Below are 144,179 nucleotides of genomic sequence, written 5' to 3'. Positions count from 1 at the left end.
TAGGGAAATAAAAGGTGAAACTTGGATGTTGAGGGAATTTTTACACCCTGTTAACAACAGGAAATGCCAAATGTGTTGGAGCTGAACTTTTCAGTCAGCAGCAGCAGAAGGGCCCGAGAGGCCAGCTTGTGTTGGGTATTTACCTCTTCCAGTGTTGCTGGACATATCCCTGAGTTTTTGCTCCTTGCTCCAGCAGCTGAACGTGACGCTCTCCTTCTCCACGCTGTCCCAGTTAAAGTGTTTTTACTCCCCGTCCTGCCTCAGTCTGGCATGAGTGTGCGTCCTGAGCGCACTGTCGGCCACACGCTGCAGGAGAACAGTGGTTTAAGAAACGGGACGCCTCTGAGCTCGTACAGAACAAATACTCAGCTGGTGTTGCTCTCTGTGTGTCTCTGAGTATTGTCTTCAAATCAGCTGTATGTCTGTCTTTGTCTCTGGCCGTGGACAGCAGAGGAGATCATTCAGCTTTAGGACTATACAGGACAGACCTGTGTGTGTGTATTCATGTAAAAATACTACGATTTGATGAGCAAAACATGAAAGATCTTTTTCCCCTTTGGCCAGCCCAGATGGCTGCTCCTGCTCTACATAAAATTTCCCTTCATTCATGACTTTCTAATTAGGATTGACTACTCTCATTAATTACTTTATAATTATTAGAGCCAGAATGTGTATTTAATCTTGGGAATTAAGCAGTAGAATCAAGGAGTAATTTACGTATTATGATGAAAAGTAGATTTGATGCAAGTGGAAAAACTTTAAGGAGAAAGAATCTCTCTGCAAATACTGATCGTTTAACCTTCGCAACTAAAATGACTATCAAACAAAAACACATGAAAAAATCATGAGCGAACTTAAATTAAAGGACTTTTCTTTCTGATTCCTTGAACAGAAAAGAAATGAAAAGCACATAAGAAGCAGTGCAGATGGAGTTAAGAGATGTGACAAATTATTAGGAACTCAACTCCTGACTAAAAGATGCTAAATCTGTAAATGTGGTGGCTGCAGTTATTCTGGTCCACATGTAAGCCCTGTGTACAGCTCCATCTGCTCAGCAGCTGCACACTTAATAACAACTCAAACATCACAGAATGTGTAAAATAGGACAGTCTTCACTAATGCTTTGACCACAATCGTTGGAATAAAATGATGCTTGTTTTTGAAAAAGTTATACAGGACACAAGTGGAAAGTAGTCACACAGAAATGATTAATGTTAGTGTGTGGAGCTGTCATGTCCTGCTGGGTGGACACTTTAAAATTAACCAGATAATTAGCAGACTGTCACACTGTCACACGCTGCTAGATGTGATGATTGGCGACATAAGTTAAGCTGTTTGATCCAAACTTATGTTGGTCTAACAACATTTACAGTGTTAGGAATAAAGCTGCGCATTGTTTGTGTGTGGATTAACTTAACTGACACCAATACAGTATTTGAAAATGTAACATAAAACTTTTTGAACTTTTTCTTTAAGTTTTTTGGTTGGTTTTAATTTTGCATGAACATTTTTCTCCAAAAACCTAATTTCAAAACTTCATACAAAAGTAAAAGCTGCTGGTAATAAAAAAATTAAAAAACAATAAAAACTATGTAGTAAAAGTATATAATCGCATAATAACAAAACAATGTAGTTCTCAATAATTAGTCAATTATTATTGGCCTGCACTTGGACATAAAAATGTGTCTCCTTCTTAACTGTATGTTATTACTTGTTCCTTTAATAGTGACTAATTAATTTTCTCTTTGAACAGTCATTTCCTGTTGGATTTGCTGCGCTGAGCCTTCTACACATATTTCTAGTTTATTTTCCAACAATATTGAAACAGGGAAATTTCGAAATAATTTTAAGATCCTAGTTTATGTCTTGTTCGCCTTCCTGTTTTATTCTGAAGGTGAATTGATCTTAGTTCGTATTAATTATGTGAGCAACAGTCGACACTCGCGCAGTTTCTGATAAAAGAGTCAAATGATTTAGTTACAACATTTTCCAATTTTCGCTTTAGAAAATTCTTCTACTTCTTGCTATTTTACAGAGTTTAAGAGATAAGAGGAACGATTTGTTGTTTATTAAATCTAGTGTGTAGAAAAGCCTCTCATTCGGGAGAAGAGCACAAAGACTCATATTTCTGATCATGTAACAAGCTGCAGAGGAGAGAATAAAAACACAGCCTGTGATTCCCTCTACAGATTCACCACAGTTGTTCAGCTCGTTGTGCCCATGAGGATCTGCATGATCATTACTGATCCTCCGACAAAAAAACTTTCTGCTTATCTGGACCTGGAGCTCATCTTTACCCCCTCGTGACAATAACCTTATTATGCCTCATATTTCTGTGCAGCACCAAGGCAGAAGAGCGTGAAGCCTCCAGCAGCGTCTTGCGGAGGGTTTTTAGATGATTTAAGTCTCCTGTTTGGTTTTCCAGCTCGCTGTGCTGTCAGGACTGCGGATCGCTAATAATCACATCAAAACGCCGCATCTTCGGCGAGAAACGGAAACGAGAGCTTACCTTTCCGCGACGCAGCTCAAAACGCGAAACGTCCCCGTGCAGGTATTGTGATATTATCCAAATGACGGGACTCTGCAGGCGTGAGCACGGTGCGCGTCCGGGTCGGCTGTTGCGTTGTGTTGTGTTGTGCGCTGCCAACACTCCGGCCAGGTTTTATCCAACCGGGGCCGCGCACAGGACGGAGCCCGGCGACCATTGGAGGAGGAGGAGGGGAGAGAGGAAGGAGGAGGTGTGGTTTATGGAAAAGAGAGACGCAAACACCCCCACACACACTTACAAAAAAAAAAAAAAAAAAAAAAAAAAAAAAAGGATAACCGAGCCTGTTTTGCTGCCATTACACCCACAGAGTGACTGTACGGAAGCGCTTGTCAAGGAGACGCTTGTTTCCACTCACCTCCAGCGACAGCGCCGCTTTAATTAGACGCTGCAAAGACGTGTGACTCCGATTCCGAAGGTCCGAGCGCCGCGTTCACACACAATTTAGTGCCCGATTTGCTTCAGTCCGTCACAGTTTCTCCCTGACAGGTAGACTACACACCTGACTGAGGAACGGACCGGAAACTGACCCTGAAATATCTGTTTCCAAACTTTATCACAGGACACTCGTTGGGAAATAGACACAATCTGAGGTTTCTGTGCAAACATTTAGTTCTTCACAGACCAGTAATTCTAAAAAAAAAAAATATTGTGGTTCTTATAGCCAAATGACTGCTTTTTCCAAGTTCAAAAGTTTCATTAAATGGGGAATTTTTCATATAAATATCATTTCTTTTCCGTGTATTTATTTGGTATGTAAAAAATGCATGCAAATGTATTTTCTCCTCCTCTGTGTTTTGCTCAGATAAGATAAAACATCCTGAATCATGAAATAAGTAAATCTCAGGTCAGGTGAGGGATTTCTTCCAGCCAATTTGCACCTGGGTGCCCCAGAGAGATTTCCAGTCCATTTTTGTAAAGCTGGGCCTTAATTATTTTTTAATCAGGGTGATTTAGACTCTGATGACATTGTTATAGTCTGGCCTTAAACATGATGATATGAAAGTCGATGGGGTCTCGAGGTTCATCTCGGAAGTTAAATGAGAACAAGGAACGACAGAGGATGAGCTTTTTTTTTTGCTAGATAAAAAGTGCAAAAATAAAATAAAGACAAACGCGTTTAGAGCGTGCATATGCAAGAGTAGGATGCTTAAAAAAGGGTAAAAATCTGCTATCTCCACTCATGTTTTGATGTTTTGTAGCTGTCTTGAATGCATTTGAAAAGAAGCGGCTGTGTCTCCACATCAGAGAAGACCCCTGCGCTGCAGGCTTCGCGGCGCTCTTGTGCGCATCCAAACGACCTGAAGCTTCTCGGTTTGGCTCTCTGCGCCCCGCGTGGAACGGGGCTCGTGCGCGCGTGATGTCACACCACGGTGTCAGGAGTTAAAAACGCTGTTAAGGTTGTTCTCACGAGCCTGTAAAACAAACACAACACCTCTGATGACAGACGTCCATGGCACCGCGTCGTCTGTCTCATAGAACAGCAGGTTTAGTTGTTCGGCCACATGGAGTTTTTCTTTTATTGAAGGATTTGACTTTTCACTCCTCGCGAGGAGAAATTTCAAGTGTAGTTGATTATTTCGGTTGGAGAATCAGTTGATCTGCGAGGATTAATTCACAGTTTTAAACAAATTTATGCAGTTTCACGGCTGGAAAAAGGCAGCAAAATGCTGATGGAGGTGACCAATCCTTATCTCGACAGTTTGCGACTGAAGTCCTTCATCCCTCCAACCTCTACATCAGTGCCGTTGCGGGACAATGGGGCGACTGTTTTTAAATAAATACCACCGCCTCAAAGACTAAAGGGAATCATAACATGAGCTGGAAACAGAGACAGTCCTCTGAGAGGTGACCAGAAGATGACAAGTGCCCGGAGGGAGAAGTGACAGAAGAGGGAGAGAGAGGTTACAGAGAGTTTAACAAGGGATTAAAACTCACAGATTGGTATCTATCACCATGATACAGTGAATTAAAATAGCGCTTAATTATATGGGCCCATTTGCCAGGGGGCAGAAGTCAAACACGCCCTAAATCCGGACTCTCATAACGCATCATGGCCGATATTTAGGAAATATCCCATCAGAATAGGCCACACTGACAGGGTGCTGTCAAATATCATTTAGACTTATTTAGGCTAGAAAAAAATCTTAAATGCCATAAATTCACTTACTGACACTGACAGTGAAATATGAGGAATGAAGAGATGATCACATGTGGATTCACTGCAGTTAAGACTGCAGAAACACTCTCCAAACGATGCATTTTCGTTAAATTTATTAGTATTCTGGAAATCTCTCTTTTCAAACGCAACGAAGTGTAATAAATATCGCAGGCCTGACAACCGACAGTGTCCTGGTTTAGATGTGATACAGTAAAAAGCTTCATAAAAACAACAACATGCAATTCTGCTGTAAATTCTCGTGCGTGAGGCTTTTTGTCTTCATAAACAGGTGATTTTTAGAGGTTTTCTTCATGCAGGCCTGCATGTTTCACCGGCCTTTACTGCGGGGAGACGTGGCAGGAAAAGGAGAAGGAACAACTGCTGCAATAAAACGCTTTGTTGGTGTTGAAAACGTGCAAAAATACTTTCTAAAAACGCTTTGCTAAAATATATTCTGCATAGCACATTAACTTCAATATGCTTCAGTCTGACGCAAAGTGAGGGTTGTAATTCCACAACTAACCAAACCGACCCCGTCAGACACTGAGATGCCGTTTTCGGCCCTCCTGTCACTCAAAATTAACAATATCCCCAAAGCTGAAAGATGTCTGAGAAGGATTAATAAAAGACTTGATAAAAGCTGCAACACACTCCTGGACCTCTCAGCCTCTCTGTGTGTGGTCTGTCCTCAAATCTGCAGCGTCACTTTCCCTCTTAAATGTGCTGCTGGTTTTGTCCTTAAAATGCTGACTCTATAAATCTGTACATTTACAAAAAAAAAAAGAAGGTCAAAACCGTGGAGAATAAAGTTTGAGTTGCTTCCTCAGTCAGTTCCTTCCCCCTTTCTGATGTCACAGTCAATAAACTGCATTATTAAACGCTCAAAGTGAGGAGTGTACTCAGAATTTAATATACAGGCTTTATTTCCGGCTGCGGGTGTGTCTTGTTGACGGGTGTATCTCCGGATTTACTTCCCGGAGCAAAGTTTGTGTCTCCTCCAAAAAAAAAAAAAAAAAAAAAAAAAGAAGCAGCGTAACCTGCGGCGACAGGTGAGCAACAAGAGGTGAGGGTAAAAAGGTCAGAGCAAACACTTCCGACTGCAGAGATAAGGAAACATGCACAACTATTCGAATGTTTCTGGCTTTTGGGATATTTTCAAACCTGCTGGAAGTCACATATTGCATGCAAATAGGCCCAATTTGGAAACATCTGGATATTCCAGCTGTAAAATCTAGTAGTTTTATGTCACGTGTTATGAATAGGATATCTTCAGTTTAATTAAAGGCTGCTGGTAATTAATTACTTTACATATGTTTTTTTTTTTTATCAGGGATGCTGTTGCAAGAACAATAATAAAGTTTATATGTCAAAATAAAACACTGAAGGGAATCCATCAAGTGTTATAATAGGATGAGAAGAACATAAGGAATATGATCTTAATAAAGTCACTATGATCGTCCTCCATCCCTCACACAAACCACGCAGAGGTATGACTCGTGGTGCGCGCTCCCGCACAGAAGATACATCGCCTCCTGCCTCCTCTGCGCGCTCCCGGCTAAGACGAATGCTTCCCGGGGGGAAAGAAACAAAAAAAAAACATCGACTTAATGACAACTTTTATAAATCTTGCCGAGCGAGCGCATGTCTCTTTGTGGTCAGCGAGTCGAGATGAGCCACATAATTAGGTCGTAATAGCTGGGAAAACACCTCACTATTGATGATCCCATTAGAGCGCTGATTTCCCCCGCTCACAAGTGCTGAAACGTGGATTTTCCGCCCTGTTCTTGGTTAAGAGGGGCTGCCACACTCACATTCACATGGAAAATAATTACATTTTCATAATAAAATACATGAAGAGGATGACTGTCACAATTTATGTTGATTCGTTCAATTTTCATGTAAACTTAATTTTATTTATTTGTTAGTGTTTCTAAGAAGCACAGAAGTGTCCCAGTATGCCACCATGGGAGCGGGGACCCCGTAACACTACAGATATAGTTGATATGAGAAGTTGTGTTCGGCAGAAAGCTGTAAGCATGTGCATACAAGTGGTCTCCAGTGTTGCCTATTTGTTGCCATATGGGATTCAGCCATGTTTAGGTGTTGAGCCTCTCCTCTGTTACTGTCACGATGCAGTTGCTGCCAATAGCTTTTCAGCCCCCCTTCATCCTTTCAGTGCCGCCCCTTTTCTCTCCGCCTGGCCTTTACCATCTGTTTTGGCTCCCCTCCATTCTGTCTCCTCATCTTTTTCTCCTCATCTTCCTGTGTTTTGTGCACTGTCCACCCTCCCTCCAGCTTTGCCTGTCTTGGTCCAGCCCCGTCCATTGTTCCCCCTGTGCCTCCCATTTCCGCTTTGGTGTTGCCCTCTGACCCCACACCCTGTCCTCCCCCCGTCCCTCCTGCTGACGGGGACCCCAAATCTTCTTGTTCTTCTCTTGACTGCTCCCCCTTAAAGTTTTTTTTGGGGGGCTAATAAGTGTTGCCAGCAAGCTCCACACAAAATCCCAGCGTGATTGCTATTGTGAGGCCTACAATGGCATACAGGCAGTAATGGCCATTAGCAACAGAGGGGCTTGGCCCGTGAGCAGTGTTTAGTTGTGTTTAACCCACATGCAATTTGGACCGGCGGTCAGATAGTCTTCAGTCGGTCAGCCACACATTTCTAATCTCTGTCCCTATTGGTCTGCTACTGACCCTCCTCACTTCATTTTAACTTCTAAAGTAGTGTAAAAGTGTAAGAACTGACAACAACGTGCATTCATTAGATTAATGATGTATATGAATGAATTCAGTGTGGGCGATGCAGGCCAGTAACACGCACACACATGCACACACACATGCACCCCCATCGACACACACTAGTAATTGCACTTTGAAGATCAGAGAGGTCCATCGGAGTGGACCTCGTCTTCATGCCTGCCAGTCAGAGACGGTTTCCATGGAGACGAGCATCACAAAGTTGGCAGCTGGCTGTAATATTTTGAGGGATGTGTGTCCTCATGGGAACTCAGGTGCTCCTCTTACAAATGGAGACTGCCGGCCACAGAGTTAATCAAATGAACAGTAAAAGAGCCTCATTATCCCCAGAGCAGTGTGTGGCTGTAATGCAGAAAATATCAAAGCAGCTCTGTTAGCAGGCTGAGTGAATATCGGCGAGGAAACTAAAACACTTTGTGTCATCTTCTGGATTATTGTCTTGTTATTCTCAGCTTCCAATTAACTTGCTAAAGAGACACAGAAGAAGATGCTTCACACAAGAGCACGGGTTTGTGATACTTTTGAGAAAAGCTCCAGAGTTAGAACTGACTGAACTTAAAATGTCAATTCAACCAAATTACAGAAACAAACCCCCAGTGGCCTTGACTGTCAGCTCTCCCTCTGCAGAAGGTAGAGCCAGTCAGTTGGTTGGTGCATCATTTTTGTCCAGATTGAAATATCTCAACAACTCTTTGATAAATTGCTGGGACATTTCATGCAGATATTCGTGGTCCCCAAATGATGAACCCTGATGACTTTGATGATCCCCTGATTTTTTCTCTAGCGCCACCATGAGGTTGACATTTGTGACATTAAGTGAAATGTCTTCACCCTGACAAACCCTAACCCTAACTTCAGTGATCACTTGATTTTTCATCCAGCGCCACCATCAGGTCATGATTATAATTTGTCCAAAACTGGTGGCATTCACCTTAACTGCAGTTTGTGTTTAGTGCTAATTAGCAAATGTTAGCATGCTGACATGTCTCATACAGGTGCTAATGGTACCTTATGTATCTTTATGGGATGCTGAGGGGTGTGGCAAAACATATTTTGGTCCGTTTTTGAGGACCTGGGAATGAGAACTGTTTGGAGTGTGTTAGCATGCTATTATTAGCAATTAGCTCAACGCACCCTCAGACTAACAACAGCCTCACATATAGGCGCAACTGTGGCTGTTGACTCTTGGTCTTGTTGCAGAAAGTTTGAATTTCCAGTTTACTTTTGGATTGTGACATCTGACGCAGAAGACTACGTTTACATTTCTATTGCAATGATTACAACTGTTGTGATTACCTGTTGTAGGCTTGCAGAGTTCTGTATTGTGCCCTATACTTGACATTTCACATAGAAGCAAAAAAGAAGCTAAAGCTATAACCCAGCTAATAAAAGAGGTTTAACAGTGTATTGGCAGCACAGTTATATTCTTTATCATGCTTTGATGGACACTTTCTACCAGCAAACTACACACAGGAAGGAGGGTAAGAATAGAAGAGGGTATGCAGCTTCCCCTGCAAACCATATATTTCCGTACAGTCAATTTTATGTTTATTAGACTGATATAATTTGAGTGTGACTGACTACAGTATATTTGGCTGTCTCTGCTGTCAACAGACGATAAAGTGGAAAGAAATGTTAACACCGTGATGGTAACAGGCATTAAGAGAGACAGAGGGAGCGCCTGCAGATTTACTGCTGTGATGTCCCACTGATGCATCGTGTCTGACGATTATAGACAGCTCGGGGTAATAGCAATGTAATTAGGCCTTTACTATCTTGTAATTCTCCGTCAAGCACATTGTCAATAGCTTGGCTGATGAGGTTGAAAGAGAGATTGGGATCCAGTGACCCGGGCCAGCCGCCATAATAACGCCACACACACACGTTCACGCACACACACACACACACACACGCGGGCAGAGTGCTTGTAATGCAGTGTTGATGCTGTGATATTTGCTTTTGTCCCGGTGTTGATCTAAGCTGACATTATGCTGTATGGCCCTGATCGCTGTTTGTCTGAGTGTTACATTTGTCATCTGTGGGAGGGCAAACGAGGGATCAGGAGGACTGGGGAGCGAAGTGAGAGAGGGAGGGAGGGACGGCCTGGCAGGTGAAGGAGGGAGGGATAGAGAGAGTGAACGAGGGAGAGGAGGGGCGGGGGTGTATGTGCTCATCTCTTGTGTGTCAGTTGCAGATCTGCTGGTGCGGAAGCAGATCTTTTCCCTCAGTGACTCTATTAATTTACCTCATTTATCTTAACCACCTCCCCCTCCCCCCAATAAATACTGGAGACCTCAATCCATGTGTGTGTGTGCTAGTGTGTGTTTGTGTGAGTGCATGCACGTCAACAACCATATATCTGTAGGTGTGTGTGTGTGTGTGTGTGTGCGTGATGGAATAAAAACACAGCAGCTCCCCTTTCTATTCCCAGAGGACAAATCCGTGGCGGAAAAACTCATTTTCCTGCAAATAGTTTGTCAGCCAAGCTAGGAGGAGTGATAAATTATCACAGACGTTAGGTGAAGGAGGGTGAGTGGAGGAAGAGGGAAGCCCTCTCTCTCTCTCTCTCTCTCTCTCTCTCATACACACACATTCACACACACACACACACTCATTTCTCTCACCCTCACTCATTTTCCCAAACTACTCCCTCCCTCTACCTCTTCCTATCATTTCTATTTACGTCTGATTTCTCTCATCCTGCATCTCACATTTACAGGAAGCTCCGATCAAAACAGCATACATGCATTTCACGTGCACAGATAAACACTCACACATACAGTATGTACGCAAACACAAGCACACACACACACACACACACACGCACACACACACACACACACACACACAAACACACAGTGCAAGTTGGGAAAATGTGGTTGCCCCTACAACTCAAGTGTGACTCCCCCATTCCGAATGATAAATTGATGGCCAGAGAAATGGATTTGTTTTCAACTAGTAACACATCAAAGAAATAATAATTCTGTGCGGGGGAGAGTGGCGGGATGATGAATGGGGTGGACAGCTGGATCACAACGGAGCAATGGAGTGAGTGAGATGAAGGAGTGGGATGTGAGAGAGAAACTGTAAAATCAACACACAAACAAAACACTGTCAGGCAGCTGAAATGGCTTTCTGTGTTTTGTTACGGGCTAACTCTGGGCGGACAAGTCTGATCCCGGTCTCAATTGGCCAAATCAAAATTTGGACACCTGAATGTTACACCCATACAGCATGTGATATGTTGGACATCTCATTCCAGAAACGGGCATTAATGTCCTGCTCTAACATCCCTTTTTTCTACTTGGAAAGCTGGAAAGATTTTTTTTTATTGAGGCACAAGAGCATTGGTGCACTTAAGGTCATCCCAGAGGTGCTGGATGAGGTTGAAGCTCCTCCACACCACACTGAAAAAAAAAGCATTGTTGTGTTGAAACAGAAAAGGGAAAGTTGTGAGCAAACTATTGTTTGATGTCACATTAAGATCCCAGCTGCAACCAAAGAGCCGTGCAGGGGTGTCTACAAACTGCTCACCGTATATTATTCAAACAAATGCTTTTAAATCTAATTAAATACAGTAAATTTATCCATAAAAAGCAAACACATAGTATAATGTTTATAGTATTCTCTCTATTTCTTTGTTAAGATTTGTTTTTATTCAGGCATTTTAGTCCTTTAGCAGTGATTAAAGATATAAATTAAATGACTGAAGAAATGCTTTGAACTTCTTGGAAGTTTTAGGATTTTATCTGAAATTTCGATATATATGTGTGAAAACTATACAGTTAGACTTTAGTTTAGTTAACTAGTTTAGATTGCAGGGAGTTGGTCAAATGAGCTTGTGGGCTTCACTTACCCTGATCAGTTTTTCTGTCCTGCCTGTCCATGTACAAGACAACCTGAGCACAAAGGCAACTGAAGGAGTCCAGGTTTTAAAACATGCGGGCAAAATGTGTTGGAAGTGCCACTAAAAACAACCTCAAAACACAATCAATCTTATAGCTGCTGACCTGTGAACTGTACACAAAAATACTGTCCTTTCAAATATTAAATCTTATATATTTCTGTTGGCTTCATTGGTGCCATTTGAAAATCATCATGAGCCTGCTCAGTGCCTCACTCAGACTGCAGTATTTAAGACGCAGTATTCTATATATTGAGCTGGAGGTTTTTAATCAATCAAAAAGGAAAATATGATCTGATAAAACCTGACAAAAATACTCCCAGTCCTGCTTTAGCTGTCACAATGTCCGATATGCAAGTCTGCAGGATCTTCATCACAGGCTGTTTGGTTTTTAACGCTTGTTAAACAAAAGATTGAGCACAGAATCAACCGAAGTCACTTATGAGAGAGCAATATTAACATTTTTCTTAAAGCAAGCATGTCAGCAATGTGAATCATCATTCCCTGATGTTTGAATAAAGGAATATTTTTCCCTTGTAATCTGAAAGTGCTGCTCTTCCTCTTGCAGCCCATCCACAGCTCCAGTCCCCCCACTCAGCTCTCATCCCACTCAGGTAGTCATCTCGCTCAGATAATAACCGTTAGCATAAGCACTAAAATCACATCATCATAATCATCATCATTATCATCATCGTCCTGGTGCCCGACACATTTACTATCATAGCAACAGCAATAGTGATAACACAATTGCATCCGTATATTCACACAGTATTCAGGGAATTACAGTATTTGGGCTGCCATTGTGCACAGTGGATCATTAAATGTAAGAGGTGTTCTTCCCTCCAGGTTTCTAAAACCGACCCTGTACGACGTCTCCACCCAATGTGTGTTTTCATCCTGCTCATTTTTTTCTAACCATATCTTATTTCTATTCTTTTTTATCGTCCCCTCCTCCTCCCCTCCAGACTCTCTTCTTTCCCCCCGCAGTGATTGATGGAGTTAGGCAACGGAGCACAGAGCAACGTGTGGCCAACAGTCCAAGACAGCCTGCATCTGAGGGAGAAGGGGCTGGTGCGGTGGTGGTGGCGAGGAGAAAGAGGAGGGTGGGGATTAAACGAAGAGAGAGGTAAAAGGGAGGGAAGGAAAGAGGAAGGGAATGGGGAGTCTGCGTGAGAGTGTGTGTGAAAGAGAGAAGGGGAGGGAGGAAAAGTGTGAGAGGGAGAGAGAGAGAGAAAGAGAGAGAGAGAGAGGGGAGCTCAGCTGAAAGCCACAGACTTAATTCTATGCATCATTAAGCAGTCTCACTCAATGCAACATCCCCTATACATCATCCACGCTCAGTAAACACAACGGTGACATTACATTAGCAACTGCAAATGAATTTTCTTTTTAGAAGGAAATTGAGAATACTCTCTTTCTCTCCCTCTCTTTTACCCTCTCTGGTGCTGGCAAAGCCTGAGCGCGGGCCATAAAAGGCAGAGAGATATAAACAAAATAAAAACACAAACAATATTTCCCTTTGCCTCTCTGGCACACACTCTTCCTGTTTGTCAGACAGAACAGGGCAGAGACTTGTGCACAGATACACACCGCTGCTATGCATTCTGCTGTAATTTATTTGCAATATGAACGCAGCGATATAAAGATGAACATTTTATTCATGCTGCTGCAGGAAATATTGATTTTTACTTAAAGACAAGGTACCTTTGCTACTTGCTAACACCAAAGCTGTTTGCATTGTGCACTGCGATATCTCTCAATTTGTTCTCACTTAAACTTCATCTTGTCAAGGATCTGGTTGCACCAGCTGTTCATAGATGAACCTAATATAGTTATAATGTTAGTTTTTACTAAGTGGGCATTAACACATCACTAAATTAAAAAGGATCTGCACCACACAGGCGAGTTCTCAGACAGGGATTAGCCGCTCTCACTGCCAGGTGTAATCGTAGCATACACAGCTAACTGAACCGACTGACAGAACTAACATTAGCTAGCAAACATATTACCCATTTGGACTGGCGTCTAAAAGTATGTTGAACATCTGGCCTGCCACTCAATCAAAATGCTGCTTAACAATGATGCAAACTTACAGACACCAAAAATGCATTGTCAACGTTAGCTTATATAATGCCATTCCAAGCACAAGTTGAGAGGCTACTGTTGCAGCTAGCATGCTACATGTATCATATCAAAAATACCTAAAAGAGAACAGTTCAACACCTAACGTAGGCTGGTAAAGGAAGTGACAAAAGCAAAACCTAAAACACATTAGTGATGTGAGTGAGAAGTGCTATCACAATATATAAAAATTATATAAAATTAGAAAATGTTTTTCCAGCATTAGCTAAGATGGTGTGAACATTGGTTAGGTCAATTTAGGGTATCTTTTCCTGCGCGATGATTTCTAACTCATGCATATTTCTCAATGGATGCATATATAAATAAAACTGATTCCTGGTATTTTTGGCAGTAACATTACTATCTATTTACAGTTGACTGCTTTGTATAGGATTATTTTTATAATCACTTGTTCGAAACTAGCTAGTGGTTAAGAACTTAGCTATGGCTTCATGATAGATGGTGCAGCCCGATCAGTTTAATTAAACACCCACACAAATGCCACCATGCAGACAAACACAAAGTCCACAAATTTTAGTTATAATGTCTAAGAACACGTGAGTAACATAAATTATCAAGCAAGTCAAATGAATAATTATGTTTTTATTACACAAATTATGCCCTTTCCCCTAAACTAGTCAGGCTCTGAGGCCTGGGAAATCTATTAAGGCTGTGCTATAGATCATCCCATCCACTGTGGCGTGTATATAGATCGGTCGGCTCATTTGAGGAATATTGAATCGGTTACAGTAAAGTAAGCCCCTGGATTGAGTCAAATGTAAAAATCCATGCATGTGTGAGGAGCTGTCAGTGTGTGCTGTAATGACGGATGGCGCTGGGTCTCTGTTTCAGCGAGAGGTGATAAAAAGTCAAATTATGAGTGCCGGGGAGGGACAAGAGAGTGTGGGGGAGCGAAGACAGAGAAAAGAGAACTGGACCAGATCCGTCAAATGATAAGGGCAATCAGTCAATCTGGAAACGTTTCGGATGACGGAAAGTGTTATTTCCTCCCAGTGCAGTTTGGAGTCAAGGGTCAGGGAGGGGTCAAGAGTATGACCCCTGACCTCGTGCTATAACAGTTATTGATTCATGGTCTTCACAGTTTACCCATGTTATTATCTGCTGGACATGAGTGGTTTCCAATTGCAGTCATTTGCAGTGAAAGCACTTTAACACAAAGAAGTGATGAGGACTGATTAGAAAGTATTAATCATTGTTGTATAAAGATATACTCTTAAACTTGAAAGCTTCATCCTCTGTGCTGACAGGAACTCATTTGTTTATTTTGTGGACGTGCTCTGACTTTCTGTTCCATTTTTTAGAAAAGAGAATGGAAAGGAAAACACTTATTCTTTCTTTAAACAGTGGAAAACTTGCATTGGTGTAACAGAAAACATGGGAAAGAAACAACCATTCAAACACCTCTGACCACACAAGCTCACATATTTAATTGCACTTTCAAATTATTTGGTTTGTTCGTTCTTTATTGTAATTTTAGTGCTTATAAAACCTAAATCTTGAGCTTTTGCTTAAATTCTTCACATGAGGCTTGGTTGTTTTGCATGAGACAGTATGTTGTGACTTTTAGGATTATATCAGAAACAACAGAACATATTACCCCCAAGGAACAATTTTCTCTGAGCATCATGAATATTATTCTGTAACTTGTTCTGAAAAATAAAAAAATAACTCATTCTAACCTCACTAAAAGAGGGTGTGCATGCAAAAGGTCCCAGCAAGCAGCAGTTGAGGCTATTCGCGTGTGTTCAAAGCACATTTGGACATTCCCTTCACCACAATGGCCAAACCTGGTGTAAAATTATGAAGTCCAAGAATTGATCAGATAGTTCTGTATTAAACTATATTACAATTTATTATTATAAATTATATTACAAAGGCCAGAAATATAGTTTGGAAGAGGACACATGCAGGACTTGCATCTGAATAAGTTAAGTTTCCGGTAGCATCTTGGTTCATCCTAACGTCGTCTCAGCCTTTCTGCTTTCTGTCTCAGGAGCATCAAACAGAGCCACGGACCCCCTACCAGGTGACCCCCATGCCAACCCCCCTCCACGCTCTGAGACTGACCTGCTCCGAGGTGTGAACTTCTATCCCCCAGCTGATAGAGCTCCCTGATCATTTTTATAGTCCTCAACCCTCGCTGTTTATGACTCTGCAGTTTGATTATAGCAAAGGGGGAGCAGTAAGCACCCCAGAGAGGCACGCACGCACGCACGCACACACACACACACACACACACACACACACACACATCAAAGTAGCTATGAGAGGAATGTGAACATTTGTTGTTTGTTTTATCATCCAGTACCAGCACTTATCTGCTTAATCATAAAGGATTGGCCTGGGAATGAGGCAGGAGGGACCTGTACTGGCCAAACAAACTATCCCCAACGCTGTAATTGTTATTGGAGGGATGAGCCAGGTTTGTTTTGATTTTAGCAGCTTACAAGGTACACAGGAGTTTCGTCTATAGAGAGAGCAGAGGAACAGTTTAATATTTAACAAAACAAGTCCTGGCAAAGGACAAACTGTTGCTGTTCTGATAGAGGTGCATCTGAATGATTATTTATGCTCCTTAACATTACACTTTAGACTTTAAAAACAGTATGTTCTCTTGCAATACACCTCCTCAACAATATTGTGAAGCATCATCAACTACAGATTATTTTCAGAATTGATGAATCTAAATGGAAAGAAAATCTCAAGTAATGTCTTCGCATTATCATGCGATCAGACCAACAGTCAAAAACTCAAGGAGATTCAATTTACAATTAAATATAACAGAGTGAAGCAGCAAATCCTCATATTTGGTTAAATGGAACCAGATTTTCTTTCCCTTTATTACAGACACTTTTCTACTGTTTTCACAGTCTCAACTCAAAGCAGTGGTAATGCATAATGTATTGATTGATGTTTTCCTCCTCAGTTATACAGATATATTAGTGTACTGTAGATTGCAATTTATCGTATAGCACAATCACCTATGTTGCAATACCACTGTAATCACGGTCTCACCCTGACTGTAGAAAGCAGAGGCAGGCAAATCTGCTCTGTCAGTGGGATCAACTACACGCCAGGCCTCATAAAGTGCATGGAAATGTTTGGGTATGATTCACCAACAGTCTCAGAATATGTAGTCCTTCACAGCAGTGAGACTGTCTCCCCAGTCAGTTCTGTTATAGATGCATTAATTTTTTTTTCTCTGAAGATCTGGTTGAGGTTTGCGTCCTTTCTTCTAAGTCAGACCATCATCTGAGTCCCAGCACTGATGCACCCCACATCACTGCTTTAATGGCAAAGTGACTGAGCTGTGGTTACAGTGTGTGAGACACACAACACTTTAATTAAGTCACAGGATCTCACCCCTCGTCTTTCTGTCTCTGGCCCTGAGAGTCAATCAGACTCTGCCCTTCGTTTCCCCTGTGTGGGAGGCCGCTGTGCTGGCCTGAGTAGCTGGGAAAGTCCCATGATTTATGGCCCTTTGCAGGCCTGACTGCCTCTCACCTCGCTGATGATAGAGCCAGAGGTAACGAAGACTGGTTGCTCCAATCCTCTCTTCTGTTTGTTAAATCCAATTTTATTCATTTGGGATTTAAAGTCAATTCACGGCCTCTGTCATCTGATGCTATCAGGAGATACAATTGGAAAGATTTATCAGAATACTTGTGTAATTGGTTATATTTTTTACAGGTTGGGTGATAATCACATGGATTAGATGTTAATGATTAAGCACTCCAAGGGGTGAGAGGGAGCATTTTATTTTCAGTCTCACATGGTAGACTTTCATTTCCTTATTCATTACTTTTTTTTCTATTCTGATGTATGCTCCATAGAGCCCTGTAAAAGTGTTGAATGCATTTGCACGAGCACATTGAGAGCTGCAGCCTTAACCGAAGAACCTTTTTCTGTTTGTCTAAGAAAATCTGTTGTGGCTTAATATTTACCCTATGACTCTTTGCCCTGGTCAGGTGCCCCACACTGCTGCATCAACAATATTCAAATCTACTGTATAGTAGAAAACACACTGCCATATAAGACCAAAGCCCATAGTGAGGGCTGAATCATTATGAGGGCCGTTTTGAGGCTTTCTGCACTTGTTTCAGTCTCGATCGGAGGATCAAGCAGCTCTGACATATTAAAATCAACCAACCTTACATACATAGAGGGACACACACGAACACACACACCAGCAGCAGCAGCAGGAGCAGGGCAGTAACTCAAGGCCAAAGGAGGAGGTTTATTTTTATCATGGGCAAAGGCGCCAAATCATGTTGGTATGAAGGGGGCTATATAAATGCAAATTGTATTGGAGAGCCATTAGTCCTGGAAAAGGTTTGTATGTAAATGCCCTATAGGACCACAGCAGAGCACTCGGCCAGTTCAGATTAGTGGGATTTGTGGCAAATGTGCTGCAAAAGACAAAATAGAAAAATAGACAGAAAATGCAATTGCCTTGTGGTAAATCATGGTGAACAAGGTGAGTAGTTGAGTAATTGAATGGCCAAGGTGTTTCTGTATGGTTTATTGTGTATGCAAGAGAGATGTACAGAGGTGAGTTCACTGTGTGCATGTGCATCTGTTCATGTTTTATGGTCATTCGCATCATGATGCAGATTTCTTCTGTACCTGAGCAGAACACAGCGTGGCCATAAGCAGCTCTGCAAAAGCGTGAATGAGCAAAATCTCACTAAAGCGTCACTAAATGGATTGCTGCTGATTAATGCCTGCCTTGTTAATGGTCTTCCATCTGTTTGACAGTATGTCAAAGAAAGACTTTGTGATTGGCAATAGAGCAAACTATATCAACTGAAGAAAAGATAATTATGTGATTTTGAAATGAGCAAATCAAATGTGGCACAGAACGCCACACCATTCACAAAGAGCAGAGGATTTAATAATTGTGCGCTGGGCTCTGAGAGGCAACACTAGCGCAAGGCCGCCCTCTAGCTTTAAATGGAAAGACTCACAGACACACAACAGCTACAGTATCGGTCATGAATCCACCACACAAAATGCTGAAGTTTTATTCACATAGTCAGTGACTACATACCGTCACATTAAAAGTACCGCATTACAAAAAAAAATAGTGTGCCGAACCAGCAGTTTAAACAAAACAGCCTAATATACACAGTATATACATTTCAAGACATGCAAGTTAACACATGTAGAATGACTGTATTAACAATTTCTACTTGTAAAATGTCTTAACCCTGTCACGTGAAGACAGAATGGCAAAAATAGAATAAAATAACAACACATTCTGTCACCTATTTGTCCCGGACATAAAGTGACTGGATGGGTCAAGTGTAAAGTGCAACTGCAATTCTTCACAGATCTGTTGTTCCTGAATTACCTTTTCCGAAACGTTATATTTCTGCAAACCCAGGTCATGCCATCCTGCAAAGAAGCAGATAATGTGATGCTGTGACAATTCGGGAGGTGAAACTGATGTGAGCCACAGCTTAAAAGTGCGTTTGCAAGCCATAGTTTACAGCTGCTTTTCAAGATATCCTGATGATGAGGAGAGAACGAGCAGCACAACCGCATTATAACCTGCATGAATTCTGTGCCAGCGGTCCCTCATTTAAACTGACAATAAAATAAGGAAATCAAGACAGAAATATGTGAATTCTACTTAAAGTGGACTGTTGACTCTGAGATTGATATAAATTTTATGATGTATAATATGATGACTGGCTGTAGAATAAATTATGTTTTAAAAACAGCGTCTAACTGTGGCTGGTGTTGACACTGTCATCGACACAACAGCAAAGCCTCTTTGGTCTTTAGAAAGATAACAACGTGCTTAACTTTGAACCTCTAATCTGGGCCGATCATATAAATAGTACAAGTATGTACAGTTTGAGCAGGAAGGATTAAAACAGAAATTAACTGCCGCTGGCTCGTTAGTCAACATGAACACAAGTAAATCAGGAAAAGTTTGCAAAGAAGAAGCCGGTAAGTTGGTTTTAAAGTAACATGTACAGAAGCATTATTAATGCATGTTGTTGTTGTTTCAGCTGGGGTTCTACTGTAGATCCTAAGCTTTGTCTGAAGTTGGTTAAGTTCATTAGTTTATCATTTGCTGCTTTTAAGTTTAAATGTACAAACTGTGTATGATAAACAGAAATCATATGTTCACTTGGTCCATCTGATATTAAGGGGGCTTTTGTTAATGTTGGTAAAATGAATGCCTTTTCTTGATTTCAGTGTAAATTTGAGTAAAGTAGACAGGTCCAATATTCTGTGAGTTCTCACTCTGTGTCACTCTGCAGCCCACCCTCTCTCAACCCTCACTGCATATTCATGCTGTGTGTTTGCAGACTGTGTGCACTGTATTTACCTGCACTCCCTCAGCCGTGGCTGCTGAGCAGGCCTGGACCTGCCACATGCGATCGCGGATGGTGTGCAAATTGAGACTTTCTGCCAGCTCAGACGCTGGGGTGGCTGTCATCAGATCCTGTTTGTTGGCAAAGATGAGCAATGGCACAGCAGCAAGCTTTTCCTCCTCCAGCAACTCAGCCAGCTCCTGGAGGAACAGACACACAAGGGTGGCCAGTGACATGTACACCGACTGAGTCATAAAACAAATAATACTGATGTTTCAGAAAATCAGAAAACATTGAAATTAAAAAAAATATGAATGTATAAATTGTCTTGACATCCTGCTATCAGCATCTGTAATCATCCATGATCAACTTTTAATTCCTACTGTTTGTGATGAGTCTACTAAATGTTTTCTAGTAACTGTATATGAGTAGTAATCACACAAAATCTTTTTATTGCACTAAGAAAAAAATAGAAATAGCACCTTACCAGACTAGTCTCTTCAAATCTTTTTCTGTCTGAGCTGTCAATCACATAGATCTGCAAACAACACCGCCACAGATATTACAAGAACAGTTCATTCTCTGCATAACCTACTGTCTTGTAAGAACTACTATGTGTGGTTGTTCACTTTCATTAATTCTGGCTATTGTAACAAGTACATTGCAAAGAACCTACTAATACATCTGTGTTCTCAAAATAATTCCTCCAGTAGGGGCGGATCTTGCGCTGACCTCCGATGTCCCAAACATTCAACTTGAAGCCAGATGACTGAACGCTCTTTATATTGAAGCCCTGTTGAAAAATAAGACTGATGCTTTATGTAATACTTGCAGCAGGAGAATTAAAACATGGTTTGGAAATTTGTTTGACTGGAAAATGAAGACATGTATTTCCACAGTGTGTGACTGAGCTACTTGATGCATGCGAGTGTGTGTATATTTGTACTTGTGTGGGGGTGATGTGGCTGATATCTTCAGCTGCCAGCTGTTTCAGCAGAGTGGTTTTTCCAGCATTGTCCAAGCCAAGCAACAGCAAGCGTACTTCCTGTTCTGGAGACTGCTTCAGCCTCCGGAGAATGGACAACAGGCCCTGCAGGTGGAGCAGAGTACATGCTACGAGTTTCAATGGGACAATGGGTTTAAAGATGACATTTCATAGGCAAACCCAAAAGCATTTTCTCACTATATTTTGACTGAATCATGGCCTAAGCTGTGTCAGGTAAAACACAATTCATCAGAGGGCAGCATGGTGTCAGGGGCTGGCAGAGGAAGCTGATGCAGCTTGAACAAGAGGTTAAACACTCACCCCAAAAGCTAGAATCATCTAGAGCATGAGGATTTAGCTGTTAGCTGCCTGCAGTGACCTACACCTGTAGTGGCTCAAGAGCTCTCATTGGCCAAGATTAAGCATGCGCAAAATGAGTGGCTTGTGTCCAGAAAGTGATAAGGAAGGCTTTGGCTCAAGCTGTTTACCTTGCAGTGTGTTCTGTTAAGATGAAGAAACAACCAATTTTCTGGCAAATTACAAATCGATACATAAAGTAGTAATTTCAACATTTTTCAGTGCACATCATTAAAAAATGTCTTAAAACTCAATTGTTGTCTTTAGCTTCTTGATAAAATTATAAATTGTGGTTCGTCTACTTTGTCTTTTTGACAATATAGTGTCCTCTCTCTCCTTTTTTCTTTTTCTTTCTTCTGTAAAACTCCTGGTTGGAAAATTGCTATATAAATAAAATTGCTTGACCTTGAAGCCTGACCTGTTGAGACTGAATGATCCCAGAATGAAAATAAAATTTAGATTAGCTAAATGAAAACTATTACATTTTTTTTACGTTTGAGCATTGGTGAAATTCAGTGACAGTGACAAATTTCTAAAAACTAGCAGTTTATTATCTATCCCACCCAGGTGCCTCATTTACTGGCATGTAACGTTAGGCAGCTGTGGCTAACAGTTTTCAGCAACACACACACACACACACACACACACACACACACACACACACACACACACCATGACACAAATATAATTCATTGACAATATAAATAATTACAATGTTAGTATTCCAAAGCAGCCAAGGCTGTGAATCATGATAACTCACCATGTTTTCCTCAGGTGTGCGTGTGGCCCCTGCTCAGACTGAGCGGATTAACATCTTTCTAACCATGCCTCTTGGGAGAACAGCGGTCAAGTTCGGTTGCCGTGGAAACCGTGACGTCGGCGTCTTTTGGCACGAGACCAGGGGACCGAAAAATGCCCCAAGTAAAATATAACCCTGAAGATATTTGTTTGACTTCTTCAGCCTGCCTTGAACTTCTTATTATTTATCGTGTTGAGTTTTCTTTCTGCATTCTAAAGCACTTTAATCGCAAATTTTGTGTTGTAGATGCACTTTCTCCTTATATTATTATAATAAGTGCGACGTAAGCAAACAGTTTCTAGTAAAGTGCAAAACAAAAACTGCAATAAGTTTGCCAATTGCTGTATTTCGTGTTCCTAATTTAGTTTCCATTAAATAAAAAATAAATAAAATGACCTGACTGTTTTAATATTTAATTGAGAAAGATACCCTGTAATTTTGAGTGTTGAGAACTGCTGCGTTACATTGACCATATATAAAGATTCATTAAATGATTTAATATGATCATTCGCACTGAACGAAACTGAATCATGTCTTCGCCAGTCTACCAGACACAGGACTGATTACAAGGATGTAAGATTTTTGTTTCTGTTTCTACGGTTGATGGTGATAATGCCCTGCCCAGGTACAACAAGTCTCCGTTAAAAGAAGAACAGGAAGAAGATTGAATTTGAACTTGCACTGTGTGAAATCATGTTTTCACACGCGCATATACAGCACCCTCTAGAGTTCAATGGCCGACCCCGTTTCATATTACTACTAATGCTGTTTCTGAGTAAAGGAACAACACAAACATGTCGGAGTAGGAGAGGCTGAAACGTTAACCAGCAACGGCCACTCGCAGTCACATAATTTAGTCGTCGATTCAACCGACCGCTATATGATTCCCGTCGTGTTAACGGCCGACAACCCAGAAAGATGCCGCAGAAAGCACTGGGATCCATTGTAGGTCTTCTTTGTACCGGGACCTGTCTGGTGCAGGTAAGCCGCTGTTAGTGCTCTCAGGGATGGGTGACGCTTCCAGTCGAGCCCGCGGCTCCTGGGGTGGATGAAGGCCTTCTGCCGATCCTTTTTGTCTCCTTCACAAAGGAAACTAGGCACGGTTCGCGACTGTACACCGTGGATGACGTCAGTTATTCGAAGTTTTCATTTATATTTCGACAGTTAACTTGAAAGACGATTCAGGACATAACTTGAAAAGCTATGCGGGCGTGTTGTATTACTCCAATTGAACAATTTGAATCAAGGGTATCAAGAAGATTAACGTTAGCCCTTGCTAACTGGTACCCGGCAAATTGACGTGTTTATTCACAGTTGTTGATATTAGCTAGCCGGAGAAAGCAGTCAGCCCCAGTTTGTCCAGTTTGTTTCTCCGAGAGAATCTGTACTTTAACTTTTTGACAAAATGTGTTGATAACGATATGAACCCTGATAATGGTGTTTAAGAGGCGTAGAATGTTATCCGCATATGCATTGACCTAAGTTACTGACATCGTTAGTCAGTAACGTTAGCGTCATTCTTTCATTACTACAGGTTTCTCTCAAAACATATTTAAATTCACTTTCAGCTTTATTATAGTAAATGATAACTGTACTGCACCGTTGGTAACATTTAGCAGTGGCTTCTGGCCTTGCCCCGGTAACATTTTAAAATATGATTTGAAATCTCAGTTTAGGTATTTTGCCTGTATAGATATGTGTGTCACGGTAAATAAAATTAGCACAGAAATGTGCAGACACAATAAGTGACAAGTTACAGAGGCTAAATGGATCCGAGAAATAGGTCAATCTATTAAGAGCTTGCTATGCAACTTGTGTGCTTGAGTGTTCACTCAGACATTCACTTTGTGTACCTTCTGTGTGTATTTCAGGGGAAGGAGTTCTGTTTTGGGGTAAACAATGAACAGTACCGCTGTGAGATGGGGTACTGCTGTGGAGAGACAGAGTGCTGCACCTACTACTATGAGCTCTGGTGTAAGTACCAATTGATTTTTCTTTTCCCAATTCTTTAATTACATAAATCACAGTGTTTGTTTCTATCCCAGGGCTATTGTCCAATTATATCTCTGTTGTGGAGATTTAACCCTCAATATTTATGTTGATTTGTTTTATGTGTGTTATTTCCTCTTCAAATTAGTTTCGCTTTTGCAAAACATATACAGAGAGCAAAATGACTTTTTCAAGATTCAATTCAAGACTTATTTTGGACTTATTATGCCCATGGATGTACTGCCTTTGCTTTGTTACTGCCAGGGAAAGCCTTGCTCGGTTTCATCTGTTAACTGTAGAGGATAAGGTTGATGATGATAAGATTACACTGAATCTGTCCTCCCTCGTAGGGTTCTGGTTGGTATGGACCCTGATCATCATGCTTAGCTGCTGCTGTGCCTACCGACACCGGAGGGTTAAGATGCGTCTTCAGCAGGAGCAGCGTCAACGTGAGATCAGCCTCATGGCCTACCAGGGAGCCTCCAGCTCCTTTATATCCCCTCCACCGCTTAATTTAAGTGAGTAGTCTTTGTGTTTGCTATGGGGATGTTAAAGATGCCTTTCAGAATGTAAGAGTTAGATTTTGATGTTGAATACAGTCTTTATTTGAATTTCCTGTCCCCTTGCAACTCCATGTTCTGTGTCATCTTGCAGCTTTAGTTTCTCAAAATCTTTGACAGTTGTCAAATGGAGAGGGCACTCTTACATGGATATCTGTAGTTTGAATGCAGAATAGGAACCACAAACAGGGTTGTGGTGGTGTAAGCATAGAAACCCAGATAATCTTTTCTACAGCAGCTTCCTCCAGCACCTCCTATGGGATCCTCTTGTGCTCATGGACCTGTTGGGAGGTTCTTATTCTGATGGTTCTGCCCTGAGGTCTCCGCTGATACAATGCAGTGCTGCAGCTTTATACCAAGGTTATCTTTGATAACTATTCTTCTGCCCATTAGACAAATTTAGGCCAGCCATCCTACAGGCTTAACTTACGATTTTTGGGTACCACTCAAACCTTATGTCCATAGTTCAGGGTTAGAACTTTTAACATCGCCCCCTCCACCACCAAGTTACTATACAACATCCACATCACAGCAGCAAATCAGGTCCACAAGATACCTGAACTTTCCTTGGTACAGCTGCCCTTCCCTTTCTGAACGAAACAGCCACACTTTTACTGAGAGAGTCATAACCTTAGAATTGGAGGTTGTGATTCTCATCCTGATCCTGATACTCAGCTGCAAAGTGCCTGAGTGTGTATTGCAGAGCATGGTCTGATGTTGCCAGAAGAATTACAGACAGCAGAGATGCAACCCTCATGTCTGTGGTCACTCCGGACCTTGTCTGAAACTTGATATCTTGTCCTTTAATATCACAAACAGGAGGTGGGACAAGGTGCACACTTGTCAGAGTCTGAGGGCCACAGTGAACATGCTTGACTTATTGTCAAGAATGTGAATACAATTCTGTAAGCGTATACAGACGGTGACTCACATGGAGACCCGGGAAACAAGGAACACACTAATAAGCCATTTCCAAATGTTCATGGGACATCATGGACCCATGGGATTTTAGCTTTCTCTGGCATGTCTTCCAAACCTGTTACCCGGATGTATATAATGACATGTTAAACCTCTGTAAATGTTTCTTAATTTTAATTGTATGTATCCTCACAGACAATATTCATGTCATGCAGAGTTCTGAGAAAATATTTCCTAGTTCTCTGTTCTAGTTTTTATTTCTTCTAGTTGTCTGCTTTTTTTTTTATCATTGTTTTTCCTTAATGACATTTGACTGTGAAGCACTATTTTGTGAGATGGACACGAGAGGAAGTGTTATCATTTGTGGGACCAGCATTAACATAAGGTGCCACAAGTCTAGAAATGTTATCAGACTTTAAATCCCAATGAAAGCTATCAGGGACGGTTAGATTAAGTTTTGACATGTGGGAAAGTTGCCCCTTAGTAGGCACACAAAAATGTAGCTTGTGGTATTTTGGATTAGCCATTAGCGAAACGATTGCATAACATCCATTAAAACGTTTAATCAGGAACACGTAACAGCAAAACAAAATGATTAGTTGTTGCATGTGGACTACAGAAGGGCCTGACAGACATGGTCCTCTCATGAACGGGAAGGATCACATCAGAACTGTTTTGAATGTTTGTTGATCAATGAAAGATATTGTATTAATATTGTTATATTTAAACAATCACATCAGTGTTACACAGATTGTGGTCCTTACACGATAAGATAAAAGACATGTTTCTGGGACCACTACTGAAATGTGTTGGTCTTCTTATATAACACCATATTGTATTAGTAGTTAGCATCTATGTAAAAGTCATGTGCACGGATACAACTGGACATTACTATTGTTATTCATGAAGCTGTTGATTATCTTCTCGACTCATCAGTTCATTGTTTGGTCCATAGAATCTTGGTAAATTGTAAAAAATAGTCATCACAGTTTCCTACAGCCAAAGCTGATATATTCAAGTTACTTGTTTTGTCCAACAGGCAGACAAACGTGAAAGAGGTTTAATTTGGTATTCACAGGGGACTAAACAGCAAATATTGACACCTGAAAAGGTGGAATCAGTGAATTTCAGGCATTTATCTTAAAAAATGACTTAAACAATTGATTTTCAAAGTTGTCTTGTCAATCAACAGAAAATTGATTAATTTTCTGTTGATTTGCTGATTGATTAAATGACCAATTGTTGCAGATCCACATGGATGAGCGGCTGCCTTTAATGGGATGATGGTTTGAAAGCTAAAGCTTTTGTTGTTTGCTGACTTTTAGGGTTCTGGAACGACTGCAAACTTCCTGACTATGAAGAGGTGGTCGGTCACCCCCCGACACCACCTCCTCCTTACTCTGAAAATCCTCCTGAGACCACTCCAGCACTCCCTTCACAAGTGAGCCAGCCTGACGCTGCCACGGTGCCACAACCACTGGCTGAGGCGGACCCGATGATGGACAGTCAGGCCTCAGGCTCATCTTCAGACCAGGAAGCAGTGTCAATGCCCATCCAAGCACAGTGTCTGGCAGAGGAGAACGTGGAGGCTCCGTTGATGATGGCGGCGGCGGCGGAGGAAGAGGAGGAAGATGATGATGAAGAGCTTGTGACTCGGCGTCGCCACGTGACTGGCGACTCTGGGATTGAGGTGTGCGTTTGCCAGCTGGACGTTGACGAGGGCTCGGGGCTTGAGGAGGAAAGCGACGAGGAGCACCGAATGTGCAAAGTCACCGGTCGGGACTTCTGCTCCGAGCACCAGCAGCAGACCTTCAGACAGAAGGAGCATACCTCTGAGCTGCCCAGCCAGACCGCCAGCACCAGCACTGGGGACCACATGGTGTGATCCACAGCTTAACTAACCAGCCAACCAGTGCGGCTTTCTGTTTCACACAGGGTGATACGAGATAGCGGTTGTCCTTAATGGCTCCTGATTAGGAAACATGAATAACACATTGAGTAGACAAAAATCCTGGCCCTTTTTTTTTTTTTTTTTTTGCTTTGCTTTTCCTTTGCTGGGAAACCAGCAAACACATGTTGATTGGGTAGCGAGAAGGCAGCATTTGCTTATGAATGAAACGGGACTGTTTCACTTTCTCCTTCCCTCTCCTTGAGCACTGCCGTTTCTGTCTTGCCACTCTCCTTTGCTCAGAACATTTCCGGCCATCCTTCCATCTGACATTTTACCTCTGGTGGGATGGTCAGCTAGGAGCATACCAACACGGTCAACAACATCCCCCCCCCCCCCCGGCCCCCTTTATGACTAAGCAAGGCAGTCAAAAACAAACCTCTTGAACACAGGACGATACTGGATGAATCGACAAGAGCACACATTTCGTTTCTCCCCAAAGCTATGTGTGTGCGCTTGGGAGTCTGTGTGTGTGCTATGAAATCTAGGGCACAGCTGCATGGTGATGTCAGCTCTGAGGTCATGGCAGCCAGCGTCTGGTGTCCTCGGGTGTGAAGTCTGTAGGACTTTTCACATCTAGAGTCCATGGGGCAGGGACTGTACACTCTACACTATACTCACAAATAGCAGAGGACAGAGACGGGAAGTTGAGTTTGTTATTTTGTCTCTGGCTTTTAAATAACAAACGTTTAAATGCCATGTCTGTGGTCACCACTCAGCGAGACTATAGATAAGGAGTGGCCAGCTTTTAATGATTTATTGATTGTGTGCACGTGTTCTCCCCACTTTTGGTTTCATTAAGTTCATAGCAATAGCCAAGAGGGCTATGCCACCAGTTCTTTTTTAATCAATAAAAAAACCTTTTGGTAGCTCTGTGTTAGTGTGTTTTACTTACTGTGTAATGTCAGAATGAGTAGTGGCAGCATTTTACTCATTTTACACGTAAGTATATAGTTTGGATGTTCATAACAAAGGATGTACTTGCTTTTTTTTTTTTTTTTGTTATTTCTTAACCAGTAATGCTTCAGTAAATGCCACAGTTGTCACTATTGCAACAAAGCTCCTGACGAGGGGCTGCTAGAGTGTGTACTAGTGAGTGGATGTTATAGTGCAGTGGGGAAGGATTGAGTCTTGTGTGTATGTGTGTATATCTTTAAGGTGCTGTAGCATCTGGTTGAAATACTTATACAGCACTGAGGTGGGTTAACGATTAAAAGCACTGGTATTTTGCATGAGGCATGAACTTCTGTGATTACATTTGAGTTCATTAGCATTTTCTCGCAGTTGTGCTACTTGCTTTGCTCATCTTTTTGTCAGAATAATAGTGGGTAGTTGTTTTGTCGTGAACGTGAGCCATGCTATGCTGTTATGCAGGGCTGTGGCCCCTGTAGCTCTTAGCAGTGTGAGGGATTTGCAGTGGTATTTTCCATTGGCAGCAGAAGCTGGGTGCATTAGCCACTTGAGGTGGATGCAGGCCGTGGTCTGCTGTCTGTTCAGTGTTAGCACAGCTGCAGAATCTATTGTGATTGACTGCATGCTTCTCTGCATGTCGTGTTGCTTGTCAAATATACTGTACAGTACGTATTCAAAGCATAGTAGCTGAGCTGGGTGTTGTCAGGAAATCCACCGCACAACAAAATTGTTATCTGTTGCAAGATAAAGTTCTGTGTAGGACGAGCAGTTACTTATAAGTCAGTAAATGTTTCGCTGATCATTTTGTTTGGAACAACATTCAACAACTTTTTAATTGTCTGCTCGGATAAGGTGTCTAAATGGGCACAGTGTAAAAACTCAGGTCGGCCATTGTGCTTCAGACACGCTCGCTACCTTTCCTGATTGGCCTGCATCATTAGCATGATGTGACACTCAATGGTGCAATATTCTGTTCTGGAGAAATCGATCCTAGGTAATAATGTTTAAATACAATATCTTGACTGAATTAGCAGTTTAAACTTCCAGTTATTACTTAACAGACTCCAAATGTGTTGTGATGTTTTGAAATATACTGTAGCTATTAAGCATATATTTCCAGCTGGCAAAGTGGGGAGTAAATGTTAACATAGCGCAGAGCTCTGCACTGACTGTGGTTGTGTTTCTTGTTTCTGTGATCTACTATTTCAGCTACATTACATACTGTTGCGGACTAAATGTAGGAAAGCAATAGAAGAGAGGGTGAATGAAACAAAAATATCAGTAGAGAGTAAAACAAAATGAATGTACAGCTGCCTCTGGCTTAAATTGATAGATTTTGTTTCATGTTCATTAAAGAGGCCTAATCACGCATGCTGTTAACCGGTTTTGCAGCATTAATGAAAGCTTTGCAGTCCTTGTGTTGCGTAGTCGAGCAGGTGCTTAAATATGAAGCCAAACTAACATGGCATTGACCTTTTCAGAGGAGCTGTTACACTGTGAGCATGACTGCACACCCATTAGCACATGATACAAGACATTTTTGACCAATACACCTCAAGCTGCCTTGCTGCATCTCTAGATTATTGAGCTGTACAATAAAATATCGCCTCTATGCCCAAACAGATGTGCTACTGCCTTACTGGAGTAGATGTAGTTAAGTGGTTCTGTTCTAGATTCCTTTTGAATGGAAATATTTGTGTTGTTCCAAGCATGATTGCTTCAGAGCAGAGGAGCGCTGTTGTATTGATAGAAAATAGAAAAGGCACCCAAGCTTGTTCCACTTTGTGAAAAGAGGATGTGGTTTAAAAACATCTAAAAAGCCACAAGATGTAAACTGTCACGGGTTTGGTAGAGTTGTACTTGCATTGGTTTTGCATTCAAGGAGAGGTTGAGCTGAGTTATTAATTACTGTGTGTCTACTCAGTTGGGCCCCTGAACGAATTTGTCAAGATTTTGAGTTTGTGCTCATTGTTTTTTTTTTTTCTTCCAAGAATCTGGTTACAGTTAGTCTGTGATACGAACTGACTCCTGAAAAGCCTGAGAAAGATGAGTTAAAAAAACATTTTCTATGGTTTTGTTGTGATTCATCATATTTGTTTTTTTGTGTTTGGAGGACAGAACTTAACTCCAATAAGAGAATGCTTTGTAATCTTTTTGCTAAGGTGCATTTTTGCTTATTTGTATACATATGTAGACAAAATGATAGGGCGAGGGGGGTGAGGAACGAGGGAGGGTTAGGGGTTCTTTTCTGCATGAGTGAACTGGAGGTCCATAGTATTCCCATTGCCAAACAACTGCTATGCCTCCCTGGTTTTCACATGTTTACTGAGATTAAGGGCTATATATCAGTCATCAGTTGTGGACAAACATCCATCCATGCATTTTATTGAGTGCTTCGTCTGCAATGTGCTGTTCATTTAAAGCCACAGTTGCCGAGGTCCACTATCTAAACATGGTCAGTGTTTGGATTTGGATGTCCTTTTTAATGTTGTGGTGGAGCTCATATTTAACAATAGCTGATTGTATATGACTGTGTATGTTTGTTTTATAGGCTTTAACTTTGCCTTTTTGTTTTGTCAACCTCAACGGAGGTGCGTGATGCAACATCCCTACACCCCCTCTGCCCCCACCCACCGCACAGTGAGAGCCATTCTTTCTTCAGTAACCAGCTGCATGTGTGGTTGTGACAGGACTTTTTACATTTCCTCCGTTGTCAGACGGCGGCTCCACCCTCCATCGAGCTCCGTCTTGCTGACAGAAACTGTAGCCAGCGTTGTGGCTGTTTGTTTCTCTCGGTTGCACCTCCCTGCATGTGGACCCTTGGAAACAGGAGGACACGTTCAGCCATGCAGAAGTGTCGGCAGAATAATCAACCAAAGTCGCTGCCATCTCCATGCAACACAGATCATCACCGTTCTCACCTGTGCGCAGGTGTGGTTGTCATGACGATGGTCTGTTTGGTTTCCCACTCTCAGGGTTATCTTTAACGAGCAATGCTAGAGGTTAACGCATTTCTGATCCACCAATGTCATAAAGCCAAAGCAAACGTTTCATGATAATTGTCTCCCCATTGTTGTCAGATGTTCTTTCTGCATCACGCATCTCTGTAGTGTATTGTACTTTACTCAACTAGGCTATGCAAATACATAAACCTACTGTTATATGCTGCGACCCCTTTCTCACATCCTGTCATTTGTCTGTCGGCACCAGTACAAGCAATATAACTCTGAGTACATGTGGCACTGCACTGCGCTGTACTGTAATCCACTTTGGTTGGTCTGTGTACATGTATTTGTTTAAGAAAACTTGTTAAAAAAAAAAACCTTGTAATTGTACTACAATGTGGTGAGTGTGTATGCTTCAGTTTAACCTGAGGGGCTTGAGTTAAAAAGCCATTCTAGTATATATATTATTTTTTTCCCCTTTTTTGGCTTTTTCCTGCCTGCCTCCTTAACACTTTATACTCCTGACTTATGGATAAATCATGTTTATTTAGTTGTGTATCCCGAAGGAAAAAGTTGACTTTATTGTTTTTGCTGGATTAATTCATATTTGGTATCTTTGGTCTGTTCGCCACTTTCCCTCGTTCATGTTGCACTAATTCAGTGTGTTGGATTTCTCGGTTTAAGCAACAGCTTTCTTCTTTTTCCATCTTGATGAATTTTCACTGACTGAATATTTAACTGTTGCCTTTTAATCCTCAGTTATTACACCGTCAGTTTCAAAATTTTGATATATTATACACGTGAAAGACCTCAACATGGAACACAGTCAGCGTACATTAGACCAGGACACATTAGTGTACTTGAGAATACTTTGTGGGACTTTATCAGTTGTTTTTGTCAAGCAACTTGCAAACTGTACTTGTTTTCTCAACCATAGATAATACCAAACAGATGGTGGTGCCATGGCTGAGCTATGTGGACTTTTTTTTTTTGCCAAGATGAGAAACATCCTTGTTTGAGAAGGAAGCAGGCATCGACAAAAACAAACCAGACTCTTTCTACATTTTTTCCTAATAACTTTAAACAAGCCAAAATGAGTAAAGTGGAAAAAGAGAAAAAAAATGTAAGCACTGAATGATAAATGCTTTGGTTTTAGTAACAAGTCTGCTGTGTACTCGTTGGGTCATCATTTGTATTTTATTTTTTTAATAAAACAAACATTGGCACTCAACTTACTCAGAGTCTTGATTTTCTGGTATGTTGTCTTACACGTTTGTGAAGCACCAGGGGGACAAAAAGCTTCCTTGTGTGCTTCAAGAGGAATTATTATCTGAGATATTGATCTGGAGGATCATCACGCTGCAGTATGAGAGGCAACTTAGGCAGTTAGCCTACATTATTGTTGGTATTTCCCCTCTTAAGTAGGTTACACACCCTGTTGTTACACACACACTAAAAGCTTAAGGTTTGATTGTGATGTTTCTATCATCAGACTTTAGCTTTCCATCGGTCAGAAAGATAATGCTATAACTTTTTCATGCAAAGCCATGTCAACAAGTTGTATTATGTGTATATTGTTACCACACATCTAACAACTTCACACCATAAGCAATGTCAGTATAGGTCTTGTTTGGTCTCCAATGCAAACTATTCAAAACAAAGAAGATAAAAATGGTTTAAAAAATGTTTAATTTGTGAGTCACTGAATGGGCACACTTTCATACAAAACAAACCATAGAATATAAATAAGGTAGGGCGGTTGTCAAAGTGGCTACAGGAAATGAGGGAGACCTCGCACATTGCACGGCTCAGAACAAAGCACCGCATAAAAGATGTATGATGTTCACATGAGGCCTGGAGATATTTCCGGAACAGAAGAAGAAGATGGGGCTGAGTCGACAACAGCTAGCCAATAGCTTTGTAGATCTAAAGGAGGCAGCCTGAGGCCAAACCAGCATGTATGTTCAGTTCACACACTGTATAACACAGTCAGCAGAAACACAGAGGTGGTGTTTTTACATAAAACACAAAAGAGACAAAACAAAAGGTCAGTTCAGTTCATTCAAGGTGCAAAGAAAACGCGTCAGCGGAAAGGAAAATAGCTGCAATAAATTAGTAGTCGTTAAAATTCCCTTCAGTGCAAAGTCCATTTCTGACATTTCAATCTAATTACTTTAAATATATATAATAGAGTTTCCTCTAAACCGACGAAAAACTTTGATCCCTTTTCTCAAATTAAAGCGAAAAATCTGGGGAAAGCAGCAGGGAGAAATATAAGTAAACATTCCGTGAGATTGTTAAAAACAAAAATTGACACTAAATATTTTGTTGCCACATGCACCAGTGAGACAGCTCAGCTTTCCATATGCTTTATATAAACGGCTAAAAAGGTCTACGATTCTGCAGCGGTTCCAAAAAAAAAAAAAAACCTCAGCGAATGTCATGCACACTACACCTATAGGATGAGAATATACAGTTCACTATAGAGCATATACACAGAGTCAAAATGATGTTGCAAAGAGGAGATGCATGTTTAGTTAGCAAGTAGCTACAGCAAAGGTGGCATCATTGGGTTTTTCACTGCTATTTGGTTATCGCTTCAAGATATACTGCAGGTTGATCACAAGAAGGAACACACTGGATACTTAAATATTTATATATATCTCAAAGCCACAATATCAACATCAATGAACTGAAAAAAATCATATAGAATTTCATAATTGTCAAATGCAGCAAACTGTAACAAAAACTACAACCCTGATTCCAGAAAAAAACTTTCACACTGTGTAAATGAAACAGAATACAATCATTTTCTGTGAACTGTGTTCCTGAGCTCATGTAGTAACATCCTTTATACAATCACGTGTTCACCAAGTGGTGAACCTCGCTCCATCCTTGCTTGTGAACGACTGAGCCTTTCCAGGATGCTCCTTTCATCATGATACTATCACCTGTTACCAATCAACCTGTTTACCTGCCAAACAGGTGCTTTTGGAGCGTTCCACAACTTTCCCAGTCTTGGCATTTAATTCAGAATAAGCATAAATTTACAAAAATCAATAAAGTTAATGAGATAAATCATTAAATATATTGTCTTTGTACTGTTTTCAGGTGAGTTTATATCAAAAATGCTTAGCAAATAAATCATCACATTCTGTTTGATTTGTTTGACACAACGTCCCAACTTTTTTGGAATCAGGGCTGTAATATGTACGTAGCTGCTCAGGAGAAGTCATGTGACATACTGCACGTCTGCAGAGGTGGAGATGGTAAGGCCAAGTTGGTGTGTGTCAGGCAGGGGGGCAAAGCGTGACATAAAGTCCTCCTACTGTTTCATGACTACCGAATGGCGAGGTTAGAGAATGGCTGTTCTTTTTTTTAGCAGGTGATCAGTCTCCTCCATCTCCCGTCAAGCTCGTGTTGTCCTCAGGATGAAACAACCTGCTGCACCCTGCTGGCCGACAGCAGCGCCTCACTTTAGTCTCAGTGCAGCTGGGTCCACGGACCGCAGCACTGATCACAATCTCCATCTTCTTTTTTTTTTTTTTGTCTTCTTTCTCAGTAGAAGCGCTTGCGTCGGCTCTCGTTCCAGTGGCTGTACACCACCAGGCCGATGACGATGAGGAAGATGCAGCCCAGCATTGAGAAGAGCACGGTGAAGAAAATGGCTATTCCACTCATCCCTTCTTCAGTCTGACTCACTGGAAGAGAGGACGACAAGAGGGAGTAGAAGGTAGGTAGCGAGCTGATGGAGGGGTGAGAGCGAAGGTGATAAAACATGGTGTGTGTGTGTGTGTGTGTCTTACATCTGAGTAGTTCAATGTTATCCACACTGGGTATGGTTATCTCCTCTTCCTCCTCTTCCTCTTCGGTTTTACTCTTAAACACCGTCAGTTGGTAGAGTTTCAGGGAAATTATATCATGGTTATCTATAAATGGAGAATAAGAAAATGTGATTACATTTAGAAAAAAAACACAAAAAATTGGAGGGGATTTTATGTGATTAAAGGACACTTTTGTAAAGCAAAGAAAAATGTTACTCGTGGATGAACTGGTGATTTAAACATCCAAAAATTCCAAATTATGGGACTAATGTTTCACGATTAGTATCTTGGAGTAGCCTTATATAAACAGCTAACTGTCTCGCTGGTGGTCTTGTTTGCTTACGTAGGTCATAGCAGCAGTGTTAAATTCAGACTGTTTCATAGTCGGTTAAAAATTCCTTGTAGTATGTTTAAATACAGAAAAACTGAATTATTTGACAAGAAGCACTAAATTGCATTAAATTTAATTAGCATTAAATTGGTCTCAAGCTATGGGGACACCGATCCTGCTGTGAGTCTACTTCCCGACGTCTGCATTGCTGCCCAAATTTCTTCACCGTCACGTGCTGAAAGTAAAAATATAATACTGGGGTTCTATGTTTGATCACTTAAAGGATCAATTCACTGAACCGTCTTATCTCTAAGTATCTGTCATAGCATGGCAAGCTGCAGTGCATGCATCAATACATTTATCAGTGGTGTCTGCATCTTCTACAAGGTTCTGTTTGTCCTAAATCAATGATACAAGCACAGCCAAGCAACCATCTTTAAGGAGCTATTGAAGAACTCTTGTAAAAACAGCCAATTCATCAAATTCAGACATTACATTCAAGTCTTTCTGATGTCAAACGTCACTTGAACTGGTTGATCGCCGTCACTTAATGAGCTGAATGTGAAAGCGGTTTACCTGAGAGGTCTCCAGTGATGGCTGTTGCTCCGAAATAGTATCCCTGGGGAAGCCGCACCCCGGGTATGTCCAGACAGTCCCTCCACTCGTGCTGCCCGTCGATGTCTATCATCACCTGAGGACGGAGGCAATCGGGAGGCAGAAAGTAAATATGTCGGCTCTCGGCTCTGTTCCCAGGTGCAGGTTTACTGAGATGTCTGAATGGATTTGTGAGTAAAACCTACAATTGCTTCAAATTCGGACACGGACTGATGCATAAATAACTGATCAGATTTTTACCCAACAAAGAATTTAGTAGATTTGCCTTTTGGAACAGAACCTGGACAATGGGGATGTCATTTAGAAATATGCTACACTCTTAAGCCCATAGTTACCATTTAGCAAAAGTTTTGCTACTAGAAATTATTACAAAGTCAGCTGTTTTTTCCTGAGAGACTAAGATATTTGTCTCTCAAGTTTTGGTATTTATCTGTCTGTTAAGCCCTTCTTCTTCTTCTTCTTCTTCTTCAATCTGAATTGTGCCATTCTCAATAATTGCCAAATACCTGCCTGTACCTGTGTGGACTCTTTCTTATTCTGCTCTGTCTGTACTTGTCACATTATTTTATTTTTTAGGTAAACCATAAACAGAGTGTTGCTGTAAAAGAACATGCAGGCTCAGCCAACCTGCACTTTATAAATATAGGTTAAATAAATATTAGCGAGTCAAGCTCAGTCCAGCCAGTGTACGCTAATGACAGGTTAGACAGGTGTGGACATGAGGAAGTGTCTGCGTGTCCTAAGCGTGTTATTGTTGTGGATAACTGAAGACGGAGATCACAGCGCGGGGTGTGCGTCTCTCACCGTGAGCCTGCGGCGGACGTATCGGATGAAGAGGAAGGTGTCTTGTTTGAGGTTGCGCACCATGGCGTTGCAGCCACCCAGCTCTGTGGGCCGGCCGTCCCGCTCGTGGTCGTAGCTGATGGTGCCGTTCCCAACCATGGCCAGGACGAAGGGGAAGATCCTCTTGTGGTCAAAGGAGGGAAACAGAGAGATGAGGAAACACTACACTCCACTACACTACATTTATCCGACAGCTTTAGTTACTAGTTACCTTACAAATTCTGATTTTTGCACACAAAACATATGAAGAGTTTAGAAAATATGATGTTTTAAAATCTCATTAGTTATTAATCTCATTAAAATCTTAGTAATCTGCATTGCATTCCATCATAGTGAGATCTGCAGCAGTATATATTTAGACTGTATTTTCACGTCACTATTTGAATCGTCAAAAAATCTCTGACGTAGTCGGAGGAAATGATACTGTTCTTTATTTAGAATTTCAAAAAGTCACTTTCAGTTGCATGCTTTATTTTCTAGAGTTGTCTGCATTTATCGTTTTCAGATTTTGCTGAGGACCAGTGAGATTACACATTGGGTTGGGATCAAATGTTCCAAAATGTTCCAGTTACCTGTGTGCGAGGAGTGTATCTTTTCTTCTGCGCCTGTCTCCAAATGGTTGCACAAAAGAACACAAAGACAGCCCTTTTACACAAATCTGCAAGAGCATTTGTCCGTGGCTTGAGATTGCTATTAAGCCAGTTTTACTTTTCCATGACATATGAGATCTAAGCAGTGCATACCTCCAGGTGTTTCTCCTCATTTGGATATGTGTCCACAAACACACCCAAGCCAGTGAAGTTGTCCATATTTCCAAATACAGGACCTGTAAAAGAATAAAAAAGACAGAGTGTTAATAATATATATAAATTTGTTTCATACACAATAGATAATTAAAATGTCTTACAGCGTTTACCTTTCTGCATGCGTTCCTTAGTGTACCAAATGGCCAACCCATCACCGTTCAGATTCTTCTTTCCTTGCCCGTGAATCTTAAAGTGTACCTGCATCTCCCAGTCCTTCAGATGGCAAGGCTAGAAACACACACACAGGTTAAATAAAGCCACTGAGATACAGCTACTAAAGCCATTCTCTATGTGCACTCCAACAAACAGGCTAGAAACATTTCAGAAAAAAATAAGAGATAGAAAACCAGAGGACCTGACCTAGACGTAATTAGTCGAACCATGAACAGGAACATATGGCTATTTGTCACCTCGATCATGAAGGTGACATTCTATAGAGTATAAAGGCTACAATCTAGTACAGAATGAAGTACTCATAATAAATACTTTAAAGAATATTACAGATCAAAGACAAAGCTGACAGAAGTGTTGGACTAAGAGGAAAAAGGTGCAATTACAAATCCATCTGCTTCTTCAGCATCACGGGCAGCGCCATGGATTTATCAATACACAGCACAGTTAGGCTGCTGATATTTCAGAGCCGTGGTCGGGGCCATAGATTCTAAGCTGCACAAACCTCAGTCAGATAAAGGATCAATGAGGCAGGCAGACTGGACTAACAGCTTAACCAGGCCATTGAGGGATGGAGAGGGGGGGACTGCTGGTTAACAAGGGTGCTGCATTGTAAGTGGGATGGGTGGGATACATTGCAAGGCTGTTTTTATTTGACTTCATTAGTTTTAGCTTGGTGAACCCTAACCCCCCTCAGTGCACCCTGCGTCTCCTGGCGGTTACGGTGACTATATCAGCTACAACAGCTGTTTTTGAAATACAACACTGGCTTATCACAAGACAGTAATGCTTCAACTTACTAGTACAAGTTAATGTGTACTCACAATGCGGCTCCATACCGCCCCCTGCCTGCTCTGCATGTCAGGTGTGAGGCGCACCTGGTCGGTGGTTACCATGGCATCCCCCATCAACTCCCAGTGGGCGGAGCCTAACGATCCCACACCTGAGCACACAAATAGTACCATCATGAGAAAAGCTGACACAGCACAATGGTGGTCATTGAGCCTGACGCCAAAGCGCCCCTGCTTTGTTAATGAACAAAACATCGGTAAGCGTGAGAAAAAGCACCCACAATGTCTTTAATGAAGCACAATGTCAGGTAATTAAACATGGCGCATATGGATAATAATATAAGTGTATGGTTGGCTGAACGATACAGCAGCAAGATTTCATCTGAAGGACGATAACGTTGAAAGACAAAACAAGGTATTTTAGGAGAACATGAGCTCAAGCATGTAATTTGATCGTTACATGAATTATTCTGGAAACATCTGTCCCCTGCCCCTGTGAATCAGTACTACGGTAACACTGAAAGGAGTGTATAACGGGTACCTTGGTAAGGCTTGGAAAGGGAATACTCCCGCTTCAAAAACTCTTCCATCTCGTGATCATCTTCGGCAAAACACCGGCTCGCGGCAAAAATAAGAAAAGCGAAAATCCAGTGTGATTTAAACGACATTATTTTCCGTTTGAATGGTGTTTTGGACTCCCTGTAACGATGACTCCTGCTGACGGCGGCCATCGTGGGTCAACACTCATCCCACCAACTCAGTCAGCTTCCTTCCCATTGGGTTACTGTGTTGCATGGCTCGTCACGATTGGTCCTTTCGATTGCCAATCAGAATGCACGCTTTTTATTGGCTTCGCCGTACTCTTATTTTAGACCGTTCTATTGTAAAAATGAATCAATTAACTTATTAAACTGGACGTGTGCCGCTGCAACAGAGCTGTAATGAGCTATGTTATGATATTTTGACAATCCTAATCCTGGTAATAATCTACGTATTCTTCTGCATCTTCCCTACTTAAATTTCTCGAACATTCATGGTCTATACTGCACCTAATTTTAAGTACTGTCACCTTATATGACTGAAATAGAGCTTGTCAGTTTTTAATTTCAAATGCAGGAAAATGCAGCCTTTGGCACTTATTTAATCGCTTCTCTCATCTATTGATAACCCATCTTCTTAATCTACCCTTGAAGTGCCAACTTTTTTCCCTTTGTTTCAATATTCAAACTTTTCCAACAGATCTGTTATGAATTTTGTCTGTGTGCGCCACAGAAGCTGTGGAATAATAATAATGTTAAAAGTGCAAGATGGTGTCTTACAAAGGAACCTAACAATGCTCTGCCTGTATTTTGCATGCATTCTGTTGTTTTAGTTCCCATCAAGTACAAACACACAACTGTGGACTTTCAGTCATTCTAAAACTCTCATAGTGAAAAGGTGGGGGGGTATAATTATTTCACTGCTTTACACATGAAAGCCACAACACACATAAAGCGGAGGAAAAAAGTAGTTTTGCTGCCGCCCTGTGTCGACCTGCGGGGGTGGATGTTCCTGCAGCCTCTGAGTATACATCCATGGTTGGATGCTGTAGTTAAGATCACGCCCCCTTCACTGCCCCTGTTGTGTGTCGGGTTTCCTACGATCCTCGCAACGAGTTTATGTAGTACAGCACACGGGGATGGAGTAAAGGCAGGAAGGTATGGATCCAGTTGAAGAAAAACCAAGCAAAACGGTCGACATTTACCGCGACACATGGGTCCGCTTCCTGGGTATGTATTATTATACTGCTTTACTTGTGGTAGCTCAGTCCTGAACGTACCGTAACAAACCAACGGTAACTGTAACGTTACAGAACACAGTTAACGTTACACTGGAGCTGTCATGACCCTGAAGTCGTGCGCTAGCTTGCTAAAGGTTAGCATAGCTGGCTAACTTCTCTGTTAAAATTCTATTTATAGCAAACTGGTTAAGGACATTTTGTCACCACAGCACGTAATGGGCGAAGTCCAAGTCAGGACAACAATTTCGTGCTTTTGTTTTTATGTGTATTAAACGCAAGCGGCTGACTAATGTTACCTATTGCGTTAGAGTTGTCCCTGTAGCTCAGCCCTGCCTCAGTGAATGTAGTTGTTAAGCAAGTTGAGGCAGTGACTCACACAGCCACGAAGAAACGCCCGGAGGCAAGACCAGACTGAATACCGGCACACTGTTGTAGAAAAAACTTAGTATCATTTCTTGTTTCCCTTGTTGTCCTCTAATGGAAACACGAGGGTCGTTCCTCTGTCACACAGTCAGCTGCCATCTGTGAAGGGCATGAACAGAGGAAAAATGCTGAAGGGCATTTACACTGCAGCAGTTGCCACCGTGCAGGCTGTTTCCCTGGTGTACATGCCTTAATCTGCTGCTCCTCCACACAGCTTACATTGACCAGCAGTGACCATGCAATGTCCTGAAAAACAGTTTATCCCCTCCAGAAGCATAATCTGTTTGCTCTCATTTTAAATCCTGTATGCGCTGTCATATATCTCTCTCTACATTTACCAGCTTGTAAACAGATATTGAAAAGGGTTGATGCAGGATCAGTGTCTGATATTTGTGTGACTTTAGTCCGACTATGAGCCATATTTTTTTTAAACAAATGTGAAAAATATAGTACAATGTATGGTGTAAAGCAGATTTCAAATGCAAAGCCATTTTTATGTAGGAGTTTAAATTTTAATGTTGCATTTCTTTTCATACTTGTCATTTTTGTACATTAATACTGTATATTAGTATAATACTATGCATACTGTATTTTCTTTATTAAAATGGTTACTTAATATGTCATGCCTCGTTACAAATTTTTGCAAAGAATCAGTTTCTTCGCAGCACTGGATTCCCCCATAACTCACTAGCATGCCTGGAAAAGATTATTTTTTACTGCTGTGGAAAAACTGTGTACTGGTTATGTAACAAAGACCAGATTTAACCTTAAATGTGGCTGTTTTATCCAACTGAATGAGCTGGGAAGTCCAGAAATCATTGCAGCCGTCAGATGTCTCTCCTGAGGAGTTCACTTCCCCTTATGTTTGTGTACTTATTCACTGACACGGGCATTTTGGAAATGCGTATTATTGGGCCCAAGAGCCTGATGGATCTGAAAGCCCTTTTTAAACCAAAGTTCTTCGGTGGAGATATACAGCAGGCTAATTGTATGTGGATATTGTTAGAGCAGAGGTAGGATTGCCTGATGTCTTCGAGGTGATGTAGTATCCCACATCATTTTAAAACTCCACTAATGGTAAATAATACAGCAGCAGTGGCAAGCTGTAGATCAGAGCCTGAATGTGGTTGTTGGGCAGACAGTTCATCTTTATGTTTCTCCTATTCTGGCTGCCAGTTATTGGGCATCTCTGATCCTTTCTTATATTAGTCACCAAACGAGCCGTCACACCTTGCTCTCACCCTGCTCTCTCGTTCAATCCTCATCTCTTCTGGTTGTCCTGCCTTTATCATCTTGTGAACACACACACTGTCTCTGCAGCACACCTTCGCCCTGGGCTGAGGACAAACAGTGAATCACAAAGTGTAATCTGAAGCCTTTGCTCATGGGCCAGAATTGGAACCCAGCCTATATGCCAGGGCACGGTGTATTTTATTATTATTAACGAAGTGCCTTGCCGAAAGATATCTTATCTGGGCTCTACTTGTTATCATGTTTTATTATACCAGTACAGCTCCTTATCACCTTGTGCTCACAAGTGCCTCTGGAGTTCCAGATCCAGTAGTTACTTTACTGCCAATTTCACTGCTACAATATTAACCAGCAGCCGAGAGCTAGGACCGAGTTCCATAAAGTTGTCTCGTTCTCTTTGCCAGTCTGTTCCCCGCAGACGTTTTGATTTGTTACAGTAGTAGTAGGGTTCGCACAAAGTTTTCAAAGTCTGGAAAATGCCTAATTTTAATGGTCATGTTATCGAAGTTGGAAACATGGTTGAATTTGAATGTACTTTTTGAAAAATGCTTGATTCCGAACACAATCTGGTGTTTGATCTGCACTATGAATAATCATGATCAGAACATACAATCAAAGTTCATAAAAACAGATGGTAAAATAAACTAAAATAAAATAAAGTGACAATATACATTGATTGATGACGGTATCAAGGAATTTGGTAAACTTTAGTTTTGCAATTTGCATGTATTGTATTTAGATGTGGTGATAAAGGCTTTAAGAGTCTGGAATTTTTTGGTTTAGATTCCTTGAAAGTCCTTAAATTTTACTCTTTACAGTACAAACCCAGTATTAGAAGGGTTTCATTGTTTCATATAGACATAACGAGTACATCACATCCAAATAGATATTTTTTACTGTACCACTTAACTTTCACATTTTTTAGGACTTTGCACAGTGTAAATTTAACTCAACTTCTAGTCTTCTCTGTTCTCAGGAATGTATTGCTTGTTGCGCCTCCAAATGTGATACACATATTTCTCCATCGGGATGTTGGGTGTGCAGCAAACAGCAACTAAACGTTACACAAGCTCAAATTGTTGTGGTCGAAAAAGGAAAACAAAGCTGTCATGTGATTTGCTCTCTTGCTCTCTCGGAAGTCGTGGAAGCATGATTCACTTCTGTATGTCTCTGAAGGCTGAATCTCAATGAAATTCATAAAGCAAAAAAAAAAAAAAAAAAAAAAAGGCGCATCCTGTTTCCTGTAAGCTCCTCCACAGTTGTGAAATCCTGCAAGACACTGTTTTGGACAGTATTTTAATCACCGTAATCATTTTAGAATATATTGTGTATACTCAAACTATGATTGCACCATTTGTTTGTTTCAAGGACCTAATGATGTTGCTGTAGGAGATTTCTCCTAACTAATGAATATGAATGAATACAGTGATTATTTTGGTCGATGCACAAGATAAAAATCTTTGGTGTTTTGATAATCCACTAAGTAGTTACAAGGATTAATTAAATTGAAATAGAAGTCTATAATCTGGATCTAAATCTTATCACTTTCCTCACCAAATCCTGATTTGATTGCCTTATGTGGAGAATAAAGACTTAGAAGCCTCAAAACTGATAAGTGTGTACCACACTGACTTCCAGTGAATATTCTGTTTTTATTTAACTGACACATTTTTTAGGAGAAAATAAACCAAATGTTGTTTACTTGGCTGTGATTAACTTTACTTGGCTCTTAAGTAAGTCCTTTCTTCTACACTGGTAGCACAGTAAAGTATAGTCTTTGTACAAGAGCCTCATTTGTGCCAGCAGTATCAGAGACAGAGACAAGAATTTGGCTTCACCACCGTCATTGAACCGAAGATAATACTTCCCATGTGACAAGTAAATTTTACCAGTGATTTACATGTACTGTGGTGTATGGCACAGGTGACTCCTTAATAAAGAACCAAGGGCGAGTCATTCAGCCCTTGTGGAAGAGGTTTTGCATAATTTTCCAAATGGAGCTGGAGAAAATGTTACAGATGTTGCATACCCCAATCTTACAATTGTTTTTAAAATAAATGTATTTATAATCTGGCTAAGGTTATAATGCATTTAGAGGAGAGTAAGAAGGTTAAAGTCTTATCTGCATTTGTGTGTATATGCCCACAGGATACGCCAATGAGGTTGGGGAGGCTTTTCGTGCCCTGGTGCCAGTGAGTTTGGTATGGGGCAGCTATGCTGTGGCCACTGCGTACGTTACTGCTGATGCTGTGGACAAAGGGAAGAAAGCAGCTGTGGTAAGATATTAGTATTCGTATGACCCCCATTCCAGAAAAGTTCGATTGTTGTGGAAACCTAAATAAAAACAGAACGCAATCATTTGTGTACAGAGTGTTCCCAAAGCATGTTTCCCAAGGCCATGTAGTAATATCTTTTATACAGTCACGTGTTTTTTAACAAAGTGGTGAACCTCGCCCTGTCTTTGCTTGAAACATGTTGCTGGCATCAAATTCAGAATATGCATGTATTTACAAAAAGTTGATGAGATAAAACATTAAATATATTGTCTTTGCACTGTTTTCAATTGATTATAGGCCAAAAAGCATCAGCAAATTATCACATTCTGTTTTATTGATGTTTTACACAGCGTCCCAACTTTTCTGGAGTCAGGGTTGTATGTGTCATCTTAATTAATAATCATATTGGTCAATTTTTTGGTTATTTTGATTTTAGAAAGACATATAGATAAATATTAGGTTAACATCTGTTAGATCACTGGTTCACAACATGGGGATTCAGGGCCACTACAAGAGATTACAGGATCAATCTAGGAGGTCATGAGATGCATTAACAGAAAGCAGACAAAAATATTTCTGCTCCATAAAGTTGTGCCTCTCTTTTCTGCTTCTGCTGTGCTGCTTCAGGCCTCTAGAAATGATTCAAATTCAGTTAGGATAAACACCCACCGTCAGAGCTGGTGGGCGTATGCATCTGGTGACAAACAGTAGATATAGGCAGGTAGATCACAAGACAAAAAACCTGGGAGCTAAGAGCAAATAGAACAGGGTCCCTAAATAAAGAAGCTAGAAAACAGAAACTAGAAATCGAAAAGACAAAAACCTGCTGTGACCACCCTCCTTTTCTGTTCCTCCATGTGTCCCTGAAGGCTCACGGGGACAACCCAGGGAAGACGACGCGGGTGGCGGTGGCAGTGGTGGACACGTTTGTGTGGCAGGCCCTCGCCTCCGTCATCATCCCGGGCTTCACCATCAACCGTGTGTGTGCCGCATCACTATATCTGCTGGGCAGAACCACCAAGTGGCCCCTGCCTGTCCGCAAGTGGACCACGACGGCTATAGGCCTCTCTACAATCCCCTTCATCATTACACCTATAGACAGGTATTTGTGTCTTTGTATGGAAGTTGGCTGTGATGTAAGATTTGATTTTAAGGGTTAAGTTGCTCACGCAATTGCTGCTGTGAAAATCCAAAGCTCCAAAAATAATTTAAAAATGCATAAAAAAGCCACACTGCTGCACTAGGTGACATGTTCCCTCTGCATGTTCCTGCTGCTGGAAATACTCAGTAAAGCAACAACTGTGTACTAATTTGAGCTGAAAATAGCTCCTACAGTTTGTTCCGGTTTCAGCGACGTTTGCTAAAAACTGTTTTAGGAAATGGCTGAGCCTTCCTTGAAAATGAAACCATGTATTTGTGAGCTGTAAATCTCAAGTAGGAACAAGGAGTGTTGAACTAAACACATTGTCGGTTTTGGTCTTTTCGTGGGATTTGTTGACGATAAGAAAAACATAGATTAACACGGATGTATCCTTTAGATTCATGACTTTGAAAACACAGTCCTCACTTATTTAAATGAAAAATTCAAATGTCAAGATCACAATGTTTCCACTTTCTGCACCCTGTAGGTCAGTGGATTTCCTGCTGGATTCAAGCCTTCGCAAGGTCTACAGCGAGGGGGAGAAGCACAAATAAGGAGGGATCATGCAGGACAAAGTGTCGCCTCCTGGGTAGAGACCAGTCCAGTCTAAGTAGATCTGTGCTGATTATCCACCACTGTGAAGCACTAAAGAAGAGGGATGAAGGATTTCATGGATCAAGACTCTTCAGTTAGTCAATAATTAATAGATTTAAGAATTATGAAATTTAGGTCAAATTATAAAAAGGGAAAGTATCCCCCGGGATCCTTAACTTTAACCTCTCAGGGCCATCTGGGTAGTAACACCAAAAAATCTGTCAATATTATATTCCCCGTCAAAGTGAAATCCTGCTTCTTAAAGTGTTTTCCCGCAGAGATACAGTTTGCTCTTTGCCTGATGTCAGACAGAATTGTCACCTCGTTACACTCAAATCGGTCGTTTTGGTGGAGTGGGTGGATTCAAAGATCTGGACCCAGGCAAGTGTGCTGCTGTATTCCTGTGATCTGCGCAAAAGCCTCCAAGGCTGCCCTCACGGTTTAGAGTCGTGGGCTGTGGCTCACCTCATGTCCAGATGTCAAAGAGATTTAATATAAATCCACACTTGCTGTAGTAATTAGCCATAGTCAGTGGTACTGTAATGAAAGGCCAAAAGCCAGTTTGCCATCATGACCCTCTTATTCATTACTTACTAAAAATTCATTTTCTTTCTTGTTTCTTCCTGAAAACAATGATGTCTGTTACATGGAATGGATATTTTAAGTTATCTTGTTTGATTCTAATTTTGCTGTTGGTCATGAGAGCCAAGGTTTGCACTGGGGGGCATTTTTACACCATAGTTACAATCTGTGTTTTTCTTTATGGTATGGCATATGATCCTCCTAAAGTACATGTGCTTGTAGTAGCAGCAAGTTTTACATGTGCAGCGAACGTCACAAGCATTTGAATTATTTCTCACCAATACTGTAACTGTCAGTTTGTAGTCAAGCAATCTTAATGTACAATACCTGAACTTCTTCAGTCTGAAAATGTTAGACATACCAGAGGCAAACATCTTTGACTAATTTAAAACTGTCTTTCCAGCATCTGGAGTCAAGCTGTTTTCACTCAACCTGGCTCCAGATTGATCTGAGATGGTATGTTATGATCTGACTTTAAAATATCACACTCCTTCAAGCAAGCTTTAAGAAGAGCAGATCTAATCCAGCTATTAGTTATATTAAATTAAATGTGGAACCTCTCAAATACTTGTGGAGGTCAGTGACGTACCCATGCAGGGGTTTAAGGGATTGTTTCAGAGATCTACAGACACTGCATGTCTGTATATTATTTCCAGAGCTTTTCTTTCAGGAGCCAAGTGATATACTGTATCTAATGCTGAACTATGCAAGGGGAACAGGTCGTTGTGTTTATACATGAGATTTGCGAACTACAGGGATCATTACATCGAGTAAAAATGTTGCGAAGTAATAAGGGAAATGTGATGCAAAATGTAGCTTGAAATTTGGATGAGCTGAAGACAAAGAGGAACAGACTGTGCTGGGAACGGTTATCAATGCCAGTTTTTGTGTCAGCGTACACCAGTGTACCATTTTAGCAATAACCCTTGTTTAACATGTTTCTGTCGTACCATATTCTCTTTCCTATGAAGGACGCGGCTCGCTTCGTCATGCTGAAAGAAAAGATTGTGAAAACTCGGGGTGCACCAACTGTCATGTTTCTACTTGCTGGTACTGAGCAGCGATGCAACCTTTTCTGTACTATTTAATAACCAGACAAAGCCACTTAAACAATACCTCTTTTTTTGTTGGCTTTTTAAACGCACATGCTCGAGGCACCAGTGTGTGCAGTATTAGATGTTTTCATCCACTGAAGCACAGTTTACGTTTAGCTGGTGTGAGTGTAAGGTGTCAGACCTTTTTCACGCAGAATCTGACTTGTCAGAGCAAGAAAAGCACCGGTTTGAGTAACAGAGGTGTCAGATGTCGACACATCCTTTCTTTAAGAGTTCTAAGCCATGCCAATGATTAATGGTGCATAGTAGCATGGCCCTCAAACTGGGGCACTTCAATGTGACGCACACATGAGTAATGTTATTAATCATAGATGTGCTTTTCCTGCTGTGACGTCGATTTGTCGGCACAAACATATTGGTGCATCCATAGTGAAAATCTTTTTATTCGTATTAAATTTTAACATTTCAGATTGTACACATAGCTTCATTGTATTGTATGTGTGTATTGTTGCATGCTGCGAATGAGAAGGAACGGTTTACTTACTTAACATTTTTGACAGTTTTCTCTTGTGGCAGTGTGTTCGGATGTGGGTTTTATGAGTCATGTTTTCAGCCTTAACTGGAAAAAAAAAAAGGCAAACCTCAACCTTTGTTCTGTGTGCTGTCATTCACAAGGTGGAGATTATTTTTTCAAATGTGAAAGCAGCTGCTGAAATCAGAAACTCTATTACAATGGACACCCAATATTCAGCAGTGCTATTCTGTAACAACTTCTGTAACACTGGAGAGAAATAAATAAGTTATGTAATGACAAGCATGTGTGGTTTTTCTTTCAAACATCACAAATCCTACTATAAAATACATTTGGTCTTAAATTAAGTCTGTTTTTTAATCATTCCTGCAGTTTTTCAACACAAATATTTACTACAAGTCAGACAGAATGACTGTAGCTTTGGGAAATATTGATTGACAGCTCAGTTTTGTGAAAAATATATCAGCATTATCTAAACGTGGTGCATCAGGGAACATATAAAAACACCTTTCTACAGTGTGATTTCATGTGGCAGCACAACAGCTTGCTCTTCGTGCGGGCACAGTTTCCACTTCCCGAGTAACCTACCATAACATTCAGATGAAAGAGGCGTAAATCAAGAGGCGCTTTAACCAATGAAATGGAAGCACTCAAAAGCACATCAGGGCAGGCGATTTGAAAGCCCAGTTGCAGTAATTTATCTTGATTGATTCACGAGGCCACAGCTGATGCCAGTTCTGTCGATGAGGTGCCAACATAAAAGGCAAAGGGAAGCCGAGCGCCGGTAGGCACAGTCATGTTTGCTCTTAGTCTCGTGTTCTTGGCTCTTTTGGCTGCATCAACTGCTCAGTCAGGTAAGATGAAAAAAGTCACACTAATCTGCTGAAGGTTTGATCAGTTTGGTTAAATCTGATTTGTGTAGGATCCTGCCGTCCTCTGTAGCACGCTCTTGACACACTAACGTCTGCAGGCGTTCCTCGATACATCCAGGGCCAGTGGATTATCCCTGTCGAGAGGCCACAGTATGAGGACACTGATGGACTAGCAGTAGAGGAGAGAATATGGCCTGCACCAGAAGTGGCTGAAGTGGTGGCAGAGGACCAGAACTTGCTGACCACTCCAGGGCCATATATTGTGAAGGAACAAGGTGGGCTGGTAACAGGTTGTGTGTGTGTGTGTGTGATCGTGACTGTCAGCAGCATGAAGACTCTTCACTGAGCACTTTGTTTTCTGTTGGATTCAGATGAAGGAGGCGAATCAGCGGTGTGGAAAATCGTCCTGGTAGCAGCCATCGTGCTGGGGGCTGTAGTGGGATCTCTGAGTATGGCCTATTACATGTGTGTATGGAGGGGAGGCAGGATTCACTATCAGCCTCAAAAGGGAAGTTATGCTTGAAATAAAGCAAACTTTGTGCTGAAACCATTCTCGTAAAGTCTCATTTTTGTCATTTTTATATTTTTGTGGAAATAGAACTATAAAAGCTACTGTGGGGACTTTTGCTCCGGTTTATAGGACAGCTTGTTCTCTTTAATACCAAAGATCTAAGAAGGAAGTGCACCAGAAGAGGTGAAAATACATGTAAACACTAGTTTTATAAATTGTGATTATTTCTATGGACCTTTCTGTTAATGTAGTAGCCATTATCTCTATCTGTATTTGAAATGGCGTAACAGCCAATATGTATTTTCTACAATTGAGAGATTACGACTTTGCACTTGGTTCTTCAGCCACAGGTGACCACTAGAAACTGATTAACTGCCTAAGAAAATGTTTTAAAATGTGTTAAACTATTCATGTGTATAAAGAGCTTTACTTTAAAATATGCTTTAAATATATTGAAATTATACTTTTCCTCCATCCTGGGGTGCTTTTGGAAACTAAAACCAACTGTACTGTTATGCATGCTCAAAGTGTGTTTGTGTGTGTATGTATATGTGTGTGTATGTGTGTGTGTATATATATATATATAATATACTTTTTACATGTTCTGCTTTACACAAGAAAGGTAACTACGTGGTTTATTATATGCTGCAGTATGTTCAGTGTTTTTTGTCTTGGCAATGGCATTGCTTCATAATATTTACAAATTAAGTATTTCTAAAGGCCTGTAACTCTTAAAACAAGTGGATTGTTTCAGGTTTTAAATTAGGAATAAAAAGGTTGGATGTTAAGTTTGAGCAGCTTCTCTTTATTTCAGGCAAACCTTCATTCAGTTCTTGTAATGGCCACTAGAGGTCATCACTAACATTGCATTTGTGCCATGCTCCACATATCCACTTGTCAGGACTGCTTATGTGCACACATGAAAGACCTGAATTTCACTCTACGTTAAGATCATGCTTTTTTTTTGTAATATGACACCAGCAGATTGGCTCTGGGATTATCACAAATTTAATGACTCCAACCTCACTTAAGAACTGTGTCTTGAATGTATTTATATATTTGAGTGATTTTAAAATGTAATGTGATTGTGTAGGATAATCAGCCAGTTACACATTAATATTTCTGCTGTTTGTGTAGATGTTTAGTAAAAGTAGATTCTTTTCTTGGCCAGCAGAGATGAAACTGGCCAAACATAACATGACCGAACTTAAATCGTTCATTGTTTGAAAAGCCCTTGACAGAGTCATGCTAATATGCTGAGGTGTCTGTATCCTCTTTGCTTGGAGAAAATTTGAATAAAATTATACACAGTGATGATTCAGCTTTTTCAATAAAAGCTTAATATGAGACATTTTCAGGACCTGGATTTTCCTCTCTAACCACCGCCCCCCCTTATCACCGAGCTCTTCTCACTTTGTAAACTCCGGTTTACGCTGTTCGCTCCCTTCAGCAAGCATTTTCCTCTCCATGAAAATTCATCTTGATCAGAATTATGGCAGAATTGGCAGGCAGGCTGTTGGCAAAACCAGTGTGCAGCTAAGAGTAAAGAGTAATGTTCTAATTCAGTGTCAAGCAAGCGGGCTCAGATCAAGTCTGCAAACATTTATAAGCCCCCTTGAGCAATATCAGGTGGCATTAGGGGGCCCAAGGAGACAAAAAGCTGATGAATTGAATTAATCTCCCCTCCCGTGATGGATGGGCCTGTTCACAGGGGGCTGGAAAATGGGAGCATTGTTCATCTGTCACTCAGATTGCCATGTCCCTCTATGATTTGTGCCTGGGTTGTGAAGGCCACAAGTGGCCAAAAGACCTCCCTCTCTCCTTCTCACTCGTCTCGCTGCCTTTTTTTTTTTCAGGGATTCCCAGGCTTTCAATTGCCTCCACCCCCACAGCCCATACTGATATCCATACAGCCAGATGCAGAAAAACAAGCCTTCGCTCAGGACAAGCACACTCACTCTCGCCATATTTTCTAAACAGTTTGTGCGTTTTTATTGTCGTTTGCAATGCGTGCATTTCAGATAGAAGTCGGAGACAGAATCCCTACTGTGCACACACAAGCCATAATTTGTAAAAGGTGTGTAATTACATTATGGTGCATAATATCATTTGAGTGATATATTTGTCACAATCTAATAAAATGTAATCAGGTTGAACCAGATTATGTCTATTAATGAAAGTAAACTGAACAAGAGGAGTCCAATACAAAGACAAAAGTCTTTAATACATCATGTCAAATGCAGAGAAGCTGCTCAAAAAGTACATATTTTGTTTACCTTATATGATGCATATTTGATTTTGCTACGAGATTATGTTGAAATTAAAAGTTTATGTGCATTATTCTGTTGCATTAAAATATGTGGTGAACACAGAGAAAGCCATGTCATGCCTTAGTTTCTTTTCATAACGTCGGTTGTAATCCTCTTTCCCTGCTTTAACTGTAAGGTCCATGTAAGTACAATGTGGAGGAGCTTGGCTTTTAACTGGAGCTCTTATTTCAGTTGCCTTGTTTGGGTTTCCAGGCTTTAAAAAAAACGAACAGAGCCCAGTTAATGATTCATTTAACCCATGTGAGTTCAGAGGAATAGATTAATGTCCTTTTACGCTATAACAAATAATACTCAATCTAAATGTAATGCTATCTAATAGATGAAGGGTGCAGCACTCGATAACAATGTGGGTGGGTGTCTGTGTATGGGGGGGCGGTCTTGCCTCTGAGTCTTAGTCTTCATTGTGTCTCTCAAGCACCTGTCCCTTCAAAGGCACCTGACCCTCTGCAGGAACAGGTGCTAAAAGGTGATTCAATAGATACAGAGCTCTGATTTCTTCACTGCTTTTGTGCTGTGTGTGGATTACAAATTGAGATCAGATCATATCTGCAGAGTGAGAGCGGAGGATAATGGAGAGGACTGTGCAAAAACTGCAGCAGGTGGACAGGAGGTAGAGCAGTAGACTTTGTAAATGAGTACTGTAGTTTAATGGTGCCAATAGACTAAGGTGGCTCTGGGTGCAGAGGTCCTTGGCTAAGACAGCCAAGAATGGAGAGGCCTCTTGCCCAGTACATTAGTGGGACGGGCTGAACCAAAAGAAAACAACAGATTATCTCTCTATATTTCGTCTTAAACCAAAGTATAGGACAAATTGAAATTCCAGAAGGGAACATGAAATTTGTGTCAATCAATAGCTGTTGAGAAAAAGCTCTCTCACATGGCAGCACTAGAGGAAAATAAAAGGGCTCATCAAAGTCAGCAGGATTCATCCTCTGGGAACAGCACATGGCAACATTTTGTGCCAATCCACCCTGTGTACGTTGACATATTTCACAGGATAAGTGAAAACTTTGACCTTCCGGTGACACTATTTGTCATCTTCTGGGAACCACGGATATCCGTATGAAACCTCATGGCAATCTATCCAGCAGTTGTTAAGATATTCTAGCGTGGCCCAAAGCGTCCTCCGACAGGCCGACATTGCCTTCCCTGGAGCTATGCCGCTAGCATGGCTAAAAATCATTACTCAGAGCTCACAAGCGTAGAAGCACCCGTAGCTGGGTATCATTTCACTTGACTTCCTGACTTTGTTCTGTCGTCTGACACCCTGATAAAGGTCAGACTGAACAGGATCCCTCCCCTTAAAATAACATAACCTCAAATGATCAGACACAATCATTAGTGATGGGCAATGGGCCAATAATTTTATTATGCTACAATAGGGGTTGCTGCAATGCTCTCAATCTTCTTGCACTCTCTCTCTCTCTCTCTCTCACACACACACACACACACACACAGCTCTCAATGCCCCCTTTAGTGACGGACTATGTTTGTGGAAAGGCCACTTTAAGGGCACTGAAACTGAAACGTTTGACGCTCACTGGTCGATTTATTGAGGTCAGCAGAAGGCTACGTTTTGAGCAACAGAGGAGCGGGCCATGTTTGGATTGATTTTCGTGAATGATTTTATGCTGCGAGCCAAAGAGAAACAAAAGACAATCACGGCACATCAAATCACGGCACAAAAGAAATGAGGGAAAGCAGCATAAAAAATGAGAGGCAAGGCCAGAGCCGTGTCACTGAGCATTAAACTAATAAATATCAGTTTCTGTCTCTGAAACGTGACAACAAAGAGCGTGGAGAATTCTGCTGGATTACACTGTTATGCTGATTTGATTAAGTTCTTTACTCTGGAAGGGGCTAAAATTAGCATATTATTGTTATTGTAGATAGTGATTTATTTTAAAATAACGTCTTTTAGATGATAAATGCAATATCTAAGCTACAAAAATGCAGGGTCAGACAATATAACAATCAGCACAAAAGACGTACACAAGTAAGTTAAATAAAATTAATAAAACAAAGCAACCAGCGCTGTACTGCCTTCAAGATCATTTTGCCAACTGCAACATACAGCAAGTAGCAGGACTTGAATATTAGCAGAATGATACCAGGAATTATTCTGATTCACGTGGATCAATATGTATTGACTCAATTAAGATTCAAGACAAACAAGCCGCAACACGACAGCGCTTGTCTCAACAAAGAAGCTGGTGAAGTTGTGATTCCTGATGAGGCGGCGTACAGCACCATACGGGCCCTGTGCTCTGTATGCCGGCAGAACTCTCTCCCTCTCCCCCTTTGTGAAATGAATTAGGAGAACATGAGAACTGAGCAGACCTTCAGCAATACATTATGTATGAGGAGCTTGAAGGCTCCTACTGAATTCTGTTCAGGTGGCATCAGAGGGTGCAGCCAAGTGGAAATGCTGGCTGGTCACTTAAAGCACACTATCTGTGGTAATATTTCTACATGAAAGCGCAGCACACGGCTGTTGCTATATTCTCCTACTTGCAGGTTGAAATATGCAGTACAACCAGGTTTCTATGGTGGCCACATGAGGTTTACTGGGGCAACAGGGGATTAAAGGCCTCACTCTAACCTTCAGGCTATCTCCTATCCTGCATAACTTTAAGCTACTATTTGCAATTTAAATTAAAATCTATATTTTGTTTCCCATCTTGTACTTGATGTACTAGTTGCAGTACGTCTATGGGGATCATCCTCGTCTGCAGCGTAAGAGGACGCTTGCAGCACACGTCATCCGCGTATCAGTGGGTTTGACAGCTGGATGTAATTTTGAAATCAGATAACGTACCACATGATTCCTCGTCTTCTGCTGTTATGAGATAACATCTAATTTCCCATCTCTCGAGTAATCTCACAAAGACATCGTCTGCTCATCGTGAAATCAATATGCTGCGGAAACACCATTACAACAGTCTTCACAGTGCTTGAGTGAATCACTCGAGATCACAGATGAACATGCACACAAAGGCAGACGTACACACACACACACACGCATACAGGAGCAGGTAAACAAACACACTGTCCCCTCTAGTGTGTCCTTTGATATAAAAAGACTAATTAAAAAGCCCAAAAAGCACAAGAGTGCTCAGTGTAATTTAATTGCGTGTCAGTGCCCAGAAACAAATCTTTGGCATGCTGAGAAATGTGCATAAAATCACAACAGAGCACAACCAGTATCAGGATGAATTATGCTGGGTTTAGTGGGCTCACAGGGGAGAGGGGATCATGGTCAGTGGAGTGCATCCTTGCCAGTAGACAAATAGTGCACTACAGTCATTAGCAGCAAAGTACAAAGGGAGAGAAATAGCATCACAAGGCAGGACGGGCAAAAGAAAACAGCAAAATATGAAAATATGTGATGCCAGATTGTAGAAAGTAAGAGAGCAAACCTGAATTTAATATTGAAAGAATTTGATTTGTTAATCAACAGAAAATTATTCAGTTTTGATCATTAATTTAGAAGACTGAGAGTCTACAGCCATGCTAACTCACTATGAGGCTGTGGGAACAGAGCTAAATGCTAACACTACAATGCTAGCATGCCCACAATGACGATGCTAACATATTGATAAGCAGGTATAATATTTATCATTTTCACTACCTTAGTTTATCATGTTAGCATGCTAACATTTGCTAATTAGCTGAGACTGATGGGAATTAGTTTTGCAAGTATTTTGTTATGAATCAAAGTTTTAGACAAAATGATAATTATTCATCCTATGGAGACTATGACTGCACCAAATTTTACAGCAATCGATGCAAGAGTTGTCAGGATATTCAAATTAAAAAACAAAAATATCAAACTCATGATGGCGCTAGAGAAAAAGTGAGGGGATGGCTAAAGTCAGTCAGATTCATCCTCTTGAGACAATGAATGTTGAGACATTTCAAGAGAAAAACAACTTTCTGTCAGTTGGTGGCGCTAGACGGAAAAGTCAGGGGATTTCCGAAGTCTTTAGGATTCATCCTCTGGAGAAAACTACAAAGTGGTGGACTGGTGTTGGCATCCATATAGCCAAATGTCAGTATGTGCTGTTTTGTTCTGTTATATATAGTTTTAAATTGAATACCTTTGGGCTTTTTGGACTGTCGGTCAGACAGAAGAAGAAGTCACGGTCGGCTCTGAGAACTTGCAAAGGTCATTGCACAGACTCACCGACTAATCTTAAAAATAATCAACAGGAAAAGGTAAGAATGCAGTCCAGCACATAGATGCAAGACATGAATGTGAGTGGAAGCAGACAGAGGCATATTAAAGATAACACACATCAGGAGAGTGGGTATACAGTAAGGTGACAGGGAGACAAACAGTTCGGCAGCTTCCTTCAGAGAGCAGGATCAGAAGTGGACCGGGCGGGCAACAATGAGCTGCTGACAGTCGAAGAAGAGGAGACCTGTAGATGCTCTGTGATTCAAAGTCTCTCTCCCTCTCTCTCTCCCTCTCTCTCTGGTGCTGCTATAATTTTCCTGGGTGGAATGATGGATGAGGCGGTGTCAGCCCATGTTCATTATAATGCACACCATCTATTCTTCTCAGCCAGACTCTCCGCGCTCCAGGAAATGCCAGAGAGGTATTGGAGCCGCGGAGAGAAGAGAAACTCTCATCTGATTTTATGGAGAGAATCTGCTGCTAGGTGTGTGTTAACTTAGCGCACGGTGATCCATCAATCACTAATGAAGATACCGCGAGTCTGCTGCTTGTTCTTAAAAGAAACACATTCCTCCGCGGGTGTGAATGATAAACAGCCGGCGATGTCCATGCTAGCAGAATCCCTTGCAATATGCTCACCCTAAATTAATAATGAGCACCCCAACAGTTATCTGTATGCAAAACATTTAGAAAAATGTGTAGATGAGCAGTGTTTATCATCATGACCTATTTGTTGTTTTACAAGCCTTGAAAACCTAGTTTCTCAATCACTCACTATGAGCAATTGGCCCCTGTAAGAACAGACTTTTTCTGCCATGTTCTGCAACAGTTTTGGTTATTTTACATGAAAGATAATTGTCTTTTTGTTGTTCGTTAGAAAAAGGTGATGTCAGGTGCGTTCATCATCAGGGTTCCTCAGCATTCGAGTCAAAATGATGACAGTTTGTGGGGCTGTTTGGCAACTGTCAATCAAATTTGGGCCAAGCTACACCCAGAAGTTCCTGGACTGGGTTGCACCAGTTATTTGTATATTCATCACTAAGTTTGAGCATAAGTTTTTAGCAGCTACCAAGCAGCAAGCACTAAAGTGCCAAAAACTGCAGTTCCTCAAATGGCCACTTGAGGCTGGCTCCAAAAGTGAGTAATTTCCCATAGACCTCCATATTAAATGCCCAACACATTTACAGCCTGGTAAAAAACAGTTTTGGTCTGTATAGCTAATTTCTGTGTTCATGACAACTGTATGGGGTTGAATTTTTATATCAATCATACATTAATCAAGCTATCCAAAATTATGGGAATCACCGCTCTGTGTGACAGCTAGGTGCTAGGTTGCAGCAACCAAGCTTCATTCAGCCCACCTCAGCTCCACCCAAGGAGACTTACCTGGTTGCAATCTGCAAACTCACTGCTAGATGCCACTAAATCCTACAGACTGGTCCTTTAACTGTCAATCCTTTCTAAATGTAGGTACTTTGTTTTATTCATATATGCATAAATGGAGAAATACGTCTATCAGAGTAAGCATTCTTAAAATATGAATACCAGCCTAATCGACACCATTTAGTAATTTAGTTAACATTATTGTCGTGCATCATTATAAAACAGCATTTCAATAGAGTGTCAGGTCTGATGTGTCTTTTACTCTTGACTCTAAATGGGTCGTGTATTGGCAAGCTAATGTTAGCTTTGTCAGATACACCCAGCTGTTTGTGGGTGTTAATATTTAGAATCTCTATATAAGTTTGTGTGGTGCAACCTTTTTTAATGTCGTTATGTGTTAATCTCCACTCAGTAAACACTCATGTTTCAACTTGGCTAAGTCTGAACATATGAACAGCTGGTGCAACTGGATCCCGATTAAGTGGATTAGCGAAGGGTTTTTTTTAGAGTTAACTCTTACATATATATTTTATATATAAAAGCTTGTCTTTTTCCAAACTTGTATTGTTGATTTAATCATGAATATTGAATAACAGAGAGAAATAATTAGGATTTGTAACCAAGGTTTTAGGGGTTTTAATAAACCAGCAAAAATGACCAAAAAAAAACCAAACAATTTTCTTCTGAAAGTTTTTTTTGTCCATTATATCCCAGTTTCAATGATGATTTATAGGTTTGTTGCATAACTGATTAATGTGTTTTACAGGACAAAAAGACAAACCAAGATTTTGACAAATTGAAAAATGTGCAGGAGAACAATTAAAACAGTAAATAACATTTTATGTGTTGCAAAAAGACTTGCCACCTGAATGTACCTCTGCATATATTCATGCGAGTGTAGGTATGTTTGTAGTTTGCTGCACCTTGTTGGTTTGAATGACAGTAGGCTCAATGAAAGATCCGCATATACTTTAACAGAGCCACACACAACACACAACACACACACACACACACGGATGCTTATCCATCCTAAAGAAGTCTAAAACACATTGTCTAGACAAACACATTATCTTTAATCAGAGCAGTGATGCATCCCTTCTCCTCACACACAGCTCAAGTCAGTGGGGGCCTGATGAGGGGAAATACGTGGCATATTGAAATAGATTTATTCAAACTGATAGCATCTCATCCCATCAGCTCCACACCGAGTGTGCCAAACTGAGTGCGAGAGTCTTTTGAAAGCCTTTAAGGATGTATTGAACAAAAGGGAGGGGGGAAAAAAAGTCGCCAAATGAGTCCTGGATCATTCCTGGAGCAAAGGGATCAATAACCGCCAGGCTAAGCCCTCGCTCATCCATCTGATTCATATCTTTTGCCCCCTCCTGCTTTTCAGATAGAAGAGGAATCACTGGACTAAAGGCTCCCTATCTGTGGCAATATGTACCAGCTGCGAGCTGTTTTCAAATACATAAAACTGTACCAAGTGATTAATGCCAGAAGTGTACTTATATCATAATGGATTGGATATGTCAGTATATGATGATCTTTTTTCGAGATGCATGGCAGCAAAAGGAATATATAGTTGTCTTTAAATAGCTCTGTCAGATTTACCCTTTGAGGTAACGTCTCTCGCATGTTGAAATCCAGCCTTGAACAGCCCCTAAATTATAAAACAGGAATCAAACTACTGCCACTGAGCATCCGTTTTAAACACTTCACATGATGTTGGGCTGACATTCAAAATGAATCTGTCAAAACTCCAAGTACTGCGACATAAAAATACCAGTCCTGCATCATGTGTTTACTTGAGTATGAAGGCTGGTTTCACTTAAACAGCTCGTTGTCTTTGTGCTCAGTAATTAGCTACACAAGAAGTCACATATTACAAATAGGTGACATCCAGAGCAGTTTGTACATTATTCATTTCCTCCCCTGACTGACCTTTAGGCTGCATCCTTAGATCAGACAGGAGCTCTGACGCTCTGATGACACCTCTCACCTCCACTGCTGATGCTGCTGCTCTGAAGACCACATCTATCTTCAAGAAAGCGCTGTTGTTGTCTGTCCAGACTCAATGCAAAGGCTGGCAGGGGAGAGAACAACCTCCTCCGCTGAATCTTTCTGCAGTCACACTGACATGCAAAATAAATCCCTGGAAAGAGAGCCTGATAATGAGATAAAGGGTGAGGTATTTTTTTCCGGAGAGCGAGCATTTAAAAATCATTGCACATTTATGGCTGCAAATGAAAAAGCCATTCAATTCAATGTGATTCGTTTTTATTTTTCAGCGAGGGATAATGTGATTGAGCGATGAAAAGCTTATTGACTGAATAAACTGACGATTGAGTCTTTTTAACGACCTCTAGGGGGATCCACGTGCAAAGGTGTGCAGCTATTGACTGTTCATTTTCCTGTTTATTCATGACTAAAATTACACTCACGATAAACCGGCCTGCACTGTGGTATCACAGTGGCTGTAGTTTGGTTTACAAGATGAGTCCAGGAAAACATTTCTTTATTGGCCAAAAGAGAATGAAATTACCAAATGTAGAAAAATCTGATGTCAGTTTGATGCTAAAACCATAAAATCCAGTGACCTTTACAACCCAAACAAAGAAAATCCAAGTGTATGTAGTACAAATACATATAGCATACAATGTAAAATCCATTATTAATAATAAAAACACAAATATTTGATGGGCTGAGTCCTGGACGGTCTCTTCCATCTACCTCAGGAAACTGTGGCTATATTAATAATCTTTTGTTCTTCAGCCTCAAAGGGCACCACCTGCGGTCTTTGAGTACAGACAGAACAACTGAAGCGCTCTGTTACAGACGGTGCAAAGAAAACCTTCAACAGTACTGTGAGCCTGTGTAAATATAACAGTGCATCACACGACAGTGGGAAGGATAAAATTGTATGTTTGTACTATATAATTCAAATCAGGATAAAGTTAGGATACAATAAGCAAGCACCACAGCTTCTATTGAGGCCACTATGGTCATGCTCCAGTATTTCTTCTGAGAACTGCACATAACACAAATTTTTTTTAAGGCTGATTCCAGTGTTTTTAGACTCTGTGCATTTGAATTTCCTTATTTTCAGGCCAGCAAAATGAATGAATGGAGAATTCAGTATCACTCCACCAGAAATTTATGTAGGGAATAAACACAAATGGTTTATTTTTTTTAACTTTAAAATAATTTCCTGAAAAAAAAAAAAAACATCTGTAATGTGGTGACATATCAACCGAGAGAATAGAAAAAATAGAAGCAAAGTTCTCACAGGTGAGTTCGACTTTAGAGAGTTGAATTCATTTTAAGAGGAATTTCCTTGAAAGAACTGCTTCATTTAAACCTGCATTACATTGTTTTTTTAGCCTCTTGAAGGCAGCACAAAAAACTGTGAACACACTGAAATATTTTCAAGTTATGAAATGCGTTCATGGTTACTTTTTCACACACCCAGCAGATACAGAACAGCATTAGCATTAATTTGGAGTCATATTTCTTTCCACATGATGAATGTAGGTCCAATATTCGCTCTCTATTTAAGCTCTGTTTTTGGTCTCAACCAACTCCTGAGAAAAATGTCTGGCTTTTTAACTGCTAAATGCCGCACTATGTCCTTCAGCTCGCCACTAGGTTTGATTCCCCTCTACCTGGTGCTGGGCATTGTGGATTTTTAGAACTAAATCTGAGAAACAGTAAGCTGAAAAATGCTGCAACACTCTGCTGAAAGGACCTGCAGAGTTAGGTGATAACTCTCTGTGATGCTCCACACTTTTGTGACGGGGGGCACTGACTAATGCAGGGGTTGCATGAAATGGATGCATACGTGCACATGTTGGATTAGAATTCATTTACCATTTCTCATGTCCACATGAATTGCTCATGTTACAATAAATTCATGTGTTCAAATTTTTATTTGAAAGATAAATATACCTTCCAATCACAACACACCAGTGGTACCATACAAATATAATAAAGCTTCCATACTTTATTTTGTAAGTCCTCAGAAAGAATTGCACCTCCAAAAAGTAGGCCACAAACGAAAGAAAACAATACACATTCAAAAATGCTCTGTGAACAGTTGGTTTGAACTAACGTCCCGCCTCTCACTGGGCAGAGAGCCAATCATACTATAATAAGGATAATGAGGTGGCCGATCACATGTCAGGCCACACAACACTGTTTTTTTTCCCCATTTGTAGATATAAAAATATTGATCAGTGCAGCCTAAATAAAACTGAACAGCTAACACAATAAATAAAACATCTTCTTTTTGGCATCTTGGGTGGTGGGGGGCTTCATGACATCGACATCTTGGCCACGGCCCTGTATAAAACCAGTTTGGATAACTGCAAACAATGCAGAATTTGAACAGGATTCCGATCAATTTGTCATCTGAAATCACTTTTCAGACAATAAATCCCATCAAACACTCCAAGTGTTGTGATGTAATGAATTTGGCGAGTGTGAGACTAACCTACATAGATGCCTCTTATGAAACACAGCATGAGCTCAGTAAGTCACTCTGACCTCCATTCTGTCACATCCTCTGTTGTGAGAACACAGTTATATTATGTAACAAACGCATCACAGAAAGACACCACAGGCTGATGAAGGAGGAAAAACACACACATCACGTATGATAATCTGCAGGCGCTTTAACAGCCAGATGAGCAGCGAAAGATGCATTTTAACCACAGAGAAGGTAACAATAAAGGAATCTCGACGAGCGCCGGCGCGCAGGAGCGGCGCGGCGTCGCATCCAGCCCCTCTCATCGAAGATACTGAACAGTACTGTAACGCCACACTTTGATCACGTGAGCGCAAACTTGGCCAAATGGGAAGGCGAGTCTCTGTAGTACGCTTCCGACCGCCATTACATTACAATGCGCGGTGGGCTGGACGACCGTGCGCAAAAAAAAGAGCTACAGCGACGTTTCGCGTAAAGCAAACAGACGCGGAGGGTGAGAAGAGGCAGGCTACACGCACACTTACATGCCGATATAATAACACACCGTGAGAGATAAACAATGAGGAAGGAGGTCGCTGCCGAGGGAGCCGGCCACATGTGTGAGGATTTAATTCAATAATCACAACATCAGCGTTTCTGGAGACGGAGGAGGAGACGCGTTTAAATGGTTTAAAGCGACGAAAAAAAAAAAGAATCTGCAGCATGCAACATTTTCTTTATGTCAGTGATCGGCGCCAGACAAGGACTCTCACTTCTGCTTGAAATGTGCATTTTAAAAAAATAATAAAAAAAGATATTTTTGTGCAAGATTTGGGGCCGCGAGAGGACGTTTCGTAATGATATAAAAACTGAAAGGAAGGAAGGATTTTTTCAAACCTCCTTCTACAGAAGCCTGCTTGTCGTTTTCCTGGTGGCGGAGTGTGAGAATAGTTTCTCTCTCTCTCTCTTCTTGTCTGAACGGTTTGACTCATGATTCGGGCTCACCGGGAGCCCGCTCGACTTTTTGTCCGCCCTGCCACGGAGGAGCACCGGGGGCTTTTCTCCCTCAGCGACCCCCTCGTCTGCGGTGCGTTTCATTCGGGAGCAACAGAGGGATTAAGCATTCCTGCTCGCAGCGCCTGTTCGTGCGCGGCAGGCTGGCTTGCATTGTGAGGGGAACGGTTGTGGTAAGAAAGACGGCTATAAATAGCTCATGCAATTCTCGAAAACTATCACAAGTGGTGCATCAGCTTGTGGAGCAGACGGAATCAGATCGCCTGCGTGTAACGTCTCGGCTCTAACTTCATTGTTTCGCAGAGCGGCGAACGTCTGATATTTTTTTTAAATGTTTTTTCAAGAAGTTTTGACTCTTTAATTTCGCTATTTTTCTCGGAGGGGAGCTGCTCCTCGGCGCAGAAGAGAGGAGTCGTTTCCCCATGGATTATGCTCATTTAATGATGAAACTATCAGCGGAAAGACTGATATGGAAGCGGGCTGATCTTCCTCGGTGTGTGGATTGAAATGGATAGGTTTCTCTGCTGCTCTCCGCCTTTGACGGTGATCACATTTTGGAATCGCCTGACCTGGATTGCAACAATGTTTTGATCCCCGCGCACGCTTGGATTTACATTACAACATTATATCCGCCGGGGCTTTATGGATGCATTCTGCACGTCGCTTTGAATACGCCCATTCCTCTGCCCGACCATCCCGAGTCCATTATCTGGACCTCTTGTGAGGCTAGAAGCCTGCTTGTTTTGGGGAAGGGAACCGATTTGTCAGCCCTGCTCGGTGTCTCGATACCGATGTAGGATTTCGACATGCCCAGCGCTGACGACCCCAACGGCGGACGATTATGACTACAACAGCGAATTGGGTGGCTAACGGGGCAAGCCTTGAGGACTGCCACTCCAACATCTTCTCTCTGGTACAGTATCAATAAATCATGCCCAGCACAGACACGCGAGCCAGTTGTGATCGACAAGTCATAAGACAGTGGGGAGGCACGCGTAAATGCGCTGTACAAAGGTGAACCAATTGCTGATGTTGTTATTAGGTAATCATTACCACGGGTTACAGTAGTGGTGCGTGGGGGGGAAGCACCAGATTTCAATGCTGAGCCTGTTTATAATAAGACATCTCAGCACAGAGGCTTAAATCAACATGATTTAAAAAGAAGAACTCCACTTTATTGTCTGGCTGCAACCCAAAAGACATCTCATGACGCTTAAAACGCACATTTCAAATGCTACCAAAGCAGAACCAGCACCTTTTTTGTCATGTATTTGCAGTGTGGGCACAGGGTTAGCAAATAAACAACACATAAACACTCATATTTTCCCCCATTGGGAGCACAGTGTGCTCTGGCCACTCTCCTCCACCCCTTTCAAATAATCATTTCACTGCAAATGTAGCTGGAACTCTGTTGCATTGCCAAGCAACTAACTTGGAAAGAAGGCGTAGGCTACTGCTGCCTCTTAATATTTCTGAAGCCAGACATCTTCAGCGAATCATAGTGCCATGCGCTGATCTACAAAAATGGCCCAGCGGGTTAGAAACTGGAAGATTAGGGAAAATTTTGCGAGGACGGTTGCAAGGATATTGACAGACGGCATGAATCAAGCACGCAGCGGAAACAACACTTTCAGACTCAGTTTATCTGAAAAAGGGGGTTTTGACTCCACGGGCAGTGTCATTTCTGCAGAACTCACTTGGTTTTTGAGGGTGGAGGAGATCGAGCAGTGTGTTTTCACAGTTTTCATCCTGCAATCAGCGAGTTAACTGTCCTACTACAACAGGCAGCCAAGTGGAAAGGCATGCGGTAGCCTGAGCTCAGGCGTAGGCTGCTGAGAACCACAACAACACAGGGGTCCTGAGGGCTTTTTAGGTGATCATGCAGGTTGTCAACCAGTGACAGCGGCCTGCCCTGTTACACTACACATGCCACACCAAAGCTAAAGAAACACATGTCACATGCTGATGGTTTTTTGATTGGATAGAGAAGAGAAACAAACTTTGTAGTTGTCACTCAGCTTGCAGAAATCTCTGAAATTCCAAACAAAGCTCTGGCAGCGTTTCCGTCTCGTGCATTTCACTCGGGCAGGGAGAAAGGGATTCAAAATAATATCTTAAGCCGTGCAAAAGCATCTTGTTTGAATTTGTGTGCACTGACGCCGAAATAAATGCACCAGCGCTCCAGTGTCAGACGTCTTAAATTCACTCAGTCTGACATGCAGCGGTCGAGAACAGTGATTGCGTCCCTGTCAACTTCTCAGTCGAGGTTGTTCCCTCGTGGGAAACGGCTTCATTTGCTCGCCGTGGCGTTGTTGGCCCTCGCGCGGGCCCTGTGAACATCCCTTTCAAACTGAGGGGGAAACAGACCATCCATCAGCTGGCTTGTTGAGAATATTTATGACTGGCTAGTGCCACAGTGGTTGCTCACTGGCAGGGCTCCTACAGGGAAGGCCAAGACAGAACAAAACACTAATGACACACCAAGTGTCCTGGTTAGAGGGTAGGACTGAGACAAAGAGACAGGCCGTGGGATGCAGATTGCATCCTGATGTTGAAACCGAGATGTATTGTATGCGCACGATACGCTAAAGAAGCGGAGCCACAGTTGTTACCACTGGAAGAGCGAATCCCATCGAGCGTGAGTATTGATCCAGCAAAAGAAGACCTGGAAAATATGTACTTTATACGAACAGTCGCTCAGTTCTGATTTTCCTGATCGCATTTCGCCACTTATTACTCGCTTTAGTGCTGAAAGATTTTGCTATTGATTGAATTGTCGATCAACAGAATTAATCAGCAATAATTTAGATATTTTTAATGATTGGAGATTGTCAAATATGAGCATTTCCTTCTTTTGCCTGTGTTGTCATTGCGAATCGTTGTGCACCTTTTAGGGGTTTTGCTTGTTATTTCAGCAGTTTGAAGATGTCAGCTTTGTTTCAGGGAGTCTTTGATGGGAACTTTTCCACTGTTTTCTGCCGTTTTATAGACTAGAAAATGGGTCAATCACTCCAACATACAAGTAATGATAAGTTGCATTAGTTGCAAGCCTAACTTTGTTATTTAGAGGTCCAAAAATGACAAAAATGCAACATCTAAAGTGGGATATTTTGTAACCTTTTCCTCCAGGTTGTATTGGCTTACATAAAGGTCTTGTGGCTAACCGATGAGCGCTCTGGTCTGACAGCCTGTTAAACAGCATTCCAACATGCGCTAACCTCGTCCCTCACACTGATTTACTGGCTGTTATTGCAACCTGCATCAATAAAAAGTACCTTAGAAAGCACAAGAGCCCTAAGCTGCGGGACTTTACGGGCTCGCAGCGGATCACTGTCATGTGGCGTCATTTACTCGAGATCGCTGCAATCACACAACCCACAAAACAACTGTCTCGTCTGCTGCCGATCACCCGCCTGTGACAGCAAGCAAACGAGACCCTTGTAAGTGGGAGAAAAAGACCCGAGCTGGTGAGCTAAGTTGAAGTGGCGACGGAGGAGGGAAGGGCGGAGGACGAGAGGAGAAAGAGAGGAATGTTTTCAGCTGAAGGAGTGAGAGAGAGAGACTGAAGGGCTGCAGCGGAATCTGTTTTCATTTTAGGAAAGTATTATGACTGATGTGCATTTCCTGACTGCTAGCCTCAGTCTATTTGAGAGAGAAGCTGAGAGTGAAAGAGAGAGACAGAGCGAGGGAGAAAATTAAAGAGGGAGGAACGTAATGAGAGAGAGAGAAAACAGTCGTGTTTCTGTGGACTGGGCAGGTTTCTTCTGACACTGGCTCGAGCCACAGTCGCCGAGCCTGAATTTGCAATGCCAGGAGAGACACAGTGACGAGCCTCACGACACAGGAAGCCTCAGTGCGTGTGTGTGTGTGTGTGTGTATTGTAAACACTGTAAACCAGCTCAGACTCAGGAGACAAACTTCAAACACCTATCATATTATATACACACACACGCAGATGCATTCACAAACACAAGCACTGACACGGAGAGGGGGAAAAAAAAACAACGAAAAACACCCACATGCTCGCACAAACATATGTATCCCGAATGCAACACACGCTAAATCTTCCACCCACACTCACACGCACGCACACACACCACATGTTTTATGGCCTTTATTTGGGCCGTGAATGCATCCTGTATCCCAAGGACGCCCGCTTGTGCAAACATAGGTAGAACGCAAAGACCTTAATTAAAGGACATCCTCTGTCCCCTCGACAGAGAGTGCAACACTGGTAATTAAGTGTCCTCAAGTGCAGGTCTAATGTGATCAACTAAGAGGTGCTCATTAGCCAAACTGTATTCCAATGGAGATCTTGCATGTATAATAATGATGCTGCTGTCTGGCATAGAAATAAAGTGCTAAGAGATGAGGCTGAGGGAATACCATTAACAGCCGCGTCTTGATTTATGGCAGGTGAGTGGCCATGCCTTGTAAGAAGAAGCAGGTAATCAGGGATGGTGCCTTTTTAATATAGACTGTTTGCATGTCCTGGTTATTAATGGTGGTGGGTATTGCAGGGCTGCTTAGGGATGAGAAAGAGGCAGTGGTTGGATGAAGTGCGTGCCACGATCTGTTGAGCCAAAGATGGACTGTAAACAGGCCTAGGTATTGTTTGGGTTTTTTCCAAGCTGGTGCTGATACGATACCTGAGTGTTGGTACCAAAAAAATATTTCAGTATCTTACTTTGAGGAATATATACATGTTCAGTTAGAGCCTCGCTGTTAAATCAATGTTAAGCTAATTCTGGCTGATATGTTGCAGATATGTTGGTATTGGTGCATATGTTGCTAAGTAACAATCATTACAGAAATGCAAACACTTTAATTTAGAAACTGTGTTGCCATGACACATTTTTTCCAATATAAAGAACTAATGAGTTTATTTTTCATCTGTAAAATGTCTTGATCACAATATCTGAGTAACCAAGTTTAAGGGATTCGTATAAAAGATGTTTGTTTATATTTTGTGAAAAATTGATATTGTCTAATATATCATGATTGGATTTTTCAAACACTTAAATATCAATGTTATCTGTCCAGCTATAGCTAAACTCAAGCAGTTGTCTGAGTCTGTATAATTTAGAAGAATAGCTGGGTGCTGTAGTTTTTAGCAAACTCTAAGCAAACAGGCATATGGAGTGAATTTTGGGCACTATTTTCACTATTCTTTGGAACAAATTCGATTTTTCTGAGCCTTAGCTCTGGCAATAAAGGCATCAACCAGTCATGTTGTGCGGAAAGGCCGCCACGTCACAGCTGCTAATGTTAGCGGCGGACCTGTTGTTAGCAGATTGTCCAATGCGCTTGGACAAGCCCATTGTTCTGCCCCTCTGAGCTGAGGTGAGCTGTCAACAGCTCACAGGCAACTCATCATGTAAGATCATTACACAGCCAGTGAAGATGCATACAAATATTCTGATACAGTTGGAACAGAAAGAGAGAAGTCAGATCTCTTACCAGGCGTAGAATCTCTGCCCAGGATTGCACGGGTGAAGGTCAGGGGTGGATTTCAGTCCAGGACTCATGCCGCCCAACAGCGTGCGCATGCCAAACTGCTGCAGCCTTCAATCTCGCACCCATCAAATTATTCGCAGGGGTTTATTTTGCAATTTCGTGTCGTCTATTTGTCTTGTCCACCGTGTGTAAAGGCCTTAAGAAGAGTATAGATTATCCCCAGAATTATCCTTCAAAGCAGGAATATCTGATGAAGCAATCTCATATCATATATAAACATCACTGAATCTGACAGCCTTTTAACACTAGAAAAATGTAGTTTATACTGAGATACCTAAAGACGACACTGAAGCCATGACAGTGTCCTCTTACACAAGGAGACGAGGAGTCCAACTTTCCGAGGCATCACCCCCAGTCTTCTGCTGCGTGCCCTATGGAGCAACTCCATCTGGTTGCTTCGCACCGAACAGTCCACCCCCTACGCCCAGCCTGTGCTTTTGGCTCCGCTTGCTTGCAATTTTGACAGCTAGCACCGGCTTCACCTTGAGCCTGTGTGTGGCGCCTCCCACTAATCTGCCCCTGTCGCTGCCGTGGGAATCCCTTGTCATCACTATAGGACTCAACCTGGCAGTGGCCCACCTGTGTGAATATGGCGTTCTGTATGTCAACCACAGACATACAGCTTCCTCAGATAGTTTGCTGCATAACAAAGTGGTTTGTGAACGAGCGTTGTTACGGTTAGCGGCTGACAGAAAAGGGGCAGGGGACGGGAACAGGGCGACATGGTCTCCCCTCACTGCCTCTGTTTTTACTGCACATCTCTTTTCTATTAAATTCTCCAGAGTGCAGTCATGGATCTTATCTGAGCAGTAGGCTTGTCAGGGCCCTGCCACAGAGGTGAAGAACGGTTCAAAGACGGACAGGAAAGGAGGGAGGGAGGAGAGCGAGAGGGAGGGAACCACCGCTGGTCCCGGAGCTGGAAATGGGACGGGATGGGCAGGAGTATTTTGGAGCACGGTGGCTTGAGTGTGAAATATGTAAGCCCTGCAGTGCCAGCTGTGTTCTATTCTCGGTGCCCACTGGTTGTTCCTGCATGTGTGCAGGGCGACAGAAGGCTGAGTGGGAAAGCAGGATTCATAAGAATGGGCAGTAGCTCGTGCCATCAAGTGCTTGTGATAGCTGGAAAGTTAGCTAGTTAGCTGGCACATGGACTGCTAGATAGATATTAACCACATCATTGTGACAGTGTGGCTGCTGTGGTGGAAGAAGTAACAATACCACACTGCACAAATACTACAAGTAAAAGTCCTCCATTCATATGTACTTTACATATCCTGTTCGGTGATGATCATTTGCAGGTTTGTGCTACAAAGAAAACAACCTCAAAAGAGAATATATTTCTAAGTCATTGAGTCTTTAATCATTTCAACCTGTTTTCAGTAGAAATCAACCAATCAGCAAAGAGAGTTTTCTACAAATCACTTAATGTTTTAATGAATGAATGAATAAAATCAACAAATTCATGAAACCAGATGATTTCGATTGTAAACAGGTTGAAAATGATCTCGCCAAACTGCCATAATAACATAAGTAATAATAAAATAAGATGTGTGATGACAAGCGAAATGGCTTGGCAAGGTTCCAGACTTTTACAGTGTGTGCAGTATGTAAAGACTTCATAAGATAAGATAACATAAGGATTTATTGATCCCCAGAGGGGAAATTCAGGTGTTGCAGCAGCACGAGGGCAGAAATGCTTACAATCAATAGAGAAGAACCAGAAAATAATGATTAGAAGACTATAAAATAAACATAATAAAAATATGGGAAAGTAGAAGTAGTAGAAAGAAGTTATTAAAAAGTAACTAGTAACTATAAGTAGCAATACTACTAATCAGCATAACATGGAAATATTGAGATACAGTGCAAATACCTCAAATACAGCACTTGAGAAAATGTATTTAGTTATTTTCTACCACTGCTGAATTTGCTTGTTCTGTCTCATGTAGCGTTATGTTTACTTCAGCAGAGACGGCCGCCTGGCTCACACACATTCCCTCCTAACGCTGGTGTTTTCCTCTATGGATTAACACCACTTTCCTCCAATCTATTACATATCAGATGTGCGTTGCCTCTGGTGTGAACCCAAATTCGGAGGCCTGCTGCCTGATTGGTAGACGCAGCCTGTGTTCGATGATGCCTCTGCTCCCTGTGCCATCGCAGGAGAGTCACTGGCTTTGCCTCGGGGAAATCTGTTTGCAGTCTCTTCACCTGACTGCAGACACCTGGACAAAGAGAATTTCTTTAAAGGGAGATGGCGCCCTGCTTGTAACTGGGCAAATATTTTCTGCAAGCTAGACAGCTTTGCCAATATCATGGTTGGCTGGGATTCAATTGCAGTTAGAGCACACTTAGGTTAAAGGGTGTGCAAAACAAGGGGAGAGAGAAAACATTAAGGTTGTCTGCTGTGCTGTTGCAAATTCTAATTATCATGTGTTCATGTTCCATTGAGAGATTATCTGCAGCCAATCAGACGGGCACTTGATGAGAACAAACACATTATGTGCAGACTGTTGATTCACAGCCATTTGTGGCGCATTGATTCTCCCTGCACTGCCAAACGGCACTCTGTCTCATCTTGAATTAGGCAGACACCCATGATTTTTCAGATGCTAATGAAAATGTGTACAGCTCAATTTCAGTCCTGGCTTGCCTCATAGAATAAATGGACTTTGCAGCATAAAAGTGAGACACAAAAGGTTTGATAGAGTATTTACCAGGCATGACTGTGAGCATGGAGCCATAGGGATAAGTGGTTTGGCAGGCTGGTGTTAGTGTAGATATGAACATGCCATGGTACCATTGTGTCTGTTGTAAAGAGTGAATGGACAGGAGAGGAGGACTTGAGTGGGATTACATAACACTGTGTGTGTGTGCGTGTGTGTGTTGAGCGTGTTAGCAGAATTGTAGAGGACTTCTAGTGTTTAAGCTCTGATTGGCTACCACTCCCACTTAGTAAGCAAAGTACAGATTACAGACAGCAGCCAGGTGAGCTGCGGGTTGAAACCTGTTCAGGTGTGACCTACGGTGAAGCTAATGGCCTGGGCCTGCCTGCGTCCTGCACACACACACACACACACACACACACACACACACACACACACACACACACACACACACACACACACACACAGAGAGAGAGTCACTGCTGCTTTCCAGTTTTTCTCCTTTATATTTTATCTGTGTAATGACACAAGGAAAAGTCATGCCGACTTATGCAGGGCTGTCATTTTTTCTGAAAAGGCATCCCCGTGGAAAGAATCAATGCAGGAAATTACAAGCCAAATGAGATTTTTTTCATCCCGCTTATGCTCCATTTGCCCAATTTTAGGAACAATCAGACTATTAACTACTTGTAGGCATTTCAGAAGCCTCCGTGCTGTGCTAATTGTACAATTACTGGGCTGAATTCTCCCATTCTCTCACTGAAGAAACCCAGTGAGTAATCCCACACTGCAGCATTAATGTCTTGCTTCTGATAATCCCAGGACTTTCCTGACGCATGTATGACGTGCTTGATAATATCTCCAGCCAAATGTGAGTTTATGAATTCCAGCTGTAAGGGAGCAGAGGGAGGTGTAGTTCTACTCAGGAGAGACGACACACAGAGACGCACAGTAAACTCCTCCGTGTTTTTTTTTTTTTTTTTTTTGGAGTGAAGTAAGGGACCACAGAAGAACTTGAAATCTTATATTTCCACTGTAACCCTGGAGATAGAAATCTCAAAATATTGAATACCTTGCTGAATTCCTATATATGTTGTATGTTGCTTAGCAACTGTTTTTACTTTTCTCCCTGTCTTCTGTTTTTCCTTATTTGTGATCCTCGGTTTTTCAGTCTTTGTCTGAGTCTTTTGCTCATTTCTCTTTCCCTGTGGCTTGTCACAGTTAATTAAGTTGCACCAGGGACGCTCGTAAAGCAGAGACTGGTTTATTTATTTGCACGTTAATAATTTAGGCTAAGCAGGGCCACTGCTTTAGCCTGTCCCTTAACGCTTTAAAAGCAGCCTGACGCTGCAGCTCTGTGTTGTTTTATTTGCCAAATGGCTGGGGATCTTGTCAGCCCTTTTAGATGCGGCAGCGCCTCCGTACACAATGTCTTGCTGCCCTTATTGGTCTTCCGCCGCCGTTGCCTCCAGCCTCCCGCCTCTCTTTGTGTCAGGTGAGAAGTCATGGCTTGATGGAGGCTTTCTGCCGCGTGATTGGCAGGTCTATCCGTCACTCAGCCCTGGGGACTCTCGCTGCTCTAATTAGGTCGCTTGGCTTGCTCACCTCCCAGGGCTGGATGCTTTACAGAACACAGATCAAATGACGGTCCCCTGTTTTGTCGGGACTTGTAAAGGTGGTGGCAGAAGGCAGAGGAAAAGCATCTGTTTGGTGTCTGCAGCCCCAGAGGCCTTCTTGCTACACCTGTTTGGGTCTTTTGTGCTGCTCCCGCTCGCTCACAAGTGCAGTGATGTCCATTGCTCTTCATTTGTGGTGTGAAATGCCAGAGGGGAGCGCTACTCCTTGTGGGTTAATTTGATTTTAGTGGGTTAATTGATGAAGTGGGAGTCGTTGCCTGTTGTGATTTCTGCCACTGGCTCTTCTAACTTGTGACTTCTCACTGCTGACTTAAGCCAAAATTATACATAGACGTAAATTACATCATTAGAGTGTGTTCACGTTAGAGTGTGGATACCCAACCCAAGCCCAAGGGAAGGTTCACACAAAAATTGTGTTCGGTGTCTGCAGCTACTAGTATCTACGTTCATTTGGGAATATATTGATATTTAGCAGTTCAATGTAAACGCCTGCTAAATGTGCTAAATCATTAAAGTTTCAGTCCTGTCGGGTGATGTGGTGACACCATAGATACTGATAGTCACAGCAAGTGTGAGTTAATACTACAACAAACACTCTTTGAGCAGCTACAGAAGATCAATGGGTGTACAGTATCTGTTTACAGTGCAGCCAAACAAACTCATGTTCTTTTAATAAAGAGCTCATTATTTTGTCTTTCTCATCCTGGGATGAGCAGCCACTGTGGGAGAGCTGGTTGACTTGCTTTAAATTACTGTTTATTTGTAGATTGCAGTCAGCACTGAACCTCGGTGACAAATACATATCATTTCCTGTGGCTGCTTCAAAATAAAGCTAACCCATGTCTTGCCAATTGAATGCTTTTAATGTGAACTAACAGCAGTTGGAAATGTGACGGTTATGAGACAGTCAACAGTGAACCGTGAGGCTGATATCAATGAGATTAGATTAGAAAAAGGAATGCACGGGAATGGCGGACTCTGCCACTGACAATGAAGAGAGGTAAATAGGGAACATAAATACATTGAAAGGCTATTTATAAACAATGACAACCATAAATAGTCAAAAAACGGGATTCGATTTCATTAAAAGCATCAAATAAGCTGCATTGGTCAATTCTGTCACAGTGTCTGTTAGGAATAATTAAATTGCCCCTGTTCTTTGATGTTGAATGAAAGAGAGATAGATAGTGTTGCATGTGTCTGATAAAGACATCGACTCTCATCTAAAGACTCACAGGCATCACAAGCGATCTGAACACACCCCAAATATTGGCAGCTTGTCAAGTGTCTTAACGGATTTGACGCTGATGAGAAAGCTATGCCACTCTGACAGAATAAGTGTTTCTCTTGTGCCATAGTAGGTAAAACTGCTGATACAAGCTGTCTCTCAATTGCCTAAAGTGCCTCCTTTGTCAGACTATCAGACTGTGAGGCTCTTACGCTGTTGTGAGATTCCTAAAGAAGTGGCATCTCTCTCTCAGACGACGTTCTCATACGCTCTCTGTCAGCTTTGATTGAGCACTAGACACTTCTCCACTTAGATGCAAATGTTCGCATCAGCTGCGGCTCTGATAGAGAGGCGTCTGCATATAACCAGACTGGATATTGTTTTTTTGTGTTCACCTCCTCTGCGAACACATGCATTTTTAATCATTGCTCTTGTCATGTACGTATGCATCGAATTGTTATTAAAAGGCATTTGTCGTGGAAGTGTGAGGAAGTGCGCTTGCGAGCACGGAGTCATGTTTAGATGTGCTCTCATCGCATACCTGTCTCCGTGCCAGGCAGCTGCAAAGCCTTGTCTGCGTGTGCTTTCCCGCAACACAAACATACGCTCAGCTGCATGTTGGGAAGTCCATTCAAAAGGTCCCTCAAGTTTTTGAGAAAGAGCAGGAGGAGCAAAATATTTTCAGTCTGCAGAAGCTTTCCTGCAGAGTCCATGTCAAGTGTGTTTTCCTCTTAGCTCTGCTATCTAAGTGACTGGGGTTTCCTCTGCATTGTAAAGCTCCTGGGCTTAAAACAATAAGCAGTATATATACTGTACGTACTGCATGCATGTGTCACTCTTTCAGATCTGCTGCATGAAAGCTGAATCTCTGGAAGTGGGATCGTCTTTTCTGCTCAACTCATGGTTTAGAGTTTGTATCCAGTGCGTTCTGTTTGAGCAATGCATGCTAAAGATTAAAGTCCCGATGTTCATATTTTCTTTTGATCACAAGCACATGTCTGGTGCACTGAGGTTGACCTCTGGTTGGGATACAGATAATGTTTTCCATTTCTGGGCTCAGTTCACCTTATATTCAGGAAATGATTTTGAACTCTCTGGTTTGGGGTTTCGATTCTTATTTAAAATCAATTTTCAAAAATACAAAAGCATGTGCAAATGATAAAGAATCCATCTCACTGCAAGAGACTGAAAAAGGGGGATTTTAATAGAATGCTACAAAGGGAGCGCAATCTTCCACCTCCTCTGTGCTAGCACAGAATTATTCTGGAAACATATGGTCAGCTGTTATCCTCTCTCTGTTTACCAGGCGAAAAGACGTAAAGAGAGGAATAACAAAAAAAGACGAGAGGGAGAGCGTGAGATACTCCTGGGTGTATTCAATAGGCGTCTGTGACAGTGAGAGAGTGCTGAGAGATGAGAGGGAGAGTGGAGACAAGAAAGATAATAGAGGTGAGAGTAAGGTCAAAGCTTTGGTCCGTCTTAGCGATGGAAGGAAAAAGCTCTTGTTTTTGGTCCTGCACTCAATCAGAAATTGAACCAGCTAACCTATAGAACAAGGGGCTTGGAGGAGCGCCGGCTCTATTGACAGTGAAACTAAATCCGCCGACTTTTTCCGTGACCTTTTTCGCCTTTTTACCCCTGTGGTAGTTTTTAAAAGAGACGGAGAGCGCTGCCTAGAATAATCATTGATTTGCTCTTTCGTTCTCTGATGGATCGTGAGGAATTTGCTGCTTTGGATACATGTTTGCTTTTCTCTCTGCCTGCTATCTTGACAAACATACATATAGATTCACTGTACCACCAAACACACCACCATCGCTGCCGCTGGCTGCTGTCATTACAGGAGGGACACGCTGGTATAATTTGTCCTCTGATTGGTTGCACACTTGCAACCAAACTCTGTTCTATCTTTAATCTTAATTTAAAGCCTGCACGCCAGCAGCTTTCACCCCCAATTCTTTCCTGAATTACAATGATAGAGATACAATTAAAATAAAACGGTTGTTTTTATTTGCGTGACAGGATTTTAGTCACAACACTGATTTGTCACAAAAGTTGCAGAGATAATTGCTCGACATGCTCGACAGGTTTTCTCTGCTTTCTCTTTTGTGTTACAAGTGATAATTTATTCCTACAACTGTAAGAACTTGCTGTTTGTTAGCACTGGTGTTAATGCGACTGCAGAGGGCTGATTTAGTAGAGGTGAAGTGTGCTGAGAAATTGAAGCCCTGCACGCACTCACACACACACACACAAGTACATACAGAACAGAAACACCCACTAGAATACACACAGATGGGCAGATCTTTGCTATCATCACTGAAAAATAATGGGACATCAGCCAGAAAATATGTCTGCCTCCTGATGCATGTCAGTATTTTTGAGCACTTCTGGTCTGCACATCATCACAGCTGCTGTGTGTGATATGTGTGTGGACGCGCGTGTGTGTGTGTTTGTATGTGGGTGTGTGTGTGTGTTAGTGTGCAGGCATGTGTTTGGATCTGCCTGGAAGCATGTGACTGTAGCTCTGTTCCTCTTCCTGCAACTGTGCCACAGCTAATCCTCCACAGGAGTTCAGCAGGGTGTTCAGTTAGTGCTTTACACATGGCCAATAAATATACAGCACCTGTGTTTTGGGCTCGGGAAAGACATAGTGCAGCCTCTGGCCATTTAGAACAATATTTCACCTGAAAATACGACTTGTTATTGGAGAAATATTATACCTTAAGCCATATATCTGCACTAAAAAGCAAAAAGATTTTGCCTTAAAGCTCAGAAATGTGTTTTGGTTATTGTTACTGCAGGTGACTGTTTGACCTTCGGTGTGCAGAAAGATATATGTGCAGAGTTTGACACTAGAAGGCTGATTTCACAAGCTCACCTTAAAGAGTAATTCCAGCATTTTTAAACCTAAATGCTATTTTACACATTTTGGTTGCTAAGTGAGTAATAACAGCTGCAAAGATTTTTGGAATTAGACCAGTAGATCGTCTCCGCCGGCAGCTATGAAATGGGCTGCGGCGTTATCCTTGGGGACAATTGTGCCCATTGAGGTACGTCCACTAATAGTGCTTGTTTTTGCCACTGACAGGCTCAGATTGTTATTGTAAGTGTCTGACAACATTATGGAGAGGATCCACAAAGAGATTTTGTTAAAGGGTTAGACGCCTGAAAGCCACCAAACTCCGTTGACAGAAACAATAAGTTTTAAACAAAGAACACGGGACTCGCTGCTCTACCGCTGCCTCAGTCTGTTAGTCAGCTGTGTGATTTGGTGTTTTAAAGGGTTAGTTTGGATCCAAACTAACGTGCTAATTAACGCTACATTTCAGCCTGTTTTGCAGCTGCTGGCTGAGGTGATGTACTGGACCACTTCCAACACTTTTATGTCATTTCGACACCAGCATATGTGAAAATAGGGCCCAGGTTTTTTTTTTTCTCAGAGAACAGAATTACTCTTTAAACATCAGTTAAAGGAGCAGCGTAGTTTGTGAACTTGATCATGGAAGTCTGATGCTTAAACTTAAAGCCTCCAGTGGCCACGCTCACTAAGAATGGATATTTGGTTGAAGTAGGAGGCGTTATAGTCCAGTAGCAGCAGCAGTAGTAACACAAAATATCTGCATATAATATTCATGGATTCTGGATTTGTCAATAAGGGAGAAAGAGCAGTTCTTAGCCATGCTAGTGGCGTGGCTCTATGGCTCTATGGATGGCACTGAGAGTAGGTTGGTGGGCTGGTCCAGACTGAAATATCTCAACAACTATTGGGTAGATTGCTGTGAAATTTTGTTCAGACGTTCATGGTCCCCAGACGGTGAATCGTACTGACTTTGTTGATCCTGACTTTTTTTTTCTCGGAAATTATTATCTCTCCCTGTGCCTGAATGCAGCCTCACAGAGCTGCTATCATGGTTGTAGATTTGTTATAAATCTCTTTTTTTTTATTAAGAGTATTTTTATGTCTCATGCCTTGACAGTCAATTCACCAGAGAGCAGGTGTTGCCTTATGAAAACAAAACAAACAACTGGTCCGTCTTTTTTTGTGAATATATTTCCTGACATTTTACTTCTCCTCCTCTCCACTCCTGATCCAGGAGCAGCAGACAGCTGTGTCAAACAGCGGAGGAACTTTTGACATTGACTGGGAGTGACGAGGCAGTGCGAGCAGATGTCTTCCTCTTTGCTTTGGGAGAAACAGCATCCTTGACCTTGTCATGGCTAATTTTAGGGCTTGGCTTATCACAGCGCCAATGTTTATATCTCCCATTACACACGCTGTCATTACAGGAGGGACACGCTTGTAATTATGGTTGCATTTTGCAGTGAGGATGTTCCTGGGGGTCATGTGCATACCTCAGTGCACACTGATTTATAAGAAGCTGCAGTGTGTGTGTGTGTGTGTGTTGTGAGCGGGTCTCTGTGTAGAAGATAATGTGTATATGTTTGGCATGCTTTTAGGACATGCACAGACTCCCTCAAAAGCATGGCTGGATTTTACTGTTTTTTTTGTACATGTACATGCTACACACACACACACACACACACACGCTGAAAACAAAGGCAACCTTCCTCAGCCTTGCTCTCGCCAGTCATCAAAGCTGTGGCGCCTCCTTTTCTTCATCCGCTCAAAGACACTGCAGGCCTTAATTTTCTCTGAGCTGCTCCATTCTACCTGTCTCTGTGTTAAAATGGGTCAGGTTTTTTTTTTCCCCCTCTCTCAGCTGGTCTTGGACGTCTTGGTGCCTGAGCCAGTGTGCCAAACCTGATCCTCACAGCTGGGTGAACACAGGAGAGGAGGGCAGCGCGACACACCGAGAGACCCCTCCCTCCCCGCCGCCTGCCAAACCTCCGCGCTGCTCAACAATGCCTTCTGTGCACTCGACTCATTCGTGCACGAATGCAAACACGAGGACACAAACGAACATAAAACAAGTTTCCAAAAGCACACGGGAGCGCCACGGGGTCACTGATGTTTGCGCTTGTTGGTGCATGGAAATTCATGTGCAACGTTTGAAATAACACGGGTGTTTTCTGGCGGAAGTAGTTCGCCTCTTTCACTGGCTCATCGCTAGATGCATCACGGCCGAGAGCCTCCAAGTCTGCGATAGGCAACATAAACACCTATCATCCTGTTAGATTGAATGGAAGACATGGCAGTTGCTGGGCCAGATTCCAACCGTTGACCCCAGCACTATTTCCTCTTCTTGTGTCTCTCTCACTCTTTGTAGCTCCCTCCATATTTCAATGCTGTCCCTCCTCTCGTAGTTCATTCTCTGTATTCACTCAAGGCCATCCTTTATGTCTCGCCGTCCCTCTCTTCCTCGTCTAACCACAGTGGTTACACGCACTTTTATTGTATCTTTACAGCGGCGAGTGGAGGTATCGGCAGGGAGACGTTAAATGTACTTAAGCATTTACACAAGGGTCATAGCTGTGAAAAGAGGAATTTGGTGAAAATGTAACAAAATTGGGCCGAGTCTGTGCAGTTATTGATCGAATCAACATCGTCTGATCTCTGTCGTGTCAAAGAAATCTCTGGAGACACAACACAACACTTACGAGGCTGCCATGACATTTTTACTGTGCAGTTTCAAATGTTTAACAAGCTTCTTGAATGACAAATTGATCATCACATATGACATTTATGGTTGTAGCTAATGATTTCAATATCCATTAATCTGCTAATTATTTTCTTCATAAATCAATCATTTTTGGTCCATGAAATGACACAAAATACAGAAAAATACACATCCCTGTTTTTCAGAGCACAAGATAATAAATTAGATGTCAGACCAATGCTGCAAAACCCCAAAATATTCAATTTACAATGATATAAAATGGGGAAAAGCAGCAAATGTTCACATGGGTGCTTGAAGCAAGACTTAAATGATTATGAAATTTGATTGTGGATTAATAATCTGTCGATTGATTTATCAGTGAATCAACTAATTGTTTCTGCATTTAAATCACATTTAGCCCTGTTTGAACTGCTTTATCAATCACTGCACATGATAACAAAGCTGTGTGAGTAGTTTTAAGGTTGCTTAATGGACGGTTGCTTCAATCATTGCTCTCTCTCTCCTCTCCCAGGCGGAGCTGACGGGCATTAAATGGCGCTGCTACGGCTTCCGCAGCGGTGGGGAGTACGGCCCGGTGATCTCGGCCCCGGCCCAGGACGACCCGGTTCTGCGCAGCTTCATGCGCTGCGTGCAGGCCAACCTGCTGTGCGTGTGGCGACGCAAGATCAAGCCCGACGCCAAGGAGCTGTGGATCTTCTGGTGGGGCGAAGAGCCCAACCTCTCCGACGTCATTCATCACGAGCTGGAAGGTGAGAAGGGGAATGAAATGCGATGAAGGATGAGGCCTCTCTGGTCGATCCATCTCAATTATTTTTCCATCCCGTCGGTCTTCACTTCAGCCTCGGCTGATGCTCTGAAAGTTTGGGTTAGAGGCTTGTACAGACTGTATCATTTTATGGTTGCTTTTTATTGGGTTGTGTTGGATTATATAGCCTGAAGAATGATTATAGTTCATCTTGCGGTTTTTAGCAGATTCTCATCTCACACTGACTTAGAGGTAGTGAAATATGTGTTACAACTAGATGCAAAACATGAATTTGAGTTGTACGAGGGGGTTTTACGGCGTGGCGTAATGCCTGTATTTTACACATGAGCTGCATTGTCGAACACAGAGCAAGCAGGCCACCGTATTTTGTAGATCCAAGCTGCAGAGTCAAGCTGTGTGCTGTTTGTTTAAGACGTGTGGGGCGCATTGATCTGTTTTGCGTGGCGTCGTCCTATATTTGAGCCTCATATAGCACATATCTGAAATGTGTTTGCTTTGCAACTCAAGTGTTTATATGCTGCTTCAGGGCTATCACTATGATGAAGCACACGGCAGTAGAGGAGATTTTTCTTGCCAGTATTTACAGTGTGTGCGTGTGTGTGTGTGAGTGTTAGTGAAAATTACACTGAGATATCTCACTTGAGAGAGTGCTACTGTCAGCACTATTGTCCCTATTTATAGAAACATTTTCATTATCTCACTGCGCACGTGTGTAGAAGTCCAACATATCGACTAAGCCTCGGCAAGACAGGGAGAAGGGAAACAGGAGAGGGATTATATCGGGTTTGGTTTAGCAGAACAACAGTCAGGAGGATGGAGAGGTTGGAGCGATAGTGAGAATTTCAGTCTTCAGTTACCTATTAAAGCTCACTTGATGTGAAAAGGCCTTTCCGGCACCGCAGTGGATATTCGACAGATGTTCTCGCTGCTGTTGGGGAGAGCCCTGTGCTCAGGCAGCACGAGCATGTGTAATAGAGAGAGATACACTGCACATTTCAACTGAGGTTTGTCTGCATCGCTAACAGACGCCAAGAGAACTTATTTCATCGCTTCCCCAGGCGATCCAAACCATGGCTCCAATCATCTAATGGGAACTTTTATGGTTTTTGTAGATGCTTTTGGAAATGTGTAAATTCAATTATATGTTTATTTTTGAGGTCACAGCTAAAGGTGGTATTGCACTGGACTGCATTATATTAAGAGGTGTTTCCAGTGTTTTGTCCATTGTATTTACATACGTGAGGGGGGCAGAATATCAGGAACACCTGTCAGTATAATGCAGTCCGGCGTAACACCATCACTAACTGTGATTTCAGCAATAAACATGCTTATAATTTAACGCCTTGAGGACAGCATCAAAAAAACAAAACAAAGCTGAACATTATATGCATCTTAAAAGTGTGCAGGTGTACCTAATATAGTGGCCACTAAGTGTACGTTGCCTTGCTGTCATTGTGGTGAGCTTGTCGTCGCAGCAACAAGTAAGGGGCTGTGTGGAATTTTACCGTTGCCTCACCAATTTGCAAGCTGTTAATGGCAGCCTAAACCCTGAATTATGACTTGCACACTGAGGTTCACTAAACTTCATAATAATCTTGGCCTGTGTAATTACATTGTACAGCTAGTGATTGCACAGGATTGAAGTTGCGTCACTAGTCAAAGGATTTTGTCACTGTTAGTTTATTCTAACTATACAGACGAGACCTGCTAATGAGTGTTAGACATTTATCTCCAAATCTCAATTGAAGTCTCAACTTTTCAAAGAAAAATAATCAGTTAATCAAAGTCAAAGTGTTGGGATTTCTTATGAAGCCTGTTTATCGCAGAGGCTAATGATTATTTTCAAAATCATGTAATTTGTCATTAATCGATGAAATAGTCTCTAAAACCTGGAGGAAATCTGTGAAAAATGCCCATCACAATCACCTTGAGTCTAAGGTGGTGCCATCAGATGTCTTGTTTTGTCAGACCAACAGTACAAAACCCCAAAATATTCACTTTGCTGTAATGTTAAAACAATGAAAGCAGCAAACTCTCATATTGAGAAGCTATCAGATGTTTGACAATTTAGTTTGCAAATGGTTTAAACGTTATTTAAATTCTAAAAATACCACAGAGGGACAGACCGGACTTTAAATTTACAGGCTGTTTCTTGTCATTCTACTGTCCTTGTCACAGGACAGGATTAAGATTTTAATGCCAGGCCCCCACCCAAGACAATTGTGATTGGTTAAAAGAAATACAAACAGGCCAGAGTGTTTTTCCAGACCTTCTCCTGGAGGTCTGGCCATGCTGAACACATCTACAACAGACATGCAGACACTCACACACTCTCACACATGCTGCATATAATTATGATAATAAGACTTCTTTACCTCTCATGTAAAGTCTCACAGGCCTCCCTGTATTATTCCTATTACACTTTGAAAATAGCACTTGGGGTGTGAGAATGAGTTGATAATTGTTAATTAAAGTGAAGCTGGATCTCCTCCAAATTAGAATTGATCGCAACACAGGGAATATCAGTGTTTTACCAAGTCTTAAGAGAGCAACACACCTGACTTTGTACTCACTGTGGGGATGTTTATGTGTTAGATTTGTCTCTCCTCTCACTCCCTCTCCCACATGTTGCCCTGACTTTTTCTTCTTTTCTCTCACGCCTCGTGTGATTTCTTCCTCTCTGTCTGTTCCCCGCTCTGGCTCGTTCTCTGGCTGACCCGGTCGTTACATGAAAAAATTGCCTCCAAGTGATGCATGATGTGCTAAATTGTTTTCTGAAAGTGTCACAACACATCAAGACCTGACCTTGGATAGTGAACATACAAGCAGCCGTGCAGCACTGGAGCTAAAACCTTCAGCTTGGATGCAGCGTTTGTATAATGCAGAAAATTGTTTATACATAACAAAAATATTTGTTCAATAGCTTTTTTTGACTACCGGGACATGTTGCTCAATTCAGGTTGCATTATAATGTTCAGACTCACTTTGTAATGTGGCTCTAGCTCAGTCCTGATATTTTCATCTTGCAGTTGAGAGAAACACATTTCTTGTAGTACATTTACTCAACTACTGTACTCAAGTACAATTTTGAGGTACTTAACTTGAGTTTTCCCATTTAACACAACTTAATTCTCATACATCCTACTATTTACTTTTCAGATTTTGCTTAAAGACAAATGAAAGTATTATATTTATATATATAAAATTACGTTAACAGCACTACCATAGAGGCATCATGGTTTCATTTAAGTCATTACTTGAAGTTCAAAGAGGTCAAATGATCCAATTTTCTGCAAAAAAGCAGATGTCACACAGTATCACAGTATTTAGTTTTTTTCTTCTTTCCGCCCCCACAATTGCCTCTTCGATTTATCTTGTTTCCTGTTTGAAAACTACTAGACTAAACTAACTGCAGTAACTGTATTTAAAGTAGTTAAAACTCCACCTTGACCATCTACAGCAATGTGATGCTGCACTCACACACTGATGCATCAGTATTAACAATATCATTGATTAAAATGTTTTCTGCAGTACAGGAGTAAAATATCATAATATTATATATGAAAAATATACTCATAATACCTCTGTACTTCAACTTAAATAGGATTTAAAATGCAGGACTTTTACTTGTAAAAGAGTGTTTATACACTGTGGTATTGGTACTTTTACTTAAGTACAGGATCTGAGGACTTCTTTCACCACTGGTTGTTCTTTGGTTTTGGTTAAAAATGGTTCTGAATTTACATTCAGGAAGTATGTTAAATACACAGTACACTCACCACAATGCACAGTATTAAGTTTCACTCACTTGATCCCAATCTTCTGCAATATATAGACTTTGAGAATCTACATCAGTGGCTTGTCGTAACAAATTAACTACCGTTATTGCTAGTGCATGACAGATCCATGTAAGAAATAAAGACGGTGTGTTTTTATTCATACACATGAGACCATCAACCATTCAGAAATGCTGATTTCCACATGTTTGACTGAACCGCTGAAGCTGTCGACTTGTCAGGCACATTCAGTGTGAATAATCAGCAGGATAATTATGTTTCCCCTCATGCAGCAGATATTAAAGCAGTGTGGACTGGCGTGTTTTTAAATTAGCTGGCTAGACAGTGTCGTCTGCCAGCAGCGCAGTGAATGGGTGAATTTTCAGAGGGTGCGTTTGACATGTCGTGGTTCGGAAGAGGATGTTGCCCAACGTCCCTTACAAAACAATAAGAAAAAGACAAGCCCGACGTAAAGAAGAACAAAATACAAAACACACTGTGAAGCTAGATTGCAACACGGATGGAAAGTAAACAAATACAGCAGCTCAGAAAAGTCACCTCAAACCTCCACCTTAGTAAAATAATGTAGAAAAATACAACCTCATTTACACTACATGCATTTTTTTTTCCAGTCTACCCGCCAGCAGAAACACATAAACACTGTAAACTGTGTTGCGACCTGTGACACTGAGACACATTTCCACACAGAGCCTGCTGCACTCCAACAGGTGGGATTAGGGGTGAATTCAGTTCAGCTGGCTGAGGAGGTGCAGAGAGATGTGCAGGGAGTTAAGTGTACAGATTGACCCACTGATACTCACTGGCAGGTAACAGGAACGCACAGTCAGCCCTTCATAGCTGGAGTGCCTGTAAAACGTTGATATCAGTGGCTCATTACTTTGAAATTAGACATTTGAAACGGAAACATATTGATTTCAAGTTTTACTCTCTCGTGCTTACGCCTAACAAGTTGTCAGGAGTTTATCTAACTCTGTAACTGAGACCTTTTGTGGTATTTTTTTTCAAGAATGACGATGGAGTGAACTTGTAGATGTTCGAGTGCGGTGAGTGAAACTTGTCTTTCAGATTTTCAGATATCATTTAAATTAGCTGACACATCGAGGCTATGCAGTGAGGCAGGTTGGTAGATGCCGCGCTAGCTATCAGTGCTGCTAATGAATAAGAACATGAGATGGTTGGTTATTATTATTCATGCAAACAGAGCAATATGTTTGCATAGTGAGACAGGAAAGGAAGATAAGTGTTTTCACCTGCTTATGTTTGCCATAGCTCGGCTGCCACTGGCCACTAACACAGGCTCAATCTTATAGAGGCAGTGACCTCTCCTGCTCTGGCTGTCCTGCTAACAACCCACTTTTCAGGGCCATCAAGTGGTTTATCTGATCTAAGGTGACGGGCAGATTTTGGCTGACTCCCCCGTAAGTTTGTTTTTTTGTTGTTTGTTTGTAAGAATCTGAAATGCTGCTGCAGCTATGGGGAAGTAAACCAAACCGAATCTAATTTAAAGATCTCGTGGTTGTGGTGGCATGAATCCTGTGACAGCGACAGTGCTGTTCAGTAGCAAAGCAAACAGAGAATGGCTTGATATTGTATGAAGGTGATGAATCTTTTCACTAGAGGTTAAGTCTAAATAAATCATGCCTTTGAGATAGTGCCTGCAGCCCTGAACCTCTCTGCTCCTCTCTCACTGTACTCCGGCACTCTCTGATGTTATCTTTGCTTCAGTGTTTAAGCATCACGTTCAACACATGGAGGCTGGCTTTGCTAAAATCAAATGGCACTGGCTTGTGTGTGTGTGTGTGTGTGTGTGTGTGTGTGTGTGTGTGTTTGTGTGTGTGTAGGTTAATTAAGCACAGTTTGTGAGGAAACAGGATTAATGTGTTGAAACGAGTGCATGTCAGCATGTCGCCACCACAGCCAGAGAGAAAGTGACACTTTTGGACATGACTCATAAATTTGAATGCATGCGCGCACACAAGCATGTATGTAGGCTGTTATTGTACAGACACATATACAGTGGCTGCATACAGTACACACACACACAATCGTTAATGTGTGAGTGGACACACGATAGGGACCTTGTGATTATCCAACTGAAAGCATCACATATCGTCCAGCAGATTTGCACACACTAACAGAGACACACAAAGGGTGTGTGGTGCATCGTCATCACAGCTTGCACACACACATACACACACACACACACACACACTCATAGACACACACTTCTCTCTTTCTCTGTGTCTGTGGGACTGGGTGCTGATGAAATAATTCATCATGAGAATGAATAAGTCGTCACAGCCGTAAATGTGAAATTGTTGCACAGCGTGTGTAAGATAGGATCAATTATTGGACAACACCCCAATTTTAACATTAGGAACTTGAATGAACTAATGGTACTTGCACTTGTGTGTTCAAGTTTTCTCATTATAGCTGCATAAATGATTAAGAAATCATTTATGCAGCTATACTGAAACCAAAGTAGTTTTTAGATACACCTGTGCTTTTCCTGGTATGACACTGCCATGAATAAAGACCAGTTAATCACTGGGCTTAAATGACACATTTAAACATGACATCTGAAGTGTAAATAGATGGTTTAGGTCACTTTGGCATGTGTGTGTGTGTGTGTGGGCGATGGAGCATGAACCTGTAATGAGCTGCGGTAGACAGCGGCATTGGTTAAAATGAAGGTGTTTCTGGTCTGACAGACGGATGACTAAAAAATGTGTCTGAGTCGTGTCCGGTAATAAACAAGGTTTAGTCACGGCTGGCTGCATGCAGACACAGTCAGCAGCCACATCACGCCGACCAGAGCAGGTACAATGAGAACCAATGACGGCCCACTTAGCCTTCAAAGTACAGATGCACTGTAATTTACTGCTTTTGGAAAAAAAAGCCAACATCTGGGTTTGTTCATAATCTTTAGTTTATCTGTTGTATCAAAAGGCAGTGTGATGACACTGTGGCAACATTTTTACTACCAGATCACACAGCACAGCGTCCAGTCTGAAATGAGCAATGGAGCTGCAGACAAATCAAATGAACAAATGAACGAATGGTTTACAATTTCATGTTTTACTAAAACATTTTTTTACGTAAACGACTGATGGAAATTAGATAAACAGATACATACTGCAATAAGGTATACGAGGAAAGTCAAGTCGAGGTCTTGTTAGATCAAATTTTATGATGCAAGATCAGGATAAAAATCACTTTAAACTAGTTTCCTGCAAAGAACTCACAGTATTTTCCAGTGAAAAAGATTAGCCTTTGGTGTAAAGATGTTAGCTGGCCTTATCAAAGGAGTGTTCATTGATAAATCAATGACTTGAACATCTTCTATGATAATATTTCAGGGAATTACAGTATTTTATTTTATTTAACAGCCTTGTTTTCTTATGACTCCTATTGTGGTAAGTCCAGAGAATATCCCTCTTTTATCTCGATGTGACATCTGTTGTATACGACGTGTGTCTGGATCATTTACCTTAATTTTAGTGTCAGTTTTGTAAAAATAAGCAACAAATGTAAAAGCAATTACTTTTAAAAAATCAATATGAATCAAGAATTACATGAAAGATCACTGCTGGATAAAGCTGTAGGAAAAAAATCGTGATTATCTCCTATTTTCCTTCTATTTAATCGTTTCCCCCCCAAATCATAGATGAGAGCTTGGTAGACTGCAGAGAGGAGCTGTTTTTAGTGCTCATCACCTCCACTGGAGTTCCCCAGGGTTCACTCCTGGGCCTCCCCCTCTTCTCTTTCCAGACTCCAGTCTATTCACATCACGTAGCTTTTCCTGCTGCTCTGAGACCTGCAACTCTCTCCCTTTACTTTCTATCCTCTGACGGCTGGGAATATGACACGTGGAGGCTGATAAAGTTTCATCTCAGCCGAGCGGAGTTCATCTCTTCTTGCCTCCCTGAAACCTCCAGTCGGATGCTTGTCCACCACCTTAAGCTCAACCTTGACAAGGCTGTGCTGCCGCGTCTCTTTTTTCAAAAGCCTGTGCAAGACCTCCCCATCAATACTGACAACACTGCAGCGACTTAGATAACAAACTGCTGTGTGAGCCCCACAGCAAAGCCATGATTTGAACTGACCACATCTCCCAAATCAGACAGTCCACAAACCATTTACTGAGACTTTTCTTCAGTCCTTGTATCTCATCAATGAAGCTGCAGCCTGAATTTGTCCTCAGCGTCCCTTAATTTCCCCTGTCACATTGCTCCTACACCATGCGCGTGGCTGTACATATTGAAAACAAAGCTCATACTTTCAGGTCATGACCTAGACTCCTGTCCACGCTTTCTGTTCTGGTACAATCGTCCAATTATTTATCCCTCTCCCTGCAGTGGCCTGGCTGTCTCCTTTCTCCCCTGTGGAGGAATGACTTTCCCACCTGAGTTAGATGCGCATGAGTCATTACCTCTTCCTCAAAACCCATATCTGACTCATGTCTACGTCTCTTTTTATCTACTTGCTTACAAATGGTCTTGTTTTAATGAACCAGTTGTCTTTCCCATTTGAGTCGGATTCATATGTCATCAAAACTGAAACTGGTCTTTGGTTTCAAAGGAAATTAAACACTATTCTAATTCAATCTAATTATGAGTTTTTTTAGTGACTTATATTTTCTCCACTGTAATGCTTATTTTATATGCATGTCTTAATTGTTTTCCAGACTGATAGCACAAAAAAAATCTCAAACAAGACTTTAATTAAATTTGCAGATGCAAAGTGTTTCATGGACTGAACCCTCCAGCCTTTACAGCGGGTTGATGACTTATGAATTTCAAATTATTCCTCTGTTGCACTCATCACAAATTACTCTGAATAAGAGCATCAGCTAGATCACTAAAATGGAAACGTCAGTTTGGTTTGTCAGCCCACAAAAGCTCAATTCACAATGAGACAAGAGAACTATAATGGGCTTGATTATGGACTCGCTGAGGGAGTGTGTGTGTGTGTGTGTGTGTGTGTGTGTGTGTGTGTGTGTGTGTGTGTGTGTGTGTATGTGTGTGTGGGAGGGTGTTGCGTTATCTAGTTGGGAGTTTCAGCAGCTGAAAACTAAGGGCTGATGACTTTGATAACACCATAGGCGGTGCTCCTGTGTGCCACCAAAACAGCATGTGGTCAAGGTGAATGCAGGAGCAGGAGGAAGAGGGCCATTCACTTAACACTGCGTCGCAGGTGTTAGCATGCTAATCTGTGCTGTATTATCAGAATAATTTCATCCTGTGCATCCCATGTCACATTAAATCTGCTATTTTTCAAGGTATTTCATATATAAGCCTGTTTACCTCACCAATACCCGAAGTATCCGTATGTTTTTTTCACTGAGAATCAGCCTTCCGCCACTCTGAGTTTTCCTTTTCTTTCTTGAAACTGTAGTAAAGCTGAGAGGAATACAAAGTAGGGGAAATCCAGCAGAAAAAGATTCTGACTGGAATCAATCCTAGCTGGGGGTGAATGTTGTTCCAGAGACAGGAGACTTAACCACACTGTCTCAGAGAAATTATGTGCATACTTAATTCAGAAATGAGCTTCAAAAACGGCTAACTAAATAGCACGGGGATACAAGGCAGTGGAGACATAATTAAACACCACGTCTTTGAATGTATCATTTCACATTTGCATAACTGACGAATCATTCACCTGTGAAGCCCCTTTTGTCATTATCTTAGTTCAGAGTGACTTTCAGCACATTTACACACAGCACACCACACTTACCAGTCCAAATAAGAGCAGGCGAGAGAGGCCTGAGTGAAAAGCCTGGGCCATGCACATCCATTATCAGCTCAGTGGTTGGCTGGTGCAACAAAGATATGTGACCAACAAGTGGATTAGAGCAGCAACGCTTAGGAGAAAATAATCAGAGATAATGGAATTAACAGAACAGAGAGAGAGAGGGCGTGATTTGGACATGACTTCAGGCAAACAAAACACACACACACAAACACACACACACACACACACACACACACACACAAAATTCTCTGCCAAATATGTAGGAGAGAGTCTCAGTCTGTCTGTCTAATGTGTTCGAAAAGCTGCAGCTGGGTGCTGTGCCCTTCATAAGCAGAGCTGGTTGCCATATTTCGTGGCGCTGGAGGGGCTGTGGAGTGTGTGTGTACACACCATGACAGGTTTCTATGTGTGCGTGGCTAGACTGTGACTGTTATCATTCCTTATGTGTGCCTATAATTGGCCAAGTGTGTGTGTGCGTGTGTGTGAGTGTGTGTGTGTGTCTGTGTGTGTGTGTGTGTGTGTGTGTGTTGGCAGAGGTCGCAAGGTAATTGTCCTGTGAAAAACTGGTTGCCAAATGTGTGTGTGTGTAGCATAGCGCGGGAAGGAGGGCTAACCTCTGCCTCCATCTGTCCACGTCTGGCTGTGAACTCATAATCTGGCCTGTGGAGACAAACCCTCTCCACCACTTGCCACCTGCTTCAGAAATACAGGTTAGATTGAGGTTATTACTGTTATGGATCCGCTGGCGAGGATGCTCGGTTAGCAATGCACGGTACATAATTTCCTGTTTGTTTTAGGGATCTGCCTGACTGGATCAAAACCAGTGTTGTTTTACATTACGGGATGAGAAGCGCGTCATGTATTTTATCGAGAGAGTGTTATGTCTGCTCCTGAGCAGTGTTTGATTTGTTCTAATTATGTGCACCTGACACCGCTCACCTGTTTAAAAGAGGTTGGACTGTGACAGTCGCTGAGGAAGAAATCAGCCATAATGTTTGTGCTTGTACCTCTTCTGCATTACAAAGGAATAAAGAAACAGCAGACGTGAACTTCTTTAAACTTTTTTTTTTTTTTTTTTAACTCTGAGTGCGAACCAGTTTACCTTCAGCTGGAGCTCCACCAGATAAGACAAACGATTTCATTCAGGAGAGCTATTTAAACAGTTACATCCTCCTCTATTAAAGCATTAAAAAAAAGTCTGTCTCATTAAAGGGATAGTTTGCCATTTCGAGAACTACACTTACTGAACTGTAAACATGACAAGCCGTGGTTTTACAGAGGGTTAAGTGCTGGGCTATTTCTTGGTTTCCTGGCAACCTCATGGCGATGACAAAACTCCAGGAAGTCACTGCACCCCGCCAAGAAATTGTCTGGCACGTAATCCTCTGTGAACCCTTTTTTTCACGCAGGTTTTTATGCAGATTAAACGATCAAGATATTATTAGATCCAGACTGATATAAGCTTGTTGCAGATATACTGGTATTGCTGCATGTGTTGACAGATCAAGTAAAAAGAAACTGCAGTGCAGAAATGCCAAACTAGCTTTGGTGTCACCACTACATAGTTTGGCTACCAGAGACCTCTGACAAGTAAATTTTTCCACTTAAAGTACAGGAATCCATATCAGGATAGCTTGTCAATAGCTCCTTTTACACTGTCCGTTCAAGACGGGACTGTTGCCCCATTATTCTGTCTCGCCATGCTGACAGAAGGTATGATCATGGAACAGGGGGCCATTGTTGGTCTGCCTTGCTGAACAATAATGGCATGCTGGGGCAGGGGTGTGACGTTTTGATGATGTGTGCAACCCACCACCGGGGGATTTAACAGGCAGCTAGCAGCAATTAGCGACTAACTCAAAGAAGAAGACAGAACAGCAATCGAAAATGTCTACGAATTGCAGAGACAACGAGGTCCGGGAGCTCCTTACCGTTCGAGCAGAGGACGAGGTCATATTGGAGGGATGCTAAATACGCCCGAGGCGTATGTTAAGTCACGCTATGGACGCCACTACTGTTATGTTACATATCAGACCTCTTTTGCCTCCAGAACGCTGGCATGCTATCTAAAATCAAACACTAGGGCGGCGCTATGCTGGCATTATTGATATCAGTATAAAAAAGCAAAGCTGGCGTAATGTTCCTGATGGCAGTGTTGCAGGATCCCCATTTAATAAAAGGCTAATGTCATGTGTTTATGTAAAAAAAAACCCCAAAATACTATATGCCAATATGTAGCAATCAGATTTGTGGGTTGCCTCAAAAATCCAGCCTTGGTCGGGCAATAGATGTAACACGTTACCGTAATTAGTGAGCTTTAGAGATGCTGCTAGGCGGATTTTGTTATCTTTGTGCAGAGCCACGCTAGCTGTTTCCCCCCATTTCTAGTCTTTATGCTACGCTAAGATAGCCGTCTGCTGGCTGTAGCTTCATATTTAACAGGCAGACATGAGAGTAATGATTTTCTCATCTAACTCTCATCAAGAAGGCGAGCAAGCAATTCCTTTAATGTGCCATTTTTTGTATTTCATTTTCCCAGCGCAGGTTTTCAGAGCAGGGGTGTGATTCACAGCAGCCTCCACCTGACAGATATTTACACCTAACCCCCGGAAAGCACTATCATAGCCTGTGCAGCACTGCCACAGTCTTCTACTTACTGCCCTCCTTGAATCAGTGACGGATTAAGTGTTTTGCTGAAGTGCATCTCGACAGCCGTTGAGTGAATGGAGACCGGCGTCCGTTGCACCTCCCTGATTACCGCAGGCGGGATTCAGACTGGTGGTCTAAAGTGCCCGCTCTTCATTTACTCGTCTGCTGCGACCTGTAACCAGCTGATCGTTCTGATGATGAGCAGTGAATGTAGGTCATACGGTGAAATCTAACCTTTAAGGTGGTACTGGGGCTGACACGTTTTTGTAAAAATATAAAAGATCTGGGAAGTACTTGAGTGTTACGATGTGTTTTACAATCCCTCCTTCTCCTCCTCTCTCCCCTTCTCTTCCTCTCATTTCCCCCTCCCTCATTCTTCCCCGCCCAACCTTCCCCGGCCACTGTTACTGATATCACAGTAATAGTGCCAAACGACTGCGAAGAACAGAATCAAGTGAGATTGTCACATGTTACAAGAGCTTTCCAGCGCCGCTCTCCCTGCTCAGCACTGTGCCAACGTGATCCCTGCATGCGCAGCAGAAATGATGAGGGGTTGTGCAAACACGCTGAACCAATCCTCCCAGGATGCGTGTTGAATGCTGTCGGAGAGAACAGGTGCCAGTGAGCAGACAGGAAAGTGTGTTTCTGACCTGATAATGTGGGTGAAAGTCGCGGTTTCTTTCAGCACAGGCTTCGTTAGGAAGCCTTTTTACGGCTGTGACTCGCGCTCATAAATCGGTGAATAGGAATCGGATGAAAGGCGTTAAAGATTAACAATACGAGGGTCAATTAGGGTAAAATAAAGCAGGCGGGAAGTGAAAAAAAGAGAGTCAATGAAAGTGAGCGTGGAAAGGTGTTTTCATGGGGTTGTCTCAAAGAGAAATATTCATTGTTAGGAACAACAAGCTGCTACAAACTTTATTTTATGGAGGCAAAGCAGAGTAGTCAAAACTGGCCTTTCCCTTAGATGCAATAATGTGACTGTGCTGCGTGTCCGCTGAAATGAGTCCCTCCGCTTCCTGTGAAAGTGAAATAAAAAGCGAAAAATTCAAAGAAAAACAAATCAGGTTGTAATTCAACCTTGATGATACTTTTTAATAGAGAAATAGTGGAAAAGCTTCTTCTCATAACCTGATTTTAATACATAAAAAAAATGCAGCCCTGATCTAAAATGACTCCCAAACCCCTTTTCTGTGTCAACAAGTTTTACTTGGCATTCATTCTTTCCTCTGACGCTCGCCTCTTCCAGCCATCTCTCCATCCTCCCCCCTCCTCCTGCTACTCCTCCTCTTTTCAGGCTTTGTTGTGCTTTATTTTTTCTCTCCTCCCTTGTTTTCGGGGTTGCTCTCTGTGATGTTAGGGTGGCGCATGTCTACGAGCACGCTCGGTTTCTTGGCAAATAAAAGGTGGGGGTGTACGCTTGCCAATCAAGGCCTACTCCTTCTCTTTATTCCTCCAGGGTTTGTCTTAGGAACAGCTCTCAGAAGCAAAACTCAAACAGAGGGAATGAATAATTAGCCTCACAATTTTTCCTTGAATCGGGAACTAGGTCGCCGGCTGACACATGTCTCAATAGGGAACAACCTCGCTGAAAGAGGGAGACCTACGGAGGTTATGAGAGCCCCCTGAAGGAATGCTGCTTCACCTACTGAGAAGGACACACAGAGTCAGAGAGGAGACACAAGCGTTTGACTTTTTTTTTTTCTGTTTCTTTTTTTTCCCGTCTGGCTTTGGCTGGTGAAAAAGTGAGTCACATGTGGAAAGCGGCGATTCCATGATAGCAGAAAAAAAGAAGAAGAAAACATGAGCAAGAAAAAAGAGGGGAGGAGGGGCGGGAAGAAGAAGAGGGAGTTGTGGGAGGAGGGAGATACATGTAGTGAGAGAGTGGGAGAGAGGGAGGGGTGTGTGTATGTGTGTGTGTGTGTGTGTGTGAGAGAGAGAGAGACGGGAATTCATGCTTCAAAAAGAAGAAAAGAAGTGGTTTGTTTGGAGGGAGAGAAGAACATCTGCGATTTCTCTTTGGGCAGTTAGATATGCAGTTGGTTTGTTGTTCTGCACATGTTTCTTTCTTTCTTTCTTTCTTTCTTTCTTTCTTTCTTTCTTTCTTTCTTTCTTTCTTTCTTTCTTTTTTCGTTTCTTATTTGCCTTCCTGCCAGCAAGAACAACGTACAGTTATTTTGAAAATTGGTCACTTCACACCTCCTGTTCACATCTTTCTCATTTCAAATCTGCGAGAGAGGATCAGTCTGTTCTTTAGCTGTGACTGTTGCTGACAGGATGGACAGATGCACGAGTGTGCTGTCACAGATTTACTTGCAAATTCGTTTTGCATGGGAGGAAAATGGAAACTTTTTCCTTGACAGACGGGGGCAGATACACACGGGGAGAGGAGGGAAAGTGAGCTAGGGAACGAGGAATGAAGGAAGCGGACTGAGAACCGGGGAAAAAATTGCCTCAGTCATGTTTACTTGTCTGTAAATTTGTGGGGAAGGACGGAGAATCTCTGATTTCCTTCCCGCCTCCTCTTCTCTCCACCCCTTATGAGTTGTCAGGGCGTGGCCTGTGACCTCCTGACCCCGTACCGTGTTTGTGTATGTGTGTCTGTGTGTGTGTGTGTGTGTGTGTGTGTGTGTGTGTGTGTGTGAGAGAGAGAGAGAGAAAGAGATGAGATGGTACGGGTGAAGTTTCCCAGCTGCATGGAGAAGGGGTGGGGGTGTACGTTTTTTTTCCTTCGCAAGCTTTCAGTTTTGAAAGAAAAGCCACAAACTGAAAGAATGAGAGCTTTGTGTGTGTGTGTGTGTGTGTTTGAAGAGAAAAAGTGAGCCAGAAAGAGATGGAGAGACTAAAAGAGGGATGGAGAGAGGGAAGGAGTGTGGAAGGAGTAGACAGAGAAAGAAGAGAGGCCGTGAGGGGATTGGGGGGTTAAGGGAATCGGTGTAATTGAGAAAAAGTGGGAAACAGGGTTGATGGGTGGGGCAAACTGTGAGATGGAGGGTGGAGGGAAGTAGGAGGGAGGGGAAATAAGAAAGAGTATGACATTTCTATTTTGTGTTCAGGAGCAACAACCCAGTACTAATGTAGAAAAAGGGTTTATGGGAATCCTTACAAATACTCTGTTTATGCATTATTCCTGATATGTCTGCACGCATTATTCTTCATTCCAAGTGCATTTATTCACTTATCTGACACTTGTGCTGACAATAATCTCTGTGCAATAAAAAAAAGCAACTTAGAGTAAAGATAAGGTAAGATAAAACTTTATTGATCCCATGCCGGGGAAATTAAGTTGTTACAAACAAGAATAGAAAGAACAAAAAATTCAACCCCAACTACAAAAAAGATGGGACGCTGTGCAGTAACATGTGATCATTTGCTAATTCTTTTTGACAGACACATAATTGAAAACAGGGAATGCAGGAATGCTCCAAAAACACCTGTTTGGAACATTCCACAGGTAAACAGGTTGATTGGTTACAGGTGATAGTATCATGATTGGGTTTGAAAGGAGCATCCTGGAAAGGCTCAGTCATTCACAAGCGAGGATTGAGCGAGGTTCACCACTTTGTGAACACGTGATTGGATACAGGATGATACTACACTTCATAAAAACTGCTTAGATAATAATTGCATTCTGTTTTATTTACATGTTCAACATTGTTCCGACTTCCAGAAGGTGTTGTACAGTATGTTGTGCAAATTTTAAAAACCTTTTCTGGCAAATGTGTCATTTTTCATTCTGAGCTACATAAATAAACTTGACTTGACAATATATCATGTGATGCTATGCAGCATAAGTGAAGTTCACAGTAGGATTTGAATATAGCTTTCAGCACTTAGAGTGCATGGCAGAAAATATCTAAACCAACAGAATACTGTGAGCAAAAAAAAAAAAAAAAAAAACAGAACAGACAAACCAAAAAAAAACATCATGATTTTGTTTACATAAACAAAGAAGATCCGCACTCCGCACTCCTCCACATCTTAAGCCAGTCTGACTTTAAGGTTGGGTTTATCTTGCTTCAGGACATCGGCATTATGATGTGCAGACTAAAGCCAAATTTATTTAACAGCAGAAATGACTCAAAAATGAAGCTATATATACATATATTTATAAATAAATAATTGGAGGATTAAATGGAATGAATACTGTTGTTGTTTCCCTCCATCCTCCTCTCTGAAGACGAGCCAGCCGCCTTTGATATCTGCAGTTTGTGTGAGGCCTCTCAGCCTGCGTCAAGTGACTACAACGGCCAAATTGATTTTTTCCCCTGGTGTTTTTTTTATCACCAGCATAGAAATGCTGATTTTGTTGCAGTACCCACACAATCAATGCCTGCACAATGGGCAGCTACTCTCCTGTAGGGACATCAGCTGATGGTTTAAACAATTAACAAACATTACATTTTTGGATTCTGAAAGCTGGCACATGTCGGCTCTGTCATGTGGCTTTTCCCTCCGTCTCACGCTTCAGGGTTTGCCGCCCTGAACAGACTGCACTTAAAACACAGGACAGAACAGTGGACGCACGTGTTTATTCAGTGAAACTTGACTTTTAAAATTGTTACTTACCGTTTGTTCTTATGCATTTCTGGCTGATGTAACCAGTTGGGATTAAAATCACCGCTTGGTTATGCCACTGAAATGAATTCCCACATCCTCCCCTTTTTTGTTGTTTTTACGATGGGCTGTTCTTTCATCATCAGTATCTGTTTATCCTTAATCTTCCGTAACCACATTTCTCGCTCAAATGATGGAGGCCTGAAGAATTTTGTCATAAAAACTGGGGTAATGAGACCTTTTGAAGCCAAAAGCAGGAATGATCGTTTCTGAGATTCCCACACAGCCCTGTGGAAACTGTGACTTGTGGTTTGTTTGTTTTCCCTTTTGGACGTTTTCGGCTACGACGCCACAAACAAAATCATATCGTGTACAATATAATACTGTATGTGTGGTTAAGTGAGAAACAACGTATGGAGGAAACTGAATCAACTCCGCCTTATCTGCTCCAGATTTTGTGTGGAAGTTTGAACATTTTATCCCTGCAGGAGTTAGTTTGAAATATGGCGTCAAATTGCAGTTAAATGATTTCTGCAGCCTCCTCATCAGTTGAGCTTATATGTGGCTACTATGCTGACATATGCTGCGAGGTGATGCTTTTTTAGCTGCCTCTAACTGTTATATGCTCTAAGTGCTCTAAGGACCAGACTGGAGCCCATCGCTGCCATGAATGAACTGCAGCTTGGCCTGCCTGGAGAGAGAGGAGAGCTCTCCAGCTCCAGCTCATCCTTCAGAGAGAGAGAGAGAGAGAGAGAGAGAGAGAGAGAGAGCTTTGCCGCCTGTCTCTCTCTCTTCTCCTCTCCCCTCTAGTGGCAGTTAGGAAGCCCTGTGGAGTCCCGCTAAGCCTCTCAATAGCTGCCCGGCCTCCCACCTCGAGGCCCATTCACTTCTAATGAGGTGCTCAAGTGTCTGTGGCTTAACATGAGGGTCAACACCACAGAAATGGGCTCTTTTACACCGCTAGCTCCACCGCTCCGGCAAATGCTAAAGTGATTAATGATATCATGCTCTTATATTTGAATCTGTTAGTGTTTCATATTAGTGTGCATCATTTTTTTCGTGGAAGTTCAGAATGTTTACACGCGTTAAAATCCTCAGGTGCCACTTTAAAATCAAAAAGAGAAACTCTTTTCTCTTAACGTCACATACAACCCTGATTCCAAGTTGGGACGCATACATAAAACAGAATGTGATAATTTCCTAATCGTTTTTGACATACACTCAATTAAAAAACAGTACAAAGACAACATATTTAATGTTTTACCTCATCAACTTCATTGTTTTTTGAAAATACTTGTTACTTAATACTTATTCTGATTTTGATGACCACAATATTTTTTCAAGTTGTGACAGGAGCAACTTAAGACTGGCAAAGTTGTGGAACGCTCCAAAAACACCTGTTTGGATCATTCCACAGGTAAACAGGTTGATTAGTAACAGGTGATAGTATCATGATTGGGTATGAAAGGAGCATCCTGGAAGGCTCAGTCGTTCACAAGCGAGGATGGAGCGAGGTTCACCACTTTGTGAACACATGGCTGTATAAAGGAGATGAATACGTGGGCTCAGGAACACTTTGTGAAACAGTCAACACAGTTTGTTTGCAGCGCTGTTCTTTATTGATGTTTTTCACAGCGTCTCACCTCGTTTAGAATCAGGCTTGTACTGTGCTTAAGTGTGTCCCAGCTCCACTCGCTGCTTGACACATGACACGTTGTTTTCACAGCAGCCGGTACATACATGCTGAAAGAATGGGCGTCAAAGGAAGCATCACTCCTCTCTACCTCAACAACACTCAAAATATCAAGGTCCTGAGCAGACCCAGTGCACTCGAGATGGTGTTGCAGACGACAAACAAAAGCCACTTTATTCCCTCCACAGTCTCCCACTTCACAAACGCTTCCTGTGGAACGGCGAGCCAGACGCATTGTTTTTGATCGCTCGTCAATAACGTCCCCTGATGTGGCGCAGTGGTGTGACCCGGGCGCAGGCTGTGTGGTTACACTGCCGGTGAGCATAATGTGAGCCCACCTTCCTTTAGTGACATGGAGTGCTTCCCAGTGTGAGGGTGGCAGAGTTCAGTGTCTAGTTGATGTCATGGTTGGTTAGAAGGAGAAGAAACAACTTTGTAAGGAAAGACGTAGGCGTTTGGAGGGGTGAAGGTTTCAGGTCTTCCTCTTGATGGTTTTTCATATTTTCAAGCATCTTAGTTTTTTGAATTAGCGTCAGTGGCTGGCGTGTATTCATCCTTATTTTTAACTTGTCTGTCTTCAACATTTATCCTCAGTTTAAGGGAATAAGGACGTTGATGTCTGGGTGCTACATGACTCAATCATCTAGTTAATTGGTTGTCTATTATATATATATATATATATATATATATATATATATATATATATATAAAATGCGCTGGTAATCTGGCCTATATTTGAGGAGTGTCACAGTCTACTCACATGTCAGCAATTAATTCACGATTAAGGGTTTTTCCATTACGTTTTTTTCCAATTTTTTTAAAGCTCAAATTGAAAATACTCCTAAGAACAGGTGGATGAAATTGGAAACACTCTTGTTGCAAACCTGAAAAGGATGGACGATGGGCAAGTTCCCAGTGATCCTCTCCTCTAGCCAGCTCGTGCAGTCCCTTTATGGCCCATTTACACTATAACTGAGAATAACATCCATCCCATGTAGTTTGATTTTATCCAGATGAAGCACAAAAGCATTAAATCCAAGTGTAAATGGACCCCAGACACATGGATAATACCGCCACGCAAGACCACCACTGCAGTTACTCTGAAACATCTGCTTACGTTAATGTCAAACTGTAAATACGAGTCATCCTCACCGCGTTCAGCTATGTAAGCAGAAACAAACAGTCGCTGTTACTTCCTGTGAATTCAGACCAGCAGGATTAATTCTGAGAGGAAACAGTAGAGAAAATTCAGGAGAAGATGACGGTTTCACGCCACAGTTCGAGAGCTGAAGAGGTGAAGCGAATACACGCCATCATAATGATACAGTTGACTAATAATGATCTTCTTGGAGAAAGGTCAGCTAACCCATAATTATTGAGGTTCAGGCAGTTGGCAAACCTGCTCTGCTTGTGGAGGAGAGCTAAATGAAAGCAAAGGACATGATTAAAAAAAAAGCTAGAACAACCATATTATGGTAATACCCATTTTAATGCGAATTAACTCAGGGTCTGTGAATTACACATACAAGGTCAGAAGGCTGGAGCAAATGTAGAAATATAAAGGAAGAATCCAACAATTTGGGAAATAAGCTTGTTTGGTGTGTCTTTATATTAATGTAATAAGAGTTTGGTTTCTTTCCAGCTTCCTTCACGTTGTTTATTTTTGCTGTTAATCCTGAGCTGAAATCCGAGGCCGGTCGTGCTTATGTGAGACCGCCGAGACAAAATGTGTTTTCATGACAATGTGTGCAAAACAGTTCACACACCACGTCCCATTCATTTATTCATGTCCCAGAGACTTATGGGAAAACGCTTGGCGCTTAGCACTCAGCATACCTCCATCCACAGCATCCCAAACATCAAAAGATACGTGTGTGGTGGGGTTTTTTTTGTGTGTGTGTGCGGGGTTGAATGAGCTAAGTGACTGTCAAATTATGTAAGGGTGTGGGATAATTCTGTTGGCTTTTCTCTGCGCAGTTGTCTCCTTTTTGATTGTCGGGGTTGGCGAGAGGCCAATGCACGACACACACACACACACACACACACACACTGGCAAACACACTCCTTTTTCACTTCCAGCATCACACAGGGCCCATTTTTACTTCCATACCTATTCTGTCATGACTTTTCAGCAATCTGTCGGCTTCGTGCAGCCCTATTTTATCATTCCTTTGTCTCTTTTCTTCTCTATTTTTGTCTTTACCTCTCTTTCACACCTCCCACCCCCTTGTGTCCCTCTTTCTATGTCTTCCCTCTGCACCACCATTCACCCCAGGCCTCCAAACACACATTCACACACACACACACACCATTTTATAGCAGGTTATATTAGAGTGTAATCTCGTTTTGTTCATGATGATGGTATAATAGCCCCAGCTAGATCCTCTCCAGTCACTCTAATTACACCATTGACTCAGCATTAATACAGTAAATATCCTGTAAATTATAAATTGCTCTGTCAACATGCTGTTACAGTAATGACAGGCCCCTGAATTACACACAGTATCACTCCAAATCAGCACTGGGCTGACTGGTGAGATGCTAAATAAATTAAGGAGCTTACAGCATGTGTCAGTTCTGTTTGCCAAATTAAAAATAAATGAAAAATCCCCATCAAGCTGGCGAATGTAGAAATGTACAGAAGAAAGTTTCTAATCTCTTAAAAAATGTAGCACCACAAATTGAATTTGAGCATGCTGTCTTCTGCGTGTGTGGTGTAAGCAGCTGGCGTTCGCCAGCGTAAACAAGGTGCTGCAGCATCGTGCGTTTCTTGATTCTTCTTTGTTGTTTTCAGTTCTGTGTGCCTTGATGATTGCCCCCTCCCCCTTTTTGAGTGTGTAAAATGTGCAGCTTTGTCTGTGAAATAGATTCCTGTTTGCACACAGGGGCTGACTCCTCAGAGGATTACACCTGGTTACTGTATACCTCTGTCCTCCTGCTTCTTTGTGTGTAAATGTTTGAATATCCTGTTAATCTTGCTACATGTAGCAACGCTGACACCGAATGTTTTTGTTCTTACAGTATTCACTCCTCTCCGTCCTTTCTCTCTTCTCATCAGAATGCCTCATGCCTGCCAGCGGCAGAGCTTTAGGCTCCCAGCATTCACACCAGGTCATCGCTGGCAGCCCGGTGACACGCTGTGCAGCAATAATAGCGTGCGAATGCACTGCAATCTGTGTAACTTAAAGCTGAGACATGATATGCTCCGTGCATATTGTTACGCCTGCAAATTCTGATATGTTTTGCGAGCCTCGGCTGCACCCGCAGCGAGAAGTAAGCCAGTTTTTCGACAACATGTGCTCAACAAAGTTCCTGTTTGTGCTTCTTTTAATTCCGAGTCAAATCCCCCCATCGTCATAGACAGCGGTAGAAAACCTAGTGGCGTAAATTCGGAGTGTGAGGGGAAGTTGTGTGAGGGAGTTTTGAGAGCTGCTGTGTTGACACGGCGTTGGGTCGTTGCCAGCCGCCTGTTCTTACCCTCCACTTTGACCTCAGCTCGGGAGAGGTGGAGCTTTTTCTGGCTGCAACTTGACTCCTCTACTCCGAGTGGTGCTATTGGGGGAGGAGAAAGAAAAACATTTAGATTGACAGAATCCTCACATTGACAATTAGATGCATCACCAAATGCTCACTGAGCGGGCTTATACCGTAGTTGCTTTTGTGCGCTTGTGTTTATATGAATACATACACTCATGGCACAACACTCACACCCTGGTCCCTTCTCTTGCCTCTTTGCCTGACTCACTCCCACAACTATGCAAGCAACTCCGGCTCAGTCACCTAATTGATTCCAGACTTTCCCCCTCATCCCTTCACTCTCTCTGAGCCTCCTCCTCCTCCTCGCTGTCACTGCTGCCCCTCGTCCTGTCCAGCCGTCTGGGCTCTCTGGGTCTCAGCGCCTACCATGTGTGCATTCAGCTTGCTTGCCCATACATATATGTGTGCATGAATGTGTATGTTTGATACTGGCATGAGGGATTTTATTGAAATATAATCGCCATCGTTGCGTGAGATGGCTTGATAAGGGGGTCAGTTAAGGTTTGCACTCGTCTGCAGTTTGTTCCGTCTGAAGGATTTGATAAGCAGACTGCCAGCATTCAAGATTTTAAGCAGAAGTTGTAAACCTAACATGTCCGGGCTGAATTAAAGGCGACATGAGTCATCATGCCTCCAGTCTAAAGGCTGTAAAAACTTGTAATCAGTTTAATTCTAACAGCCCACAGAGCTTCCTGTTGGTGGTGGCGGTGTGTTTAGAGGCACTCTGTTGTGTTGAGTTGACAGGTGTCACTGAAAAGTTAAAGAAATGGTGTCACTAGAGCATGAGACTTGAGCGGGCGACTGTCACGTGGACAGCGGTGGAGGACGCACGGCGTTTGCTGTCTAATGATCTGAAGAGAGCAGATAGGAACGCGGTGAGAAAATGTGTCCTTCTCGTGCGAAATGACATTTTACCGCGTGAAACTGGAAGCCATAATTACATCTTTACATCTCAGAGCCTTGTACATTTCATGCATTATGTTCCTACACACACTCTCTCTGTTGAGGGCATATTTACGCCTGCTTGTGTAAAGCGTACAGTGTGGCAGTGGAGACTGAATCAATATGCACGACTGTGTACAAATACACAGTGTTTACCACTGGATAAAAGGCGCAGTCAGATGTCCTCATGCTACTGCTGTCAGATGCTAATTGATGTTTAATTGACCTCGCCTGATCCCTGTTCTTGTGTATGAAGGAATCTTTCCCAGCAGCCACCTCTGACGCTCACGTGGCTGCAGACTGAAGAAAAACAGGCGTAATAACAAACCAGAGAGAGCTTTAGTTTTCAAGCATTTAACATAGAAACACGATGGCTTGCAGGTTCAACTTTCTACCGGAGCTCCGCAGCTGCTGATTTCACTGATCTCCACAGCTACAACCAGAGAGAGTGGGCTCAAGCAAAGAGCGAGTTCCTGCTTCCGAGCTTCAAACTCACTGCTGTTACATAAGACAAGTCATAATGCTTCAGACTGGAGCCAAAAAGAAGTGATCAAAGTTGAACAAAGGGATGGCTGTACGTAAAAGCCACTTTGATCTTGTAATTGTTGAAGAATTAGTGCAACGAATGGATGGAGACTCCAGTAAGTTCCGTGGAAATGTATGTCTGATAACAAACAAGCTTATTTTTCAGCGCAGACGTTGCAGCATTCATACTGAGTTATGGTAGCAATTACTGAGCAGTGGGACCTCGCCTCACCCCAGAAGATAATAACCAGAGTTGTTAAAGTTTGAATTAAATTAACAATGGAAATCTATCTGTGACTTCAACTGACCTCATCAGCTGCAGGGAGCACAGGTCAGGGAGCTCTCCCTGTTTTGCCCTCAAACCGGGTTTGGCTTAGTTAAATGGACGGAGACAGACAGAGACAGCTCCTGAAAGTCATCTGTCCATAACACAAGTCGGAAACACTGGAAACGTGATCCTTAAGCTTCAGTTAAACTTGATGCTTATCCAGTTTTATTTTAGGAGTAGATCTCAGTTTTATAAGGAGAGACTTAAACACTGTTTATTATGATGGCAACGGAGAAAGACCCTGGACTGTAGAGGCCGGTGTCGGTCATGTAGAGTGAGAAAGTGGAAAAATAGACCCTCTCGGTTGAATTCCATATTTAGTTGTCTCGAGGAGTATTGACAAAAAGATGACTGGCCAGATATGAGGACGAAAAAGCTTCATCTGGACAGAAACAGGGCCTTTTGACCAAAACCATTCGAGAACCACCAATGAAAAGTCTGTGATTTGGAGGAACTACAAAGATTCAACATGCTAATGTTTGCCTGCCACACCTCAAACTAGAACTACGGCCAAAGGACCCAAATTGGAAGCAGATTTGTCAAGTGGAAATGGAGGTACAGTTACTGGATAATAAGTTCCATCATAAGGCTTCTCCTAACATCCTGTGGAAAACAGGCCCTACTGTCACTGAGTGTTTTAGTTCCCTTTCTTTACATGAATGTATTTAGGTTATGTGCGCCCCCTGTTTTGCACTGAGGGCTGTGCAGCTCAGCTGGCCTAGCTGCATCAGCTCTGGCTCAGCGCCAGGGTAGCGCAGCATATTATTGCCATATTAACAGCCAGCACAAAGACAGTGGACTACTATTACTGTATAGGCTATAAGTAACCCCCTCTGGGCTTCTTGTGTCTCCCTGCACGCTATTCTTTTTCATCTTCTGATGTCCACGTGAGTGTTAGCTGGGAGAGCAGCCCTGTTAAAAGATGCCGCTTTGCTCATATCACACAAACGCTTGTCCTTGGTGGGAATTTGCCCTTTTTGTGGAGAATATAACTGAACCAAGCGATGCAAAACATGAGAAAAGTCCTGTCAAATGACAGAAAAGACTGCCTGCATGTGCCAATGAATAAACCTGTTCAAAATAAAATGTCTGCAGAGGGCGATAGAATTGTTAATCAATACTAATGACTTAACAGTTACTTTTCTTTGTGCTGATCTGCCGCTCCCTGTTCTCTGTTTCTGAAACGGCTTTTATGACCTTTTTGATTTTCTTTGATGTCATCTTTTGACTTCGGCCGGCACCTCAGGGTCAACAGATAAACCGCTTGCACTCATGTCACTTTCCCTGTCAGATGGTGTCGTAAAAATGTGGCTTGAGCTTTACAAGGCAGTCACGCGTTTGCAGATGCGCGTCAAGTTTCTCTCGCAGCACTCGCGCCACGTCATAAACCTTCATGTTCATTGCTCATGTGTGTTTGTTGTGGTGAGGGGTTCAGGCTCCAAGTGCATGTGTGGATGACTTTTCATTTCATAAAACGCTGAAAGAACAGTCGACTCACAGGAGCGAGTGTGACTTCATTTATTTTACCTGGTGACTTGAAAACTTTTTGTTAACATTATGACGTTCTGATATTCGTTGTAATATTAGTTTTGCCCAGACACCAACATTTTGTAAGGAATAATGCCTGCCGAGGTGCCCGTTGTTAGGAATGAATGGATGATGAAGTGTCCTTTAATTCCTGATTATAGACACCATGAAGGCCCTATCCTGCTTATACCATGGTCACTTACCAAAGACAAAAAAAGTAAGACTGTTAATTAATGTTTTCATTTGCTTTGCAATTAAAATCTAAAGTTTTTCACAAGCTGCAGCTCAGTTTCCATGGTAACAAATGAGGGTTTGACTAATTCCTTAACCCAAAAGGTTTTTAGGCAATGGAAATGTTCACGACACCAGTAAACGTGTCGAACCTCAGATATTACTCGTCTGCTCAGCTCATAGAAGCCAGCAAGATTCAAAGTCATAACGTTAACAAACAGTAAATGTAATTTGACAGTGTGTTTAACAACAGGACCAGCTAGTTATCCAACCACATCATTGTCCCAGATTAATATCAAGATGTTCTGAACAAATTACAGGCTGTGTGTACTGTTGGGTGCGGCCTGAAGTAGCGAGTTGAATAATGAATGGGATGGTGAGATGATTGCTTATTTGATGCAAAGTATCAGTAGGTTCAGCGGGGCGGTGTACTTCCTGCAACTTGTGTGTTACAGGTGTTCAGAGGATGAGGAGCTGATGTATACACTCAATGACGTAAATAAGACATTCAGATTTATTTTTTCATTTAATTTTTTTCTAATGCCGTGGGGTTGTTAGTGCGTCGCAATAAATTGGAATCTGAGGCTTTGACTGCATCCCTGTTGCTATGGTTACTCATTCTGGATACAGGCTGAAACTTCGTAGCAGGTGTCCATTATCAGGAATCAATGGACACCCACCCAGCAGCCAATCAGAATTGAGCATTCACCCAAACCGTGGAATAATAAGACTTATTTGACTCATTTGTGAGTGGGTCCACTCGGGAGACGCATCATCATCATTGTGATCATCGTCTCTTTTTCCCTGTGTGTCCCTCTGTCTCTCTGTTTCCCTTTTTGTCCATTTGTCCATCTGTCCATCAGGCTTGTAATCTTTCTCTCTCTCTCTTATTAGTAAAAACACACAGGCATACTGAGGCATGTTGACATGCACGAGCACCACAGGCACTGCATACCCACACACACACACACACACACACACACACACACACACACACACACACACACACACACACACACAGCAATCAGAGACCAGCCTCTGCTCAGACATGCAGCAGGGCAGCTAATTAGTAAAGTGGCAGTGGGGTTACACACAATGTAACATGCACACACAGTGCCCAGTGAGAGCACATAGGCAGCACACTGCAGAGACACCACTGGACGCCAGGACTACTGCTGCTATTGATCCAAGACAAATGAGTGAATGAGAGAGAGAGAGAGAGAGACAGAGGAGGAAGGAAACAAACGTGTGGCGAGGGGTCATCGTGTGCGAGACAGAGCGTTGTCGCACCTCAGCTCCCGCCGCCTCTCCCCCTCAGATCAATACCATCTTTGTGATGTGTTAGCACAGTACCGTAGCAGCGAGAGGTCACTCCCTCTAGTGGTGTGAGACCAACACAGTCAGGGGAGGCGAAAGAGAGGGAGGCTGAGTTGAAAAACGGATGTAAAGATGAGAGAGAGGGTTGAACACACTGGGGAGGAGTGAGAGGGGCGGACAGAGAGAGGTGGAAAGTCGGGGGCTGAGATGGAGAGAAGGAGAGGTGGAAATATAGAGAGTGGTAGTGGCGACCCAGTTCCATCACTGCTTGTTTGTGTTTGGGGTGGCGCGGCAGTTAAGAGCATCGAGGCACGGGGATGGGGGGAGGAAGGTTGCGTGAAATAAACACGCATGCAGCACTCACATGCGCAAAGTCAGGGCCGGGCTTGCATGTGCACTGAGGCACTTTGGAAACCAGCTCTCACACACACACTGCATGTATGACGACCAACAGGCACACACACTTTCATAATGCTTCTGACAATTGGCGATGCCTGGTGTCCCTCTCACGCTGACGTGTTTATAGTTCTGAGGCTAACATTCATGCACTCTGCCACATGCACAAACACACTGTTTGGATCTGTACACACACTGTTTCTGGACCATTTGGAATAAACTACAAAAAATATATTTGACATTTTTATCTGTGCAGTTTTATTTTAAGGATTGTTCCACAGTCAGTGTGCACAATAAAAATGTCAAATAGTTGAATATTGGAAACTTTACAGTTTAATTAGCTCATTTTTAAAAAAATCTATATTTATTAATGTTTATTCTGGTGAAAAATTGGATTAAAAAAATCAACAGTAGAAAATTGAAGTTTGAAAATGTTTGCAGCAGATACTGTTGTTATTTATAAAATCTATATTTTTCACTTATGGAGTCTGGTGCATTATCAGTCAGCCCATTTGTGTTTTTCTTCATTTTCTATTATTGGAAACAAGGCTCTAAGCAGGACTGTAAATCTGGGTTAAAATCATTATTTGAATTTATCTGCTTCTTTAAAAAAAATCTGACTAATTATCAGTGAAAATCAGCACAAACCAAAGAATGATGACCTTTCAGTTCAATCTAATTGAGGCTGATAACATCCTGTCCCTTTAAGATCTCTCAGGCATGATGCAGTTCCCTGTAGCTGTGATGAATGATGGATCACGATGCTTTAAAGCCCTATTGCACTTAGCTGTGCATTTACTGTCTACAGTGCACTTCTCCCTTGGGCCATTTGTGTTCTTCCTCTGATTAACAGGCAGTAAAAACTCAAACATGGCGCTTACTGACTGGCTCTTGGTGAACTGACAGTTTCATGGTGTTTTCCCCAAGCACATGCCTCACACACCCCTGCGGGACATGACTGCTTTAATGTATCAGATCATTGTTTCACTTCACACTCCATTTTCTATATTCCTAATGCTCGTGCGGGGTTGTGTGCGCACGCTTGTGTCGATGCCTGACCTTGCATGCTTGCAGGAGTGATTTGTCACGCCATGTGTTGAGATGGTGCAGTGAGCTGGCTCTGTGACAGCTACAATGTAAACGGGAGCGTCTAATGTGGATTGCATGTTTCCCAGGCATCGAAGTATGTGCCGCTACCGCTGTTGGGATTTGTCAAACATGTTGTGCCTGCTCTTTCAGGAGCTGCAGAACCACATGCAGGAATTCGGGGAGCAGATGTGGAAAAGTTTCCTTTAAGTCTCTGGGGTGTGTGCTGTCGACTTTTAGGTGGGAGTGTCGGGGAGGACAAGAGGTTGAGGAGTCAGTGACACAGTTTTGGAGTAATAGGGGTCAAGAGCCTGCGGTGGAGCCAGTCATGACGAGAGTAAATGAAGATGGGTTGTGGGTTGTGGCAGACTGGGGGAAGAAGTTATGGGATTTTTAAGAGAGGGACGGGGAGCTATAGAGACAGTGAGAGCTAATGAGCTGGATTTTCTGGAGACTTGGCATTCTGCTCGTGGTGCTCGCTCTATCTCTCTCCTCTGTAGAGGAGCTGGCTAGAGCGAGCTTCCTGTCTGCGCCCTGAAGCAGGAGTAAATGAGGGTGGGTGGGGGGGGTGGTGTGTGGGGGGGGAGGAAGGGGGAGGTGGCGGTGGTGGGGTGTTGGAAGCAATAGAACAGAGGAAGGAGGAGAAGGAGGAGGGTGAGGGGCGGGAGGGACCAGCGTTGAAATTGAATGCCAGGGCGCCATGTTCTCACCGCCAGCGTTTCCATGGTTACAGGGTAATTCTGGCGAGTAAGGAAATTTCATTCACTCTGGTATGGAGAAGAAGAAGAAGAAATCAGGAGGGAAATATCAACAAAGCAGCAGAGAAGGAAAAAAAGGGAGGGAAAAATCAGGGAAGAGAAAGAAGAGGAAGAAAGAGAAAACCTCTGCTGGGGTTTATGCCACCCATCCCCCAGGCGAGCTGCCTCTGCCTCTCACTCCTTTTTTTTCTTGTGTATTTCTGTGATGCTGGGTTTGTTTGCCACCACCCTATAAGCAAACACCCACCCACAAGCCTCCAGTTCTTCCAGGAGCCCTGCAGGTATATGGCACAGAACAAAGAGAAACACTGTTAACTGGCCCCTGTGTGTGTGTGTGTGTCTGCGTGTGTGTGTGTGTGTGTGTGTGTGTGCGCACATTCTTTTTGGGAGGATGGCAATGGGGGTTGGTGTCTGGGCAGGGTCGCGGGGGTTAAAGAAACCACATTTGACACATGTGAACCGGCCGCTGACACATTCAGAGGCCGATTTGACCACGTTTGTCTCCGGCTGTTTGAATTTCGCAGGGGGAAAAAAAAAACAAAAAACACGGAGCTTAAACTCCGTGTGCATGTACAAACCTGAGCACGCAAGCATGTGTGTCCGCCCGCACAGATACAGCCACACTCTCGCTCTCCAGCTAACGCGGGCTGACAACTGCATGGGGTTTGACTGGGCTGTCGCTTCAGCCAACCTGACAGCTGCACCGCCAAGCACCCTCTGTACACACACACACACACACACACACACACACACACACACACACGCACATGCACACGCACAGGCACACACAACCTCATCGTCGGTGTAATTTCAGATATGATGTGCAGGTTTTCTCATCAGCACATGCCGCATGTTTTGACGGAGCGAGCCATAAACACATGTAGTTAAATGTGTTGTTTGTTATCCTCAAGCTGGTGTGTGCAGATGTTTCCCTGTCACTGGAAATATCATCACTTTTTTTATTATCATTACTGAGAGATAATAAAGTCTTGAGACCTATCATTTGATAAGCATTTTCTCCTTTTCTTTCAGTGGCTGAGGAGGGGCTTTGGGAGTGCGGGCTGTCCTACGAGTGCAGGACCCTCTTGTTCAAGGCTATACACAACCTGCTGGAAAGGTAACACCATCGTCCTTATCCAGAAGCGCCTCACTGGCTGCCGAGTTGTACACAGCACCAGTCAAAAGTCTGGACGCACCGTCTCATCCAAAGCTTACTTTTATTATTTTCTACATTGTAGATTAATATCGAACACCTCAAAATGATGAAAGAACACATGGAATTGTGTAATAAACAAAGCAAAATGTGTTTTATATTTCATATTCTTCAAAGTAGCAGCTTTTTGCTTTGATGGCAGCTTTGCACACTGTTGGTATTCTCTCAACCAGCTTAGTCACCTGGAGTGCTTTTCAGTTAACAGATGTGCCTTGTCAAAAGCTAATTAGTGGAATTTCTTGCTTTCTTAATGCGTTTGAGACAGTCAGTTGTGTTGTGCAGAGGTAGTGTCGGTATCCAGTGAATAGCCTTATTCAACACCTCTAGTAATCCATAGTATGGCAAGAACCGCTCAGTTAAGTAAAGAGGAGCGACAGTCCGTCAGAATTTTTAACTTATCTCCAAGCGCAGTCGCAAAAACCATCAAACGCTACGATGAAACAGCCTCTCCTGAGGACCAACCCAGGACAGGAAGACCAGGAGTTCCCTCTGCGTATGTTCATTATGGTTACCAGCCTCAGACAGGCCACAGAAGTGCTTCACAGAGTTTAAGTAGCAGATCTCAGCATCAACTGTTCGGAGGAGAGTCAGGCCTTCATGGTCCAACTGCTGCAAAGAAACCGCGACTGAGGGAGACCAACAAAAGGAAGAATTGCTCGGGCCAAGAAAGACTCCGGTCTGAGGCGGTGAAGCTTTGCTGGTGACACTGTTGGCGATTTACTCGAAATTCAAGGCAGACTTAACCGTCATGGCTACCACAACAATCAGCAGCGACACGCCATCCATCTGGTTTGTGCTCAGCAGAGCCATCGTTCGTTTTTCAACAGGACGATGACCCAAAACAAACCTGCAGGCTGTGTAAGAGCTGTTTGACCGAGAAGGAGAGTGATGGAGTGCTGCATCAGATGACCTGACCTCCACAATCACCCGACCTGAACCCAGCTGAGATGGTTTGGACGGCAGAGTGAAGGAAAGCAGCCAACAAGCGCTCAACATATATGGGACGCCTTCAAGTCCGCTGGAAAAACATTCCGGATGAACGCCTCACGAAGACGGCTGCGAGAATGCCGACAGTGTGAAAAGCTGTCATCAAAGCAAAGAGTAGCCACTTTGAAGAATCTGAAATATATCATGTGTTTTACTTTGTTTACACATTTTTGGTTCGCTGCCTAAGTCCACACACGTTCTTTTGTTGTTTTGCTGTGTTCAGTATTTAATCTACCATGTAGAAAATACTAAAAATAAAGAAAAAAAAATTGACTGAGAGGATGTTTCCAAACTTCGGCTGGTGCTGAACATAAAGTGAAAACATGTCAAATGCATAGTTACTTATACAGTTACACACACTTTATCAAAGTATAACCATTATGGTTTTGGGGGGGGTTGCACAGTTTATGTTACTACAATGTGATTTTAAAATCAAATAATATGTACTTATTTAACTTTTTTATTTGAAAAGTACACTTGTTTTCACTCTCTTCTTCACTTTAACCCATATATTTATGGCAGCATATATAAGAAATGGTTTATTACACCCTATAATGTATTCGTAAGCAGATATAAAGCTACAACTCTTCTGTGTAAACAGATAATGAACAACAATGTAGTAAAATGTAGTTTAGCACTTTTCTCACATTCTCAAAGAGGTGTCAGAAGCAAAAATATTGTTTATGAAGTTTTTTTTACTTTATATGTAGTATAATAAACATACATCTTTAACATTTAACATCACCAGTAGCTGAAATGAGAGCTCTGAATGCAAATTCTTTAATTCTGTTGAACAACTTTAACATTTTTCGAATACAAAAATGGCCAAACAAAGGAACTCGACGTCGCGCTGACTGACAGCCTCAGTTTTCTTCCAGCAGCTTCACCTTAATGAAATTATAATCTGAGTGCTGAATCACTTGCTCAAGTACCCAAAGCTCTCCTTTCTGAGTCAGAGCCATCTGTTAAATGAAGCAGCACATATTTGCTCTCTATTAAGTTAAGCATCAGTGATCATCATAGGGGGCAGGCTGAATTAACCTTCCTATTACCTTGAAGCTAACTCCTTTTATAGCTCACTATTTCAACATGGTTGGGGGGGGGGGGTCACTTCCACTTTCTCTTTCATATCTTGAAGATGAAATTGACCTCTGTCGCTGACTGTTAATATTATTATTATTATTGACATTATTTAGAATTCAATTTTAATTAATTAAATCCCAATCAAACAATTGCAAATAAAGCAAACATGGATATTACAATAAAACTAGCACAGAGAAATAGCACTTAGAAAAGACAAGTATTGAGAGATACATTACAAACTAGAATGAGCTCTAGAGTCAAGACCTCCTTTTGACATATACCAATTTAAGCTTGGAAGCTAGGAGAGCTCTGTGGTGCAGTTAAGTTAAGAGATGAGGGTTCTGTTGTTATGGTTATCAAACCGTACAGATGTGTTGTTGAGTTAAGGAAGTGGGACATCTGCCACTGGGGCTAAGGCGAGGTTTGTAAGAGCCCGCCGCAGCAGTGTTTACAATAGGCATACATTATCCTCGAAGCGTTGTCAGCTCAGAGGTGACTGTGTGAAAGTGGAGGGTCCTGCCTGTTTCCAGAGTGGAGTTTGGAGTGGGACTGAAACAAAAGATATACACAGCATTTAGCAGCATTAGTCAGCTGACGCTAAACTGTGCAGACATATCTATTACCAATGGGTCAGATTATGTGTGAGGTGAAAGGAGATGCTCATAGTGGCGCTGTTGTTCAGCTCCTTGTGTTTCGGCTCAGCGTCACCGCTCTCATCAGCTTCACTTCCAGGTGCATGCAGCTGTGTTCCTGGGAAAACGTCGGACAAACCCACTGCTGGTTAACTGTGGACAGTTGAGCATCTGGCAGCTAAGAATTTTCCCTTAGGAGTTGGTGGAAAAGAAAACAGAGCTAATAGGATGTGTAACTAGGCACGTGTTTGCTAACATGTTCGCTGTATCAGCTTTATGATACAACAAGTGATGACATGTAAATGTTGCTTGTTGTGATGGCCGTGTGATGTGGCTAAAAAAAAAAAAAGCAATGAATGCAGATTTAAACCTACTGGCTTTATAGATGAGTGTACGTTTAAAGGTTTTCCAACTAGACATGCAGCACAAGAAGCAAAATTGGCTTTGAAGAGCTTTACTCATTTTACTCAAGAATATTGGGTTTATAACAAAGATCCTATCATCAAGAACATATTTTGAGCCAGCAGTTAGCCTCAGCTAATGCATGTACTGGTAACTCCACTGTTAGCTCCAGTGAAGTGGCCAAGCTTAGAGAGGCGCTGATCTGATACACTGAATTGGTACTGGGGCAAAGACTGACTTTATTAAGTGGCTTGGGTATCAGCCACAATGTGACCAATCCACATTAAATACAATTTGTTTCTTCATTTCATCGTGAAATCAATTGTTTCCAATAAAGAGCAAGAAAGAGATCTTTTGTGCAATGAGCAGCCACGGTCAGATAAGAGAACATGCACCAAAGATGGTCGAGCTGGAGGCTGAAAGTTTTGGATTGCTCAGCCTGGCTGAGTGGAGAGCGGCCCATAAAATCATTTTGTAATTCCTCGACCCGGGTCAGAGGATCCAGCAGGGAATCCGCTGGCACCTGCTCACAGAGGCGAGTCGGAGTTCTGAGAGCGCAGAGTTTTGTCTGTGAAAGGAGGCTGAAATGAGGTGAACAGCGCACAGATGGTGGGATAGCCAAATAGGGAGCGTGACGACGGAACTGATCTGATGAAAGGAGAGGTTTTTGGAAAGCTATCTGTAAAAGTGAACGCCACTGTGGGGAAAGCAGATTAGCAGGAAGATTACCTTCCCTTTATCTGTGCACTTGTCATAAACTCCACATGTTAGGTGCAGCAGAGGGACAGCCCCTGCTGCACGTTATGTGCAGTATGGAAAATCATAAAGCTTCTGTTTTACTCATGTGGCTTATTTTTGGCTCTGGCGATTGAACATGCACAAGGTCAACTAAATACAAAAATATATTAAACAGTTTCTACTCATATAAGCTTTGAAATTCATAACAAGGCCATAAATCTTGAAGCAGGCTGCACTGCAGTGGACTCCTGTACAACAGCACCAGAGGCTACGGCGTCAGAAATCACCACTGAGATGCATTAAAAGCTCTCACAAGAACAGTATCTGTTGCATGATCCTTTGAAGGAAATGCATCATGCGTATTGTTCAGGTTTTTCTTTAGTAGATTGTCCTCTTGCACAGAAAGAGAGAGGAGGCGTCGTGTCGCGGAAAACGTCAGAAATAACTTTCTTTGTTGAACTTTCTTGGCTACATAAATAATATTCGCTTGGCTTTCTCTCCTCTGTTGGCTTCTCCTTCTTCTTCTCTCCGCTGCTGCAGATGTTTGATGGACAAAGGCTTTTTAAGGATCGGGAAGTGGTTCTTCAAGCCACATGAAGTGGAAGAAAAGTCTTTGGGCAACAGGTATGTAGACGTTTACAACACACACACACACATACACACACACAAATACTGTCACAGGACAGCACGTCTCTGTTCCCACGAGGCTTCATTTATGTTATGACGTGAGAAATGTACACCACGGAGCTCTGTGTGTGTGATCATGTGCCTGCATGTGTGACACAGCCAGGCGGTGTGAATGGCTTTTGTGTGATTCAGTATTCGTCTCCCTGATGTTCCAGCAGCTGGCTCATGGTGTGAGACTGTTAAAGACAGGACAGTGAATGGCGGCGAGAGGTGAGAGCCGAGCTGAGTCGAGCTCTCTCTCTGGGTGAGGGGAGGGTGGTTTTGTGTGTGTGTGTGTGTGTGAGTGTCACGCTGTGTAACTGTGTAGGCAATGTGGGAGACAGACTGAAACAGAGTAGAAAGAGGGGTGGGTGTGATGACAGTAGCTCAACTTGTTGCTTCAGCCATTACAGCTCCCTCTCACAGCTCAGTCTGCCCACTTCAGCCTCTCCTGCTGGTGAGGATGCAGCATTCCTTACATCTCTAGCATAGCTGTGCTCAAATGCTAAATACCCAAGTTCTGTAAATGACTCCAAGGAAACCACTCAGCTGTCAAATGGCTCTTTTTAGAAATGTATCTCTGAGGTAGCAAACACAGGAATCATCCTTCTCTTTATATGTTCTTTGTAGTTTTCGAGCTGGAAAGCTGTAAATTGCATCGCCGTTCAAGCTGCGGTGCGAATTAAGAGATGCACAGGAAACTCTCGCTCTTGGAAAGTTGCTGACACAGGTGCAGCGTGCTGCCGTGTGCTGCTGCAGCAGACTCAGGTTCAGCCGTTCAGAGCAGCAGGTGGAAGTCCTCCACGAGGCAAACTGCGTAACATCGCAAGAGAGTGTGTGTCACCTGTGTTGCATATGCATAGTGTCTGAGGAAGCCTGACGAAGGTAAAATATAGTGCAAATACGGTGATAAAATAAAGATCTCCTCCAGACATGAATCATAAGCTGTGCTTATGCAGGGCCCTATGAATCCTGTCAGGTTTGTCCCCGAAAATTAAGCTAAACACAAGTTTCAATTAGTTATATCCTCATAAAACATTGAATACTCATTATTATGAGTATTTAATGCCTAGCATACCTATGATGTTGTTGAATTACAGTACTTACAAAGGGAAATCAAACCATCACTGACATGGAGCCCTGAATTCACTCATTCTGATGTGGTCACCCTAAACTAAAACCTTATAAGAAGCTTTGAAGCCTTAAATGTGAGTGTATACATGGTTATGCGTCCTATACACACTTCATGTGCATCAAACCTCTGACATTTTATTTCACATACTCACTGCCCACACAAGGTGACCTTAATTCTAATAATCATGGGTGTCTTTTCCTTTCCTTTCCTTTTCGACACTGTGACATCTCTGCGTGTGCTTATTGGATGCATTATCCCGTCTGACAAGTGGAAGTTGCTCATTAATTATCCTATTCAACACAGCTAAGACTTTGCTTAGAAGAGAAAAGAGAAGGGCAAAAAAATATTACCAGCAATGTTACAAGTTACCATTTGGTGAGAGTCACTAAAGATCAGTTAATAACATTTGTGTGGGAAGCAGGGATGTGTGAAGACAGAGGCTCCTGAGAGTGTGTGTGTGTGTGTGTGTGTGTGTGTGTGTGTGCGTGTGTGTTTGTGTGTGCATGCATACATACTGTATGCATGCAAACATATGTTGAGTTTAAAGGTTCTGAAATTACGCTCAGTGTTTGAGTGAGTGCAGAGATTTACATGTGCCTGTGTCTCCTTTGTACATCATGTAATTCCTCTTCATTTTGACAGCTCTGTATGAATATGTTGTCAGCTGCTACGCCCCCTGCTGAGCCAATCCTGACTCCTTCTGTCTGTGAATTATTGAACATCCTGGAAGGAGAGACAAAGAAGGAGAAGGAGAGAAACATTCTTGAACACGCAGACACAAAACAAATACAAATCTCGCGTAGATGTCTGCACTGTTCGTACTTTTTCATGCCTGCAGTCTGCGGCTGTTGCATGTATCACTTGGTGGAAATGAGCCATGACGTCTTTTTTTTTGTCTTTCCACATGTCTCCACTGCTTGCTCCCAGCACACATGCAAACACACACACACACACACACAACCACACTGTCCTAAATACCCACACACACGCCATCCCTTGTTCCCAGAATAGCAGTGTTGCCCCACACTTGACAGTGTGAGCCGTAAGAGCCCCTGCAGATCCTTTGCCATCAGTGTTTTACTGCCATGAGGGAACATTGCTCAGTTAGGCATACACTGACCTCCTGCCTCAGCTGCAACCAGCTCCTTTGTCTCTTCTTCACTCCCACACCGTGCCATTTATCCCCAACAGGGGGCGCTTCAGTGCTAATATCCATTCCGTGCCCCCTTACCCGTGCCAACTCCTGTGCCTTGGCACTGCTGCCTTTGTCAGGCTTATCTGGTGTTTATCTCGTATGTGTCCCCGGGGGCACGGCGAGGATTGGCACATCCAGGACACATCCAAACCCACCCTCCTCCTCTGCCCTCCCCCCCGCCCCTCCACACACACACCCCCTCAACTCCTCTCTCAGCACAACACTCATGCTCTCTTTGTGTCTGAATGGAAGGAAAGCACTCTGGGTTGGTAACGGATTGCATCAGACGCTGAGGGGAGCGAGAGAGGGAGTTACAGGGATGCACAGAGAGTGTGAGAGGGAGAGGAAGAGCAGGGAGGAGGCTCGGTGTGTGTGTGGTGGGGAGGTGGGGATCAGAGAAGGTGGGGGGTCGTAAATTAATCATCACTGTAGACGGCTCTATGGATGTATTAGAGTCTGTCTCTCTCATTAGCTCAGTCAGTTCCATGCATGCCAAGCACAGTGCACAGTATATTTGTTAATCTAGGTGCTTTCATTCGCATTAATGGCTGTATACTCATGCATAAATAATGTTCATGTTTTACAGTGTAACCGAGCTGTCCTCTGGTACTTGACCATGAAACACAAACAAGTTGTACGGCCTGTTTAAACTGCTTTTTAAAAATCACAGAAATCCTCTCCCCTACTGTCCCCTCCTCACATCTCCTCTCCTCTCCTCGGGGACCAATGACATAGAGATATTAGCCATCTCCTAGGCAACAAACATTTGGTGTTAGGCCACATCACAAGGTCACAGAATCTCCAGAAATAAAAAAAAAAAAAAAAAATATTGAAAACATTTCCTCGTTCCTCACTCCTGTTCCTCAACCCTCCACATTTGACTGTATTGGGCATGCAGCTCCAACCAGACATGAGAGATACGTTTACTGATGCCAAGATAGTTTGTTTATTTTTATTTGTTTGCAAAACTAGAAATAGCGTGGCAAATTGATATATGCAGGGGATGAAGGCAGCCAGTGGGGCTTGTACAAAGTCTTCTCAAATATGAAAAAAAATCTTTAATTCAATCAAGTTTAATCATAAAAATAAAAAAATATATATTTAATTAAAAACTGCCAACTGACCTAATTTCGCTCATATTGATATGTTTGGTTCAATCTTTCCTCTGGTGCTTTCAGGGGCTTAAAAAAACTTGAACTCCCAGTTGCAGTAAGTGAGAAAGAAAGTCACATATTCTTCTACCTCATTTATCCTTTGTTCTTCACCATCATTCAAATGTTGATGCATTCATAGTTTGGTAGATTTAATGCTTTAATGCTTAAATAAATACCTGTCTGGGATCTGACTTTAGTTAAAATGTTTTTACTTGCATCTTTGAAAATAAGGTTAAAGGTGTAAATATGTAAAATAGCTGATGAGTGAATGGTGTAAGAGTCCAGATGTGGTTTTGGTCAGAAGATTTTCCTCTTGCTCCACTTAGAAGCCAGCTCATGACTTGAACAGCTACAAAGGTGACTGACAAGGAAAATGCCCCCGTGAGTGGCTGATTGATAGATGGAGAGTTGCGGACTGACTGGCAGACAGATGGATGAGGTTAAATGAGTTACTGACTGAATAAATGGTGGACTGATGGACTGACTGAAAATACTCTGTGACTGGCTTCTGAAGACCGGTTGTGAAAAAGGCTCTATTAAAAGTTAAAGGGTTTGGATTTAGAGCTTTAGGATTTAGAGCGAGTGTTTTTTCTTTCAGCGAGTTGAATTCTTAATTAGTTTGTGTCGTGTTTTCGCTGTGTTTTAACATAGTTCAGTCAGTAAATACTTGTTTGGGTGCCATTAAGGAGAAGACGTCTCCTCAATGGTGAGAGACTCTCTCTCGTAGTTATTCTGCCGTCCAAACGTTTGTTTTGCAATCAGCTGCTTCTGCAAACTTGAAGCTGGAAAGTCCATTCAACCGTGAAGATGTGCTCATTTATTAACATTTGTAATGGAAGTCAATGTAAGGAACATTGACTGTTGGCTGTTTCTACAATTGTATGAGCTTCAGTCCATCAGTAGTAAAAGGCTTTTATAGAGCAGCCACTGTATCCACTGAATTTAAATACAGCAGCTTAGTGTATGCAGTGGTGTATTGATTCACTACATGCACTGTGAGCTATAAAAATATTAGTGTGCTACAGGCAGATGACGCAGAACAGTATCTGACGTGTTGTGATGTTTTTCATAATTGACAGCGTTATTAGTCCATTTTTTGTGCTTTTAAGTTGAAAGGTCAGGAGTTCCATCCTTTCATTCACGAGCACACTTATTTGCATTTTCTCCTTTGAAACGTGTTGTTCTACGGGCCTCTATGAGCCAAAAAGCGGAGAACATCTCCCATACTACCAGGTGAAACCACTGAGAGGAGGAGAGGGAAGAGAAAAAAGCCCAGAGATCAATAGAGAGGACGGCGATACATCACAGCAACAGCCTACCAACAGATCCTTTACCTCCTTTTTTAATTCCACTCAGATATGAGGGTGAAAGCCTGTGGTGAAGTTGGCGACTTCAGCTTTTCCACTTGGCAGCGTTTGTGTGGGAATAGCCCGCTGACGGCTTATTCCCAGTCGGCCTCTGCTGTCTTTCAGGACTAACAAGAAATCGTCAGTTCCGATAGACTGATATAGTTTTTTTTTTCCCTGAGCTACCCGTGCTCGTAGAAAGTGCAATGAGTGGTGTCCTTGAGCGTGGCGCCTTTTCATAGTGAATCCACATAGATAGTTGGAGCAGTGTTTGAGCACAAACATTGTGATAGCAACACTGGCTAAAGCCACCCACTTGGGGCCACTGAATAATACATCAAGCTCACTACATCCCCCACTTCTGCTCGTGTTAATATGTGTGTGTGTGTGTGTGTGTATGTGTGTGTGTGCATGTGTGAACATATGCACACACCTGCCAAAGCCTGACAATATTATGCATGTTTGGTGGTTTGGTCGGATTTGTTTGTATGGAACAAACTTATTGTGCCAGTGTAGTGGAGGGACTTTTAGAGCATGTGTATACATGCTGCTCACAGGAGCTTACAAGAGGGTAAACATCCTCCTCTACGTCGGTCCACACACACTACAGTGCAGTGTCTACACTCATGTGTTTCCAAGAGATGTGTTCAGATTTTGTAGGAAGGGTTAGGCGGCCGCAAGGATGGAGATAACTCATAACGGTGCTGCTGTGGTAGCAGACAGAGAATTTAAGGTACAGATTAAGGAGATTAATCCCCCAGATTTGAGAGAATCTAAGAAAACGTTATCAAGCCTTCTTAGTGCATATGATTGTAGTTTATGATATCTAAACGCAGTTATCACATCATGGGCTTTGATGCCTCGAACAGTGGAAGCAGAAGCTTCGTTTGTCTCGCACATGGTAGTTTTACTGTTTATTGCTTTCCATCTCCTTTAATCTAATCTCATTTTATTTTTTCCCCCACTGGGCTAGACATGAGAGCGTCGCGGCAATCAAGATAACCGTCGTTATTTTGTGTGCATGTGATTGTGCACACAGATGCGTGCGTGTCAAGTCCGTGATGCATGTCGGACATTAACCAGCTCCCCTGCTGGCTGGCTGGTGCCGTCGTGATGGGGTGGAAAGACACATGTTGTCACCCGCAACGTGCCCGCTTTACCCTCGTTTTCCAGTGGCTTTCAAACATGCATGTGATGCATTTTACATATGTGTGTTCACGTGTTGCTACGATAGCTGCGGGTTCTGCAGGCATTTGTGTTGTGCACGCGAATACCATATATACACTTCTGCACATATAGGATAACCTGAATTTATGCTGTGAAAGCTGTATATAATCTTAGGCACATACTGTACATACGAAGTCAACTGAAATGGACACACACACACACACACACACACACACGTACAGTGACGTGTCTGTGTGTTCTCCGGCTCTACATTCCCTGATTGATTTCACCATAAAATTGTGCTCAGTAGCCACCCATTAAAACTCTGATCTCATCGATATGTGTGCAGCAATTGCAGTGCGTGGCACTGAATTATTCACCTCCTCCTCTTTCTCTCTCACTCCTTTTGCTCTCACTCCTCATTTTATACTATATCCTTTCTTTCTTTGTCCTCCTAATTTCCTCTCTAGCCTCTTATTTTCCCTTCTCCTCTCAGTCTTGTTCCTGCATTTCCTTCATTTTTCTACCTCCAGTGCTCACTGTCTCCATCTTCTTCTGTTGCTGTCTTTCTCTCTGCTCTGCTCTGCTCTTCTGCCTCTCGTCCTCCTCCTCTCACTCTTCTTCTCCTTTTTCTCAACCTCCTCACCCACCCACCCCCCCTTCCCTTCTCTCCGTCTCCTCTCTCTATCTCTCTCCAGTACTGTCAGCCCTGAGGCGAGTCTCAGCCATCACTCCTCTTCATTTATTAATACCTGTACTCATACAGCCCAGCACACACAGCTGCCTCACATCTCTGTCCGCTGTTCTCCCTCTCACACACACCCACCCACCCACACACACACACACACGTACACACACACACACACGCTTTCTGACTGCACAAATGTCCCCGAGGATGCAAGGAGCCCAGTGTGTCCACACACTCACACCCGCTTACTGTGCAGAAAAATGCCCTTTGTAAAAGGACAGGGAGCATCAGTCTCCCAGCTGCGTCAGCCTACAGTTTGATGCTCTTTTTGTAGTGCTGCTTTTCCCTGACTTGCATTTAATTGCACTTTATTGCAGTTGTAATAGCTCTTCGGTCATTATTGCTGCACATTAGTTATTGCTTGGACTGATTGCTTGTATAGTTTATCAATTGTGATAAACACATTATTAAATGACTTGAATAATCTTCATCAGGAGCCTTTTTTGATCTTCTCTTTCTAATAAATGTAAAGACTTAATTGAGAGCACCGAGTTGCACATTCTTTATCAGCACATAGTTATTCTAGCTGAAATATCAAAAGTGTCCATCCTTTAATGCTGTTGGATGGCTGTCTGATTTGTAAGGCAGCGAAACAGAGACAACAATACAAACAGAGACGATTTCCAACAGATCCCCTGCCATTTGGCCCGAGCTGCGTTTTTTTTTTTTACGAGGGGTCTTGAGGGAGTCGTCTTTTTTGTGCACACATCAGTCCCGATCAGTACACACACATCTCATAAAAATATATAATAACAATATAAACAGAATTGTCAACACAAGAGAGAAGCAAATCCTAACAGCTGCTTCATTTCACAGCCTTATTTAATCTGTGCAGGGCTGCGAGTAGAAAGTGTGACATGGTGAAATACATACAGTTTATCAGTCAATCAGCCAATTAGTCAGTCCACCTTTGAAAAAGCATAAAAAAGAGTAACTTGTTCGTCTTAAGTGCCCTCAGTCGTGTCTATCTGGAAAGGTAAATTACTTTATGAAGAATCAGTGCAAACACAGAAGATAAGTGGGGCATTCATGCTTTTCAATAGGCCGGTTAAATAGCCTTAATTATGACTGTTTGTGCATATGTGCATGGCAGTTTGCTGGACTGGTACTCTTGACTTGCAGCTGTTTCACTGAGCTTCCCTATGCAGCTATATATAGCTCTTCATATGGCGTAATGATGCACTGAGGACAAGGTTGGAGGGCAGTGACACTGAAAACATTTTGACTCGTGTTGTAGAGATGTAAATTGTGGAGATGATGGATTAAGATGACTGGTGCTGTGTGTATATATGTGTGTTTGTGTGTGCGTGTTTGCCGTAGGCTTGTGCGCACATATGCATGCACTTTAGTGCTGCTCTTCCTCCTGTGATGGTGAAGACCTGTCTCCAAACCACCTGTTATGAGGGAATGATTTTTTTTCTTCCCTGGGGAGCATCGAGCATGTTTGTGAAGCAGAGAAAGTGGCCTCTTCTCTCTTTGGGTGCACTCAGCGCCATCTGGAGGCCGTCACGGTCAACGCCACAAGATATTTTGCTCCCTCAAGACTGTGTTTAGCTCTACCCATGAGTGACTGTGGAACTGGCCATTTTATTGAATTTGACCATCCATTACAGCTCAAATGGAGGTCCAGCTCCCTCAGGGCAAAGGAGATATTGCATAGGCAGCAGGGTAATCACAAGGAGATTACAGTACCTGCTGACTTTACTGTCAGTCTGATATATATAATCCAAGGTGGTAAGGAGCTTTATAGATTAAAAATATACATCAGTGAACCCATCTGAGTAGTTAATGATGTCCAGCCCGCCCACTGGTATATAGATTGCAATAAGGCCCCAACAATTACTCCTCTGTGATTAAAAAAAAGAGCAGCGCATGACGAACTATGCCAGGGCCGCGTAATAAAGAGAGCGCTGCATATGTAAACATGTAGTCACCACAATCGGTCATAAGCAAATGAGGATTTATACCTGCAATAAGGAGCCCATGTGGGAAACCAGGAAGATGATCAATGTAGGTAGAGCTGAGCAAGGCTTTTACAAAGACACATTCTGAGTGCGTTCTCTAAATTGCTGTTTGGAAAAAAGCACTCATCGTCTGTCATGCTGCCGCCTGAAAGACCGGCATGTTCGTGTTGTACATTTGTTTTTCAAAAGCTCTGATGTATGGCTTTATTTAATCTCAAGTTTAACATCATTAAATGTGATTTTCATTCCATTTAAATCTCAATTTAATTAAGTGTACAGTTGTGAAGGTACATGTAATTAAATTGGACAAAGACAGCCCTTTCAATAGCTGACGCACACTCAGCAGCACGTTCCTGCGCTGCTTCTGCTGGTCCCCTCCTCTAAAGCTTCTCTGTCCTCTGTCCCCAGTGAACACCTGTCATGCTCCTTCTCCTTCTTCCTCCACGGGGAGAGCAACGTGTGCACGAGTGTGGAGATTGCCCAGCACCTGCCTGCATATCACATCACAGAGCACCACATCCGCCTCGCGCAGACCTCCGTCACACCAGTGCAAGGTAACGCCACAAACCCGGCGTTTTTTGTCTGTGGCTTATGTATGCAGAACAAAACAGAAATCATGTTCAGCAAGCATTACTGATGATTCCAAGACATATTCACATCCTCTACTTAAGTAAAAGTACTATATAAGTACTTAATTACATGTAAAAGTCTTGTATTGTGTTAGTATCATTAGTAAATGTATTTTTCCCACTTCTGGTTTTATCATACTTGTCATTGGCTGAAACAGAAATACTGATTGATGACTGATGATTAAATTAAATAAGGTTATAATGGGCAAAGGTAAGGAAACCTTCTGCAAACCTTTTGTATTAATTATTCACCTCCTCTGTGTTTCTTTGCTGTGCAGTATAATGAAATACAGCAAAATTCATGGAATCATTCAAGATGACTGATTACACTGTGCTTTAAATCTTCTTCCAATCTGTTTTGTCCGTCTGCAGTGATCTTAAGTCCATACGGCCTGAGCGGCACTCTGACCGGTCAGGCCTACAAGATGAGTGACCCAGCGGCTCGGAAGCTGATGGAGGAGTGGAGCTACTTCTACCCCATGGTCCTCCAGCAGAAAGAAGGGGGTGGAGAAAAGGAAAAAGAAGACACGAGCCAGGCATATGATCGCAACTGTCACGTGGCAGTGGAGGTCATCGTAGGTATGGAAAAAGTCGATGCGTTTGCTGGATGTAAGGGAGCGTGGGATGTCTCGGGTGGCAGAATTTACCGCTTTATGGAAAAAAATTGAAGCCAATCCTGTACTGAGACATTTTCTGGAGTGTCTTTTCAGCACGAGAACAGACAATAAAAGCACATCAGACCGCATTGATGTGGCTCTACTGAATCAAACAGACTTTATTGTATCAGGATAAACCCCTCGAGGTGTCTCGTTTTCAGGGGGCTCCTAGAACAAACACTCACAGGAAGAAACAGGATAGCATTACTGAAAACGTGTGCAATCTGTTTTAAGACGAGAGAATAGAACATTTATAGAAATCTAAATGAAGAATGAATGTGTGCAGGCTAACTACTCCCATCTAATGCTCATGTAATAAGTGACGGATTATGCAGCCTTGGTCCAGCAACTCTTAACTGACTGGCAATACATTCATTTGATGTATAATGTTTTCTTTTTATTTTGCTCCAGAATTCTTGATGTTTATGAGTAATTGGATTTAATTAGTAATTAGATTGCTGATATTTCTCAATTGTCTAAAACTTTTTCCAGCCTGCATGTTCCCCTGCCTGACAACAATTTGCCGGTCCTTTAACCTCAGAGGTGATCTGAGGTAAAGGTCTCTCTCAACAAAAAGGATCCAGGGGGCGTGTTTAGCGATAATGTCGGTTAATTTGTTTTTTAACTGGAGTCCATCCCAGTTAATAGCAATCAAATCATTAATAAGCATCTCTGATTCTGTGTTCTTACACTGTCTAATTTGGATCAATGTTTGCGGTATGTTTCTATCCAGTTACATATTTATTCTCAGGTGTAAGTAATACAGAGGCAAAGTCTAGTGACCTCCAGTGCATCCATCAGCTCTATACAGCACATCATTTGGTGGTTGGAGGTGTTTGCGGGTGCTGTTGAAGTGTACTTGGGCTCCTCGCAGACTTTTAGCATGTCAGAGTGAAAAAGGGGGAAATGGCTAGAGGAGAGGAGCAAGCAGGAAAAGAGAGAAAGAAAGATGGGGAAGTCGAGGTAAAAGCCCCGGGGAATTATTCTAATAGCTTTGCCTAATCAGTCTGATCCCACAGCGTTGGTCTGACCTGATTATAATCAAAGCTCCTATGGATACCAGTGACTTTTACATCTTAAAAGAAAAAGTCTAGTCTTTGCTGCCTGAAATGATAGTGAAGACGTGAGCGTGATGGGATTTAAGATGGTGAAAATGTTGTCATTATGTTAATGGATAAGGTACCATATACAATACTATATAGCTACAACACTCGTGGCCAGTTTTCATAAATGTCTGGAACATGTATCATTTTCCTCCTGACAAATGGTGCTCATTGGTTGTTTCGTACCAGTGAGTAATCCTTTTTGTCTTCTCAGGTGGAGTAAGGATGACCTACCCAGCTGCTTTAGTGCTGATTGCCCAGGGGGACCTTCCCGTGGAGCAGCCTCCACCTGTTCCTGCAGCTCCGGGCCTCAACAGGGAGCCAAATCACTGCAGCGTGCCGCTCACACCGCCCACGTCACCGCAGCAGCCCTGCTCAGGTAACGAATACACACACATACCCACTAATGCCATCTGATCCCATCGAAATTCAAGGTGTGCACTTATAATTTAGGCGTCCATGAACAATCATAAAAATGGTGCTCGGAGGAGATGCGAGACTGAAGCTACATTTGCCAAATCTAACTTTAATAAATCCTGCATCATGACGTCTGTTCCTTCTACTCGTCATCTTTTCAGCGGACAGTGGCTTTGTGACCTCCGTCTCCAGTGTGCCCACGCCGGACAGCAGCATGGGAGTCACCAGCATCAGCCCAAAGCATTCTGGGAAGAAGCTAACCTGTCAGGTGGTCCATCAGGCCTGGAGGGAGTGCTATCTCAACCAGCCTCAGTACATGTAAGTTGCATCATCGCTTTGAGTTTGTCTGCCATGGTTGCTTGTCGAAGTGCCGTGATGCAGTTGAGCTGGTGCCCTCGTGGACCTGTTTGTTCCCTGCAGATTGAATCAGCCAACTGACGTGACGCCTAAGAAGGAAGTGCCAAATGGAATAACCACGTGGGACTTCAACGATCTGGGAGCGAGGGTGTCCTGCAGCTGCTCCAGGTACCACAGAGCTGCACACAAGCTGTTCAATATCAGCATTGCACTTCTATGTACAGTATCTGAGCTTTGTGTTCCTGATGATCAGAAGAAATATATAAATATATATATATATATATATATAAATAAAGAAATTTATATTAAAAGCTTTTTACATGATACAATTAAGAATTTGCTCAAATTAACAATAATGACAATAATTATTCCATTGATATTTCTTTAATTGTTTCTCTCAAAAAGAAGGGAAATATAAAAAGAATAATTACTGTGTACATTAAAGCAACATTTCTGTAATAAATAGCTTAAAAAGAGGTTCATTAGAGGGTCTTTGTTCTCTTTTTTAACCTTTTCGACTCAATTGCAGGCTGAAACAGCAGAAGCTGAGTCTGACGACCACATCCACTGCCAACCCGCAGACTAGTGCCAACCCCACTCAGTCCTCTGGCCCGTCATTATACCCCCCCTCCCAGCCCAAACACAAGACCAGTGACAAGACAGAAAAGGCTGACAAACAGTCCAAGAGGCCAGCCATGATCCCCTTCCACCACCGCCTATCTGTCACACAGGAGACCCCTCTGGAACAGGACTCCCCGGGAGGGCCCCAACTCGGGGGTCTTGTGGCGCTGGAGCCACCCATGGAGCCTCTGGCTGCTCTGCCAAGCTGCAAGTATCCCAAACCCCTCTCCAATGGCAGAAAAGCCCCTGAGGCCCTCCTCCACTCACCAGTGTCTCCACTTCCGCCCACGCTCAGCCCACACCCCCGAGTGCAGGACCCAGAGGTCCTGGATGGGCCTGTAGATATGCCGGTCTGTCCGGACGGGGCTTCAGGGTTGGGGGTGATTGCCAGCGAGACAGCTGTGTATACAGCTCTGCTGAGGCAGAGGGAGAGCGGGGCCGGCTGGTGGAGAGGCTTCAGGACTCCCAGGACTGATAAGACTGACTTCAGACCCCCTGAACTCCCCTCTGATAAATTAGAGGAAGTGAAGACGGACACAGCCACTGAGGGAGCTCCCCTAAAGAGGTAGGAGAGAGACACAACAGCAAGGTTTTGCAAAATGTAAGGTGCGGTTGAGAGAGGAAAGGCAAGGAGTAGCTAAGAATATACTAGATCGAAAACATCACCAATAAAAACTGGGGTAGCACTGGAGCAACTGTGTGTGACACATCCAAGAGTTATTTTGAGGTGTGAGATTAGATATGAGGACGCAAAACAAAGCAAGCAAGAGAGAAAGAATCTACTACTGCACATCACTTGATTGCGCTTGTCTCTTTGCCGCCTCTAGACTATACACACAGACTCTGAAGAGATTTAAGATCTCAGAGGAGAGGGTGAGGGACCACATCCACACTTTGGGCCTGTTCCAGCAGCCAGGTGTGGAGGCACTGCGGGAGCCTGGGGACGATCCCTACGACTTCAAGGAAGGAGACATTGAGTACACTTTCTCCACTTCCAAGAGGTTAAAGGGTCAAGGGCGAGAACCCAGCAAGAAGGTCAAGGTAGGATAACTGACACTCTGCAGGAACGGTTAAGAAGCAGGAACTGTACTTAGATATTGGCCTCCAAATGGCTGAAAATGTTGTTGTTACAGGTTTAAATAGAAATGCTCATATAGTCTTAAATAAGTGCACCCTGTTAATTTATGCACAAAATGTAAATTTTAAGCTTTTGTGACGCTGCTTTCCTTGCATGAAATTCCAAATGAATCTTCATCAGTTTTCAATGTGAAATCCATTCCATAGTGTCAAAAGTGACATTTCCTCAAGAAGCATTTTGTGTATGTGCAACATACACATCGTATTCATATAATCTTGGTTTGAAAGGGTGGCACCTGGCTTTTTATTTTGTCAAAATCAGGCTGGAATTTAAACTGAGAATAGTCTCATTTCCTTTTAATTCTTCCAGCAGGGAGAAGAAATCACCAGCAATGGAGCACTGCCTGATGGGAAGGACGCCATGTCCATTTTTAACTCAGCTCCAAAATCAGGTGGGACCACCACCACCACCTTCAACATCATGCATCAGATGCATATTCTACTGTATGCTGAGCGCATACTAGTACTTTGGAGCTGTTGTCCTGAAGTTTGTTTTGTGTTTGTTTAGACGAATCAGCTCAGGATGATGGAGCTGCCAAAGCCAATCCTTCCCTGACCAGAGAAAAAGATCTAGTGGTCAACATCTCCGATCTAGACAACATATTTGATGAAGATGAGGAAGAGTTGGGGGTGAGACATGATATACACACTATAATCTTACACATGTTTCCTTTGTTTTTTAACAAACAGTATCTAAATATACTGTCTGACTCTTTTCTTAATTAGCCCAAGATAAAGGTTTTTTAGTTTAAAGATTTAGTGGAGCTACAGGCGCTGATGTTAGTATAATTCTCTCATTATCCACCGTGTTTTAGAAAATACTGTATTAAACAAAACTGACCCTCTAATTTTATGTGTAATAATTTGTAGACTGTTTACCCCAACCAGCACTCCACCAAGCTTCCAGTATCCACAGAAGATCGCCCTCTGGGCAAAGAGGGGAGAGTTGCAGTACCGTATCCATCAAGTGAGTGTTTAGTTCTCAGATCTAGATTAAATACATTCCTATCCAACTACAGTGTTCGTGCGTATTTGGTGCACTCGTACTTGTTGCAGAAGATCATTTTTTTTAGGTGTTGCAATCATTTTCTTTATCCCGTTGCACCTGTGTGAACAACATTTTTTCCCCTCCTCCTTCTCTTTCTCTATTTCTGTCTCCTTTCAGCAGTTGCAGACCTCCAGCGCATGTTTCCCACCCCGCCTTCTTTAGAGCAGCACCCGGCCTTCTCTCCCATCATGACGTATCGCGACACCCCGAGCCAAGAGCCCCCCGCGCCCAGCGGAGCAGCTGACCACCTGCCGCCTTTAGCGTCCGCCCAGCTGACTGAATACAGGATGGACATTGAGGACGGCTTTGCCAGTCCCCGGCAGGAGGATATCAAGGTGAGGAGGAATCGATCGATCTCCAGTTAACAGCACACTATTAAGCTTTGTGCATCATGTGTGAGAGAGTGAAATTAGAAAATGACACTGAAGCATGAGATGAGGGACTTGGACTAGTTAATTACTTTTATAAAATTACTCAAATCCATTTAAAACTCTCATCAAAGGGAAGTCATTGCAAGGACTTGTTGACTGACTCCTGAGCAGCTGGACAGGCTCACACATCATGTTGGAATTGTTTCACTAATACCTGTAGCGCGCTAATTAGCTGTGTCTGTGTTGTGAGTCAGACATCTGTACTGACTGCAGGCTCTGTGAGCTGGGAAGTGATAATTATAGTAGAATGCACTTAGTGGCCACTATTAGGTACATCTGCTCGTTAACACAAACAACAAGCTGCTCTAAACAACAAGTATTGTTTGTGCGACTCAATGCATAAAACACGCGCACGGGATTAAAAGGTTCAGTTTAGCTTTAGAATTGATTGGACTGAAGCAAGTTAATGACGACTGAGTGTTAGCTACAGATGTAATAGATTTTCTTTGTATTGTACTGCAGCCTCTATCGCTTACAGAGTGCGACGTGGTGTATAATCAACATGTATCGAGCGCTGATGTGGAGACTATAACCTTTTTAAATGAGAGTGAACAGACGAGGTTTCCCAGACTTCCACATTTCATTGTGATTAAATGACAAAGCCGAGATTGTGGAGTGGACACACGCGTGATCCTTAAAACTGGACAGTTGAGCCTATAAATGTTGTCATAGAGCTGTCTTTTTTTGATGTGTTGATGGTAAAGTTAATATATGGCATAAAATGTTTAAACTTATGGATAATGTATGTGGAATGTCTCAAGACAAAACCAGCAATTACTTTCTACTACTGCAAGTGTTGGCAGCATCCTTGTTTCTCTGTGCCATAGACTTCCATTGTTGCCAAAAAACTATTACAAATACATCAATGAGGCACACTGTTGCACCGGCTGACACATACATTACAGTGAACAGGGGAACTGTAGTTTATTCTGGAACGATCCCACGTAGACCTCCCTGCTGTTGTAAATACTCACCAGTGTTCTAAATGTGTATTAATCCACAGCTAAAAATAGTCCCTGACGAGTGCACTATTCACCTCTTTTTGGAAATATTTACAGTGTTTACAATTTATAAATCAAATACAGTAAAATTGCTCTCTTTAGATTATCCCCAATCATTCCTTGTTAAATTGTGCATGGTTTATTCTACCATAACATGTAACCTGCTAACTTAAGTGCCTTAATTCTTACCAGGCTTGCTTAACTGATAGATATGTCACCACTCCACCACCCAGTGCAATGAAATGTGTGTCAATGTTACTTATGATAAACTTATATTTTTCTGTAATGTCTTCTCTTTCCAGCCACAAATAGGCACCTCCATGTTTGCTCCGCTGTCCTGCCTACCCAGCCAGAGTCTACCACCACTCAAGATTCCAGAGCAATGCTACTATCGTCCATCCTGGGCCCTCCTGCCCAAAATGGAGCATTTCCCAACAGCCATGCATCCCCAAAATAACACGTTCATCAGAGATGGATACACGTGAGTAGTCAGCACTGGCAGGGGATCTTTGATGCTGATAAAAATTTCTCATGCTGTTATTTTTAAAGCTTTTCTTTAAGCTTTAAAAAATATTGTGCTTGAATATGTGGCTCTGAATGATGAACATGTAAGGTTGACTGGCAGGATTTTGCTCTGTTTGGGTGTGAGGAGCAGCCTCTAAGAGCTGCTGCACAGACAGTTAGAGTGATCCTGTTTGTCTCTTTGACTTTTGATCTGTTTTTCCAGAAACATCCCCAGTGTCAACACCCTGACAGACCAGGAGTATGGCCAGATGAGCGCCACCACTGCCTCCGTCAGCACTACTGTTGGCATCCTCCCATCTCCAGCCACTCCCCGCTTCTCTGTGCCCACTCCACGAACCCCTCGTACACCACGGGGTATTAATGCTGCAAGCTCTGGGCAGGGTTCAGTGAAGCAGGACGGCACTGAGCTTAGCTCACCGGTCTCCACACCCTCCACCAGCCTGCCTCTCAGCTCTGTGGAGCCCCTAGCTCGGCCAGGACCCTCCTTGCCTGAGGTTCACAGCCTGTACGCTGTCCTCCTGCTCTCAGACTCCGTCCTCAATGTATTCAAGGATCGCAACTTTGACAGCTGCTGTATCTGTGCCTGTAATATGAATGTCAAAGGAGCAGACGTGGGGGTGTATATCCCTGATTCCACTTGTGAAGATCAGTACCGCTGTATGTGTGGCTTCAGTGCCATCGTGAACAGGCTGCTCGCCCATGGCACAGGCCTCTTCCTGGAGGATGAGCTGGATATTTACGGTCGGACTTCTGAGGTAGGCCGGGCGGCCGAGAGGAGGCTGGCTCTTTGCCGGCGAGACCCAACTATGAGAGACCCCAGAGCCAAGAGGCCGCAGGACGCGGCCCCCGCCTCTCCGCTGGTCATGATCCTCCTGCAGGAGCAGTGTTCCCAGCCCATTTCTTCCCTGGCGTCACTGCATCTCCCCCTCAGCTGTTCTTGCCATGGCCGCAAAGGGGCGCTGCTCCAAAGCTGGATGTCTGAAAAGCAGTGGGCGGATGGGAGTGATGCCTGTGTGGAGTGTTACAATGCTTTGGAACAGGGGCTGCAGTATGTGGATAACCCCACAGGAGGGAAAGTAGATCCAGCTGTTGTCAGAAGTACCGCTCTTCACTCCTGGCCTCACACGAATGGTAAGAGGCATGATTTGGCTGTGAAAGAAAAATGCACGCCATAAAAATAACTCAGTGCATTGTTTGGATAACAGTGTGTCATAAACTCTGATAAAAAAAGTCCCACTTTACAATCCAGACAGATGTTTAGTGAGAATATTATTTTTATTGATCCCTTGCTGTATTTGTATTTTCTAAACTATATATTGTGTTTTATGTGTGTTTGTTTCTTTTGTGTATAGTATCATGTTAACATGTGTGCATCTGTTCATATATCTTGTGTGTGTGTGTGTGTGTGTGTGTCTGCCAATCTCCACAGTGGTGGACATGAGCATGTTGTCGTCCCAGGATATGGTTCGTATGCTGCTGTCTCTGCAGCCTTTCCTGCAGGATGCCATCCAGAAGAAGAGAACAGGACGGACGTGGGAAAACATCCAGCATGTTCAGGGTCCGCTCACCTGGCAGCAGTTCCATAAGATGGCTGGGAGAGGCTCCTACGGTGAGTCAATACATTCTTCGTTTTTATGCAGAATGCCCTGTCTTAGTTTTTACTGAATATTACTTAGAATACTACAAATGTCTAAAGTTATGGTGTAAATTGCACAGAGACCAACTTAAAATGTTCCAATTTCTATTTTTTCAAGGTTCGGAGGAGTCGCCGGAGCCCTTGCCCATTCCTACAGTGTTACTGGGATATGACCGTGAGAGAGACTTCTTGGCATTGTCCCCTTTGGCGTTACCTTTCTGGGAGAAGTTGCTGCTGGAGCCTTATGGGGGGCAGCGGGATGTGGCGTATTTGGTACTGTGTCCCAACAGCCCCTCTCTGCTGGCTGCGGGCCGTGCCTTTTTCCAGGAGCTCAGCGCCGTTTACGAGGTAGGAGATTGTATTCCAAATCAGACTCTTGGTAGAATTTCAACACAAATGTTTAGGTAAGCCTTTCTGATGAGAGAATGAACAGTAGCCCTGATTTGGTTTCCAGACTTGCCGCCTCGGGAAGCACCGTCCTCTGGCCAAGGTGTCCAGGGACGGCCTCGTGCATGTGGGGGAAGAAGTGGAGCCAGAAAAACTGGAGGAGCTGGACGTGGACCAGTGGTTGACTGGACCCTGGGCTGGACAGCAGCACACCGACAACCTCAGCAAACTTAAACTCTATGCTTATGCCTGCAAGCAGCAACTTGGTGAGAACATTTATATGGTCTAATCTAATCTATCATATCATATCATCCAGACACTTCTATTGCACTCTATTCTATATTTACGTTCTTTTAAATGCAGGTCCCCAGCTGTCAGCCCTGCCTTTAGACAGCAGTCTTCTGCTGCCTCCCAAAGTCCAGCCTCCCTTAAACCCCACATCCTCAGCGCAGCCTGCCTCCTCTGGCCAGCCTCAAGCTTGGGGCTCTGATGGTGAACAAGCTCCAGGCGCTGCCAGTTCAGGAAACGCTCCAACGCCGAGTGGAGCAACCTCAAACCAGACGGGGGAGACAACCCAGGGAGCAACTGGCGATACGAAAGGGCCTTCCAGCGCCACGCCACCAGCCAACACACCAGCAGAAAACCCTGAACTGTAAGACTCAAATAAATCTGAAATTATCTTCCACACATTTGAACTAATGCCATTAAAGTACCACTTCTTCACTCTCTTGCTCTCTTTCAGCACCTCTGAACAGTCTAGAATCGGCATCCCGACTGTGGCCGACTCCGTGGACAGCCACGCCAACCCACCAGCTATTGTTATTTACATAGTGGATGCTTTTCTTAGCTCAAGTGGAGCAAGAAATGAAGGGGGAGAGGAAGAGGAGGGTGATGAGGTGGAGGCAGGTAGCATTTGGCTACTAGGGCTCCTCCGTTGCTACACAGAGATGCTACAGACTTTGCCTGAGACGATGAGACCGGCGCTGGTGCTGCAGGTAGGAAGATTTAAAGTGGACACACTTAAACAGAATTCAGCCTCACTCTTGTGATCGTCATCCTTTCTTTCCATCTTATGTGCGTTACTTAGGTGGTGCCGTGCCAGTACCTCCTCCAACCAGCCAGTGGGGAGAGCCATTTATACCTGCAACATCTGCGCTCCCTGGCCTTCTCCTGTTACTCCCAGTGCAGACGTCTGCTGCCCCAGCAAACACACATCAAGTCCCTGACAGGCTTTGGACCAGTGTCCACTGTCAATTCTGTACTTAAGAGTCCAGAGGTATGCATGAAAATTAATCTAACTAACTAATTTCCTTGCAGGCAACTTTGATCATGTTATGCTGAAAATGATGCCTGTATTCATTCACCTTTCTCTCCTCCTCCAGCACCCCAGCCCTCTGCAGCTGTACTCTCCCCCCTTCATCCTCGGTCCGACCCGTCCCAAGCAGCCAGAGCAAGGGGAGATATGGGCGGAGGTCCCTCCCAAATACAATGTGCTCTTTGTTGGATACTGCCTGTCACATGACCAGCGTTGGATCCTGGTGTCCTGCACTGACCAGCAGGGGGAGCTCCTGGAGACTTGTATTATCAACATTGACGTACCCAACAGGTATGGACAAGTTGTTGCAGTTTCTGTGCACCGTCGCCCTTTTCACATGTGAGATAAGGCTCTGATCTCTCTGCAATTTTCATCGTTTTTTGTATGTTTTTTTTTTAGAGCGCGACGGCCCAAGGTTTCAGCCAGGAAGATGGGACTACAGAAGCTGTGGGAGTGGTGTATTGGCCTCATCCAGATGACCTCACTGCCATGGAGGATTGTGATTGGCCGATTAGGCAGACTGGGGCACGGGGAGCTAAAAGGTGAGTGATGTCAGTACAGAAGAAACCGGGCTTGTCCTGATGAACAAAACTTAAAGATGAGTCATGTTCAGAGAAAACAGATTAAAAGATCGAATAAATATCAGTTTGTTTGTTTGATTTTAATGTGGATAAAACATTACTTCATAATCACTGTAATAACTTTTTGTGTATACACTAAAAAATATAGAGTGTCTCATTTTTTTGTGTGGGGGTTCTCTTTTATTTTCCCTAAAGAATTGAGATATGTGAATGAGATAAAATGAAGTGAAGCTTTCATCTTCTTCTCTCCCTCTCACACCTTGCTGTCTCTCCACAAGACTGGAGCTCACTGCTTGGGGAGCATTCCCTCCATTCAATAGGGCGCCAGCTAAGGGAGGCTTGTCGCATGTGTGGGATCTCCGCTGCTGACTCCCCGTCTATCCTCAGCGCCTGCCTGGTAGCCATGGAGCCACAGGGCTCCCTTGTGGTCATGCCTGGTTAGTAGCCCGTCCACTCCGTGAAACTGGGAGAGGATGGCAGTAACGTAATGATGGTTGTGACAGTGGTGATGCTCGTAGTTATGGTGATGATAATGTTGGCTGTCTCTATGTGTGTGTGTGTGTTCAGATGCAGTGACCATGGGCTCAGTGTTCGGCCGCAGCACTGCTCTGAACTTGCAGACCTCGCAGCTGAACACACCTCAGGATGCTTCCTGTACTCACATCCTTGTCTTCCCAACTTCTGCCACCACCCAGCTGGCACCCAGCTCCTACCCCACCGAGGACAATAATGGTAACGAGCAGCAGGATAACAGTTAATAGTTACAAGATCAACTTTCATGTCTTGAGACAGACGAAACTGAACACCTGTTTAAAAATGGTTTAAATATAATTTTTTGTACCAACAGGTGGCATCTTTGTGCTAAAGCGTTTCTCTCCCTGTGCCTTGTACTGAATACATCCTTTTGCTGGAATATTAATTGTGCTGGAGGGAAATTGACCCAAACTCGAGTGGTGCCATTGTTAATTATAAGTTCTAATTTAGTTATCTCCATCTCTTCCCTCAGATGACATGTTCGATCTGCCCTTTCCTGATGAACTGGAGAACGACATCGGCCATGACATGATGTTGATCACAGGGAACCTCCACCCTTCCCCTAACACCTCTCCTGTGCCCTCGCCCGGCTCTCCGTCCGGGATGGGAATGGGATCACATTTCCAGCACACTAAGGTGAGTCAGGGACCGGTGAAAAAAAACCCATCCTACAGTGGCTCGAGCTGTAGCAAATGTTACCGTCTTGCAACAATGGCATGCCCTGCATGTGAAAAAGTGATGCAACTTTTCTATGGACAGCTGTTTATAACAGAGGTGCTTTGCTGGAACTACCATGCATACTTCTTAAGGTTCAGATTTGATTTTGCTCTCTTAAGCATGCAAACTCCTTTTCTGCAGTCTTTGCCGGCAGTCCACCCCTCATATTATCAAACAAGAATCAGAATTAGACTTTTGCCAAGTATAATAGATGCAGAGGAATTTGTCTTGGAGGCACAGAAGAAGAGCTGTGTTGACAACCTACATTACAGCACATGTCATGCAGTACTGATAAACTGTGGGAACAGCCCAGCCGAAGTGTAGCTGCACGGCACCAAGTTGCAGGTTAAAGTAACCGTTATGCATACTTATGTTAGCTCCATGTGCTGTGCATGTAATCACTGCATTGACCTGCTGAGAAAAAAATGCACATATGTGTGTGTTTTGCAAAAATGTGCAGCAAAAAAGCTTATCACCTAATAAAAGACAGAGAAATTTGTCTTTTTCCACTGCAGATGGGATTGCCGGAGCTGCATGTATAACTTACTGTACTCTACTACAGTATGCTATATATCTTTTTATCTACAAGGATCACATCCTAGAACCCAGAACCAGATTGTGCATGACTGCTGAACTAGAGTATTCTTTCAATATTAGATAACTGTGCAATGTCATTCACCTTCGTAAACAGTCCTCTCTGTACTCTTATCATGCTTTCATACATTACATTATTCTTGTTAAAGGAAGACAGCCCACTCAGGCAAGTCCAAAGGCATAGAACTGCGAGATGCAGACGGATGAATAAATGCATTTCTTCGGATCACAAGATGGATTTGTAATTAACTGCTGGCCCCTCTCCCGTGTGTATAGAGCCAGGGTGAGCGCTTGCTGTCTCGGGACAGTCCACCAGAAGAGCTGAAGCAGCAGCCGCTGGCTCTGGGCTACTACGTCTCCACTGCACAGGCAAATGGACTTCCTCACTGGTTCTGGGCCTCCTGCCCGCAGGCTGAGAGCCAGTGTCCACTCTTCCTTAAGGTACTCAGAAACGCTGTGTGTGTGGTTGAGGCGGACAGAGAGAGACCCATTAAAGCTTGTTTTATTTCAGAGAGAAACATAAAGAGATGGAAAGTGACACTGATAAAGTGATTTGTGCAGAAATGCTTTTAATAATATGATTAAATATTGAAGAGGCATACGTCTGCTGGCTATCTGCATATCTGCTTAAACATTTGACTTACGACCTTTGTGCCTTTTCTCCAGGCCTCCCTCCACCACCATATCTCCATAGCCCAGTCAGATGAGCTGGTGTCAGACAAGAATAAGAGGACCCCTCACCCCTTAGACTCAAAGACCACCTCTGATGTGCTCAGGTAAATACAAAACATATGTTGTCCCTTTAGATTTCTTTCTCATCTGCTGTATAGAGCTGCTAGTGAAAGCAGATACTAGAGGGTGAGTATAAAACAGGCTGACGTTTCAAGGTCTGTGGCCAGTCGGCTTTTTCAAGTAGCTAATATAAATCTGTTTACTTAAGCTATCTATTTTTTATACGTATACACTTTATGCAAGTGTTACATTCGGTAAGCAACATTAATTATCTCACCTTAACAACAGATTGCAATGTGTGCTAAGGACAGGTTTGTGTGCTGACGTTACTTGTTTATCAGTAAGAATCAATAGCTTATCATTTGCACATGCATTATAACTGATAAGAGAAAACTGTTATCAGTGTCTTGATTAAAGGTAAATACCTCATGCACAATAGAGTGTCGTTATGAGCTACAAAATCAACTCAAATCATTAATGAACCCTATTTCTTTACCATAAATATTCAATATCAATATTAAGAGTGAACAAATGATTTTAGTGCACAGTGTTACGATTAAGGGAATCAAGGCGAAATGATTGGATGAACCTCTAGGATATAAATCATATCAATATTTCTTAAAAAGTCAGAATTGTTTACAAATTTTTATTGCTAAAATTCTGTATTTTGCAAACCCAGGTTTGTATTGGAGCAGTACAACGCCCTCTCCTGGCTGACGTGCACCCCTGCCACCCAAGACCGCCAGTCCTGCCTGCCTGTCCACTTTGCCATACTGATCCAAATGTACAATGCCATCCTAAACATGCTTTAGCTGCGTGAGACTTCAAGGACAACTCTAAGGGCACTGACGTTTACCTTCATGTCCTCCGTGCCTACACTTCCTCCTTCTGGGCACCAGAGGGCACCAGAGCTCTTCTGCTGTTTCTGGCAGGCATGGATTTAATGGCCAAATAAAGGACGAGGCAAGTCGGACTCTCTCGTGCCTGGAATGTAATGAATAGGAAGAGCGAAATGCTCCGAACAGTTTTACTCGTTAAGCACGACACCCTGCAAACCCAGCACATTTTGTACCTTCTAAACTGGTCCTGTGCCAGTTGGGGTGCTGTCTGAGGAGGAAAGCAGACCCGTCTGTCCAGCTATGCCCATTTTACTGACATATCACAACGATAACTTTCTCCTGATCTCAACAGCGTTTTGTCCCACTACACCTTTTAGTGGCATTTGAGGCATCTGTGGATGACACTGAGAGAGAAGCTCTGTATGATTCTCGCTACACCCTCACCTGTGAAAAGGGACTCCTGTGCAGGGCATCATAATTGTCCAAATCCATATTGTACAACCAGCAAAACGGCATGACAACACAAACACATGGCTTTGTTACATCAAGTGATGCTTTTACATTTTTGTATAGAACTGCACTGTTGAGCTTCTTGGGACTTGCAGTCGGGTTGATGAAACTTTTACCTTTACTCTGAAAGGGGCAAACGTCCTCATTTACTCCAAAGGGGGAGCATTTGATAATGGCACTTTTTCCTCACCTTCCAAAGTGTTGTAGATATGGACACAATGGAAAATATTTGACCAGTCAAGACAGATGTGTTGTTTATAATGTAAGACAAACATTTGCAAAGAATTGAGACTTATTTTTAATATTTTAAACAAGAAAGTGAGAAACTTAAACAAGGCCTTTCTCCCAAATGACTGTTAATAGTCTTGGGATCTGAAATAAAAAAATGTCATTTAATGCAATTGTAAAGATGCCATATTTATACAAATTATATCATGTCATAGAATTTGATATATATATGTGTATATACATAAATATATATTACCTCTTCCAAACAGGCACTTAATGATAAGGGTGATGGACACAACTATCTCTTTAGAAGTGGACACAGTATGAACATTTATCAAAGAAAATGGATTTTGCTTTTCTTTTTCTTTTTTTTTCTACAGATACTGAACATTGTACCTTTTTATTTAATGAGTTTAAATTAAACTAATTGATGCAGGAGATACAGTATACTCTATATTTATAAAGTGTTCCTCTTCTGCTAAAAAAAACTTGAAATAGGCAATAGAACACGATGGTATTTGAACATTGCAAGGTTGTTAAATATTTAAGAATGATGCTTTATTTCATTGGCTCTCCTAAATGATGTCAAGCAAACCATTAAGAAAGGCCTGTCTCTTCAGCTTCACTCAGTCTGCTCTTTGTTAGATTCCTAGCATGTTTGTATATACACTTTTCAGCTGTGTTTTTTGGAATTTCTAACAGCTGTACATTTCATGCTGGTTGGTTTACTTTCAAGTGATTCATATCAAAGTATTTTTTCGCTGTGAGCTTTTTTTGATATACAGTATATACAGTACAAAACTCATTTAATTACAGCCAAGAGGTTAAATTGCCAAGTAAGCGTACACAAATGTGCAGACAAGGGCAAGTTTGCAAAAATTTGTTACATCTGTCATCACTTTGAATATCAAGCAGATCCACTTTAGTGGGAAAGATCTGTTACTTTTACACTCTTTTTTAGTAAATTATTAAAACTCTTGAAAATGATTGTGCGTTCAGTGTTCTCTTTAAGCCTTTTTCTTTTAAGAGTACATCCATATGTCATTTTGGTGACTGGTCATCAGTGGAATGTAGCAAAATATATTTACTGAAGTACAAATTTTTAGGTACTTGCCTCTGAGTAGTATTTCAATTTTAAGCTGATTTATACTTCTGCATTTCAGAGGCCTTTTTTTTTTTTTACTCCGCTGCACATATGTGACAGCTACTAGGTTGTGTTCAGGAAAAAATGTCATCCAAAACATATGATGATCTTATAAAATACCATGCATTTCTAGAGATAGCACTACTGCTTTTACATTTTGAGTTTACTTGTACATGTAAAGGGATATTTTTGCAGTGAGATTTTGCTACTTTTACTTAAGGATTCGAATGCCTCTTCTATAATTGCTGAGCTAGTACATACAGTATTTTGTGCTAAGCCTCAGACCCCTTAGTGTTCGAAATAGGGTCTGTGTCATGCTAAAAATTGGCTTCAGACTAAGATCTGTGTCAGTCTGCTATAGAAATTCATATGAGTTTTGAGCAATTATTTTTTCCTCTTCATTTTTATTAATGAGATATATAGTGATTTAGAAACAGCAAATGCAGTAGCACAGCACCTCAAACATGCAGTGGTGTGAATACAGTGTGCAGAAGGAACAATCATATTTAACAGTGCCATATAACAATCTGTGTGAAGAGGAAGATAAGCGCTTTATGACACCGTGCTGTCAAGAGGTGTGAATTGTTTTCCAACATCTGCCATCCACATTACAACACCCAAAGAGATTACATCTGAAGCTCTGTCACAACAGCAGGCATAACCTCTATCACTGTGAAGAAGGCTGAAAGTGGAGATGACATCCTGACCTCGGAAGAACAGCAGTGTTAACTCACTACTGCGAAAAAGAAAATAATGAATTGCACTGTTGAGTGATTGTCACCCAGCTATTCCTGTTCAGCAAGATAGTTTAGTTTCATCACCTGTGTGTGAGCACTCATGCAAACGCTCACTCGTGCAAACGCTCACTCGTGCGGATTAAATTCTCTGTAGTAACATCCTTTATACAATCATGTGTTCACAAAGTGGTGAACCTCGCTCCATCCTCGCTTGTGAACGACTGAGCCTTTCCAGGATGCTCCTTTCATACCCAATCATGATACTATCACCTGTTACCAATCAACCTGTTTACCCGTGGAATGATCCAAACAGGTGTCTTCGGAGTATTCCACAACTTTCCCAGTCTTTTGTTGATGAGGTCAAACATTAAATATGTTGTCTTTGTGGTTTTTAATTAGTATATGTCAAAAAGAATTGGCAGTTTATCGCATTCTCTTTTATTAATGTTTTACACGCCATTCCACTTTCTTTGGAATTGGGGTTGTAGAACACATGAGACAAAAAGGGAATAGAAAAATAACCTTTTAACACATTAAAAAGTAAGCAGGCAGTAAAACGAACTGGCTGAGGAAATGGCACCGGGCCATGAGACAAGGAGTGCCACATCAGTCTAGCACTGTGCTCACAATGAAACCAACATCAGCACTCGAGTTGGCTGGAGGCTCCGAGTCACGGCGGCATGTCTGATGTCTGATTCATAAACTCTTTGGCATGCTGTCTGTCTCAGCTGTTGCAAGATTTTGAAATTAGTCCAAAATGAGGGGCAGTGCCTGTTACTGTGTGTGCGCGTTGGTGTGACTGGATTATTAGGACGTGCTGTGACATTTCATGAGTGAATGTAACTATGAGGACAGCGCTGATGTCCTCGTCAGCTGAGCAGTGTATAAATGCTTGCCAGGGTGCAACTAACCACCTCCCGCTTTTTCTTCATATGTCCTAATAGGGCCTTTGTACCGTTTTATTTAATGTCTCTGTGTGTGTGTGACTGTGAGTGCATTGTGTACATGTATTACGTTGTGGGGACATCAATTTGTATACACACTCACTTGTCGGGACTCGTCATCCTTATGGGGACAATATGCAAGTCCTCATAATGTAAATGATTAAAATTTCAGGTTACGGTAAGGGTTAGGGTTTGGCAAGTAGTGGTACATGGCTAGGGTAAGTGGAAATGTAAGTGTGTGTATGTGTGTTAGAGGGCGCGGCATTGTGAAGGACTACATATGAAAAATAGTAAACTCATTTGTCATGCCAATATTATGAACTTTTAAGTTAGCTGATTGTGTGTATTCAATGAGTCTAAAAGATGTCCTCTTGAGGGGACGTAATAGCTTTGCTCCTTTTGTGTGATGAAGTGGGGGGACAAGAGAGAGAAAAAGAGGTAGTGACGGAGGTTCTTTCTGACCATCAGGGTCACATAAAATCCTTGAGTGGAAAACTGCATTATAATAGAACCTCAAAATGGCTAGTGGACAACAAAACTAGAAAAAAAAAATCAGGCTTTGAGGGGCTGGGCTGCTCGAGGACACCGTGAATGAAAAGGAGCAAGTAACTGCAGAGTAAAAGCCACTGAAGAGTCACTTGTCGTGGTGGGGCTGTCTAATGGCCATCACAACTGGAGGCACTGGACTCTTAATTGACGGCAATGTGTTTCCACAGACGGCCTATTAGACCATGGCCATTCACCTGTTATGTTGCCTTCTAAGTGCATTGCTAGAGCCAAATGGCCTACACACTGGACAAAGGACGCCAGGCCCTGGCTTGACAAAGCATTAGCGGAAGCACAATTGGAAGTCGATTACATTTTATGTCGCTTTTCTGCCAACAGCGCACCACGTGACGACAAGGTTGTTCAAAAAAGCCCTCTTATGAGAGCGAAAAGGCCGACTTAACACTAAAATTACTGCTTCTTGTTGTCATGAATCAGAATGTAAAAAACGGCATCTTCTAGCTCAATAGTGACATATAATGGAAATGTGTTTTAGAATCATACAATCAGAAGTACAGTATATTCACAACATGATGGCCCACAACTTTAATTTTGGTGATAACTAAACGTGCTTTAGGTTAGCTGCTGTCACTGGATGTATTTATGTTTTAGATATTTTAACCCGTGTGGAGAAGTCTCTGTGTGTTGCATGTCTTTCCAGGCTGCTAGACAAATTTATTGTTCCACAGGGGACAATAAAGTTAAAATTGAAGGTGAAGAGCTACTATAAGAGTAGATGTGATAGACACACCAGCATACAATACCTGAATTCAAAGCAACAGTTGCACTAGTTGGAAATACTGCTAAATAATTTAATTTGCAGTGTTTGGTGCAGTTTGAATTTTGCTGTGACTGCGGATCTCTACAGA

At 42.5% G+C, this 144,179-nt stretch overlaps 6 protein-coding genes across 11 annotated transcripts in view; 3 read left to right on the top strand and 3 right to left on the bottom strand.

Annotated features, from left to right (window-relative positions):
• pax8 (paired box 8) overlaps positions 1–270 on the bottom strand; it is a 9,724-nt gene extending 9,454 nt beyond the window's left edge. Inside the window, exon 1 of one of the 2 annotated variants that reach the window (XM_041959752.1) lies at positions 144–270. In XM_041959752.1, the coding sequence (XP_041815686.1) occupies positions 144–165 (22 nt within the window). In that variant the 5' untranslated portion in view covers positions 166–270. The remainder of the gene's footprint in view (positions 1–143) is intronic. The other variant, XM_041959753.1, reaches the window with a different exon arrangement.
• An 18,310-nt stretch (positions 271–18,580) lies between these two features.
• Positions 18,581–22,002, bottom strand: LOC121622951 (ADP-ribosylation factor-like protein 3). Its single transcript, XM_041960035.1, has 6 exons — positions 21,941–22,002; positions 20,785–20,928; positions 20,515–20,631; positions 20,326–20,376; positions 19,853–20,038; positions 18,581–18,906 (listed from the first exon to the last, which is right to left on the bottom strand). The coding sequence occupies exons 1-6, from the start codon at positions 21,941–21,943 to the stop codon at positions 18,859–18,861; spliced, it is 549 nt and encodes a 182-aa protein (XP_041815969.1). The 5' UTR covers positions 21,944–22,002; the 3' UTR covers positions 18,581–18,858.
• A 724-nt stretch (positions 22,003–22,726) lies between these two features.
• wbp1 (WW domain binding protein 1) lies at positions 22,727–27,458 on the top strand. Its single transcript, XM_041960783.1, has 4 exons — positions 22,727–22,960; positions 23,851–23,953; positions 24,319–24,486; positions 26,772–27,458. Exons 1-4 carry the CDS (start codon positions 22,898–22,900, stop codon positions 27,329–27,331), a joined length of 894 nt encoding a protein of 297 aa, XP_041816717.1. The 5' UTR covers positions 22,727–22,897; the 3' UTR covers positions 27,332–27,458.
• Positions 27,459–34,349: 6,891 nt separating this feature from the next.
• Positions 34,350–39,368, bottom strand: lman2la (lectin, mannose-binding 2-like a). The gene is made up of 9 exons (XM_041960292.1): positions 39,174–39,368; positions 38,666–38,784; positions 37,781–37,898; positions 37,608–37,690; positions 37,437–37,469; positions 36,826–36,987; positions 35,983–36,097; positions 35,058–35,180; positions 34,350–34,952 (listed from the first exon to the last, which is right to left on the bottom strand). Exons 1-9 carry the CDS (start codon positions 39,361–39,363, stop codon positions 34,810–34,812), a joined length of 1,086 nt encoding a protein of 361 aa, XP_041816226.1. The 5' UTR covers positions 39,364–39,368; the 3' UTR covers positions 34,350–34,809.
• Positions 39,369–40,268: 900 nt separating this feature from the next.
• On the top strand, positions 40,269–48,439 carry mtfp1 (mitochondrial fission process 1). The gene is made up of 4 exons (XM_041960365.1): positions 40,269–40,401; positions 44,235–44,362; positions 45,232–45,464; positions 45,991–48,439. The coding sequence occupies exons 1-4, from the start codon at positions 40,332–40,334 to the stop codon at positions 46,055–46,057; spliced, it is 498 nt and encodes a 165-aa protein (XP_041816299.1). The 5' UTR covers positions 40,269–40,331; the 3' UTR covers positions 46,058–48,439.
• A 14,087-nt stretch (positions 48,440–62,526) lies between these two features.
• Positions 62,527–140,918, top strand: LOC121623026 (mediator of RNA polymerase II transcription subunit 13-like). 5 transcript variants are annotated; one of them, XM_041960142.1, is made up of 31 exons: positions 62,527–63,931; positions 80,160–80,397; positions 110,544–110,628; positions 115,107–115,190; positions 124,350–124,495; positions 124,943–125,149; positions 126,544–126,708; positions 126,908–127,064; positions 127,167–127,271; positions 127,633–128,289; positions 128,552–128,765; positions 129,175–129,253; positions 129,370–129,491; positions 129,732–129,828; positions 130,027–130,244; positions 131,644–131,822; positions 132,069–132,997; positions 133,296–133,475; positions 133,621–133,850; positions 133,957–134,155; positions 134,253–134,541; positions 134,632–134,884; positions 134,977–135,165; positions 135,272–135,495; positions 135,604–135,746; positions 136,064–136,222; positions 136,353–136,517; positions 136,792–136,955; positions 137,907–138,071; positions 138,297–138,406; positions 139,042–140,918. In XM_041960142.1, the coding sequence occupies exons 1-31, from the start codon at positions 63,860–63,862 to the stop codon at positions 139,172–139,174; spliced, it is 6,357 nt and encodes a 2,118-aa protein (XP_041816076.1). In that variant the 5' UTR covers positions 62,527–63,859; the 3' UTR covers positions 139,175–140,918. The 5 variants fall into 5 exon arrangements, with proteins under 5 accessions (XP_041816076.1, XP_041816079.1, XP_041816078.1 ...); XM_041960145.1 differs by having other exon boundaries at positions 129,172–129,253; positions 129,750–129,828; positions 130,030–130,244; XM_041960144.1 differs by having other exon boundaries at positions 129,172–129,253; positions 129,750–129,828.
• Positions 140,919–144,179: the final 3,261 nt, after the last annotated feature.

Source organism: Chelmon rostratus, chromosome 19 (assembly GCF_017976325.1).
Source record: "Chelmon rostratus isolate fCheRos1 chromosome 19, fCheRos1.pri, whole genome shotgun sequence".
Lineage (NCBI taxonomy): Eukaryota > Metazoa > Chordata > Actinopteri > Chaetodontiformes > Chaetodontidae > Chelmon > Chelmon rostratus.
Note: the sequence above shows the minus strand (reverse complement) of the source record. Positions and strands in the feature narration are given on the sequence as shown.

Excerpts from the sequence above, each read along its gene's own strand:
- LOC121622951 (XM_041960035.1), bottom strand. Across the intron at positions 20,377-20,514 it reads TTGAGAACACAGATGTATTA|ATCTATGTGATTGACAGCTC; the intron begins GTAGGTTCTTTG and ends TGTTGTTTGCAG. Across the intron at positions 18,907-19,852 it reads CCACGGCTGAGGGAGTGCAG|GATGGCATGACCTGGGTTTG; the intron begins GTAAATACAGTG and ends GCTTCTTTGCAG.
- wbp1 (XM_041960783.1), top strand. The coding sequence starts at position 22,898 with ATGCCGCAGAAAGCACTGGGATCCATTGTAGGTCTTCTTTGTACCGGG. Across the intron at positions 22,961-23,850 it reads CCGGGACCTGTCTGGTGCAG|GGGAAGGAGTTCTGTTTTGG; the intron begins GTAAGCCGCTGT and ends TGTGTATTTCAG. Across the intron at positions 23,954-24,318 it reads CTACTACTATGAGCTCTGGT|GGTTCTGGTTGGTATGGACC; the intron begins GTAAGTACCAAT and ends CCTCCCTCGTAG.
- lman2la (XM_041960292.1), bottom strand. The coding sequence starts at position 39,363 with ATGGCCGCCGTCAGCAGGAGTCATCGTTACAGGGAGTCCAAAACACCA. Across the intron at positions 37,691-37,780 it reads TAAGGAACGCATGCAGAAAG|GTCCTGTATTTGGAAATATG; the intron begins GTAAACGCTGTA and ends ATTCTTTTACAG. Across the intron at positions 34,953-35,057 it reads TAACATTGAACTACTCAGAT|TGAGTCAGACTGAAGAAGGG; the intron begins GTAAGACACACA and ends CCTCTCTTCCAG.
- mtfp1 (XM_041960365.1), top strand. The coding sequence starts at position 40,332 with ATGGATCCAGTTGAAGAAAAACCAAGCAAAACGGTCGACATTTACCGC. Across the intron at positions 40,402-44,234 it reads CACATGGGTCCGCTTCCTGG|GATACGCCAATGAGGTTGGG; the intron begins GTATGTATTATT and ends ATATGCCCACAG. Across the intron at positions 44,363-45,231 it reads AAGGGAAGAAAGCAGCTGTG|GCTCACGGGGACAACCCAGG; the intron begins GTAAGATATTAG and ends GTGTCCCTGAAG.
- LOC121623026 (XM_041960141.1), top strand. The coding sequence starts at position 63,860 with ATGACTACAACAGCGAATTGGGTGGCTAACGGGGCAAGCCTTGAGGAC. Across the intron at positions 134,156-134,252 it reads TGCCTGCAAGCAGCAACTTG|GTCCCCAGCTGTCAGCCCTG; the intron begins GTGAGAACATTT and ends TTTTAAATGCAG. Across the intron at positions 134,542-134,631 it reads CCAGCAGAAAACCCTGAACT|CACCTCTGAACAGTCTAGAA; the intron begins GTAAGACTCAAA and ends GCTCTCTTTCAG.